We start from the raw sequence: 144179 nt of genomic DNA on the forward strand, positions 1-144179 counted from the left end.
CATAGGCTCCCTTTGAGCCTGTGTAGGGATAAGATCTGTTTTTATTTTGAACAGAAAAGTAGTTTGATTTAGTGTAGTTTATTTATTTTGCTAGTTTGCTGTCTCTGTATCTAAGATAATTGTGTAGTTTGAGTTTGAGTATTATCGAGGTGAGCTAGCCAGCCGCGAGCTAGCCAGCCGCGACGCGGCGCCTGACTTAGTCAACACACCTAGTCATCATTAACCCACTGCCAGCTAGCCAACCGTTACCGACTAGCAGCGCTGTAGATACTAATACTTTACAACGGAACGATTTGACTAGTGCAGTGTTACCTAGCTAGCTACTTAGTTGTCTTTGTCATAGCTTGATAATTGTTAGCTTGCCAGCCATCGAGGTTAGCTAGCCAGCTATTTCCGTCCCCCGCGACGCCATTTTTCCTAACCCAGCCAACTATTACCGACGAGCAGCATTGTAGAAACTAAATACATTACAAGGAACGTCTTTATTAGTGTTATGTTAGCTAGCTAGCTACAAAGTTGCTTTGTATCATGACAAGGTGTAGTACTGAAACTATCGAGGTTACCTAGCCAGCTACACGTTCATAGTCAACAACGCAGCCACTGCTAGCTAGCCTACTCCACCAGCCAGCAGTACTGTATCATTTTAGTCAATAAGATTTTTGCAACGTAAGCTTAACTTCCTGAACATTCGAGACGTGTAGTCCACTTGTCATTCCAATCTCCTTTGCATTAGCGTAGCCTCTTCTGTAGCTTGTCTACTATGTGTCTGTCTATCCCTGTTCTCTCTCCTCTGCACAGGCCATACAAACGCTCCACACCGCGTGGCCGCTGCCACTCTAACCTGGTGGTCCCAGCGCGCACGACCCACGTGGAGTTCCAGGTCTCTGGCAGCCTCTGGAACTGCCGGTCTGCGGCCAACAAGGCTGAGTTCATCTCAGCCTATGCTACCCTCCAGTCCCTAGACTTCCTGGTGCTGACGGAAACATGGATTACCACAGATAACACTGCTACTCCTACTGCTCTCTCCTCGTCTGACTACGTGTTCTCGCATACCCCTAGAGCATCGAGCCAGCGGGGTGGTGGCACTGGAATCCTCATCTCTCCCAAGTGGACATTCTCTCTTTCTCCCCTGACCCATCTGTCTATCTCCTCATTTGAATTCCATGCTGTCACAGTTACCAGCCCTTTCAAGCTTAACATCCTTATCATTTATCGCCCTCCAGGTTCCCTTGGAGAGTTCATCAATGAGCTTGACGGCTTGATAAGTTCCTTTCCTGAGGATGGCTCACCTCTCACAGTTCTGGGTGACTTTAACCTCCCCACGTCTACCTTCGACTCATTCCTCTCTGCCTCCTTCTTTCCACTCCTCTCCTCTTTCGACCTCACCCTCTCACCTTCCCCCCCTACTCACAAGGCAGGCAATACGCTTGACCTCATCTTTACTAGATGCTGTTCTTCCACTAATCTCATTGCAACTCCCCTCCAAGTCTCCGACCACTACCTTGTATCCTTTTCCCTCTCGCTCTCATCCAACACTTCTCACTCTGCCCCTACTCGGATGGTATTGCGCCGTCCCAACCTTCGCTCTCTCTCTCCCGCTACTCTCTCCTCTTCCATCCTATCATCTCTTCCCTCTGCTCAAACCTTCTCCAACCTATCTCCTGATTCTGCCTCCTCAACCCTCCTCTCCTCCCTCTCTGCATCCTTTGATTTCCTCTGTCCCCTATCCTCCAGGCCGGCTCGGTCCTCCCCTCCTGCTCCGTGGCTCGACGACTCACTGCGAGCTCACAGAACAGGGCTCCGGGCAGCCGAGCGGAAATGGAGGAAAACTCGCCTCCCCTGCGGACCTGGCATCCTTTCACTCCCTCCTCTCTACATTTTCCTCTTCTGTCTCTGCTGCTAAAGCCACTTTCTACCACTCTAAACTCCAAGCATCTGCCTCTAACCCTAGGAAGCTCTTTGCTACCTTCTCCTCCCTCCTGAATCCCCCTCCCCCCCTCCTCCCTCTCTGCGGATGACTTCGTCAACCATTTTGAAAAGAAGGTTGACGACATCCGATCCTCGTTTGCTAAGTCAAACGACACTGCTGGTCCTGCTCACACTGCCCTACCCTGTGCTTTGACCTCTTTCTCCCCTCTTTCTCCAGATGAAATCTCGCGTCTTGTGACGGCCGGCCGCACAACAACCTGCCCACTTGACCCTATCCCCTCCTCTCTTCTCCAGACCATTTCCGGAGACCTTCTCCCCTACCTCACCTCGCTCATCAACTCATCCTTGACCGCTGGCTACGTCCCTTCCGTCTTCAAGAGAGCGAGAGTTGCACCCCTTCTGAAAAAACCTACACTCGATCCCTCCGATGTCAACAACTACAGACCAGTATCCCTTCTTTCCTTTCTCTCCAAAACTCTTGAACGTGCCGTCCTTGGCCAGCTCTCTTGCTATCTCTCTCAGAATGACCTTCTTGATCCTAATCAGTCAGGTTTCAAGACTGGGCATTCAACTGAGACTGCTCTTCTCTGTGTCACGAAGGCTCTCCGCACTGCTAAAGCTAACTCTCTCTCCTCTGCTCTCATCCTTCTAGACCTATCTGCTGCCTTTGATACCGTGAACCATCAGATCCTCCTCTCCACCCTCTCCGAGCTGGGCATCTCCGGCGCCGCCCACGCTTGGATTGCGTCCCTACCTGACAGGTCGCTCCTACCAGGTGGCGTGGCGAGAATCTGTCTCCGCACCACGTGCTCTCACCACTGGTGTCCCCCAGGGCTCTGTTCTTGGCCCACTCCTATTCTCGCTATACACTAAGTCACTTGGCTCTGTCATATCCTCACATGGTCTCTCATATCATTGCTATGCAGATGACACACAATTAATCTTCTCCTTTCCCCCTTCTGACAACCAGGTGGCGAATCGCATCTCTGCATGTCTGGCAGACATATCAGTGTGGATGACGGATCACCACCTCAAGCTGAACCTCGGCAAGACGGAGCTGCTCTTCCTCCCGGGGAAGGACTGCCCGTTCCATGATCTCGCCATCACGGTTGACAACTCCCTTGTGTCCTCCTCCCAGAGTGCTAAGAGCCTTGGCGTGACCCTGGACAACACACTGTCGTTCTCCACCAACATCAAGGCGGTGACCCGATCCTGTAGGTTCATGCTCTACAACATTCGCAGAGTACGACCCTGCCTCACACAGGAAGCGGCGCAGGTCCTAATCCAGGCACTTGTCATCTCCCGTCTGGATTATTGCAACTCGCTGTTGGCTGGGCTCCCTGCCTGTGCCATTAAACCCCTACAACTCATCCAGAACGCCGCAGCCCGTCTGGTGTTCAACCTTCCCAAGTTCTCTCACGTCACCCCGCTCCTCCGCTCTCTCCACTGGCTTCCAGTCGAAGCTCGCATCCGCTACAAGACCATGGTGCTTGCCTACGGAGCTGTGAGGGGAACGGCACCTCCGTACCTTCAGGCTCTGATCAGGCCCTACACCCAAACAAGGGCACTCCGTTCATCCACCTCTGGCCTGCTCGCCTCCCTACCTCTGAGGAAGCACAGTTCCCGCTCAGCCCAGTCAAAACTGTTCGCTGCTCTGGCACCCCAATGGTGGAACAAGCTCCCTCACGACGCCAGGACAGCGGAGTCAATCACCACCTTCCGGAGACACCTGAAACCCCACCTCTTCAAGGAATATCTGGGATAGGATAAAGTAATCCTTCTAACCCCCCCCCCTTAAAGATTTAGATGCACTATTGTAAAGTGGTTGTTCCACTGGATATTATAAGGTGAATGCACCAATTTGTAAGTCGCTCTGGATAAGAGCGTCTGCTAAATGACTTAAATGTAAATGTAAATGTAAATGAATCCTGTTTCCATTCTGCACAGTAGGTGGCAGCATGCACACTAAATTGTGCAAACGCCAATATACCAAACAAGAGCACATGGCAAATGAGTTTGTGCTGTAATTGACTAAGAAATGAAGATGGACAGCTGGCTGCTGAGCTGTGTTGCTTCCTGTGACCCATTTTTGTTTGGTTTGTATGTGTCTGATTTTAAGTAGCATGGTTTTATAGTAAAAGTAAGAAGTGATATTTATGGAACAGAATTTGGAAACAAAGGAATTGAACTGTATTGAGAATGTGCTGGAAGCTGTATGCTGAAACTGAAAATCATGCTTTAAGAAAATAAATGTTAAACTGTGTTTTGTGTTCTGCCTTTGCTTCCTGCTGCCTGCTCAATCTCAGACCTAGAACCTCTCACTTTTCCACCCCATGGGCCATTCATGTCAACTAGCTCATGTGCTTCAAACTCTGTAAACAGTTGGAAGTAACAAGGTCTCTGGAACCTGGCAGACCAGAAGTCTTGAAGTGCTCCTGCACTCCATAAAGAGTAATATCAAACCCGCACTCTACTCACAACATTCGGATGAACATCTTCAAGTTAGACTGCCTTTGCAGTTTATGGTACACTCAGCAAATATGATATGAACTCTTAACGGAAGACTCATAATGGTATGGCCCTATAGTCTAATCAATGGAAGATGACCAACTGTAGCACAGCATCAACACAATATTGAATAATATCATATTCCGATAGAGAGGTTTGAGAGGCTATGGTGAAATCTAAATTACATTAAGAGAAACGTAACCTCGTATGGCAAATACAGTCAATGCCTAATGGGAAACTAAGTGTGTCCATTGAACAACACAGGGTTTTCACTTTCATATAACTTGGGTATCTTTTTTTGTTTGGTTCGCGACAGGAAACTACAAGAACCCACTGCTTGTCAGCGAAAGAGGAAACCACAGTACAGCTTCAAAGAGCTTTCTTTTTGTCTTAAACAAGTCAGTTGAATAACATTCCAACTCATGTTCAAGTCTGTTTACACATTTTCTGTCTATATCTGCTACATGTGAAAAAGGCAAAAATAATTTCTCATATACTATTGCAAAAAAATGTACACACAATTATTGTCACACTTTCACGTCTTAAATTCCCTTTCACCACAGAGGAAATGGTATTGACAGGTGTAATTTATGGTAAAGTCTCTTCTGAAAACTAGAACAGGGTGAGGTTAAAACAGGTTGAAGATACATTTTTTGGTCAGGAAATATGTTGCTCTGTCTCAAACAGGAAACTGTATTACTTTCCTCCTCCCACCACCATGAAACATAGAAGCAAAAGCCTCATCAACAAGAGACATCGAAGACATGGATGCCTGATCAGAAAGAAGACACCTTGCTGTCCATCATATTTTGAGGTAATGGAGTACGTACATAGGCTACTGTGTGGATGTAGTGGTGAAGACTGAACTTCAGTTGATGTCTTTTACTGCTTATTTTTGTCAAGCTGACACTAGGTAGTGTCAAGACAACCAACATTGATTAAGTAATTGAGGTTATGTGATTAAGTGCTTGAGTCCAGTTCAAATGTTAATCTTTGGATGTTAAGACTCACAACTGTGTTGGAATGTTAGGTTTGTTCAAATGAGAGTGTTGCTCTCCATATGGTGTGTTTCTCACTATTGTATATATTTTTCAACATATATTTTCAGTTTTCTGTTCCAAAAAGCCTCAACCTGGTCTTGTTGAAATAGATTTAACAAAATGTCTTGTGTAGATCCCCATGGTTTAGTTCCTCTGTTTTGGAAACCCCTAGCTTTTAATAACATTTCATTTTCCCTTGTGGCTTCAGTAGCGAGCTTGTTGACGTCATGCTCTTCTTGTAAAATCTAGGACGTCACTATCCTTCCTCTTCCCTCAAGTTACTTGCAGTTTCTCAGTTAATTTGTGTTTCAGGAGTGGTTCTGCCAATGGATCTCACTGAGGAGGAGACCGCACCTCTAATGGACAGGGAGAGGGGGGGCAGCCAAAGATCTGGTTCTAGCTCTGGTTTACAAGTCCATCTCTACTTCCTCCCTGCCACAAAGGCGGGAACAACGTTCAACATATCCTCTGGACAAATCTCTGCTGAAAGGGTCTGTGTCCTGGCAGCAAAAAAATGTGGTAAGATATGTGTTTTTATGTGAGTATGGTTGTCATTTTTTTTATTTCACCCTGTTGAAGAGCATATATTGTAACACTGAGGAATAATTGTAATATGGTGTGAAATAAACATCATTCAGCTGTTTACCAAAAAAGTGGCGAGTTGATCGCTTTGTTGTTGTTTAAATCCCAGATTGCCCCTTTAAGGGAGGAATTTTGGAAATTTCCTTGACTACGCCACCTTTTGAGTGTGCATACCCATTTGTTGTGGAATTACAAAATATTTATTGGAGCCTTGTGTATCTTCCTTCAGGACCTTGCTGTCTCTAAGCTTTCTATTTCTTGAGAATGCAGTCGCGTATTAGCATAGATGTTCAAACCTGCAAAAAAACTTTTCTTACAATAACTTTTCTCTCTCCTTAGGAATCCTACCAGTGTACCACAGCCTATTTGCTTTGGCGTTTGATGATCTGTCCAACTTTTACCCCCCAACACATGTTTTCAGCACTGATGAAAGCATTAGCATTCACTACAGAGTCAGGTTAGAAAAAACTTTATGGATTTTTGTGTAAAAAAATGAACATTTTACTAGAAATACATTTAATGCCCAATATTAACTATTATGTTGCACTTTATTTGGTCTTAGTCATGTGTAGTGCACCAGCATAGCACCACCATTCTGTTTTCTCGTACAAAGGGATTTTATTAGCTGTGAATGTGAACTGGATGACTCATGTATGTATTAAATAGTACTTTTTTATTTCCTCCGTTGTTACAAAGGTTTTTCTTTGCCAACTGGTTTGGAGAGGGGTCAAAAACATCATACCGCTACTGTCTGAGGAGAGGCAGAATCAGTGCAGTGCTCGACTACTGTGTCATTGATTATCTCTTTGCCCAGGTACATAGAAAACACTTCCAACCTTTGCAGTAAGCCAAAACTCACATTTAAATATAGACTATTTTGATGTTAACATATGGCAATAAATAATGTGAAATTACATTATCGCACAATTGTGATTTTCCAACACTACATAAGGCCATTTGTTGTGAATGATTATCTTTAGAATGTCCACAAGGGCAGAACACATGCATGTATATGTACAGTGCCTTCGGAAAGTATTCAGACATTTTGTATTTTCCAAATTTTTTATGTTACAGCCTTATTCTAAAATGAATTCTATAAAAATATAATCTACACACAATACCCCATAATGACAAAATGAAAACATGTTTTTAGACTTTTTTGCAAATGTATAAAAACACAAAAACAGAAATAGCTTATTTTCATAAGTATTCAGACCCTTTGCTATGAGACTCGAAATTGAGCTCAGGTGCATCTTGTGTCCATTGATCATCCTTGAGATGTTTCTACAACTTGATTGGAGTCCACCTGTGGTAAATTCTATTGATTGGACATGATTTGGAAAGGAACACACCTGTCTATATAAGGTCCCACAGTTGACAGTGCATGTTTGAGCAAAAACCAAGCCATGAGGTCGAAGGAATTGTCCATAGAGCTCCGAGACAGGATTGTGTCGAGGCACAGACCTGGGGAAGGGTACCAAAAACATTATGCAGCATTGAAGGTCCCCAAGAACACAATGGCCTCCATCATTCTTAAATGGACAAAGTTTGGAACCACCAAGACTCTTCCTAAAGCTGGCCGCCAGGCCAAACTGAGCAATCGGGGCAGAAGGGACTTGGTCAGGGAGGTGACCAAGAACCAGAAGGACAACCATCTCTGCAGCACTCCACCAATCACAAACTCTTTGTCCTGAATGCTTAGCATCACATCTGGAGGAAACCTGGCACCATCCCTACTGTGAATTATTGTGTTGGCAGCATCATGCTGTGGGGATGTTTTTCAGTGGCAGGGACTGGGAGACTAGTCAGGATCGAAGCAAAGATGAACAGAGCAAAGTACAGAGAGATCCTTAATGAAAACCTACTCAAGATCAGTCAGTACCTCAGACTGGGGCAAAGGTTCACCTTACAACAGGACAACAACCCTAAGCACACAGACAAGACAATGCAGGAGTTGCTTCGGGACAAGTCTCTGAATGTCCTTGAGTGGCCCAGCCAGAGCCCAGACATGAGCCCGATCTAACAAATCTGGAGAGACTTGAAAATAGCTGAGCTTGAGAGGATCTGCAGAGAAGAATGAGAGAAACTCCCTGAATACAGGTGTGCCAAGCTTGTAGTGTCATACCCACGAATACTTGAGGCTGTAATCGCTGCCAAAGGTGCTTCAACAAAGTAATGAGTAAAGGGTCTGAATACTTATGTGATATTTCAGTTTTTAATTTTTTATAAATTAGCAAAAAATTTAAAAACCTGTTTTTCCTTTGTCATTAGGGGGCATTGTGTGTTGATTGATGAAAAAATATAACAATTTAATCAATTTTACAATAAGGCTGTAACCTAATAAAATGTGGAAAAAGTCAAGGGGTCTGAATACTTTCCGAAGGCACTGTAAGTGTTCTACTACTTCCTGTGTTCTGTGTATAGTCTTAATTTTTTGTGACCCTTTAGTCCCGTAGTGACTTTGTGGCTGGCCAGGCGGGGGTCTCACCTCCCTTGAGCGTCCAGGAGGAGTGTCTTGGCCTGGCAGTGCTCGACCTATGGCGACTGGCTAAGGAACACAACCAGAGCGTAAGGGAGGTGTGCAAGAATGTCAGGTATGAATACTGAAAAGAGGGTATGAAAATGAGTACATTTTTTTTATGCCAATGGGTCTCTTGGTTTCTTATTTGGCTGTGCACAATAGATCAATTACCATTTTTTTCAGTTACAAGTCATGCCTTCCCGAGACGCATCGGCAGGAAATCCAGCAACTGAGCCGGCTTGCGCGCTACAGAATCCGCAACACTCTGAAACGGTTCCTGAAGAAGCTTGGCCGCTGCTCGGTGGGGGAACGCAGTCTAAAGCTGAAGTACCTGATGGAGCTGGCAGGGGTGGAGCCTTCCCACGGCACTGAGACCTTTCATGTGAACCACCCCGGCACCCAGCTGCAGCAGAAGGAACCAACATTCAACCTTATGCGGGTCGCCGGGGAGAGCGGCATACAATTCAGTGGAAGTCACTGCCCTGCTGATGTCCTGGTGAGAGAAAGTGCAAAGTCCCTACTGTGGGTCATGATCATGATTATCATGCTCTATCTACATTGACTGACTACAAAACATAAATAATGTTCCCTTTCAGTTGGTCATTTGATATAACATGCTATGGGGAGTGTCGTGGAAATACAGTACTGAGAGAGACTTGGTCATTTCTTCAAACAATCATCTTTATTTAATATCTATTAATTATTGCAGTAATGAAGCCATCAGCCCAGCGGTCTTGACTGTCGGTCCGAGTGCTTGAATCATACAGAGAATACCATGTCTTTATATACCAAACCTAAAAATGCTTCAACCATGGCTGGCTCCACCCTTCCCATATAGATTGCGGGGCACCATGAGCCACTTTGGTCTCATTCTGTCTTTATCTGCACCTGGCGTTATCTAAACCCCCGACCCTGGCCTAATTTCCCAGACGCCAGGATGTCTAAGAACCATTGAGACCTTTGTTCTACTCCTCTCTATCCCAGTTACAACCACAATCTCCTCGATAGAATGTAGGCCCAGTTAGACCAGAGACATATGTCTCACATGCCCCACTAATGATAGAATGGAATTTGGCTGTTTGTTTTTTTATCACCGAGACATCAATCAATTGTCAGCTTCAAGCTATCTTTAGTAAAACGCATGTCCACGACACCCAGCCTAGCTGCAGGAAGCTAGAGTGGACAGTCAAACTCAGTATTAGCAGGACAGAAATATCTCACTGTTTGTTAAGTAAATAATTGCTAAATATCAAACAAATCAGGTAAATATATAATTTTTCTATCACAGGAGTCAATAACCAATCCTATTCACCTGAAGCAAACTAAAATCACGTCCAACCTGCCAATGGATGCCGAGCCCGCCCTCGGAAGCCTTGCCTTCTTGGCTATAATACCGGGCTCGCTCCATTTCCTCAATTCTTCGCTCTTCAGTTCAAGCACATGATGGCTAGGAGATTCAGATCCGATTTAGGTGTCTGTTAGTGAGGAAAAAGTACTCGTTCCCCTTGCTGTTAAAACTTTTGGGTCTTGGTATCGGTTTTTGTGTTTGGTGAAAGCTAACTACTTTCTGCTCTGCTTTTGTAGCTAATGATTCCTTGCTTGGGAAGGATTTGTGTTGGCTAAAAACCCACTACTTTCTGCTCTGCTTGTGTAGCCAGTGCTTCCTTACTTGAGTGGTAAGAGTAAGTTTGAAAAGGCTAACCAGCTGAGTTTGAACCTCTGACCGTGCCCTAGGGCATGTGGTTTCACAATGAAAAATGTAAGATACTCACGAGTGCTGTCCTGTAGCCTGGGTTGGAAACACGCTCAGGAGGCCTTGGCTCAGACCACGTTGCAAGACCATTGTCTCTGGCTGGGTTCATCTTCCACTGGGAGTCGGGCTGACTTTGTGAGAAAGATCGGTGGTCAGAGTTGATAGGGGTTCCTCCAGGTTTGAGGGAAGGTATTTACTTCCTGGTCCCTGCAGCTGTGAAGCGTTGCTAACCCTTGTTTAAAGATTTTGCCGATGAGTGGCGCGTTACTTCGCTCAAGAGGCTAACAGGAGGGGGAATCCTAGCACAGTGCTTCCGAATAAACAGAGCCAGGTCTCTGGATTCCTGAGAGGCACAGGCTGATGTATTTTGATGAGCCAGTTTCGCTAACAAGGTTGTTTGGCTCGGGGCCCTCCTCCCCAATAATTTACTGTGGCAACAGTGCTCCCAAGTGGCTCGGTCAATGGGGGCAACACCGTAAAATGGCCTGTTCCGAGTGTGTACATGTAAGTCAGAATGTCTTTAATGATAAGAAGTAGAAGCTTAGTATTGAGAAGTCAGAATAAAAACAGAGCTTGACCAGTCTTGTTTAGTTGGCTCTGGAAGGTCATGGATCTTTACACATGCTAAATAAAATATATTTTTATTTGTCACCTGCGTTGAATACAACATGTGTAGACCTTACCATGAAATGCTTATTTACAAGCCCTTAACCAACAATGATGTTTAAAAAAAAAAAATCCTTTACCGCTTTGTCTTTTTCTGGTAGTTACAGTCTTGTCTCATCGCTACAACTTCCGTACGTGCTCGGGAGAGGCGAAGGTCGAGAACCATGCGTCCTCCGAAACACGACCCAACCAAGCCGCACTGCTTCTTGACACACAATGCCTGCTTAACCCGGAAGCCAGCCACACCAATGTGTTGGAGGAAACACCGTACACCTGGTGACCATGTCAGCGTGCATATGCCCAGCCCGCCACAGGAGTCGCTAGAGCGCGATGGGGCAAGAACATCCCTGCCGGCCAAACCCTCCCCTAACCCGGACGACGCTGGGCCAATTGTGCGCCGCCCCATGGGTCTCCCGGTTGCGACAGAGCCTGGACTCAAACCCAGGATCTCTAGTGGCACAGCTACTGTAGCAACTGTAGCAACAGCCTTAGACCACTGCGCCACTCAGGAGGCCAACAATGCCATTTTAAGAAAAATAAGAGTTAAGAAAATATTGAATAAATAAACTAAAGTGAATTTTTTTCCCCCCCTAACACCTTGACTATTGTACTCATATCACGCCCCAGTTCAGCTCAGCAGGCAATCTACTCCAAACATGTATTAAGTATGCCTTTAACCTAGTTCATACATTCTAAAACGTCTTAATAAGGATGATAGACTATAAAGTTATATTCATACAATCATCACTCTGAACACATCCAGCACACAAATTTTCTTCCAGATTGTAAAAACATGTTTTGCTGTCCCCATTAAAAGATTATGCATAGGGTCCACTACAGCCATGTCTATGGGCATGAAATATGGACATTTCTGCAGGCCTTTATTGCAACCTGTGTGAGTTTGACCTGAATCTGTGTTGTTGAACAGATAAAAAGATGGTGGTGAAATCCCAAGTAGGCCACATGAAAGTTAAAAACATCACACGAACAAAAAAACGTTTCTAATAAAAGTATCTAATAGAATGACATTGAAAATAAACAGGGGCCTGAATTTATAGCCAACTTGATAAATTATGATATATTTTCAATGTACACTAGCTTTGCGCAAAGTCTGTGCACCTAGAGCCAAGGTTAAATAAAGATGTCTTACTCAGGCCGTTTACCATTGAAAAAATATTCACAGTTCTGGTCTACTTAAGGGGTGTGGCTCACCCAGAGACACCAATGCGATAGCAGCTGCGTCTGGTCTACTTGTCTATGAACCAGAAAAAATTTACCAGTGAGATGTCACGCTTCCTCTTCCGTCTCTGCTGGAGCGACGATATACTTGCCTCCCAGAGTTACTGTTTTGATGGGACAAGAAGTGTAGTTTCATGAAACACAGGCACAAACTCATCAGCAAATGAAATGCATGGTGATTTAAAGAAAGCCAGAAGTGAGAGTGTGACAGTTGAAAATGACCAATCAAATGAACGTGATTTGAAAACTCTGCCATACTACTTTAAGGCACAGTAATTCATTGGAGGGGTGTTTTCTACTGGCGGTCATTTAAAAATATATATCCTGTAGCTCCTCGTCGCACCAAGCCATGGAAATGGTTGCAGATATTGTTTATAATTGGGACGTCAAACGTTCAGCCTGCTGCACAGACCCTATGGACACTCTAGTCTAGAGCGCCTGTTTCAGTTGTTCTTATGAGCACTTTTTAAACTCTCTCCATGATTAAAGCAGGAAGAAATAGATGTAATTGTTGTAAAAATGTGTGAGTTTGCTACAGTGGCTTGCAAAAGTATTCATCCCCCCTTGGCGTTTTTCCTATTTTGTTGCATTACAACCTGTAATTTAAATGGATTTCATTTGGATGTCATGTAATGGACATACACAAAATAGTCCAAATTGGTGAAGTGAAATGAAAAAAATAACTTGTTTAAAAAATTCCCAAAAATTCCAAACGGAAAAGTGGTGCGTGCATATGTATTCACTCCCTTTGCTATGAAGCCCCTAAATACCACCAAGCAAGTGGCACCATGAAGACCAAGGAGCTCTCCAAACAGGTCAGGGACAAAGTTGTGGAGAAGAACAGATCAGGGTTGGGTTATAAAAAATGTCCGAAAACTTTGAACATCCCACGGAGCACCATTAAATCCATTATTAAAAAATGGAAAGAATATGGCACCACAACAAACCTGCCAAGAGAGGGCCGCCCACCAAAACTCACGGACCAGGCAAGGAAGGCATTAATCAGAGAGGCAACAAAGAGACCAAAGATAACCCTGAAGGAGCTGCAAAGCTCCTCAACGGAGGTTGGAGTATCTGTCCATAGGACCACTTTAAGCCGTACACTCCACAGAGCTGGGCTTTACGGAAGAGTGGCCAGAAAAAAGCCATTGCTTTTTTATCCAGTTACTTTGACATATGAAATGATGTTATATTACACTAATTTCCCTATGGTGGACAGAACATGTTACTACATTACACAGACTAACATTTTCACCACACAATCATTACTATTCACCACCTCCCCTCTTCGGGGGATTTTTGTTACATGTACAATCTACACACATTTTACACACATGGCACTTTTTTAGTTTTTACATGACTTACATAGCAAGAATAAAGTAATTTGATATTTTGATATACATTACATTTAGAAAGAGTACTTATACATTATATGTTTTCAGTCATAACTATTATAGAACATGAGCTTGGACAGTACCCCTTTTTTCTCCCCATTTTCGTGATATCCAATAGGTAGTTACAGTCTTGTCCCATCACTGCAAGTCCACTACGCACTTGGGAGAGGCGAAGGTCGAGAGCCATGCGTCCTCCGAAACACAACCCTGCCAAGCCGCATTGCTTCTTGCTTCTTGACACACTGCTTGCTTAACCCGGACTTTCCATCCAATTCGCTTTACTTTTGTAATACATTATACTTGATCGTTCCCAAATAAGTTCCTCCATAACTTATTCTGTGCCTCTATGGTACCATTTTTATTGCTATCCATCTGTACTGTTACTTATACTATTTCCTTTGAATATAATATTAACTATTTTGACCTAATTTTTTGGTTTTAAAGATGAGTATTGAATTGCATGACCTCTAATGGCACATTTAAAAGTGTCCCATACAATATGGGAATCTGCTGTACCTATGTTATGCAGGAAAAAGCTGTACAATTCTTTGTCTTGGTTAAAAACAGGTTGTCATCCAATAGGCTTTGATTACATTTCTAATATCCTCGCCCACGTGGGAATTCTGTAAGAGTTATGTGGATGCCAATTATTTGATGGTCCAACTGCATTCTGCCCCCTATCAAAACTTGTTTTACTTTTGGTGCCAGCGTGAAGGATACAAGAAAGTAATCAAGATGACTAGCTTGATTAAGCCTCCACCATGATCAGTATATAGTATATAGATTAATTGGCCAAATCTGTTTATCGTCCAATAGAATATTTAAAATGATCCACCTTACTTTCTAATCTGTTTGGACAGTTTGCACATTCGGATCAAAATTGTTATTAATTAATATCATCACCCCTTTTGAGTTTCTTTGCCCATGACAGAAATATATTTCTCCCTCCCATTCCTTTTTCCTTACAACATCATCTGTAATTGTAGAGTGAGTTTCCTGTAAAGAATAGATATTATATTCCTTCTCTTTTAGCCAGGTAAAAACTTGTATTTTCTTATAATCTGCTAAGACATTACAATTATAACTAGCTATACTTATTTCATCACATTTCATCACAATAATGAGATACAATTTAAATTATACATAACATGGTAAGGGTGGCAGGGTAGCCTAGTGGTTAGAGCGTTGGACTAGCAACCGAAAGGTTGCAAGATCAAATCCCTGAGCTGACGAGGTAAAAATCTGTTGTTCTGCTCCTGAACAAGGCAGTTAACCCACTGTTCCTAGGCTGTCATTTAAAATAAGAATTTGTTCTTAACTGACTTGCCTAGTTAAATAAATGATATGCCTGTAAACTTACTACCAAAAAGTACTATGATGATCAAGCTGCTAGACCCAGAATCAATGTCTGACATCTATCCATGTAGCTGTACCATAATATATGCACTGCTAAACATACTGCAACTGCAACTAAAACTCCAATTGTCTTCCAATATTCCTCTTGCAAAAACCTCCCCCCATCCCAGAAGAGGATGTTGTCCCTGATACTATCATAACGTGCCTTTAGTGTCCTAAAACACACCTTCAATAAGCCTATGGCCAGTGGTGTAAAGTACTTAAGTAAAAATACTTTAAAGTACTACTTAAGTAGTTTGTTTAGGTATCTATAGTTTACTTTACTATTTATATTTTTGACTACTTTTACTTTTACTTCACTACATCCCGAAAGAAAATATTATACTTTTTACTCCATACATTTTCCTTGACACCCAAAAGTACTCATTACATTTTTTATGCTTAGCAGGACAGGAAAATTGTCCAATTCACACACTTATCAACAGAACATCCCTGGTCATTCCTACTGCCTCTGATCTGGCGGACTCACTAAACACACATGCTTCATATGTAAGTTATGTCTGAATGTTGGAGTGTGCCTCTGGCTATCAGTAAATACATTTAAAAAAACAAGAAAATGGTGCTGTCTGGTTTGCTTAAGATAATACATTTGAAATGATTTATACTTTTACTTTTACTTTTGATACTTAAGTATATTTTAGTAATTACATTTACTTTTGATACATAAGTACATTTTAAACCAAATACTTTTAGACTTTTACTCAAGTAGAATTTTACTGGGTGACTTTTACTATTACTTGAGCCATTTTCTATTAAGGTATCTTTACTTTTACTCAAGTATTGGGTACTTTTTCCACCACTACCTATGGCATGACCACAAAAGGAGCATCCTCTTAAGGAATTAGCCACATAACAAAACAAATGAAAAAATAGCAACAACAAAAAACGCAAGAATTACAGGCAATACACATCCTTTTAACCTCAGATTGGTTATGTTAGTATTAAACTTTATAATCATCAAGATCTAACAAAATCGATTATTTAAAACAGATCAATATCTTTGGTTTAGAACAAGTGTTTTTGTCATATGCACCAGTTAGGCGCCCCTTCCATAAAAGTCTCTGGCCTCACATGAATTCGTGGATTGATGGTTAAGCTATCCTTCCGTATTGGCCATCTACCGAAATCATTTTCTCACAGAGATATAGGTTGATAAATGGCTACGACAGGTTGTCATCTATCGACAGACACATATATTATCCCCAAGTTCATAGCTTTTTTTCTGTTAGAAGAGCGCAAACGGTACATGTCGCAGCGGTTATTGTCCCTGTACCACTGATTTTTATCCAATATCAATTTTAGTGATTCATTGGCACTCGATATTGATTACAATAGAACAATCTAATCAATTCCAGTCTTGACTGGCTTCTTGAAAGATATTGGTGTGTGTGCAGTTTAGAAGGTATTAATTTAGCAAAATACAAGTAATCTGAACATAAGTGTGACACGTGTGTGTGTGTGTGTGTGTGTGTGTGTGTGTGTAGGGAGCAACTTTTATGTATTGGTCTTCAAAATATCACAATTTATTTCAGCATATTGATTATGTATTTGGACATCTAAAACCGGTGTTTTGACACTCAGCCATAAATCGAAAACCCATGACAACAGGAAGCAGCAACAGTATAATTTTCAATGTATGGTTAATAAGGAATATAAATGTTACTTTTAAAATATTTTTTCAACAGGATTCTACTTTATCAGGTTTAAACTACTGAATGAGCCCAAAAACGTGCTATGATTTATTGATTTTGATGATATTAGTGAAATCGTGATTTTTTTTCGTCCTGGCTATTTATAACAGTACTTCGAGTCTGCAATACTCTATATCCGAAGGCCACAACCTTCCGAATGCGACTCAGCATTCGTAACAATGGTAAGGTTTGAGAATCAGGATAACTTCATGTCTCAGGCTGGACACATTGGCAGTCAGGATCTGTATTCTCCACGGTGTGTTGTTAACACCCCATGGTTCCCCTAATCCAACAGTCGGTTGAAAAACCAGCATTTGAGTGTTCAGAGGTAAAACACCTAAGCTCTTCCGATTGCCATGGAAGTGGCTAGTGTCTTCAGAGGTGTCTGAAACAGTCTGAAACAGTTCCCCTGTGGGATTAAGCCTTGGGCTACCTTGTGTCTTCGATGAGGCAGAGCGCGAAAGCGCATTATCAAGTCACAGCAGGTTCCCTGTTGTTTTGGACTTACGGTTCCTTTTGTGAGTTTTGGCATTCCAGACTCAGGTCTTGTGTGAGCCTTTTTGGAATCGATGGGGTTTAAGGACTTGGGCTGCCGTGGTCGAAGTTATGCAGGATTTTGTCCAGGTTACCACTGTTCCCTGTGGGTTTGAGCCTTTGTCTGCCGGGGTTCATCGTCTCTGGTCGATGTTTATGCAGCGCCCCTGTGCACTTTACCAAGTTACGACAGGTGTTTTGTTGTTTTGGACTTGCAGTTCCTTGTACGAGTTCTGACAGTTCAGGCTCTCAAGGTAAATATTGGTATTGGAACTGTGGGGTATAGGAACTTGGACTACAGTTCAGGCTTCTCTCTGACAGTTCAGGCTTCTCAGGTAAGTCTGAGGGAAAAAAGTGGCTTCTGTAGCCTTTTTTGAGCCGGTGAAACCTGTGTGTGCTTGGGCTGCCGTGGGCCTCCTAGTTTGGTACCCTCTGAGCCGGCTTGGTGCTTGATTGTATGTCCCCATAGTATGTTATATCAAGTGACCGACTGAAAGGGAACAAGGGAACATACAGTTATGACTATAACTGCTGTTCCCTGAAGGAGGGAATGAGGTCCCGAGCCGTCAATGGGGTTTGGGCTCGCTGAAGAGCGGTACTGAACTGAGGAAATGGATGCAAGCCCCGGTATTATAGCCAGGAAGGCGGGGCTTCCAAGGGCGGGCTCGGCATTCATTGGCCCATTGGCCGTGATTTCAGTTTGCTTCAGGCTTAACTCCCCATAGTATATTATACTTCGTTCCCTCCTTCAGGGAACAGTAGTATTTTCATAACTGTACATTCTTTCACAGGAGTGGCAGACATTCTGTGACTTCCCAGAGATCATCGACATCAACATCAAGAGGGCGTGCCACGAGCAGGTTCCCCAGGACAGCAGGGTGGTCACGATCACCCGGCAGGACGACAGATGCCTGGTTGGTTGATAACACTGAATCAATGCTCAATACATCCTTAATTAATGCTTAATCAACAACAATTGATGCTGACTCATTGCACCTGAGCAACATCCATTTCGGGGGGGTGTATGGCTAATGAAAAAGTGTGCATGTCACCATTTTTCTCCACAGGAGGCCGAGTTTCAAACAGTGACTGAGGCTCTTTCATTTGTTTCACTTGTGGATGGCTACTTCAGGCTGACTACAGACTCCAGTCACTATTTCTGTCAAGACGTTGCCCCTCCCAGCCTGCTTGAAGACATTGAAAGCCACTGCCATGGGCCAATCACGTAGGTCCTTTCAGACTTATATCAAACCCATAGAGATACATTAGATGTAAACATCTGTGTGCCTTTATATGTTGTTTTCTCAGGTCTGAGTTTGCAGTGCACAAGCTGAAAAAAGTAGGCGCCAAAGATGGCAGGTTTCTGCTAAGACGCAGCCCCAAAGACTATGACAAGTTCTTTCTCACTGTCTGCGTTCAGGTAAAAAGTTGACAATTATGAAACATAATCAATCCTCAAATTGCTTTAATCTGGATTTACTTTTGGTCACACTTTATTTAGATAGTGCGGATGGTCCACATGTATTGTATTGTATTTATTAGGAATCCCCCTTACAATCAAAAATAATAATAAATAACTGTACATCTTATAACATTATTACACCACTGCATATCTACAATAGAAAATGTATAATACCACCATACAACAATATTACCATGTACCTGTGTGTAGAGTGTGTGTGCCAGCGTCTGTGTGCACGTATGCGTGTGTGTGTGCCTGTGTGTGTGTGTCTCTTCACAGTTAGCGTTGTTCCATAAGGTTTAGTTTTAAAAATCTGATTTTACTGCTTGCATCAGTTACTAGATGTGGAATAGAGTTCCATGTAGTAATGGCTCTATGTACTACTGTGCGTTTCCCAGAGCTTGTTCTGGACTTGGGGACTGTGAAGAGACCTCTGGTTGCATGTCTTGTGGGGTATACATGGGTGTCTGAGCTGTATGCTAGTCATTTGAACAGACAGCTCGGTGCTTTCAACATGTCAATAGCTCTCACAAAGACAAGTAGTGATGCATTCAATCTCTCCTCTACTTTGAGACAGTATAGATTGACATGCATGTCATTGATGTTTACTCTCCATATACATTTAAGGGCCAGCCGTGCTGCTTTGTTTTGGGCCAAATGTAATTTGCATATGTCTCTCTTGTGGCACTTGACCATATGACTTGGCAGTAGTCCAGGTGTGACAAAACTAGGGCCTGTAGGACTTATTTTGTCAAGAAAGCAGAGTAACGCTTTATTAAGTACAGACCTCTCCCCATCTTAGCTACCGTTGCATCAATATGTTTTTACCATGACAGTTTACAATCCAGGGTTACTCCAAGCAGTTTAGTCTTCTCAACTTGCTCAATTTACACATTATCCATTACAAGATTTAGTTAGGTTTAGTAATAAGGTAGTAAGTAGTTCATGATTTGACCCAAATATAATCCTTTTCATTTTTGAAATATTTAGTACTACCTTATTACTTGCCACCCATTCTAAAACTTACTGCAGCTCTTTGTTAAGTGTTGCAGTGATTTCACTTGCTGTGGTAGATGACGTGTATAAGGTTGAGTTACCCTCTGTGTTCTGTTAGACAGGTAACTCTCGAGCCACGATATAGCAGCGGATATAAAGCCATAACACAATAGTTTTTCCAGCAGCAGATTATTATCGATAATGTCAAAAGCTGCACTGAAGTCTATCAAAACAGCTCCCACAAACGTCTTATCAGTTTGTGGTGGAAATTCAATACCAAGGAAACACCTGAAGTCAATATTAAATGAATCATTCTTTATTATCAGTTAATTGGAGAGGTTACAAGCAACACACATACAAAGTACAAGTCTGCCATAAGCTCTGCCAGGGCGGTCCCTTCTGTCCTCTTATATACTGCTCACAAAAAAGCTACAATGGGTTCATAGGGTTGGTTCCTGCAGGTGACTGGCTGGCAGTTATCGGGCGGGCTCAGTTTCCCAAGACACTGAGCAATTTCTCCTATCCTAACTTCCAGAACATATTCTGGGTGTTTTGTCAATTGGTCTGAGGAGATCACAGTCACCTGCATGAACCAAGAAAGAGTGAGAGTAGATGCATACTTTGTACAATTACACTCCCTCCTTTTATCACTTCTGATAATATTAAGGTAATCATTAGATTATGGCTTGAACTATCAAAGGAGGTTCTATCAAAATACGTACAGTACCAGTCAAAGTTTGCACACACCTACTCATTCAAGGGTTCCTTCTTTATTTTTCCTATTTTCTACATTGTATAATAATAGTAAAGACATCAAAACTACAAAATAACACATATGGAATCATGTAGTAACCAAAAAAGTGTTAAACAAATCAAAGAATATGTTATATTTCAGATTCTTCAAAGTAGCCACCCTTTGCCTTGATGACAGCTTTACACACTCTTGGTATTCTCTCAACCAGCTTCACCTGGAATGCTTTTCCAACAATCTTGAAGGAGTTCCCACATATGCTGAGCACTTATTGGCTTCTTTTCCTTCACTCTGCGGTCCAACTCATCCCAAACCATCTCAATAGGTGGAGGCCAGGTTATCTGATGCAGCACTCCATCACTCTCCTTCTTGGTCAAATAGCCCTTACACAGCCTGGAGGTATGTTGGGTCATTGTCCTGTTGAAAAACAAATGATAGTCCCACTAAGCACAAACCAGATGGGATGGCATATCACTGCAGAATGCTGTGGTAGCCGTGCTGCTTAAGTGTGCCTTGAATTCTAAATAAATCACTGACAGTGTCACCAGCAAAGCACCATCACACCTCCTCCTCCATGCTTCACAGTGGGAACCACACATAAGGACATCATCTGTTCACTTACTCTGCGTCTCACAAAGACACGGCGGTTGGAACCAAATATCTCACATTTGGACTCATCAGACCAAAGTCAGATTTCCAACGGTCTAATGTGCATTGCTTGTGTTTCCTGGCTCAAGCAAGACTCTTCTTCTTATTGGTGTCCTTTAATAGTGGTTTCTTTGCAGAAATTCAACCATGAAGGTCTCCTCTGAACAGTTGATGTTGAGATGTGTCTGTTACTTGAACTCTGTGAAGCATTAATGTGGACTGCAATCTGAGGTGCTGGTAACTCTAATGAACTTATCCTCTGCAGCAGAAGTAACTCTGCGTCTTCCTTTCCTGTGGCGGTCCTCATGAGCGCCAGTTTCATCATAGTGCTTGATGGTTTTTGCGACTGCACTTGAAGAAACTTTCAAAGTTCTTGACATTTTCTGTTTTTACTGACCTTAAAATAATGATGGACTGTTGTTTCTCTTTGCTTATTTGAGCTGTTCTTGCCATAATATGGACTTGGTCTTTTACCAAATAGGGCTATCTTCTGTATACCACCCATACCTTGTCACAACACAACTTATTGGCTAAAACGCATTAAGAAGGAAAGAAATTACACAAATAAACTTTTAACAAGGCACACCTGTTAATTGAAATGCATTCCTGGTGACTACCTCATGAAGCTGGTTGAGAGAATGCCAAGAGTGTGCAAAGCTGTCATCAAGGGAAAGGCTGGCTACTTTGAAGAATCTCAAATATAAAATATATTTTATATTTGTTTAACAGTTTTTTAGTTACAACATTATTCCATATGTGTTATTTCATAGTTATGATGTCTTTGCTATTATTCTACAAAATAGTCAAATTAAGAAAAACTCTTGAATGAGTAGATGTGTGAAACTTTTGACTGGTACTGTATATAAAAAGTAAGCGAAATCAACACATAAAACCACACACTTTCAAACCCTTCATTCTGTGTTGTACAATCCAACTAGTAACTGATCCTTATTTCATAGCCCATACACTTGTAAAACCATTGCAGAAGAATGGTTTAACTTAAGACCTTCACTTCATACAGCTACACACATGCTTCATTATACAATTTCATTTATGGAAATACTATCATCATAATAAAGCTCAAATCTAGGGTCATTTAGCTATTTGATTTATAATTTTATGACCCCTTGAACTATCAAATAAAAGTAGAACAAAATGATTTGATAAATTATTTTGGGCATTACTGCTATTAGCCCATACAAATGCTTTGAATAACATATTCTCTACATGGAGCAACAGATAGTCACACAAAATATATAAAATGGAAGATCAGGAAACCTTTTATTATAAATATTTTTATTTTCCTTTACATGTATTTAAATTATAATTTTGGCAGTAAACAGTCTCCATACAGTGCATTCGGAAAGTTTTCAGACCCCTTTACTTTTTCCACATTTTGTTACATTACAGGCTTATTCTGAAATGGATTAAATTGTTTTTATCAATCTACACACAATCCCCATTAATGACAAATCAAAAACAGGTTTTTAGACATTTTTGCACATTTATTACAAATAAAAAACAGATATTACATTTACATAAGTATTCAGACCCTTTACTCAGTACTTTGTTGAAGACCTTTGGCAGCTACACGTTTGGCACACCTGTATTTGGGGAGTTTCTCTAATTCTTCTCTGCAGATCCTTTCAAGCTCTTTCAGGTTGGATGGGGAGCGTCGCTGCACAGCTATTTTCAGGTCTCTCCAGAGATGTTCAATCGGGTTCAAGTCCAGCTCTGTCTGATCCACTCAAGGACATTCAGAGCATTGTCCCGAAGCCATTCTTGTGTTGTCTTGTCTGTGTGCTTATGGTTGTTGTCCTGTTGGAAGGTGAACCTTCGCCCCAGTCTGAGGTCCTGAGTGCTCTTGAGCAGATTTTCATCAAGGATCTCTCTGTACTTTGCTGCGTTCCTCTTTCCCTCGATCCTGACTAGTCTCGCGGTCCTTGCTGCTAAAAAACTTCCCCACAGCATGATGCTGCCACCACCATGCTTCACTGTAGGGATGGTGTCAGGTTTCCTCCTGACGTAACGCTTGGCATATTGGCCAAAGAGTTCAATCTTGGTTTTATCAGACCAGAGATCTTGTTTCTCATTGTCTGAGAGTCCTTTAGGTGCCTTTTGGCAAACTCCAAGCGGGCTGTTATGTGCCTTTTACTGAGGATTGGCTTCCATCTGGTCATTCTACCATAAAGGTCTGATTAGTGGAGTGCTGCAGAGATGGTTGTCCTTCTGGAAGGTTCTCCCATCTCCACAGAGGAACTCTGGAGCTCTGTCAGAGTGACCATCAGGTTCTTGGTCATCTCCCTGACCAAGGCCCTTCTCCCCCGATTTCTCAGTTTGGCCGGGTGGCCAGCTCTAGGAAGAGTCTTGGTGGTTCCAAACTTATTCCATTTAAGAATGATGGAGGCCACTGTGTTCTTGGGGACCTTCAATGCTGCAGAATTTTTTTGGTACACTTCCCCAGATCTGTGCCTCGATACATCCTGTCTCAGAGCTCTACGGACAATTCCTTCAACCTCATGGCTTGGTTTTTGCTCTGACATGCACTGTGCCTTTCCAAATCATGTCCAATCAATTGAATTTACCCCAGGTGGACTCCAATCAAGTTGTAGAAACATCTCAAGAATGATTAATGGAAACAGGATGCTGAGCTGAATTTCGAGTCTCATAGCAAAGGGTCTGTACCGACTTCAGACGAGTCTTCTGACACTTGTGGAGGTCATAGAGCAATATTGAGAACACAATCCTGTTCGAACACTACAGACAATGTTGAGAGAAGACCGATTTACGGGATGTCTCATGGTCTGACAAACACTGCTCTAGCTCTGTCACCTTTCAGCGCAGATTCAGAAGTGTGACATAGGCAGATATAGTGGATTGAGACGCATCAAATGCAACAAAAAAAACATATATCTAGCTTAAACTGACGGATTTTGATGGGGATTGCTTTATTACGCTTATTTGATTTCCTCGGAGGTGCGGACATCAACCTTAGGGGGGTTTAAGGCTCTCCAAAGCTTTTTTACTATCATTCTCTATATCATTTATCTTTGTTTCATAGTTTCACAGTTTCTTCTTCTTTTTTGTTTAGTTTAGTCACATGATTTCTCAATTTACAGTACCAGTACAGTACAGATTTATTTGACATTCCTTTTGCTTCGTCCCTCTCAACCATACAATTGTTTTAAATTCCTTGTCATTCCATGGGGATTTAACAGTTTTTGCAGTCATTTTCTTAATGGGTGCATGCTTATTAGTAACTGGAATAACACATTTCATAAATGCATCAAGTGCAGCGTCTGGTTGCTCATCATTACACACCACAGATCAGCAAATATTCTCTTCAATATAGGAATCACTACAAAACCTTTTGTATGGTCTCTTATACACTATATTAGGCCCAGCCTTGGGAACTTTGGTTTTCCTAGATATGGCTACTATATTATGATCACTACATCCAATGGATGTGGATACTGCTTTAGAGCAGATTTCTGCAGCATTAGTAAAGATGAGATCAAGACATGTGGATGATTTTATTCCTGTGCTGTTTGTAAATACCCTGGTTACAGTTTAAAACTTTTTCTGGTAACACTTCATTTTAAGGGGTCCTTAGTACTATATAATTACATGTGTAATTACACTGTAACACGTTTTGTAGTTAATTGTAATAACTGTTACACTATAATAACACCATGTAACTGGTGGTAATTGCAGTCTGTAATTACAAAGGTGTAACAACAAATGCTTGTTACAAATGGGAAAGTTTCCACTAAATTCACCATTTAGTGTTTAGTTTCTTCTAAGCTGCATCTGTTTTAGTAATAACTGTCACAGGGTTGTAATCTCTTGTGGACAGATGCTCTGGCTGTCCGAGATTACAATGGTTGGAGGCTCAATAGGCACTAATTACCTACCCGTGAATGTGCACTCTTCAAAATCTCCACTCAGTCGCTATGTTTCCATTACCTTACCTTTTTGGCGACATTTACACAGTTTGCATAGAAAGTAGATGCGACAATTGCCTGCCACAGAGCATTTCCGTTGAACTATCTTGTTCCGATTAAAACAGCTGGCGGCATGTAGCCTAGTGGTTAGAGCGTTGGGCCAGTAACCGAAAGGTGGCTGGATTGAATCCCCAGGCTGACAAAGTAAAAATCTGTCATTCTGCCCATGAACAAAGCAGTTAACCCACTGTTCCCCGGGAGGCCGTCATTGTAAGTAAGAATTTGTTCTTAACTGACTTGCTTAGTTAAATAAAGGTTAAAATATTTTTATGTAAATTACAAGTAAGTGTCCCTCAAGATAATCTTCATTTTAACTAGCTAAATCCTGTGTAACACCTATTAATTACATTGTACACATGCAGATATTACATGGACTCTGTAGTGTACTTGTGGGTTTATCCTCTCACTTGAATGGCAAGGAGGTTCAAGTTGTCATAATAGGTAACGTACACATTAATTATAATCTGGGATACCACCTTTATTGGCAGACCCCAGTCAGTGAGGTTGACCTACAGTATATCTGTAAACTCAACAAAGTTTACACAGATGGTACACTTTTGGGGGGCAAGTGCTAGCAAAAACAGCAGGCAGGATTCCATTGACCCAGGTTTATTCGACTTAAGCAATGTGGCAAAAAAAATCATTGCGACGTAATGAAAATGGCAGATGTAAGATACATTTTCTAAAGATCAACTAATATTTTATCCGTTCGACAGGGATGGATTTTCTTTTGTCAAACTTCCTTTATTGTGAAAATTGATGATGGAGTGTTTTTCAAAAAATGTATAATTTAGAAGATGCGGGGCAAGTGATGGCATCCCGAAAATGCCTACTGCTTGAAAAATCAATTTATTCAACTATAAAAAAAAGTATGTTTCTTTGCAGGACAAGGATTGTCTTGACTTTCAAGAATGCCAGAAATTTTAAATGTCACCATCATATTGTTTCAGATTTAGTACGAGTTCAAGTTTCACCATGGCACAGACTCTGGCGATAAGTAGGCCTAGGCACATGAGAATTAGGATTATGACAAATATTATTCAATTCTTGCATTCTATCCACTGGCTTTTGCGGGCTATCTGAGACATGAAACAGATAGGTGGGCATGGCATACAGGCTGTCGTCAATTTATTCATGCACAATTTGTGAATACAGATGGCACCGGAGAAGAAGGCTGACGTTTTACGTGTTCCTATCCAATTGTGTTTTTTTGTTTGTTTCTTTGCGTTGTTTGTAACTTATTTTTTTACTTATTTTGTACATAATGTTGCTGCTACCGTTTCTTATGACCAAAAATTACTTCTGGACATCAGAACTGCAATTACTCACCTGAAACTGGCAGAATCCTTTTTTTCCTTTAACTAGCCCGACGAGCCCGACGTGAATGATATACTGCTTTCCCGGGAACAGGCCCAGATTCCCGTCATTTGCGTGAAGAGGAGGCGGAGAAAAAGGGTCCGGAGGGTGGGCTGCCTTCTGAGAATTCGTAGGCAATCGAATAAACCCCCACTGCTTTCCATTCTGCTTGCAAACGTGCAATCTTTGGAAAATAAAATTGATGACCTATGTGGAAGATTAAACTACCAACGGGACATTCAAAACTGTAATATCTTATGCTTCACGGAGTCGTGGCTGAACAACGACATTATCAACATACAGCTGGCTGGTTATACGCTGTATCGGCTGGATAGAACAGCAGTGTCTGGTAAGACAAGGGGCTGCGGACTATGTATTTGTGTAAATAACAGCTGGTGCACGATATCTAAGGAAGTCTTGAGGTTTTGCTCGCCTGAGGTAGAGTATCTCATGATAAGCTGTAGACAACACTATCTACCTAAAGAGTTTTTATCTGTATTTTTCGTAGCTGTTTACATACCACCACAGACTGATGCTGGCTCTAAGACCGCAATCAATGAGCTGTATTCCGCCATAAGCAAACAGGAAAACGCTCACCCAGAGACGGCACTCCTAGTGGCCGGGAACTTTAATGTAGGGAAACTTAAATCGGTCTTACCAAATTTCAATCAGAATGTTAAATGTGCAACCAGGGAAAAAAACTCTGGACCACCTTTACTCCACACAGAGACACGTACAAAGCTCTCCCTCACCCTCCATTTAGCAAATCTGACAATAATTCTATCCTCCTGATTCCTGCTTACAAGTTAAATTAAAGCAGGAAGCACCAGTGACTCGATCAATAAAAAAGTGGTCAGATGAAGCAGATGCTAAGCTACAGGACTGTTTTTCTAGCACAGAATGGAATATGTTCCGGGATTCCTCCAATGGCATTGAGGAGTACACCACATCAGTCATTTGCTTCATCAATAAGTGCATCGATGACGTAGTCCCCACGACTAATTTTATTTTATTTTGACTAAATGGGTAATATAAACACTTCAACCACTTAATTTTATTTTGACATTCTATGTTTTTTGTTTAAAGTTGTGACGTCATTACGTCTAGCTTGTTATTTTACCTTTGTTTAACTAGGCAAGTCATTTACGAACAAATTCTTAATTACAATGACGGCCTACCCCGACCAAACCTGGACGACGCTGGGCCAATTGTGCGCCACCCTATGACACTCCCAATCACGGCCGGATGTGATACAGCCTGGATTCAAACCAGGGACTGTAATGACGCATCTTGCACTGCGCCACTCGGGAGCGCATGTGTACTTATATATGTGTACTTATATAGTACGTTAGCCATCCTGACAACCTGACCCTAATTGTATAGCTTCTGGAAGCACAATCCAAGTGAGAGGATAAACCCAAAAGTGCACTACAGAGTATGTGTAATATCTGCATGAGTACAATGTAATTAATAGGTGTTACACAGGATTTAGCTAGTTAAAATGAAGTGCTTACTTGAAGTGTACCTACAAAATACATTAACCATTCTGACAATCTAATCGTCAGCTTCTGAAAGAGGCATCCAAGTGAGAAAATAAACATAGTGATACAGAGTACATATCTGCATAAGTACAAGGTTTTTGCTAGTTGTTACACAGGATTTAGCTATTTAAAGTGAAGTGTAACTTTTTAGTTACCTATAAGCAATTTCTGTATAATTACTTATTACTCAATACCAAGCGAAAATAAGTTTTAAAAAACTGCTACTACTTTAGTCAACTTTATTGCAACATATAAAAGACCTAACATATCTTACAAAACAATAAGGATTTGTATTGTTAGATTAATAATTAGATTAAACAAAGATACAGGCCTACTCAATAACATATAAATAACTATTCTAGTGATGATTCAGATCTGTAGCCTATAGTATGGTGAGTAGCCTAGATAGCTATCTAATTTTGAAAAATGGGATTGTCTTTATCTTTCCTTTTTAACATTACAAGTAACAATGGAAATCGACAACTCTGACTCTGACTTCTTTCTTGTAAGCATTTTCCCATCCTGGAGTCTGAGACCTTGTGAGAATCTGTGGTAGGGAAGAAGAATGTATGACAATTTGGCATAGACACTCTACATTACCATCATCATGATTTCTGTAGTTTAGGCATATAGCTAGCTAGTCTTTGCTAGCTACCTAGCTAGTTGTTCAGTTATCCATAATAGTGCTTGTGTTGACACAAGTAGCTAGCTAGCTAACAGTAACATTCTGGGTGTGTCTCACACACAGTAGGCCCGCTCATTAGGCAGGATTAGGAGGCTGCCTATGGCAGCAGATTGACAATGGCAGCATTTTCTTAATATTTTACCTTTATTTAACTAGGCAAGTCAGTTAAGAACAAATTCTTATTTTCAATGACAGCCTAGGAACAGTGGGTTAACTGCCTTGTTCAGGGGCAGAACGTCAGCTCGGGTATTCGATCTTGCAACCTTTCGGTTACTAGTCCAACACTCTAACCACTAGGCTACCCTGCCGCCCCAAATAAAGTGTTACAGGGTTTACTTTTTGATATTCCCTTAGACTCCTCTTGGGCTGGATTACAAAGACTGTCTAATTATGAAGAATGAACAATTCAGTCTTTTGGGGGTCCACAAGTCCTTCCTCAGCTTGAGGGAACTCACTGACTTCTTCCAACAAAGCAAGCTGCTCCTGGCTGAGGTTCCTGTCAAGCTGGAAAGATGTTGTCCACCTCGACCGAAAGGTACAGGACAACAAGCCTGTTTAATATTTATATTGCTCAAACTTAAAGCTAAATCGTAGGATTCGTACCATGCACAACTGATCATTGACCATTGGTTACTACACAATCAAATGAGACTAAAATATATTTCATATTGAAATCAAAAGACATAATATTTATTTGATTATACATATCTCAATCATAACAATTAGCAATGATACATCTGCATAGTTATTGTAATGCTACATCATTCATCACAAAAACTACACCTTTCTTGCTGTAGAACTGTCAAACATGGTCATCATGCGCGGTAGCAGCTCAGTAGAGACACAGGGGTCTCCGACGCTGCAAAGGACCAAACCCAGTCACATCCAGTTCCACATGATCAAGTACGAGGATCTGCGATGGGTGAGTTCAGCAGAGGCCTGGAGCTTTACTCAAACATCCTATCAGTTCTCTGTTATGTGGGTTTAATGCAATTCAAGTTTAAATGAATTCCGTCGTATGACAAATCTTGTATAAGTGAAGACAGGCAAGGCCATGAATGACAGTTTGAGTGAATGAATGGCTTACTCACTTTACTGTGTGTATAATTTCTGTCAGTGTGAAAGCTTGGGACAGGGATCCTTCACGCGAATCTTTAAAGGCAGCAAGATAGAGATCCGCGATGGGGAGAGACATGTGACAGATGTTCTGCTTAAGGAGCTGGATGCAAACCACAAAAACTGCTGGGAGGTACGCAAAACAGATCATGTGCATTTCAGAAGTCAAATAGAATGTGATACTGTGGCTGCATCAGAATGGATCAGAACTGTAATTTCCACATTCATGGCATTAGTCCATATCTACCAGAAGGTGTTCTTGTTTAAACCCAGGTGCTGAGTTTTTTTCGTTATTAATCAATAATAAGAGGACCATTCTACATTTTACATTTACATTTTAGTCATTTAGCAGACGCTCTTATCCAGAGCGACTTACAGTAGTGAATGCATACATTGCATACATTTTTTTTTTTTTTGTACTGGCCCCCCGTGGGAATCGAACCCACAACCCTGGGGTTGCACACACCATGCTGGCGTTGCAAACACCATTGTAATATCCTACTTTACTTTAACAATACATGACATGTATTGAGTCAAATGATCCGATCAACCATAAGAGCAATACACTCGGCACAATATAATTACTCTTTAACAACAATTACAACGTCAAAGAAAAAAACCGATTTAGTGGTGCAGTGGTCTAAGGCACTGCATCTCAGTGCTTGAGGTGGGATTGTCCCATCCTGGATATATATATATATATATATATATATATATATATATATATATATATATATATATATATATATATATTTTAATTAATCAAGTAGCCAGTTTCAGTTGGAGGTTTTTTCCATTTGGGAAGGGGTGGTCTACGGTATAACAAACTCAGCAGGCATGCAAACTTACATCTAAAGACACAGACCCTATTAGAAAACTTTATGGAGGGGTTTTGTTAACTTGTGTCATGTTATATCAGCTCTTTTTGGAATATTCTAAAAACGTATTATCGGATGTGTGTCATTGTCTCTTGAATCCTACGGGATGTTTTAGAGCAGGTGGCCGTAGCTTTTTGCCACATGAAACAGTAGCTAAGATAGGATACCAAAGCCTGTATCAACCCCTTGTTACACCTTACTGAAGAAAACCCTGTACAAATAGAAGGAGAGTAGCTACAGTGGTCATCCATTCTAAGTGTTCGTTCACTTGTCATTTCTAGTCATTCTTTGAAGCTGCCAGCTTGATGAGCCAGATTTCCCACAAGCACCTTCTCCTTGTCTATGGGATAAGTGTTCACAGATCCAAGAGTGAGTAAGCATCAACCTCTCAACTTAACATCCCACTTCTCACAGATTTCTTCTCACAGATGTACTTGTTACATTGTAATTATATGAGTAGTGACATGGTATTAAGGGCACTGTAATCTAAAGTGCTACAGAGTCTGCTAAAGCAGTTCCACTTCATTTTCTGTGGGGGCTTTGAGCAGTTCTGACTCAACTCTCTCTCAAGGATCTGCTGCTATCGTAACACATCTAATCATGCTACGCTGGTCATCTCTTAACCTTGCAGACGTCATGGTGCAGGAGTTTGTCAAGTGTGGGGCCCTTGACCTGTTCCTAAAGAGGGAAGGGTCAGTGTCGGTCAGCTGGAAACTTGACGTAGCCAAACAGCTGGCTAGTGCGCTCAATTTCCTGGTGAGATGAACCTGATCTTTGGCCTGATTTCTCTTTCTCTTCAGTTGATAGAACTTCACTTCTGCGGAAGTATTTTGTATGTTTTCTGTGGAAGCACTTTTGTTCAAATAGATTATCATTAGATGTTTGATTAACTATCCTTAGACATTCCTTCATTGTCAATACTAGTGTATACACAAGTTAAACTGCTACTGCTTGCTCATTGTTTGAGCGTACACGTTCGTTAAGAACTATTCAAATAAACTGTTACAATCTGTCTCTTCCTTCATCAAATAGGAAGAGAAGAACATTACTCATGGGAATATTTGTGCCAAAAATCTGCTCTTGGCCAGAGAGGGGGATGCATCCCAAGGAAGTTCTCCTTTCATCAAGCTGAGTGACCCGGGCATCAACGTGGCAATGTTGGGCAGAGATGGTAAACAGTTATCATAATGTAATGCAGAGACTATACTTGCACACTGGGAATGGCTTCGAAAAAGTGATGTTTTATTTAAGAACCTTATGCTTTTAACTGTTTGTGTTCTGTGTGTGTGTGTGTGTGTGTGTGTGTGTGTGTGTGTGTGTGTGTGTGTGTGTGTGTGTGTGTGTGTGTGTGTGTGTGTGTGTGTGTGTGTGTGTGTGTGTGTACGTGTACACAGTGGTGCTTGACAGGATTCCATGGGTAGCTCCGGAGGTGCTGGAGGCTCCAGAGAGGCTAGAGCTGGAGTGTGATAAGTGGAGCTTCGGTGCCACACTGTGGGAGCTATTCAATGGAGGACAGGCACCACTACAGGGCCTGGACCTCGAGAGTGTAAACTCCTACCTTTTACTACCACTAACACAACAATGTACAGTATCTGATATTGACTTACCCTATGGAGGGCCAAAGTAATTTATTCATGAAACCTATACAATTAGAGTTTCAGGAAAATCAGGTGCAGTTTATTTTCTCTGTAAACCCACATGAAATTACCAACTATTAATTCTCCTTGGATTAGTCTTTGTCTACATCCGGAGTATTACACTTCCATTAATCCAATGTTGATTACTTTTTAAGCGGTTTTCAGAAAATATGTGGTCAAATTCCACTCAAATTCACCACGGCGTTGAAGTTTTTTGTAGAAACCCACTATGTTGAATTAACCTCTGCTTCTTTCAAGCAGAAGCTGCAGTTTTACGAGACCTACAAGCAGTTACCCTCCTCAGAGTGGACAGAGCTGGCGGATCTTATCAGCCAGTGTATGAACTACCAGCCTGCATTCAGGCCCTCCTGTCGAAGCATCATTCGCCAACTGAACAGTCTGATAACGTCAGGTACTTCTCGCTAATGAACCCAAACCATGTTACTTAAAACACCTGGTGTGGTGCAGAATTATAGTTTCTACCTGCTATTTTCAGGTGGGAATTTGTTTAATAAAACACAGCTAAACCCAAACTGTCCTTTAGTTTAGGGGCTTTGTCTTTTATTGACCTGTTTGTTCTACACTCTTAGAAAAAAGGGTTCCAAAAGGGTTCTTCAGCTGTCCACATAAGAGAACCCTTTTTGGTTCCAGGTAGTAGGGCTGACCCTATTTAGTCGACTGATTGATTGTTTGGTCAATAGGCTGTTGGTCGACCAAGATTATTTTTTGTCGATATATATATTTTTTAAAGTATGTTAGAAAAGACATCTGACATCTGTCTGATTTACGCCTGTCTAAGTGGACTAATCCATTGCGGAGGCCACGGGGATGGCACACCAGTATCACCAGTCGTAGGCTACATTTAGCCTACCGTATATTCCCAAGGTTTCAAATCTACAATGTTTGTTTGGTTAGGGTAATTTCTGTTAATGCATTCAATATATTATTATTACTCCAGTTTTATCATTGTCATTGTAGAAGTGGACAAGTTGTTTGCAGAGCGCACAACCTAGGCTACATTTTTGAGAACAAAGTTTTGGTTTATTTCATTCCATTTACGAGATGTCAATTTATTAATTGTCTTTTGTTTGTTGTGCTCTTGTCAATCTTGAGTAAGGAAACATATCTGATTACTCATAGAAGTAGGCCTAGGCTACCTGGCCTGCGTGCAAATGTAGGCCTATAAATGGCCCATTTGGGGATCTGATACTTTTCTGATTGTCTTATCTCACCATCACTGTGGTCCTTCTCTAAGTAATTTTTTCTTTGCCTCAAAACAGCAAGTAAAGGAAGTCTGTTTATACATCCATTGAGACTGACAATAATTCCTCAACGTAGCAATGGCAATAGAAGTTACTTCTAGATTTGTATCATTTTCATTCAGATTACATTTTGATTACCACGACATTGCTTTTCAGATATAAAGACTTTATTATAAATTAATTGAAACTGTTCCACGAAAATGTGCATATGAAATCATAACTGGCACACAACTCAGTAGAAATGGTACGATAACTTGGCACTGCAAATAGAAAAGGTTGCCGATCGCTGTTGCAGCCTATTACCGGCAACTTCAGGAGCTTAAAGGCAGAATCTGCAAAGGCCAGCAGCAGCGGGCAGAAGGTCGGGAAGAGGTTTTTTTCTTCTGGTTAAGCTATATTGATCTCTGGCTCCCTCTTTAGTAATTTGTGTGTTTTAATTTTTAATCGCAGTGCTTAAAGCATCAGACAAGCTCAGTAGCCTACATATAGTTGATTTTATTCAAACATAGGGTGTGTCTATATATGCAAAAATACACATTTTAAAAGACTCTCGGGTTGACCCCAAAACATTTTTGTCGGGGGCAGTCTTACCAGGTAGGACCCTTTTTGGTGTCAGGTAGAACCTTATTGGGTTCCATGTAGAACCCTCCGTGGAAAGGATTTTACATAGAACCCAAAAGGGTTCTATCTGTAACCAAAAAGGATTATCCTATGCGTATAGCCCGAAGAACCCATTCCAACACAGAAAATCTGCTTTTAACGTACTTAATTAGCATTTTTTGGAAGGGAAACTATTTCACTCATTTTGTAAGTAATTATAGGTCATATTTCATAGAAATCTGGAAACACTGGACAGTTACCTTAAGCGGACCTCTACTTATTGATAACCTTTTATTACTTTTATTTGTAGGATATCTTTGCTCTGAGGAAAACACTTTCAAATCTGTCCCTATGTGAAAGGCAGATTTATGAAAGGCATCAGTAGTGACATAGCCTCTGAGCACCTTTCTTCCTGTGCCATAGATTACGTGATACTCCACGCTGCGGAGCCTCTCCCTGACAGGGACAGAGCATTAGGCCCCTCCCACCAGCAGGACCAATCAGTGTATGAGGAGAGACACCTGCGCTACATCTCCCCTCTGGGGAAGGTAACTTGTCACCTGCATGAGTTGCATTCCCACATGCTGTGCTTCCACTCCTCATCTCCTTTTGTTGTTAATTGAGTCTTTGTAAACAAACATTGTATAGCTTTAAAAAGCTACGATTATTAATTTCTTATAGGCTACTGTCAGTCCTTGCATCTATACAGTAGACATTGAGAGTAGTTGCATTTCCCCAGCCCTATCCCCTGGCTCACCAAACAAAGTGGCAGGGTCAGGCAGTTGAAATTACATATTGTGCCTTTACGTTGATTCTACGTTGAGTCGACTGACTCTGTTTTCAGATGTTATTTGGTGAACAAAAGAAAATAATGAGAAAAAAAACAAAGTCCTAGAAATGGTCACTTCACTTTTTATCATGTTCCACAAGAGGACAGTGTTCTCCTATCCTTCTGCAATCCACACTATTCGGAACAAAACATTTTAGGCATCTTGTAGCAAGGGTCAAATCTATTTCAACATACAGTACAGTAACGTTAATTCAGGAATTGGAGAGGTGACCATTACTTTCAATTATGACACTTTTAAATACATCAATTTAATGAATCAATCTAATTTAGAACTCAATCCTAGAATTGACCAGGTTAAAATACAAACACCCCCACCCTGTTGTACTGTATATTACAGTATGTTTTAATATACAGCGTTCTGTCCTCATTGTATTTAGGGGAACTTTGGCAGTGTTGAGCTGTGCCGATATGATCCTCTGGGGGACAACACAGGCGAGCTGATTGCTGTGAAGAAGCTACAGCCCAACAAGCAGTCAAACTTGGAAGACTTTCAAAAGGAAATCAACACCATTCGCTCCCTGCATTGTGACTACATTGTCAAATACAGGGGCGTCTGCTACAGCATGGGTAAGAACATACAAATAAATTCATACACCAAGACCCCAATAACACTTTTTGTAGGCTATAATGCCACCTATGAAATAAAGGTTATCTGCAGCTGCACCACAGTTGATAGCATTGGAAATGTACTCGTTCTATCAAGTGTCGCTAGACAAACTCATATTTGAAGTTTGTTGGGGCTTTTGCTATCCTTTCCGTCAATGTCAATAGACCATGCAACAGTCAATGGAACATAAAATGGGCTGAAATCTTTGTGATTTTCAGAATCATAGATGAAATGCCAGAAATGCCATTACTTGATAACTTTAGACCATCTAAAAACGGTCTTTGTCAACCTCCATATCTTTATTAGCTTCTTAAATGTGCCTTCTTTGTTATTTATACTCAACACACTGAATAAAATATAAATATTAGTTTTTCCCCAGAGGGAACTTCTTTCTCTTCCTATTCTTGGAAAAACATGTAAAAGTTTAGGTAGTGTATTAGAAGTAAGAACCTTCAGCCTATATGTAAATAATAGCTGTTTCAAGGCAGCAATGTTTGTGTTAACTCTCTGAATGTTTATCCACATTTTGGGTAGGTCGCCTCAGTATGAGCTTGGTGATGGAATATTTGCCCCATGGCAGTCTGATTGGATACCTGGAGAAGAACCGGCAGCACGTCAACAACAGGCGGATGTTGCTTTTTGCCTCTCAAATCTGTAAAGTATGAGCTCAATTCAAATAGCAGAAATTCTGACTATTCCATACAAGACTGTTTATCTCTACATTGTAAAGGGGAAAACCTTAATTGTGATGTTTTGCACACTTAGGGATTGGAGTACTTGCAGAGCATGCGCTACGTGCACCGGGATCTGGCTGCTAGGAACATTCTGGTAGCAAGTGACACACTGGTCAAAATAGCTGATTTTGGCCTGACAAAGATCATTCCCTTTGACAAGGAGTACTACCGTGTGACACATCCTGGAGAAAGCCCAATTTTCTGGTAATTGCTATTGCATTTGGAATTTACTTTCCACTCATTTGTGGAAATGACATGATCTACTTCAGTGTTCTTCCTGGAGACACTTGTTACCTTTTCACACTACTGATCCAAACTGAGCTGTCCTGTGCTAGGCTGGATGAACATCCATCAATGTTGCTGGCACAAAGTAAAAGTACAGTACTGTTAGGGTTAGCCCGATAGTGTGGAACGGATATTAGTGTGTGCACATTTCTGTTCATGCACTAACGCACCTGATTCTCCAATGAATCCAGGTCAATAGACTTGAAGTGTTGCTGAGAGCATCTTCATTTTCTATGGAAATTAGCTCTAAGGCAAGTTGTCTTCTAATAAGGCTTCTGTTCATACCCAGGTATGCCCCAGAGTCCATCACAGAGTCCAAATTCTCCCACAAGTCAGATGTCTGGAGTTTTGGAGTCGTCCTTCATGAGCTCTTCTCCTATTGTGAGCACAACTGCAACCCAAAGAGGGTAAGTGGCTAAACCAAGCCTTAATAACTTGTTCTACTGGTCTCATTAAATATGTGTGTTTCAGCTTGAGCTATCTCAAATCTACCAACACTGACATTACTTTACTTTAAGCTCATAAAAAATATTTTCTTTTTTTGTTATGATTGTACATTACCTGCTCATAAATGCCTAATTTGATTCTGACATATTTTCTCTCCCATCCACTGCACATTAATAGCTATACATGCAGGAGCTTGGCAATGACATGCAGGGTCTCTCCATTTCAATGCATCTGGTTGATATCCTGAAGGACAACTGGAGGTTGCCTGCCCCACCACTCTGCCCTCCCAGAGTAAGAGACACCTTCCAAAGCCGTATGCCACACTTAGGGCGGCAGGTAGCCTAGCGGTTAAATTGTTGGGCCAGTAACTGAAAGATCACTGGTTCAAATACCTAAGCTGACAAGGTGAAAAATCCATCAATGTGCCCTTGAACAAGGCACTTAACCCTAATTTGCTAAAAAACTAAATGTGTAGCCTTTGGGGTCCCGAGGATCGAGTTTGGGAAACACTGCTTTAGCTAGTCCATACTTACAACAACACAATGCTTTTAAATGCGTGTTGAGGAGTGCACAAAGTCATACTTTCAGAAAAATAAATGAATACTGGTCCTATCCTGAGTTTTTACAGGCATAGACACTAGACATAGGGATGTCTCAGGTATGAAAGTTATTTTACCTGTTTTTGTAACCTTCCATTGTTTTATTTAACAGATTTATAGTATGATGACAACGTGCTGGGGATACAGCGCTGAGGAACGGCCAACTTTCTCCACCCTGGGAGATCAGATTGAGACCAGCATCCAAGATGAGAGGGAAGGATCAAAAGGATGAATATAGCTGAAGCCAACCCTATTAAAGAATGTTGGATTCTAACTTGAAATATACTTATTCCTGTTACCATATTAGAACTTATTGATTACATTACATGTATAATAAATATACAGTTGAAGTTGGAAGTTTAAATACACCTTAGCCAAATACATTTAAACTCAGTTTTTCACAATTCCTGACATTTAATCCTAATAGAAATTCCTTGTCTTAGGTCAGTTAGGATCACCACTTCATCACTCAATTAGTATTTGGTAGCATTGCCTTTAAATTGTTTAACTTGGGTCAAACGTTTCGGGTAGCCTTCCATAAGCTTCCCACAATAAGTTGGGTGAATTTTGGCCCATTCCTCCTGACAGAGCTGGTGTAACTGAGTCAGGTTTGTAGGCCTCCATGCTCGCACACGCTTTTTCAGTTCTGCCCACAAATTTTCTACAGGATTGAGGTCAGGGCTTTTTGATGGCCACTCCAATACCTTGACTTCGTTGTCCTTAAGCCATTTTGCCACAACTTTGGAAGTATGCTTGGGGTCATTGTCCATTTGGAAGACCCATTTGCGACCAAGCTTTAACTTTCTGACTGATGTCTTGAGATGTTGCTTCAATATATCCACATAATTGTCCTTTCCTCATGATGCCATCTATTTTGTGAAGTGCACCAGTCCCTCCTGCAGCAAAGCACCCCCACAACATGATGCTGCCACCCCTGTCCTTCACGGTTGGGATTGTGTTCTTCGGCTTGCAAGCCTCACCCTTTTTCATAATGGTCATTATGGCCAAACAGTTCTATTTTTGTTTCATAGTTGAAGTCGGAAGTTTACATACACTTAGGTTGGAGTCATTAAAACTAATTTTTCAACCACTCCACAAATTTCTTGTTAACAAACTATAGTTTTGGCAAGTCGGTTAGGACATCTACTTTGTGCATGGCACAAGTCATTTTTCCAACAATTGTTTAAAGATTATTTCACTTATGATTCACCTGTCACGCCCTGACCTGAGAGAGAGGGTTTGTTTCTCTATGTGGTTAGGTCAGGGTGTGGGGGGGGGGGCATTCTATGTGTTATTTTCTATGTTTTGGCCAGGTATGGTTTCCAATCAGAGGCAGGTGTCTATTGTTGTCTCTGATTGGAAGCCATTCTTAGGCAGCCTTTTTCCACCTGTGTTTGTGGAATCTTGATTTTGTACTGCTTGTATTTAGCCTGCAAGACATGACAGTCGTTTGTATTTGTTTATTATTTTGTTTAAGTGTTCTGGTTTAAAATAAAGATGAACACTCACCACGCTGCACCTTGGTCTAATCCTTTGGATGATCATTACAGAAGATCCCACCACCAAAGGACCAAGCAGCGTGGGCCAATGGACTGGACATGGGAGGACATCCCGGATGGGAAAGGATCCTGGACGTGGGAAGAGATCCAGGCCGGAAGGGATCGTCTTCCATGGGAACAGGTGGAAGCAGCGAGGGAGGTACAGTGACGTGATCAACAAGCAAGGCAACAACGGAGGCCCGAGAGGCAGCGCCCACATTTTTTTGTGGGGGGGGGGCACACAGGTAGATTGGCAAAGGCGGTTTTAAGACCTGAGCCAACTCCCCATGCTTACCGTGGGGAGCGAGTGACCGAGCAAGCGCCGTGTTATGCGGTGATACGTACTGTGTCGCCAGTGTGTACTCACAGCCCGGTGAGCTCAGTGCAAGCTCCTCACCGTTGCCGTGCTAGAGTTGGCCGGCAGCCAGGAAGAAGTGCGCCGGCTCAGCGTATCTGGCCTCCAGTGCATCTCTACGGCCTAGGTTATCCTGCACCTGCTCTACGCACGGTTCCCCTCATTCACCAGCACAGCCCAGTTCATCCTGTACTAGCGCTCCGCCCTTGCCGGGCGATAGTCAACATCAAGCCAGGACGGGTTGTGCCAGCCCTAAGCGCCAGACCTCCAGTGCGCCTCCAAGGCCCAGTGTACCCTGTGCCTGCTTCGCGCACTCTCCCTCCAGTGCGCCACCATAGCCCAGTACGTCCTGTGCCTGCTCCTCGCACTCTTCCTCTAGTACGCCTCCATAGCCCAGTACGGCCGGTGCCTGCTTTGAGCACGCGGTCCTCAGTGCGTCTCCCCAGTCTGGTGAGACCGGTTCCAGCTCCCCGTAGGAAGCCTCCAGTGATGATCAATGGTCCGAAGCCTCCAGTGATAATCCATGGCACAAAGCCTCCAGTGATGATCAATGGTCCAAAGCCTCCAGTGATAATCCATGGCACGAAGCCTCCAGTGATGATCCATGGCCCGGAGCCTGTAGTGATAATCCATGGCACGAAGCCTCCAGTGATGATCCATGGCCCGGAGCCTGTAGGGATGATCCATGGCACGAAGCCTCCAGTCATGATCCATGGCCCGGAGCCTGCAGGGATGATCCATGGCACGAAGCCTCCAGTGATAATCCATGGCCCGGAGCCTCCAGTGATGATCCATGGCACAAAGCCTCCAGTGATGATCCATGGCACGGAACCAGTAGTGATGATCCATGGCACGGAGCCTGCAGCGAAGTCCGGAACCTACAGAGACGCTCTCCAGTCCGGAGCCTCCAGCGACGCTCCCCAGTCCGGAGCCTCCAGCGACGCTCCCTAGTCCGGAGCCTCCAGCGACGGCCTGCAGCCCCGAGTCTTCAGCCGGGGACTGCAGCCCCGAGTCTTCAGCGGCGGCCTGCAGCCCCGAGTCTTCAGCGGCGGCCTGCAGCCCCGAGTCTTCAGCGGCGGCCTGCAGCCCCGAGTCTTCAGCGGCGGCCTGCAGCCCCGAGTCTTCAGCGGCGGTCTGCAGCCCCGAGTCTTCAGCGGCGGCCTGCAGCCCTGGGTCGGCAGTTCAGAGCCTCCAGCGCTGATCCACTGTCTGGTTCCTCCGGTGACACAGAAGCGGGGGGATCAGCGGGCGGTGTGGGGGCTACGCCCTGAACCAGAGCCACCACCAAGTATAGATGCCCACCCGGACCCTCCCCTATAGGTTCAGATTTGCGGCCGGGAGTCCGCACCTTTTTTGGGGGGGGGGGTACTGTCACGCCCTGACCTGAGAGAGGGTTTGTTTCTCTATGTGGTTAGGTCCGGGTGTGGGGTGGGCATTCTATGTGTTATTTTCTATGTTTTGGCCAGGTATGGTTTCCAATCAGAGGCAGGTGTCTATTGTTGTCTCTGATTGGAAGCCATTCTTAGGCAGCCTTTTTCCACCTGTGTTTGTGGGATCTTGATTTTGTACTGCTCGTATTTAGCCTGCAAGACATGACGGTCGTTTGTATTTGTTTATTATTTTGTTTAAGTGTTCTGGTTTAAAATAAAGATGAACACTCACCACGCTGCACCTTGGTCTAATCCTTTGGACGATCGTTACATCACCGCATCACAATTACAGTGGGTCAGAAGTTTACATACACTCATTCAAGGGTATTTCTTTTTTTAAACTATTTTCTACATTGTAGAATAATAGTGAAGATATCAAACTATGAAATAACACACATGTGAATCATGTAGCAACCAAAAAAGTTAAAACAAATCAAAATATATTTGAGATTCTTCAAATAGCCACCCTTTACCTTGATGACAGCTTTGCACACTCTTAAAACTTCTAAGGGATAGGTGTTCCGTCAACGGTACAGTTGTAAATCATGCAGCGCCTTGTGTCACGATCGCAGATTCTAGAGAAACAACAAATGTCTGTACATATAAGTGTCTTATATCAGCTGAAAGCTTAAATTCTTGTTAATATAACTGCACTGTCCAATTTACAGTAGCTATTACTGTGAACAAATGCCATGCTATTGTTTGAGGAGAGCTCCTAACAACAAAACGCTTCTTTCACCACAGTAGGTTTGATAAATTCACCTCTGAAGGTGAAATGCGTACTTACATTATGAAATCTTGCTCTGATTTATCATCCAAAGGATCCCAGAGATAACATGAAGTGTCATTTTGTTAGATAAAATCCTTTTTCATATCCTAAAAAGGTCCATATAGCATGCACGATCGATTTTGTATTTCCATTTGTTCAATTTGCAAAGAATGGAATCTGTGAAAATCTAACCATAAATGTTGTTTCAACCAGTCAAATCACATTTGTATGTATTCTTCAGAGATCCTAGAAGGTAACCAGACTTCACTATATCATTAGGGGTGTAGTATATCCTATAGGACACCAAATTTGGTCACAGAGCGATGCCTTCATGGCACGCCAATGACGCGGCTGGTCTTCACTTGATCGACTCTAACTTTGCCAAATAAGCACCAATCAGGGTCAAATAAAGCTAGCTAGATAGCCAATGAGCTGGGCTTTACGGGAGTATCCAGAAACCCTGTTTCTGTCACAAAATGTAGCCGCTAACCTTGTGCGACAGCATGCCTTTTCCTTTTGGACAAAAATTATAAGAATATTCAGATTTATGAAGTTATAAAAACTCGTTGTTTTTCAAATGTTGAACTTATAATATGGCTACTAAATCAAAGTCCAAGTATACAGATTTGACTATATTCTGGCAGAAAAAAATGTATATGAATGCAAATGTCTCCTTCACAATTTGCCCAAATGTACCTGGGTGACTTCACACTAAATGTCATGTAGTTCGCTCATACTTCAAGTTATCCGTCTGAAACTTTGCACATACACTGCTGCCATCTTGTTGACACCATCAGAACCAGAGTGATGGCTAGAAGTGTGACCTTTCTGTTGCATTTGTAACGATCGTCTGGAAGAGGGGACCAAGATGCAGCGTGGTAAGTGGTCATAATGATACACTTCAAAAAACAAACAGGGAAAACGAAAGCCAACAGTTCTGTCGGTGCAAACCACACAACAGAAACTACCCACAAAACCCCAAAGGAAAACAGGCTGCCTAAGTATGATTCCTAATCAGAGACAACGATAGACAGCTGCCTCTGATTAGGAACCCTACTCGGCCCAAAACAAAGAAATACAAAAACATAGAAAAAGAAACATAGAACGCCCACCCAATGTAACACCCTGGCCTAACCAAAATAAAGAACAAAAACCCCTCTCTATGGCCAGGGCGTTACAGCATTTCAAAGATGGTGGTAGAATTTTCTTTTTTTTAAACGGTTGGCTTTTTCTTTGTATTTTCTTCTACTAGATCTATTGTGTTATATTCTCCTACATTCAATTCACATTTCCAAACTTCAACGTGTTTCAAATGGTACCAAGAATATGCATATCCTTGCTTCTGAGCCTGAGCTACAGGCAGTTAGATTTGGGTATGTCATTTTAGGCGAAAATTGAAAAAAAGGGGGCTATCCCAAGACAATGGGAAATTCATGTTTCATTATCTAAATATTGAAAGAGCGTGGGCAATGGAGAGAAACAAAATGTTTAAAAATATACATTTTAAAATAATCTTTAAAAAGAAAGCAGACTTTTTGAGCTGACCTCGCCATGGGTTGCCAGGTTCAAAACTAATGCAATGAACTTTAACCAGTCTAAAACACGCATACCCGGGCGCCCAGTCCAGATTAATCGAATCCCTCATATGAGGACAACAGACAAGGTGTTATGGGCTATTTGCTTGTGTAAAGATCCATGACCTTCCAGAGCCGACTAATCAAGACTGGTCAAGCTCTGTTTTGACTTCTCAATACTGAGCTTCTTCTTCTTATCATCATTAAAGATATTCTTAACATGTACACACTTGGAAACAGGCCATTTTACGTAGTGCAAGTGATCTATTTTGACTGCAACTAAGCATATGTAATGTGGGGGGTGGGGTCAATAAACTGTCATTTCAAGAACTCGAGAACTGTTGTGGACATTCTCTCATTTATGATGTATCGAGGTTGTAGTGGGGTAATATTTATATTATGTATATTATTTATACCTCACATGCGACTCATAAGACTATGAAATTAATGGACAAAGTCTATTAATAAGTATATCTGACTTCGTTTAACATTATAGTAAAACCATGTGCAATCAAGTATTATGCATTTAGCTAAGATCAAGGAATGGTCATGAGAAGAGAATATCAAAGCAAGTATTATTGAATAACTTTGTAAAATGAATGGATTCACATACATGGCATAAAGCTTAAGTTATAAGGCATACTGACATTAACAAAGAAGAATTCTGGGCATATGGTCAAATTACAAGACAAGACATGGACAAAGACATGCCTAGGTCTAGAAGCCTAGGAAAGGAGAAAATATCATACAACCTTTCTCCAATGGACAGGATACATGATAAAAGAGAGAACAACAGACCCAGCTAACAGAGAGCACATAGTTTAGGGCCGAGCCTACAAGGTCATTACAATATGTATAACTTAATATTGTCTCTAGAGAATCCTGGATTAAAATACAGATTGTTTTAAAAGTCCATAATGATACAGAAACACTAAAAAGTTTTAGATTAATTAAGAACAAGTTGACTGACAAAGTCATGAAAAATGTGAAGAAATGAAGAAAAAAACCCACCTTTGGCCTATAAAAACAATATATGCCTCTGGGGTCAAAATGACCTCAGTTGGTAGTATGAGCGTTAATGAACAACAGTAAATGTCCTGTTTAATGAGTTCTTGGACAGCCTTAGAGAGCACTATGACCATCAAGGCACTTCGAAAACATAAGGGACTTGAAAAACAGGTTTGTTTCCAACTAACTCTACAACACATAGATGGTAAAACGTTTTTTTTTATTGATGTCTGGACTGGAACATGACTTGAGTGAGTCACCTACATACTTGTGGTTTGAAAACGCAAATTAGATTTACAAAGTAGTGTAAGAGAAGCAGTGGTGGAAAAAGCACTCAATTGTCATTCTTGAGTAAAAGTAATGATACCTTAATAGAAAATGACTCAAGTAAAAGTGAAAGTTACCCATTAAAATCATACTTGAGTAAATTTTTTAAAGTATTTGGTTATAAATATACTTAAGTGTCGAAAGTAAATGGAATTGCTAAAATTTACTTAAGTATCAAAAGTAAAAGTTTAAACCATTTCAAATTCCTTATATTAATCAAACCAGGCAGCACAATTTATTTATTTATATTTTTATTGATGGATAGCCAGGGGCACACTTCAACATAATTTACAAACAAAGCATTTGTGTTTAGTGAGTCCGTCAGATCAGAGGCAGTAGGGATGACCAGGGATGTTCTCTTGATAAGTGTGTGAATTGGACCATTTTCCTGTCAAAATGTAACGAGTACTTTAGGGTGTCAGGGAAAATGTAAGAATGAAATAAGAACATTATTTTCTTCAGGAATGTAGTGAAGTAAAAGTTGGCAAAAATATAAATATTCAAGTAAAGTACAGATACCCCAAAAAAACTACTTATTTATTGATATCTTTACTTAGCAACAGCGTGAACAGTGGTGGAAAAATTACCCAACTGTCATACTTGAGTAAAAGTAAAGATACCCAGTAAATTACTTGAGTAAAAGTATTTGGTTTTAAATATACTTAAGTATCAAGAGTAAAAGTATGAATAATTTAAAATTCCTTATATTAAGCAAACCAGACGGCACAATTTTCTGTTTTTTTTACATTTCCGGATAGCCAGGGGCATGCTCCAACAGTCAGACATCATTTAAAAACGATGAATGTGTTTAGTGAGTGCGCCAGATCAGAGGCAGTAAGAATGACCATGGAGGTTCTGTTGATAAGTGTGTGAATTGGACCATTTTCTGTCCATTAAAAATGTAACTCTTGGATGTCAGGGAAAATGTAAGGAGTAAAAATGTCATCATTTTCTTTAGGAATGTAGTGAAGTAAAATTTGTCAAAAATATAAATAGTAAAGTAAAGTAGATACCCCAAAAAACTACTTAAGTAGTACTTCAAAGTATTTGTACTTAAGTACTTTACACCACTGAAGAGAAGTCCTTTGTAAAAGGCTTATTTGTTTTTCACATCTTGCGTATGCTGTTGACTGTCCAAGTTGTGCTGTGTTCAATATCCTAATGATCTATGACCTCTATCAATAAGTGAATTAGGCCAGTACATAGAACACAATATCTGATAAATTGCTACATATCAGTGTGAGAGTGCTTTGTACTAGGACATCAATAACAGAACAGGAACAATGATCAGTAAGGGAACAGGAATATACATTTTTTACAAATTATTAAAAATAAATCAATTCCACCAACGCAATTTGCAACAAAAACATTGTTACACAGGAGTTAATCCTGGCCTACAGGAAAAGTAGGGCCGAGCAGATCAACGGGTGTCAGGTGTCGTAAAAAGTGGACCAAGGCGCAGCGGGTATCGTGCTCATCTTCCTTTTTAAAATTTGATAAACGTGAACACTTAGAACAAAAAACAACGACGAAAACAGTCCTGTAAGGCTACACAGCTATACACGGAACAACTACCCACAAAACCCATGGAAGAACACCCCTACTAAATAGGACCTTCAATTAGAGGCAACAAGGAACAGCTGCCTCCAATTGAAGGTCAACCCAATAAACTAAACATAGAAACATAGAAGAACTAGAACAAACATAGAAATATATTAACATAGAACATAACCCACAAAACACACCCCTACCACGTCCTGACCAACTACAATAACAAAATGACCCCTTTACTGGTCAGGACCCCCCCCCCCCCCCCCCCAAAGGTGCAGTCCCCGAATGCACCTGAAACAAAACATTACCAAAACAATAAACCCAAACTAAAGGGAGGGAAGAGAGGGTGGCCACCGTCACCGACGGTTCCTGTGCAAACACCCCCCCTTCCCCAAACACCCCCCTACGGAGGTGGCTCTGGTTCTGGCCCTAGTCCCCAACCTGTCCGCTGAAGGCACCGGACTGGAGGGCGACTCTGGCGGCGCCGGACTGGAGGGCGACTCTGGCGGCGCCGGACTGGAGGGCGACTCTGGCGGCGCCGGACTGGAGGGCGACTCTGGCGGCCAAGGCTCACTGCAGGCACTGGCTGTACTGGGTTATGGAGGAGCACTGGAGGGTGAGTGCGGGGAACAGGACATACTAACGGCAGAGTGCTCACAGCAGGCACTGGCTGTACCGGGTTATGGAGGTGCACTGGAGGGTGAGTGCGGGGAGCAGGAACAGGACATACTGGACTGGGCTGGCGCACTAGAAGCCTGGTGCGTGGGGCTGGCTTTGGAGGCGCCAGCCTAGTAACACACACCTCAGGGCTAGTGCGAGGAGCAGGAACAGGACGTACTGGACTGGGCAGGCACACTAAAGGCCTGGTGCGTAGGGCTGGCTTTGGAGGCGCCAGCCTAGTAACACACACCTCCGGGCTAGTGCGAGGAGCAGGAACAGGACGTACTGGACTGGGCAGGCACACTAAAGGCCTGGTGCGTAGGGCTGGCTTTGGAGGCGCCAGCCTAGTAACACACACCTCCGGGCTAGTGCGAGGAGCAGGAAAAGGGTAAACTGGACCCTGGAGATGCACTGGAGGTCTGGAGCATACGGCCTGCACAACCCTTCTTGGCTGAGTGCTCACCATAGCCTGGCCATACTGAGGAGCTTTCACCGTTTGCACCGGCCTTTGAATGCGTCTGGGCAATACAGTGCACATTTCTGCATAGCTCGGTGCTTTCTCGATCCGTCGCTCCCCGTAATAAGCACGGGGAGTTGGCTCAGGTCTCCAACCTGACTTAGCCATACTACCCGTGTGCCCCCCCCCCAACATTTTTGGGGGGATGCCTCCTGGTCTCCTCTAGCTCCCTTAGTTTCTCCTCCCAGAATCGTCATTCATCACTCCAAGTCCATCCTTCTCCCTGGTGCTCCAAACCCCGCTGCTTGGTCCTGGTTTGGTGGGTAGTTATGTCAGGTGCGTCGTAAAAAGTGGACCAAGGTTTAGCGGTATTGTGCTCATCTTCCTTTTTAATTGGATAAACGTGAACACTTTGAACAAAAATAACAAACGTTGACGAAAACAGTCCTGTAAGGCTACACAGCTATACACGGAACAACTACCCACAAAACCCATGGAAAAACACCCCTACTAAATAGCCTCTATGGGCTAGGTGGGACGCAAGCGTCCCACCCGTGGTGCACTCCATCAACAGCAGGTGCATTTCAAGAGCGGCAAATTTGAATCCAAATAAATGTCAAAATTCAAATTTTTCAAACATACAACTATTTTACACCCTTTGAAAGATAAACATCTCCTTAATCTAACCACGTTTTACGATTTCAAAAAGGTTTTACGGCGAAAGCATAAATTTAGAGTATGTTAGGACAGTACATTTACAAGAGTTGTGTGTAATGTTTTGTCAATTCAAAGACAGGGTCACCAAAACCATAAAACCAGCTAAAATGATGCACTAACCTTTTACAATCTCCATCAGATGACACTCCTAGGACATTATGTTAGACAATGCATGCATTTTTAGTTCTATCAAGTTCATATTTATATCCAAAAACAGTGTTTTACTATGGCATTGATGTTGAGGAAATCGTTTCCCTCCAATAACCGGCAGTCAAGTCAGCACCACAAATTAAATAATTAAAATTAGAAAACATTGGTAAAATATTATATTGTCATTTAAAGAATTATAGATTTACATCTCTTGAACGCAATCAACTTGCCAGATTTAAAAATAACCTTACTGGGAAATCACACTTTGCAATAATCTGAGCACTGCGCCCAGAAAAATACGCGTTGCGATACAGACTAGCCGTCATGTTGGGGAGATCTAAAATCGAAAATACTATGTAAATAATCCATTACCTTTGATTCTCTTCATCAGATGTCACTTCCAGGTATCACAGGTCCATAACGAATGTAGTTTTGTTCAAAAAAGCTATCATTTATGTCCAAAAATCTCCGTCTTGTTAGCACATGATCTAAGCCAGCCGGACTTCTCGTCATGAACGAGGGGAAAAAATATATTTACGTTCGTTCAAACACGTCAAACGTTGTATAGCATAAATCATTAGGGCCTTTTTTAACCAGAACATGAATAATATTCAAGGTGGACGAATGCATTCTCTTTTATAACGTATTGGAACGAGGGTACCCAACATGAACTCGCGCGCCAGGTGTCTAATGGGCCATCATCGTTCCATGGCTCTTGTTCGGTCAGATCTCCCTCCAGAAGACTCAAAACACTTTGTAAAGGCTGGTGACATCTAGTGGAAGCAATAGGAAGTGCCAAAATATTCCTCAGCCCCTGTGTTTTTCAATGGCATAGGTTTAAAGGTAATACAACACATCAGGTATCCACTTCCTGTCAGAAAATGTCTCAGGGTTTTGCCTGCCAAATGAGTTCTGTTATACTCACAGACACCATTCAAACAGTTTTAGAAACTTTAGAGTGTTTTCTATCCATATATAATAAGTATATGCATATTCTAGTTACTGGGTAGGATTAGTAACCAGATTAAATCGGGTACATTTTTTTATCCAGCCGTGCAAATACTGCCCCCTAGCCCTAACAGGATAGGACCTTCAATTAGAGGCAACGAGGAACAGCTGCCTCTAATTGAAGGTCAACCCAATAAACTAAACGTAGAAATAGAAGAACTAGAACAAACATAGAAATATATTAACATAGAACATAACCCACAAAACCCCGAAACACACAAAACAAACACACCCCTGCCACGTCCTGACCAACTACAATAACAAAATGACCCCTTTACTGGTCAGGACGTGACAACGGGGCTGTAGTGAAGCAGGTCGAGAGCTTCAATTTCCTTGGTGTCCACATCCCCAATAATCTATCATGGTCCAAACACACCAAGACAGCCGTGAAGAGGGCACGCCAAACCCTTTTCCCCCTCAGGAGACTGAAAAGATTTGGCATGGGTCCCCAGATCCTCAAAAAGTTCTACAGCTGCACAATCGAGAGCATCCTGACCAGTTGCATCACCACCTGGTATGGCAACTGCTCGGCATCTGACCTGTAAGGCGCAACAGAGGTTAGTGCATACGGCCCAGTACATCACTCGGTCCAAGCTTCCTGCAATCCATAACCTATATAATAGGCCGTGTCAGAGGAAAGCCCATAAAATTGTCAGAGACTCCAGTCACCCAAGTCATAGACAGTTTTCTCTGCTACCGCACGGCAAGCGGTACCGGAGCGCCAAGTCTAGGACCAAAAAGCTCCTCAACAGCTTCTACCCCCAAGCCATAAGACTCCTGAACAATTAATCAAATGGCCACCGGACTATGACATTGACCCCCCTCCCCCATTTGTTTTGCAGATAGCTGCTACTCGCTGTTTATTATCTATGCATAGTGACTGTTACATTCCCCAGTTTCTGTGTTGTGGTTTGTATATTTTCATGTAGGTATTTCAGGAAATGGCTTCCTGAAATTCTCCAAGCAGCTGATTGGTCGGCCCCATTGCTGATTGGAGAGCTGACCCTGCCCCCTCGTCAGGACGCAGCTGTCTCCCATTAATTAACAACTCCTTCTGAAGCTTTATAAGCCAGTGTTCTGTTCCTCAGACAAAGAGAGATGATTGCTGAGAGTGAAGGCTATTGGCTGAGGGTTGTAGCATGGTGGTTGTGACTAAGAGATTTGGTTTGTACTCTGTTTGTTGTTGCAGAGGTAGCTGATTGGCTAAGTCTGTGTGTCAATAGGACACAGTGTTGAATTATTGGAATTGTTACTAACATTTGTGTTTCTGTTTCATTTGTTCCCAGGGGGGGAAGGGGACGGCACCTAGGGAGTGCTTAGGCAAGAGGCCTGCGGTCATACATAACCCATAGTAGTTTACTGGCTATGCACACTAGGAAAGACCTGGGCGGACCATCCCCTGTATTTTGGTTAGTGCACCAGGTGGTGCTAGTTGGGTGGGTAGGCAGATAAGGTAGGAGAGGGGGCTTTGATATTTACTTTCTTTGCTTTGGTTCCGTCCAGCCCCTTTTCCCCAAACTTACCGTGCGACGGAATAAATTCCCTGCAAATGGTATTCTCTGCCTTTTGTCATCCTTACTCACACCTACAGTCCCATACCTCTTTCACACCACGGAGAGTTGAGTTGTAGCAGGGTGTTGCGTTCCTCTTCCAAGAGGCGTATGTAACAGTGACTTCATGTACAAATGACCTCTAAGCTGTACCCCCGCACACTGACTCGGTACCGGTACCCCCTGTATATAGCCTCGTTATTGTGTTACTTTTTATATTTTTTTACTTTAGTTTATTTGGTAAATATTTTTCTTAACTCTTCTTGAACTGCACTGTTGGTTAAGGGCTTGTAAGTAAGCATTTCACAGTAAGGTCTATACTTGTATTCGGCGCATGTGACAAATAAAGTTTGATTTGACAAAGAATTTCATGTCTAACGTTTTTATTTTGAAGTCGACCACAAACATTTCCTGCCGGCTCGTCACACAGCTAGCAATGAGGAATCGGCCCAGAAGCGGCCCTCTTCCGGGGGGCCGGAACTGATTGAATCAGCCTGGAATCAAAATGAATGACTGCCCAGAATTGGCCCAAGTACTTTGGGCCGTTTCCTTCTACTGGAATTCAGCCGACTTTGCCGGCATCTTAGCAGAATCCCCCCAGAAGTGGCCCGATGCAAATTTAAATGAATGTATTAAAAATTACCCGATTTGGTAATTATAAATATTACTACTATTACACATTTTATACATACAAATTTTACCGATCCACAAAAAAACATTTTGTCAGAGGAAACACCATACACTTGATGGGACAAGGACATCCCAGCCGGCCAAACCCTCCCCTAACTCAGATGACGCTGGGCCAGTTGTGCGTCATCTCATGCGTCTACTGGTCACAACCGGCATGGGTCTCAAACCAGCATCTGTCGCAACGCAGTTTGCACTGCGATGCAGTGTCTTAAACCACTCCGCTACTCAGGAGGCTCCATCCACAAAGTTTTTAATGTTTATCAATTGCCTTGCACAAAGTATCAAAATACTACACAGGACTCTTAAAGAATTTCATTTAAATGTTAATTGTAGTTTTCATCACAAACAATGAGAAAATATGGAAAAATAAATAATGAAATGTTAATTATATAAAGCAGCCCATGTAATCATCTGCCAGAAAGTAGCCCCAATCGGACCCAGTCCCAAGTAATACATTTCGCCAGATAACTCGCACTGGAATCGGCCCAAGCTCAATCTCCGCATCCTAGCCATAAGTAATACTGCCGAAGGCGACCCAGACTCCGAGTCTGACTCTCAGCCAAGTGCCCCGACTCTCAGCCGGAATCGGCCGAGATCCACTGTGCTGGTTGGGTAGGCTTGTTCTGAGCTTAGTGGGTGGTGGGGGATTTCTGAGGCATTGTAGTTACACAAGTGAAAAATGTTAAGAAAATGATTAATCAAGAATGTGTTGTGAATCGTTTACTTTAATAATGCCAGCTGTCAAAATTCACAGTAAACTGGCATATGTCAATAGATCCATCATTGTCCAAACATCCACAGAAATACAAAACTTGTGTCTGTTGAAAAGATACCGCCTACTGTTCGTCTGTTCTCTTTCTACACTTATTCTACACTTAGAATGTTTGTATGCTTCTAAAAGTTATTTATTTAACTAGGCAAGTCAGTTAAGAACAGATTCTTATTTACAATGACGGCATAACCGGGGAACAGTGGGTTAACTGCCTTGTTCAGAATAACAGATTCTTACCTTGTCAGCTCAGGGATTCAATCCAGCAACCTTTCGTTTACTTGCCCAATGCTCTAACCACTAGGTTACCTGCCGCCCCCTGTCTCTACTTGGTTTATGTAATAATAGTATTACTTTCGTACTATAAATGTTAAAATGTGTGGCTATAGCTGAAGTACGGAAGAGAAAAGGATGACAGATTCTGAGTAGGCTCCCGAGTGGCGCAGCGGTATCACATCCAGCCTTGATTGGGAGTCCCATAGGGCAGCGCATAATTTGCCCAGCACCATCCGGGATTGGCTGGGGTAGGCTGTCATTGTAAATAAGAATTTGTTCTTAACTGACTTGTCTGGTTACATAAAATATGAATTCATGAAATCCATTGTTTATGGTGATCTGCAGTGGAAATGATTGTGAAATGTGGGTTTATGAACAATAAAAACATATACTTTATAAACATATACTCAATAATATTTATCTCATCAATTACTTAACAATCGCCAGAATGAGCTAAAGCAATACACATGGCAAAAATCAAAGATGCATTTTATTTTATTAGCGTTTGATATAGAATCAATATCATATTTTCTTTTTAATATGCATGTTTTCATTTATTAAATAGAAAGAAGTGATACTGACTTAAAACAATACATTATATAAACTTTGACCATTTCTATGTACATACACAGAAGAAGCAATCAATCCCATAACTTACATCTTAAAATTAGTCTGTATTTACAACAACAACAAAAACAACTTTCAGACATCACACATTTGGAAAAAAAAGACTAGAAAAACAAACCTCAGCAGGCAACTGATTTCAACAGGACAGATGACTAAAGAGAACCTTGCGAATTACTACATTTCAAGTTAGGTTCATGTATTCCGTGCCACATAATATATATCTGATGTGGCAGAAATCTGTGTACTAAAATGATTTCCCTGTAATAACAAGGATCGTAAGTGTCCACGTTTTGGGAGGGGACATTAAGTCCAGCAGTCCTGACTCCGAAATGGGACTCTGGCCCAAGACCAGCCTTCTCCAGACACATTCCCATGTAGACATCATCAATTGGCAAAATGGGAATGGTATGGGTCATTTTGTAAATGACCATAGCTGTGTTTCCAGAGAGCAGGAAGCCCCCTCCCCCACAGTAAGGGGGATATGAGTCTGACTCTTGAACCTGGACTGGGACATAGTATTTGCTCCCTGACTCTCTAATGGGTCCTACATAGCGGATTAGATGACCTGCAAAAAGGTGCTTGTCACCATCATTGTCTTTTAGACTCTGAAGGTAGTCCACCATGTTATCTGTGTTGGCGAAGATATCATCGTCACCGTTGAGGAGAAATCGGGCCTGGCGGCAGTTCTTGTCCATCCATTCTAAGAACAAAATCTGCTTCAGGGTGAGGTTGAAGAAGGAGTCGATGAAGTCCCACTGCAAGATGTCATTATGCTCACGGTTCTCCAGTTGTAGAAGCTTGTTTAGCTTGCGCTTCTCAAAGCCTGTGCCTGTTGTTCCCGAGAGAAAAATCCTCTGGATCCAGACTCCATTCTGCAGTCTCTCCTTGGCCCATGTTTTCCGTAGTACCTCACGGCGGTCATAATTCGCAGGTGAGCTTTTTATGACCAGCAGAAGGAAGACGTCAGCAGACTTGTGAGGGCCTCTACATTTATCAGGTACATCCAGCAGCATTGGGAAGTGGCGGCAGTGACGATAGAAGAGGAAGTCTTGGATGTGAACTGGCAGAGAGGAAAACCCTGACACATTGGCTGCAGACTCATTCCGTTCACAATGAACCCAGGTAGAAACACCTGCGCTCTCACTGGTTGGTTTCTGAGGTCTGTTTTGATAGGTTGATTCCCTCCTGTTTATCTGGAAATGGTTTGAGGGTTTTTTAGGACGAATGTCCTCTTTAATAAAAATGATGACCAAGCACAGAATGCTGATCACAAGTAAAGCTGTAAATTCAAGCAAACGAGACAACCTTCTCATTTTTGTTGCTCTGTAATGAGAAGAAACAAGGCATTAAAGGTACAAAAAAACAAGGCATGAAAGGTACAAAATGGGCCAGAGATTAAGTGCCCTCTGTAATTACTGGGACAGTAACACATTTTGTTGCTGTTTTGGCTCAGTACTCCAGCACTCTGACTATGAGGTGTCCTGACGTTGCCCTCTTTGGGTACAGCGAGCACAGTTAAACCCCCCTCCCTCTGCACCAGGCCTTTTCTATGCACCATCCCCCTACCTACCTCCCCAGGCTGCTTAGGTCAGAAGGCGGTCGTAAATTCCAAAGGGAATGTTCTGCCTCACAGGCCACAGTTTTGAGACAGAATGGTTTCATAGAGAGACAAAGGAATTCTTCCACCTCACCGGACGGGGGAACCAAACGACATTTATGTTCTGGAGAAGGTATAAAAGATTGGTGAAGAATCCAGCTACGAACTGGTCCGCTTGGTACAATTTTATGACACCCACGAGAGACAATATTGCCATATTACCATAATAATGTTTATATAATAGCCTCAGCTATGGGACTTACATCTAAATGGTTGTATAAAATGTATTAATAAGGATAAAGCTATTTGGAATATGTTGAGATGCTATGTACTGATGTTAATGTGAGAGAATTGTATTTCTGTTCAAAGCTTAACTATTTCATCGGGACGCCCCCAGGGACACAGACAGGACAAGGTGTCATGTGACAGCCTTTTCTACGTTCAGTATATAAACCCCCACCCAGAATTTCTGTCTTAGACCAGGCCTCCACTCCATTACGAGTTGGCCAATAGGTTTGACCCTGCATCCCTCTACTGAACTTTAACCCCTGTGCGGCCTCCGTCCGACATCCAGCGAAAAATCATATCGCCATTAGCATAACAAAATTTTATTAAAAAAATTTACAATTTTTTTTCAAATTATATCGTTTTATAGATACACCTCTCCTGAATCGAACCACGTTGTCAGATTTCAAAAAGGCTTTACAGCAAAAGCAAAACATTAGATTATGTTAGAGGAGTATATCGTAAAAGTAGCCACATAGCCATTTTCCGACCAACCACATGCATCACAAATAACCAAAAAACAGCTAAATGCAGCACTAACCTTTGACAATCTTCATCAGATGACACACCTAGGACATCATGTTACACAATACATGCATTCTTTTGTTTGATAAAGTTCATATTTATATATAAAAACAGCATTTTACATCGGTGCGTAACGTTGACTAACTATTTTCCCTCAAAAGCTACAATTTACTAAATTACTTTTCGAAAACATTTTTAAAATGTAATATTGTCATTCTAAGATTTATATATGAATATCTCTTGAAAGCACCTGTAATGCCAGATTTAAAATTAACTTTACTGGGTAATCATACTTTGCGATGAAAGGGGATGCGATACTGTGAAAAATAGGCTAACGTTACAGGTCAGCGACATCTTGGAACAATCGCATATCACATCTATTCTTGTATACTATTGTCAATAATCCCTTACCTTTGGTTGTCTTCATCAGAAAGCACTTCCAGGAATCCCAGGTCCACAACAAATGTATTTTCGTTCGAAAAAATTACTTCTTTATGTTCCAAGAGCTTGTTCTTGTTAGCGCGTCTGAAGGCTGATCCAAATGCTTCGTCGGCCACGGGACAGCCATTTCGAGAAAATGCATTTTTTTCCCATTTAGGTTTGTTCAAACATGTCAAACGTTGTATAACATAAATCTTCAGGGCGTTTTTCAACAAGAGAGCCAATAAGATTCGAGGGGGATGATTGCATTGTGTTTCAAAACGTTTCGAAAGGGGAGGGTAACCAGGGGCGCCGGCGTCATAATGGTGATGGCCCTCTCCGTGTGATCACTTTCCACAGCGTGTCATTCTGTCAGTTTTGACAGTAGGAGACTCAAATCACTTTGTAAAGACTGGGGACATCTAGTGGAAGCAATAGGAAGTGCTCAATGAACCATAGCTCACGGTGTGATTAATAGGCAACGTGATGAAGTTGAGTTCGCAATTCAGAATTCCACTTCCTGTTTCCATCTGTCTCGGGGTTTTGACTGCCATATGAGTTCTGTTATACTCACAGACACCATTCAAACAGTTTTAGAAACTTTAGGGTGTTTTCTATCCACAGGTATTAATTATATGCATATCCTAGCTTCTGAGTTTGAGTAGGAGGCCGTTTAAAATGGGCACGAATTTTTAAAAAAAAATCACTTTAGCACCCCCTATCCTAGGGGAACGCCAAGAGGTTAACCATACCACGTGATTAAACTTTTAGACTATCAATACCGACAGAATAATAACAAGTCTTTGATATTAATTACTAGTCTGCAGCTAGAAATTCGGTGTCATTGAACGCGAAGATAAATAAAAAATAAAATAAAAAATAAAAATTACAGTTTTATATCTTTATGTTTGAAGCCTGAAATGTGGCAAAAGGTCGAAAAGTTCAAGGGGGCCGAATACTTTCGCAAGGCACTGTATATATATTGATTGCAATTGTTTCCGAATGAGTGAGCGTTCATGTGCAAAGGATTAGCATATCAATTGTTAATATTTACCAACTCTGTTGTGCCTCCTCAGCTGCCCTTTATCACCCTTTGTTTAACAAGCCGCCTTGCCGGTTTAGCCTAGAAGGGCACATTCCTCTACCATTGCTTTGTAACGATACCTACTGTTTTGTATGCTTTCTGTGAATTACTTAGTTTAATAAATAAATTATTTTAAGACAATTGATGTATGGATGACTTAGTGAAGACTGGGTTCGTGCAGATAACCTGTTAGGGATAGGGGGCAGTATTTTCAGTATTTTCAAGGCCGGATAAAAAACGTACCCGTTTTAATCTGGTTATTACTCCTGCCCAGAAACTAGAATATGCATATAATTAGTAGATTTGGATAGAAAACACTCTAAAGTTTCTAAAACTGTTTGAATGGTGTCTGTGAGTATAACAGAACTCATATGGCAGGCCAAAACCTGAGAAGATTACATACAGGAAGTGCCCTGTCTGACAATTTGTTGTCCTTCTGTTGCATCTCTATCGAAAATACAGCATCTGTGCTGTAACGTGACACTTTCTAAGGCTTCCATTGGCTCTCTAAAGCCGCCAGAAAGTGGAATGGGGTGTCTGCTGTCTCTGGGCAAATTACAGCAGCTCTGTTTGTAAGTGGTCAGCCTGGGGACAGTGAGACTGGAGATGCGCGTTCACGAGACTTCACAATTTGTTTTCTTTCAGCCTTTGAATGAATACAACGTTGCCCGGTTGGAATATTATCACTATTTTACGAGAAAAATAGCATAAAAATTGATTTTAAACAGCGTTTGACATGCTTCTAAGTACAGTAATGGAATATTTGAATTTTTTTGTCACGAAATGCGCTCGTGCGTTACCCTTCGGATAGTGACCTGAACGCACGATCAAAACGGAGGTATTTGGATATAACTATGGATTATTTGGAACCAAAACAACATTTGTTGTTGAAGTAGAAGTCCTGGGAGTGCATTCTGACGAAGAACAGCAAAGGTAATCCAATTTGTCTAATAGTAATTCTGAGTTTAGTGAGCCCCAAACTTGGTGGGTGTCAAATTAGCTAGCCTGTGATGTCCGAGCTATGTACTCAGAATATTGCAAAATGTGCTTTCGCCGAAAAGCTATTTTAAAATCTGACATAGCGTTTGCATAAAGGAGTTCTGTATCTATAATTCTTAAAATAATTGTTATGTATTTTGTCAACGTTTATCATGAGTAATTTAGTAAATTCACCGGAAGTTTTCGGTGGGTATGCTAGTTCTGAACATCACATGCTAATGTAAAAAGCAGTTTTTTGATATAAATATGAACTTGATTGAACAAAACATGCATGTATTGTATAACATAATGTCCTAGGAGTGTCATCTGATGAAGATCATCAAAAGGTTAGTGCTGCATTTAGCTGTGGTTTTGGTTTTTGTGACAGATATGCTTGCTTTGAAAATGGCTGTGTGATTATTTTTGGCAGGGTACTCTCCTGACATAATCTAATGTTTTGCTTTCGCTGTAAAGCCTTTTTGAAATCGGACAACGTGGTTAGATTAACGAGAGTCTTGTCTTTAAAATGGTGTAAAATAGTCATGTTTGAGAAATTGAAGTTATAGCATTTTTGAGGTATTTGTATTTCGCGCCACGCGATTCCACTGGCTGTTGACTAGGGTGGGACGCAAACGTCCCACCTAGCCCATAGAAGTTAAATAAAATAAAAATTTGGTGAACTGTTTAGAAATTACAGCAATTTTTGTACATATTCCCCCCCATTTTAGGGGGACCAAAAGTATTGAGACAAGGTCACTTATGTGTGTTAAAGTAGTCAAAAGTTTAGTATTTGGTCCCATATTCCTAGCACGCAACGATTACATCAAGCTTGTGATTCCACAAACTTGTTGGATGCATTTTCTTTTTGTTTTGGTTGTGTTTCAGATTATTTTGTGCCAAAAATATATTAATGGTAAATAATGTATTGTGTAATTTGAGTCACTTTTATTGTAAATAAGTTTTACAGGATTTGTTTTTTCTATATATGTTTTGAGGTTGGACTTTAGCACATAGCGCGTGAGAAGTAGGGGGCACCGACTGGTGTTACCTCGTTAGTCAGTATGTATTTCACCTGTGCTGGGTAGTCCATCTCGTTAGTCGGAAGGAGGTTTCACCTGTGTTGGCACAGGTGACATTTAACCTGTCTTGGGTAGGGGGCAGTATTTTGACGTCTGGATGAAAAGTGTGCCCAAAGTAAACTGCCTGTTACTCAGGCCCAGAAGCTAGGATATGCATATAATTGTTAGATTTGGATAGAAAACACTCTAAAGTTTCTAAAACTGTTAAAATAATGTATATGAGTAAAACAGAACTGATATGGCAGGCGAAACCCCGAGGACAAATCATTTAAAAAAAAGAAAGTTTCAGGCTTGTTTTTGGAAAAGAGCTAGAATTTGTAGTTTTTCTAAATGACTTCCATTTTAGCTGTAGTGTTTTCATGCGCATGGATGAGAGTGCGTTCTTTGTTGTTTATCTCCGGTAAAGACAATAACGATTCTCCGTATTAAATTTGATCATTTATTTACATATTAGGGTACCTGAGGTTTGATTACAAACATTGTTTGACTTGTTTGGATTAGTTTATTGGTAACGTTTGGGATTCATTTTGTATGCATTTTGAAGGAGGGAAACCGGTGGATTATTGACTGAAGCGCGCCAGCTAAACTGACAGCTAAACTAGACATTGTTAATGTTGTAAATGACTATTGTAGCTGGAAACAGCTGATTTTTAATGCAATATCTACATAGGCGTACAGAGGCCCATTATCAGCAACCATCACTCCTGTGTTCCAATGGCACGTTGTGTTGGAACGTGGAAATTGTGCCATCTGGTTTGCTTAATATAATGAATTTGATGTATAGCATTTACTTTGCTCAAGTATGACAATTGAGTACTTTTTCCACCACTGCAGACAGGTTGCCTCTCGCATTAATAACCCAAAGACAAATTATTTGAACCAATCATAGCCGTTCTGAGACATCCGGTCCGGCATACATTTGGGTTCTATGGACAATTCCTTCAACCTCATGGCTTGGTTTTTGCTCTGACATGCACTGTTCACCATGGGACCTTATATAGACAGGTGTGTGCCTTTCCAAATCATGTCCAATCAATTGAATTTACCACAGGTGGAATCCAAGTTGTAGAAACAGCTCAAGGATGATCAATGGAAACAGGATGCACCGGAGCTCAATTTCGAGTCTCATAGCAAAGGGTCTGAATACTTATGTAAATAAGGTATTTAAATGTTTTATTTTATTTTTATAAATGAACAAAACATTTCTAAAAAACAGTTTTTGCTTTGTCATTATGGGGAATTGTTTGTAGATTGATGAGGGAAAAAAATAATTTGATCCATTTTAGAATAAGGCTGTAATGTAACAAAATGTGGAAAAAGGGAAGGGGTCTGAATACTTTCCGAATGCACTGTATGGATCTGTGCCATTCACTTTGAACTGGACTGTTTTTACAGTATGAGTGGTTGCGAGTAGATGCGCTTGTTTTGAGATCAAAGTGAGAGCTACATGTAGCGACGTGTGCACATTTGTACGTTTTCTCATAACCTTTGCTAGTTAGTGAGTTATTAGCCCAGTTATAGATCATTTGTAGTCAGCAATGGGGGAGTGATTGCTTCTTACAAGAGCACAAAACGTGTCATTTCTAGACATCTTTTTTAAAGAGATTTTTTTTTCTTAAAGAGGAAGTGTTGTATATTGAGACAGGAGTGAATAAGTTAAGTAGCCAATGGGCAGAGGGTAGCATACTTTTTCTGATTCTCTGTGATAATGGTATGGAAATAATAAGGCATTTTATTTTGTAAAGTGGTTTCTTGCATCAAACAAAACAATATTTTCAGTCAACATTTTCAGTCATGTCCTTGTCTGAAGGACAAGTGGATAAACAGGTTAATGTCAAGCCCTGCATGTTTTTCTTCAGAAGTCTTATGGAATGTAGGCCTACATTGAACACCACACATTGGCTGCTAATGTAGGCTGAACAATAGAACAGCTATTTCAATGTTAAAATGTTATGGGATGCATTTTCTCCATTGCTTTTGTTGGTAGGCCACTCTGGTAGGCCTACATTATGATCAAATAGCCACAGTAGCCTACTTGACCACTGTTAAAACTAACTTAAAGTGGGTAAATCCTCAGTGTTCACAGTAAACGCATGCCAGAAGTTGCATTGAATTTTCACAACTTTCAAGTTTGCACTCCTCCGACCTGAAATTTGCTCAGTGATAAACAAATGTTGACCGAACATTGGTCTGGACCGGACCAAATCTGAACCAATCATTGACATCTAGGTTTTGCAAGTTTGGACAGCACAGTACAGCAAAGTACAGTACAGTACAGCACATCAGAGTACATTACAGTACACATTACAGTAAAGAAAAGTACAATACAATACAGTAGCGCACACTAGAGTACAGTAAAGTATAGTGTACTGTATTGTACCCTACTTAATCTAATGTACTCTACTTTACTGAATTAAACTATACTCCTGTACTGTATTCTACTCTACTGAATTAAACTCTACTGTACAGTACAGTACTGCACTATACTCTACTAAATTAAACTATTCTGTACTCTACTGTACTGTACTTTACTGTACTCTAATGAATTAAACTGTACTGTACCATACTGTACTGTACTCTTGTGTTATACTGTGCTCTACTGTACTAAACTGTGACGTGATGTTCAAACTTGTGAAACATAGCCTAGACTTCTATGATTCGTACAGATTTGGATATGGTCTGCGCCGACCAAATTTGTACTTGTTTTGGGGCCGAGCTCATTAGAATAATATTGCATGCTTTGCGAGTGTTTGTTTTTACATTTACATCAGCAGACGCTTTTATCCAGCGTGACTTAAAGTCAACGCATTCAACTTAGGTAGATAAACCACAACATATCGCAGTCATAGCAATACAAAAAATATTATCTGTGACAGTTATTGTAGTTGAAGTAGTCTGTTGGTTTATTCTGTACGTTAAAGTATTTGGAACATCGTTGCTGCTAGTTTCAAAGCTTTAGAAAAATCTAGCATAAGTGAACGTGATAGACAGGAGAAATAACAAATATGTTGTTGCAATCTTCAGTTGGCTATTCTTTCCTATTAAGAGGCGTGAAAAAGTATTATTGTGATATAATGCTTACTTCATTGAGAATGTATACCAGTTGAAATTTGGCCATACAATCAATGGCTGAAAAATACGTATTTTCAACGTCCGGAAAATAAATAATTTCAATATACGGATAATACGTCATTTTTATGTCCATATAAGTCATATATACGACTTCCAGAAAATATGTCTTCTAATCGTTCATTCAGCACCTGAGATACACTTGATGTCAACGTCTGGATAATACGTATAAAAGTATTTTTGCTTAATGGTAATGTTCCGACATACACAGTGCTACATAAATGCTTACTTAGTGCTGTTGCCAAAGGTCTGGAATTCCAGAGTCTAGATGTTGACAGACAAAATAGGTCCTCACACCCACTGTTCAAATACTTGTAGAACTACAGTTATTAAAAATACATAATAAGCTACTGACCAATTTGAGTGGGTCAGAGTTCCTGTGCTGGTGAATGCATTTCCTTCATTGTCAATAACAGTATAGGAATCAGTCGAATCATGCACAATCTGATAATACGCCCGTTTTAAGACCACAAGAGACTGTGGTAATTCGCTATTATAATACATTTTTGCAGACAGTGAAATTCTAGGTTAAGACTTTCTTATAACAACCACAACTTTTCTCTGGGTAGCCTACGCATCTGCACGACTTTATTCTAATTGCATTGGACCGTCCAAAAGCAGTTTATTTGTTTGTTCGCATGTATAATTTTGAATTGGCACAAATAATGACTTTTTCGAGATTATTAGGCTATTAGATTAATATGAAATATGCCTACAAACTAACAAATGTGGAATCTGTATTTGTAGTATGATAAACGTACAGTATAAAACCAATTCATAGTCATAGAAAACCATATCTCCATATTTCCAGTGAACATTAGTCGTTGTCTATTACCTTTTCTGCCTGCGTCCTATTGACAGAACGGCTGGAACATGTGTTGCCTTGGCTCAGGAAATCAGTTTAAAAATACACTTGCTCGTGAGCGCTAGGTGTTATAAGTGCACTTGCTCCTGAGCATTGGCCTCTATCTGCCAATTAGATTTTATGTTGCTGCGTTGAGCGCCTTCGTCAACCAAAGTCCCAACCCTCGACTATGAGAAATGTCGTGTATTAATTAAAGGTGGCAATCTGCGATTGCTACATCAATTTGTGATAAAATGAATTAATGATATCAATTAATGATATACTGTGTACCCATTATTTTGAATTATATAATTTATAAAATACTCCATGAGCTTAGTTTAACTGTTGTACCCCATCAGAACACAAAATATATGCTTGTTTTACTCCATTGTTTGTTAAACTGTCGATGATTTAGAGTTTATGAGAATGCATATTAATTTATTAAATGTAATACGTGTTTAGCCATGTCCACTAGTCTAGGTGCAAACAAAACAAGGGCCTGTAGGACCTGTCTTGTTGATAGTGTTGTTAAGAAGGCAGAGCAGCGTTTTTTATGGACAGACTTCTCCCCATTTTAGCTAATAGGTAACGTACACATTAATTGTAATCCAAGATGGCGTAGCAGTCAGACGTATTTGTCTTTGTCCTGTCGTGCCCCTTGTATATATCTTTTTACATATTTTTCTTTGCCTATCTTTTAAAAATATTTTCATAAACCTCAACTTCTAAATTCTCTCCTGCAACCCGCCTCACCCAATGTGGCGTGGATCTGTTTTTTTTCTAAAGTATTTCTATTTACCTCGGATCTGGAATCCCTCAACTGAAGCTAGCCAGCTAACTACCTACCAGCTATCAGTCAGCAAACCATTGCTAGCCGTCATCAGCTAACCTTTAGCTCGGAAAGCTCTCGCCAGTTCACAACGTGACTCAAACCAGAGCAAAACGGACCTATTTTTTTACTCTCCCCCATATCCCCGGATTCCTACCTCAAATTCAGAAAATTTTCATCTGGATCTTCGCAACTAGCTAACCGCAATCCCGGGTGACTACTCCTGGCTAGCGTTTCCATCCCGGAGCAAGCACCAATTAGCCTGAAGGTAGCCCGGCCAGGGCTCCTGTGCTACCACCGAAGCCCACTCCTGGGCTACAATATCCGGACGGATGTCTGCTAACCGTGGCCTACTAGCTACCTAGAGCTACTTGGAACCCTACTAATTCCACGACTGGTCTATCGACGTCACCGCACGCGACGTCCCCCAAAGGCTAACTTGCTAGCCCCGGTCTGTTAACTGCTAGCTTGCCTGCCCCGGTCTGCCAACTGCTTGCTTGCTAACCCGGTCTGCTAACTGCTAGCTTGCCAGCCCCGGTCTGCTAACTGTTAGCTTGTTAGCATCGGCCTGCTAACTGTCTGAATCGCCGTGTCCCCAGTCAGCCCATCCACTCACTGGACCCATATGTTAATTTGCCTACGCATGCCTCTCTCTAATATCAATATGCCTCGTCCATTACTGTCCTGGTTAGTGATTACTGTCTTATTTCACTGTAGAGCCTCTAGCCTTGCTCAATATGCCTTAACCAACCATGTTGTTCCACCTCCTACATATGCGATGACATCACCTGGTTTAAACGTCTCTAGAGACTATATCTCTCTCATCATTACTCAATGCATAGGTTTACCTCCAATGTACTCACATCCTACCTTACCTTTGTCTGTACACTATGCCTTGAATCTATGCTATCGTGCCCAGAAACCTGCTCCTTTTACTCTCTGTTCCGAACGTGCTAGATGGCCAGTTCATATAGCCTTTAGCCGTACCCTTATCCTACTTCTCCTCTGTTCCTCTGGTGATGTGGAGGTTAATCCAGGTCCTGCAGTGCCTAGCTTCACTCCCACTCCCCAGGTGCTCTCATTTGTTGAATTCTGTAACTGTAAAAGCCTTGGTTTCATCAAATCAAATCAAATTTATTTATATAGCCCTTCTTACATCAGCTGATATCACAAAGTGCTGTACAGAAACCCAGCCTAAAACCCCAAACAGCAAGCAATGCACGGTGGCTAGGAAAAACTCCCTAGAAAGGCCAAAACCTAGGAAGAAACCTAGAGAGGAACCAAGCTATGAGGGGTGGCCAGTCCTCTTCTGGCTGTGCCGGGTGGAGATTATAACAGCACATGGCCTAGATGTTTAAATGTTCATAAATGACCAGCATTGTCAAATAATAATAATCATAGTAGTTGTCGAGGGTGCAACAAGTCAGTAACACAAGAGTAAGTGTCAGTTGGCTTTTTCATAGCCGATCTTTGAGAGTATCTCTACCGCTCCTGCTGTCTCTAGAGAGTTGAAAACAGCAGGTCTGGGACAGGTAGCACGTCCGGTGAATAGGTCAGGGTTCCAGCAGGTCTGGGACAACAGGTCTGGGACAGGTAGCACGTCCGGTGAACAGGTCAGGGTTCCATAGCTGCAGGTAGAACAGTTGGAACTGGAGCAGCAGCACGGCCAGGTGAACTGGGGACAGCAAGGAGTCATCAAGCCAGGTAGTCCTGAGGCATGGTCCTAGGGCTCAGGTCCTCCGAGAGAGAGAAAGAAAGAAAGAGAAAGAGAATTAGAGAGAGCATATTTAAATTCACACAGGACACCGGAAAAGACAAGAGAAATACTCCAGATGTGACAGACTGACCCTAGCCCCCCGACACATAAACTACTGCAGCATAAATACTGGAGGCTGAGACAGGAGGGGTCAGGAGACACTGTGGCCCCATCCGATGAAACCCCCGGACAGGGCCAAACAGGTAGGATATAACCCCACCCACCTTGCCAAAGCACAGCCTCCACACCACTGGAGGGATATCTCCAACCACCAACATACCATCCCGGGACAAGGCCGAGTATAGCCCACAAAGATCTCTGCCACGGCACAGCCCAAGGGGGGGCGCCAACCTAGACAGGAAGACCACGTCAGTGACTCAACCCACTCAAGTGACGCACCCCTCCCAGGGACGGCATGGAAGAACACCAGTAAGCCAGTGACTCAGCCCCCGTAATAGGGGTAGAGGCAGAGAATCCCAGTGGAAAGAGGGGAAACCGGCCAGGCAGAGACAGCAAGGGTGGGGGGTTTCATGCATGTTAACATTAGAAGCCTACTCCCTAAGTTTGTTTTACTCACTGCTTTAGCACACTCTGGCAACCCGGATGTCTTAGCCGTGTCTGAATCCTGGCTTAGGAAAACCACCAAAAACCCTGAAATCTCCATCGCTAACTATACAATCTTCCGCCAAGATAGAACTGCCAAAGGGGGCAGTGTTGCAATCTACTGCAAAGATAGCCTGCAGAGTTCTGTATTACTATCCAAGTCTGTACCCAAACAATTCGAGCTTCTACTTCTAAAAATTCACCTTTCCAGAAACAAGTCTTTCACTGTTGCCGCTTGCTATAGACCTCCCTCTGCCCCCAGCTGTGCCCTCCATACCATATGTGAATTGATTGCCCATCTAGTACACAGATTCCCCTAAGTTGTCTGGCTTGACAAAGTAACTTCACACCAACTAATCTTCTGAGCTCGTGCTACTAGGTGACCTAAACTGGGACATGCTTAACACCCCGGCCATCCTACAATCTAAGCTTGATGCCCTCAATCTCACACAAATTATCAATGAACCTACCAGGTACAACCCCAAATCCGTAAACACAGGCACCCTCATAGATATCATCCAAACTAACTCGCCCTCCAAACACACCTCTGCTGTTTTCAATCAAGATCTCAGCGATCACTGCCTCATTGCCTGCATCCGTAATGGGTCTGTGACCAAACGACCACCCCTCATCACTGTCAAACGCTCCCTAAAACACTTCTGCGAGCAGGCCTTTCTAATCGACCTGGCCGGGGTATCCTGGAATGACATTGACCTCATCCCGTCAGTAGATGATGCCTGGCTATTCTTTAAAAGTGCCAACCTCACCATCTTAAATAAGCATGCCCACTCAGAAATTGTAGAACTAGGAATAGATATAGTCCTTGGTTCACTCCAGACCTGTCTGCCCTGGACCAGCACAAAAACATCCTGTGGCGTTCTGCATTAGCATCGAATAGCCCCCGTCATATGCAACTTTTCAGGGAAGTTAGGAACAAATATACACAGGCAGTTAGAAAAGATAAGGCTAGCTTTTTCAAACAGAAATGTGCATCCTGTAGTACTAACTCAAAAAAGGTCTGGGACACTAAAGTCCATGGAGAATAAGAGCATTTCCCAGCTGCCCACTGCTCTGAGGCTTGGAAACACTGTTACCACTGATAAATCCACTATAATTGAAAATTTCAATAAGCATTTCTCTACGGCTGGCCATGCTTTCCACCTGGCTACCCCTACCCCGGTCAACTGTCCGGCACCCTCCACAGCAACCTGTCAATGCCCCCACCATTTCTCCTTCCCCCAAATCCAGATAGCTGATTTCTGAAAGAGCTGCAAAATCTGGACCCATACAAATCAGCCGGGCTAGACAATCTGGACCCTCTCTTTCTAAAGTTGTCTGCCGAAATTGTTGCAACCCCTATTACTAGCCTGTTCAACCTCTCTTTCGTATCGTCTGAGATTCCCAAAGATTGGAAAGCTGCCGCGGTCATCCCCCTCTTCAAAAGTGGTGACACTCTAGACCCAAACTGCTACAGACCTATATCTATCCTACCCTGTCTTTCTAAGGTCTTCGAAAGCCAAGTTAACAAACAGATTACCGACCATTTCGAATACCACCGTACCTTCTCCGCTATGCAATCTGGTTTCAGAGCTGGTCATGGGTGCACCTCAGCCACGCTCAAGGTCCTAAACGTCATCAAAACCGCCATCGGTGTGCAGCTATATTCATCGACCTGGCCAAGGCTTTCGACTCTGTCAATCACCACATTCTTATTGGCAGACTCAACAGTTTGTTTCTCAAATGATTGCCTCGCCTGGTTTACCAAATACTTCTCTGATAGAGTTCAGTGTGTCAAATCGGAGGGCCTGTTGTCCGGACCTCTGGCAGTCTCTATGGGTGTGCCACAGGGTTCAATTCTCGGGCCGACTCTTTTCTCTGTATACATCAACGATGTTGCTCTTGCTGCTGGTGATTCCCTGATCCACCTCTACGCAGACGACACCATTCTGTATACTTCTGCCCCTCTTTGGACACTGTGGTAACTAACCTCCAGACAAGCTTCAATGCCATACAACTCTCCTTCCGTGGCCTCCAACAGCTCTTAAACGCAAGTAAAACTAAATGCATGCTATTCAATCGATCACTGCCCGCACCTGCTCGCCCGTCCAGCATCACTACTCTGAACGTCTCTGACTTAGAATACGTGGACAACTACAAATACCTAGGTGTCTGGTTAGACTGTAAACTCTCCTTCCAGACTCACATTAAGCATCTCCAATCCAAAATTAAATCTAGAATCGGCTTCCTATATCGCAACAAAGCATCCTTCACTCATGCTGCCAAACATACCCTCGTAAAACTAACCATCCTACCGATCGTCGACTTCGGTGATGTCATCTATAAAATAGCCTCCAACACTCTATCCGTTTTGTCACCAAAGCCCCATACACTACCCACCATTGTGATCTGTACGCTCTCGTTGGTTGGCCCTCGCTTCATACTCGTCGCCAAACCCACTGGCTACAGGTCATCTACAAGTCTCTGCTAGGTAAAGCCCCGCCTTATCTCAGCTCACTGGTCACCATAGCAGCACCCACTCGTAGCATGCGCTCCAGCAGGTATATCTCACTGGTCACCCCCAAAGCCAATTCCTCCTTTGGTCGTCTTTCCTTCCAGTTCTCTGCTGCCAATGACTGGAACAAACTGCAAAAATCTCTGAAGCTGGAGACTCATATCTCCCTCACTAGCTTTAAGCACCAGCTGTCAGAGCAGCTCACAGATCACTGCACCTGTACATAGCCCATCTGTAAACAGCCCATCTATTTACCTACCTCATCCCCATACTGTATTTATTTATTTATTTATTTATCTTGCTCCTTTGCACCCCAGTATCTCTACTTGCACATTCATCTTCTGCACATCTTCCATTCCAGTGTTTAATTGGTATATTGTAATTACTTCGCCACCATGGCCTATTTATTGCCTTAACTTACCTCATTTGCACTCACTGTATATAGACTTTGTTTTCTTTTGTTCTACGGTATTATTGACTATGTTTTGTTTATTCCATGTGTAATGCTGTGTTGTTGTATGTGTCGAATTGCTATGCTTTATCTTGGCCAGGTCGCAGTTGCAATTGAGTACTTGTTCTCAACTAGCCTACCTGGTTAAATAAAGGTGAAATAAAACATTTAAATAAAATAATAATAATTACAATCTGGGATACCACCAGTAGACCCAAGTCAGTGAGGTTGACCTACTGTGTATCTGTAAACTCAACCAAGTTAACACAGATGGTACACTTTTTGCAAAAACAGTAGGCAGGTTTCCATTGACCCAGGTCTATTGGATTTAAGCAATGTGGCAAAAAAAACATTCCGACGTAATGAAAACGGCAGATGTAAGATACATTTTCTAAAGATCAACTAACATTTTATCCGTTCGACAGGGATGGATTTTCTTTTGTCGAACTTCCTTTATTGTGAAAATTGATGATGCAAACAGTGTTTTTAAAAAAATGTATAATTTAGAAGATGCGGGGCAAGTAATGGCATCACGAAAATGCCTACTGCTTGAAAAATCAATTTATTCAACTATAAAAAAGTATGTTTCTTTGCAGGACAAGGATTGTGTTGACTTTCAAGAATGCCAGCAATTTTAAATGTCACCATCATATTGTTTCAGATTTAGTACGAGTTCAAGTTTCACCATGGCACAGACTCTGGCGATAAGTAGGTCTAGGCACATGAGAATTAGGATTATGACAAATATTGTTCAATTCTTGCATTCTATCCACTGGCTTTTGTGGGCTACCTGAGACATGAAACAGATAGGTGGGCATGGCATACAGGCTGTCGTCAATTTATTAATGCGCAATTTGTGAATACAGATGGCACCGGAGAAGAAGGCTGACGTTTTACGTGTTCCAATCCAATTGTGTTTTTTTCTTTTTTTTTGCGTTGTTTGTAATTAATTTTTTTAATTATTTTGTACATAATGTTGCTGCTACTGTCTCTTATGACCAAAAATAACTTCTGGATATCAGAGCTGCGATTACTCACCATAAAAACTGGCAGAATCCTTTTTTTCCTTTAACTAGTCTGATGAGCCCGACGTGAATGATATACTGCTTTCCCGGGAACAGGCCCAGATCCCCGTCATTTGCGTGAAGAGAAGGCTGAGAAAAAGGGTCCGGAGGGCGGGCTGCCTTCTGAGAATTCGTAGGCAATCGAATAAACCCCCACTGCTTTCCATTCTGCTAGCAAACGTGCAATCTTTGGAAAATAAAATCGATGACCTACGTGGAAGATTAAACTACCAACGGGACATTCAAAACTGTAATATCTTATGCTTCGCGGAGTCGTGGCTGAACGATGACTTTATCAACATAAAGCTGGCTAGTTATACGCTGTATCGGCAGGATAGAACAGCGGTGTCTGGTAAGACAAGGGGCTGCGGACTATGTATTTGTGTAAATAACAGCTGGTGCACGATATCTAAGGAAGTCTTGAGGTTTTGCTCACCTGAGGTAGAGTATCTCATGATAAGCTGTAGACCACACTATCTACCTAGAGCGTTTTCATCTGTATTTTTCATAGCCGTTTACATGGTGCCAGCATCAGTCTGTGGTGGTAAGACCACAATCAATGAGCTTTATTCCGCCATAAGCAAACAGGAAAACGCTCACCCAGAGGCGGCACTCCTAGTGGCCGGGAACTTTAGTGCAGGGAAACTTAAATCGGTCTTACCAAATTTCTATCAGAATGTTAAATGTGCAACCAGGGAAAGAAACTCTGGACCACCTTTCCTCCACACACAGAGACACGTACAAAGCTCTCCCTCACCCTTCATTTGGCAAATCTGACAATAATTCTATCCCCCTGATTCCTGCTTACAAGCAAAATTAAAGCAGGAAGCACCAGTGACTCGATCAATAAATAAGTGGTCGGATGAAGCAGATGCTAAGCTACAGGACTGTTTTTCTTGCACATAATGGAATATGTTCCGGGATTCCTCCGATGGCATTGAGGAGTACACCACATCTGCGCCACTTGGGAGCCCATGTGTACTTATATGTGTACTTATTAGAGGTCGACCGATTATGAGTTTAACGCCAATACCGATTATTGGACGACCCAAAAAAAAAGATGATACCGATTGATCGGACGATTTGTTTTATTTTTATTTGTAATTATGACAATTACAACAATACTGAATGAACACTTATTTTAACTTAATATAATACATCAATAAAATCAATTTAGCCTCAAATAAATAATGCAATGTTCAATTTGTTTTAAATAATGCAAAAACAACGTGTTGGAGAAGAAAGTAACAGTGCAATATGTGTCATGTAAGAAAGCTAACGTTTAAGTTCCTTGCTCAGAACATGAGAACATATGAAAGCTGGTGGTTCCTTTTAACATGAGTCTTCAATATTCCCAGGTAAGAAGTTTTAGGTTGTAGTTATTATAGGACTATTTCTCTCTATACCATGTGTATTTCATATACCTTTGACTATTGCATGTTCTTATAGGCACTTTAGTATTGCCAGTGTAACATTATAGCTTCCGTCCCTCTCCTCGCTCCTACCTGGGCTCGAACCAGGAACACATTGACAACAGCCACCCTCGAAGCAGCATTACAAGGGGAACAACTACTCCAAGTCTCAGAGCGAGTGACGTTTGAAACGCGATTAGCGCGCACCCCGCTAACCATTTCACATCGGTTACACCAGCCTAATCTTGGGAGTTGATAGGCTTGAAGTCATAAACAGCGCAATGCTTGAAGCATTGCGAAGAGCTGCTGGCAAAACGCACGAAAGTGCTGTTTGAATGAATGCTTACGAGCCTGCTGCTGCCTACCACCGCTCAGTCAGACTGCTCTATCAAATCATAGACTTAATTATAATATAATAAACACACAAATACGAGCCTTAGGTCATTAATATGGTCGAATCCGGAAACTATCATCTCAAAGAAAAAGTTTTTTCTTTCAGTGAAATACGGAACCGTTCCCTATTTTATCTAACGGGTGGCATCCCTATGTCTAAATATTCATGTTACAACCTTCAATGTTCAATGCACAACCTTCAATGTTATGCCATAATTACGTAAAATTCTGGCAAATTAGTTCGCAACGAGCCAGGCGGCCCAAACTGTTGCATATACCCTGACTCTGCGTGCAATGAACGCAAGAGAAGTGACACAATTTCACCTGGTTAATATTGCCTGCTAACCTGGATTTCTTTTAGCTAAATATGCAGGTTTAAAAATATATACTTGTGTATTGATTTTAAGAAAGACATTGATGTTTATGGTTAGGTACACGTTGGAGCAATGACGGTCCTTTTTCATGAATGCGCACCGCATTGATTATATGCAACGCAGGACAGGCTAGATAAACTAGTAATATCATCAACCATGTGTAGTTAACTAGTGATTATGATTGATTGATTGTTTTTTTTATAAGTTTAATGCTAGCTAGCAACTTACCTTGGCTTCTTACTGCATTCGCATGACAGGCAGGCTCCTCGTGGAGTGCAATGTAAAGCAGGTGGTTAGAGCATTGGACTAGTTAACCGAAAGGTTGCAAGATTGAATCCCTGAGCTGACAAGGTAAAAATCTGTCGTTCTGCCCCTGAACAAGGCAGTTAACCCACCGTTCCTAGGCCGTCATTGAAAATAAGAATGTGTTCTTAACTGACTTGCCTAGTTAAATAAAGGTGTAAAGTAAAAAAAATAAAAAAAATAATATATATATATATAAAAAATAAAATTAAAATTAAAAAAAATCGGCGTCCAAAAATACCGCTTGTTATGAAAACTTGAAATCGGCCCTAATTAAAATCGGCCATTCCGATTAATCGGTCGACCTCTAGTACTTATATATTACGTTAGCCAACCTGACAACCTGACCCTAATTGTATAGCTTCTGGAAGCACAATCCAAGTGAGAGGATACACCCACAAGTACACTACAGAGTATGTGTAATATCTGCATGAGTACAGTGCCCCTGTGACAACAATTTTGGGCCCCCTTGTGGCCCCCCTAAATGTGGAGTATGAAATCATTTTTACATAACTAATTTTTGCTATCGTTCTTTTTTTACATCCGTTATTAGACAGAAAATGCTAAAAAATTGTTGAATGATTATGAACATGGTCTTTTGCCTGCTAATGCCTGCAGTGCAGTGAAGAAAACGATATGACAACAACGTCTAATGTAACTGGCCCCTCTAACAGTACAACTGGCCCCAGCTTGGCCCCCCCAGTTGAAATGGTCTAGAACCGCCACTGATCTTGCCCTTACTCCTTAGAACTCTCTACCTCCGAAATGCCACTGGTGTTGGAAAATGTTGCTCTCCTCAAACTTCCTTTTCTTCTTCATCGCCGCCTCCATAGACGTCTCCCGCTTTCTTTTTCTCTTTCCTATTCTCCCATTATTTGTACCGCTATGCTCCAGATTTGCTTCACTTTCTTCTCCATCACTATCTCCTACCATCTCTGACCCAGTCACAGTACAGCCGTGCTGAACCGCAGCCACACCGATTAAAAGTTTCATTGTTTGCTTATTCCCTTCTAATCGAATTGCAGTCTCTCTCCGCTCTTCCTCTACTGACATCGTCACCAGCATAGCACCCCCAAACCATCACACTTCCTCTTCCATGCTTCACAGTGGGAACCACACATCCAGAGATCATCCATTCACCTACTCTGCGTCTCACATGGCCGTTGGAACCAAAAATCTTTAATTTGGACTCATCAGACCAAAGGACAGATTTCCACCGGTCTAATGTCCAAAGCTTGTGTTTCTTGGCCCAAGCAAGTCTCTTCTTCTTATTGGTGTCCTTTAGTAGGGGTTTCTTTGCAGAAATTCAACCATGAAGGCCTGATTCATGCAGTCTCCTCTGAACAGTTGATGTTGAGATGTGTCTTGAACTCTGAAGTATTTATTTGGCAATTTCTGAAGCTGGTAACTCTAATGAACTTATCCTCTGCAGCAGGTAACTCAGTCTTCCTTTCCTGTGGCGGTCCTCATGAGAGCCAGTTTCTTCATAGCTCTTGATGTTTTTTGTGACTGCACTGTAACTGAAGAAACTTTAAAAGATCTTGAAATTTTCCATATTGACTGACCTTCATGTCTTAAAGTAATGGACTGTTGTTTCTCTTTGCTTATTTGAGCTGTTCTTGCCATAATATGGACTTCTATTCTGTATACCAACCCTACCTTGTCGCAATATACAATCCTCCAACACATTAAGAAGGAAAGAAATTCCACAAATTAACTTTTAACAAGGGACACCTGTTAATTGAAATGCATTCCAGGTGACTACCTCATGAAGCTGGTTGAGAGAATGCCTTTCACAGCTTTGCACACTATTGGCAAAGGGTGGCTACTTTGAAGAATCTCAAATATAAAATATTTTGTTTTACACTTTTTTGGTTACTACATAATTCCATATGTTATTTCATAGTTTTGAAGTCTTCACTATTATTGTACAATAGAGAAAATTAAAATAAAAAAAAACCCTGGAATGAGTGTGTGTCCAAACTTGACTGGTACTGTATATAAATGTTTTATAAATCATTAGGCCTTCTCTGAAGGCCCCCAGGGTTCCCACTGCCTGGAGATATCAGGAGTCTTCTAGCTATAGAATGAAGCACGCCGAGATAATTGTATTAGCAATTTATAGTTGAGATTTTTAAGGTGCATTTTTCTTAAATAACCTTTTGTTTTTGAGTAGCTCATCAATTACTGATCGTTTTAATCTAGTCATTTTTTAACCTCAATGTTGAAAGTGGATGAGAAATTTGACTTTTTGCCATCAACAAAGTCTAGAGCCAGCTGATTGTTTTCTTTTGAATTCCTGCATTGAATACCTGCTTTGAACACCTGCATTGAAGTGATTAACCTATTATCTCCTGGAGGACTACAAAGTACAGGAATGGGGGACACACATCTTTTACTCAGGATTCCATCGTAGTTTCAAGAGGATTAAACAAACCCTTAGTAAGGAACCCAAACGGGTCCTCAACTTGGAATCCTACGGGGGAAAAATCCAACAAGACTGCAAGGTGGTACTAAATCCACTCATAAGCCAAAAGAGTCCACACAGAACTGTGTCTCCGTCTTCCCCTCTCGCAGCTGAATGTTGTATTGACCTCAGCAATTTAGTAACCTTGCCCAAATGCCGGGCCATCCAAGCCCACTCGCCAGTCCCCACTTCATTCGCCAGTCACCTGGCAATTTTGTGGTTTTTAATACTCGTTCCCTGAACAACCAAGCCCTACTCATCAGTGATATTGTGGACAAATGTATTGATGTTCTGTGCCTAATAGAGCCATGCAACCACCCAATTGCTATTACCTGCTTAACCAAGCAACATTTGGCTGTTTACCTTGACAAACCTCATGCTGTGGGTCATAGGTGGGCTTGCTGTCCTTCATTGGTCTGACTTGAAGATCAAAGTCACACCTGTATTGCAGGTAACCTCCTTTCAATGCATAGCCTGTACAATATCTGGCCCTCAACCACTGTTTATAGTACTAATTTACCGGCCACCTAAAACCTCTATTCTTCCTCTCTGAGTTAGGCGTGTGCCTAACATCGGTCTGTTCCTTGTGTCCTGCCACACGATTGCTAGGGGACTTTAACATTGATGTGGACTCTGATGGATGTGCTTTTGCCAGAAACTTTATGGCCCTGTTGGATTGCTTCAACTTCACACAGCATGTCAACTACCCCACCAATGTACTTCCCCTTGTGTGCACAACTGCCACGGCTCCCTCCAACATCTCAGGTCTGGACATACCCATCTCTGACCACAAGGCCATACTGTTCAGTGTGTGCCCAAGCCTACCAACAAGTGCACAATTTCCTACAGAAATATCAAAAGGACTAACACTGCTGACCTAATGGATATACTGCAATCACATGACACCACTGACCCTAATGTATCCTCAGTGATTGACCTGGTGGCTCATTACAACAGTGAGCAAGCTCTCCTCCCACCTGGATGTTCTGGCCCCCCTTAAAATAAGGGTGGTCTCCAACATCCCAACGCCAGGGTACCCTCCTGCCATGAAAGCCAAAGGATGACAACAAGAACAGCTCTACAAACAGACAGGGCTCATCATCCATAAGGAGGCCTACAAAAAAAAATCACATTTACAAGGACTCATTTGCCACAATAAAATCTGCCTATTTCTCCAACATCATAAGGAATGAACAAGGAAACTGATAAAATAATTTATGTTTAAAGATAATGATTAAATAATTCTACCCTGAAACCTAACTATTAGTGATATAGTTTATGTAGCATGTATAATGAATAATTAAAATGTTAAACATAAGTTTAACTAGGTTGGACTGGGAAAGAGAGGAATGTGTGTGTGTGTGCTTAAGAAAACACCGAGAACCATTAAACTATGTTTGAACCGACCTAGCTAGAACTCAGAGTTTATATGAAAGGGAGTACCCTGCAAGGTTTTTCTAATCTCAGAGGAATAAAACTGGCGGCAGGGTAGTGATATACAGTTGTAAGAGTTCTGGAGAAGAACATTACTCTCCTTAATGTTTGTGTGGATGTATGTGCGTAAGTAATGAGTAAACTATAAAATGGATGTCTTTGTATAGTGGACTTCAGAGCGTACTCGTGAATAAACATTGATTTGACTCTTGTAAACTGGGAATTCTGTTTTATTTAAACCAGAACTTTACAAACTCTGGGTTGCAGACCTAGTAGATTAATTGAAGTTTATGAACATTGATAACAAAATTCTATATCAGAAACCCAATACTGCTCTTCTCAACCATCAACAAACTTCTCCGCCCACTGGACAAACCCTCTCTCACAATCAACACCGACCTCTGTGACAGTTTTCTGGCCTCCTTTCAAAACAAAGTGAAGCCATCTACCAATAGCTGCAAGAGTCTCACCCTTCATCTGCCCCCCGACCCCCAGGACTACCCGACTCACCACCTGAGAACAGACTTAAAGGACATGTTTCATTATAACCCCCCCTAAAAAACAATGAGTAGTGCATGTATATGTATGAATCTGTTAAGTCACTTATATTTTCAATCTGACATTAAGATTTTCTTTTACTACATCTTTAATCGAGATTAAATCGATTATATACTTCTGGACTGCACGTGCACCATAAAAATATGAACTAGAACATTGTCCATGCTTGACGAAGATTCAGGTGAATACTTTTGGAACGATGAGCTTATGGAAAACTTTTTGACTGCACTAGATGGCAGTGTGTGATTGGGTTTCTTCTGACAATGAAGTACCTGACTACAGCCATATTGTTTTGAATCTAGAAGAAGACCTATAGACAGGAGTAGGCAAGAAGGAGTCAGCCGATGTTGGCTAACGCAATGTCTAGTTTGTAACTTACCATACTTTTCTGATCGAGTGAGTGTCTGGTAACTGCCTAGTTGGTTAGCTAGCTAAGTGTAAAATGCAGCTAACTACAATTATCATTAACTATTATTATCTAGCTAGCTACAGTAGCGGAATGTCAGATATAAAGTAAGCAGGATCGTGGCATGCCACAAACAATGCATGTTGGTTAGCTAGCTCACATTAGCTAGATCATGCTAGCTAGCTAGCTAGCTAGCTAATGCCCACAGATGTAACTCAGCTGTTTTTGCAGTGGCATCCACAGCCACTGATATTTTGCCCAGCGCTTCTGCTGTTGGACCTTTGTCAACACCACATGAGAATGAGCCCGCCGCTAACGTTATAGAGAATGGGTCTGGGGTTACAGTCGAGACAGAGGGAAAAGAGCCTAAGGCATTATAGATTTACCGGGGAAGTTAATATTTTAATTGAAGATGACACTAATTGTAGACGATGTTCAAATATAGGTGAACAATTTCTCATGAATGGTTGTACTAAAAAGTGGAATGAGGCCAATAATGATCATATTCGACAACACAACTGCTTAGCTAACGTAGCTAGCTTGATAACTTAGCTAGCCATAAATGACCAGGTGTTCAAAAATGAAAAGAAATCTGAGCCCCACCACCACCACCTTCTTAAAATAACTATTTGTTATCACATATGGCAATTTTTTTGCTCTAGGTTGCAGGAAATAGCAGTTACAGGTGTTCAAATCGTTGAGTTCGGACAAAAAGAGCCGTTAAAAAAAATAATAATAATAATAAATAAAAAGAGTAGTTCGTTCGCAAAAGAACCCATCGCTAGTCTTCATATACTGCATTTTCTTCTCTACTCCGTCAGGCATTCTAAATGCAAGTTGTGAGTGATGTAAAAGTGCTGGACATCTTCCTGTAAGTGGGTTTCCAACAGAGATTGGATATCACATTACAAACCAGCATATAATGCGACACTAAGAAATATTCAAATAAGGCTTCACACCCTTATAACTCAAAGGAAGTAAACTGAAAGAGAAATGTACTCTGCTGTAGTTGATTGTTAATTCCAAACACAGAAAAGTGTAAAATTTGAGTTAAATTTAAGCAACTCTGAGAGTTGGATATTTACACAATTGTCGTTTTAACTCCAAAAATATCAACACCATGACCAGAGTAGTTTTAACACAAAATGTGGGTGGGACCATATAGTGTTACATTTGACACCATATGAGTTAAATTAACTCTTGCGATTTGACTGTGTTCAATGAAGTGTTTAAATAGAATAGTACAAATATATATGTATATACATTCATAAAGATTACACATGCTTATGATAAGCAACGATAAGAGTCATGGACATGATAGACTATGACAAGAATCATCTTTATATTTGTGCAAGTAAATAGAGCAAAGATTGCAACATGGTATACTGCATTTACAATGTACTGTAACTTACAACCCTCTGGTCTGCGCGCTTAAACACACTATGCACATAACACCACATACCATTGACTTTTACAGGAACTGCTCTACAGTAACAGGAAATTGCTCAAGATCGCAGTGTCAGTCCCTAACATAGGGTGACACCCACATCCTCCCTTGTACATCCTTTCTATGAGTCTGCTTTTTGTGTCCCCCGTCCTTATCGTTAGCTCCATTTCACTCCTATTAGTCCAGACCATTCCCCACTGGTGATTTGGTAGAGAAGTCTTGAAATACCCCCTGCAATGTCAAAAAAGTACATCCTGTCTAGAGCTCAGTGGCTCCTGCCTTCCTCCAGGTCGCCCATAGAGGGATTGAAGCACACGTCCAGTTTGCGACGGAGACGGGCCTTGAGCATCAAGCGGCGTTTCACGCTGGTTGAGGTGGACTCCTGGTACTTGAGCTTGGCGTAGTAGTCTGAGAACTTGTTGAAGAGGAGAGAGATGGGCATGCCATTGAGAATGATGCCGAAGAAGATGCAGGAGAATGCCACCACGCGGCCAGGAAGGGATACGGGCACCACGTCCCCATAACCCACTTGGGAGATGCTCACCTGTAATGCAGGGTTAGAGGGACACACTCTCAGAGCTTGCCTTCTTCTGTCATTGTCAACATGTTTTATGTTAATAATGACACTATGGTTATAACAGTAGTGAAGATAGCGTGGAAGGAAGTCTCAAGATTGAAGTATTAACATTACTGTCATTTACGTTGGTTGTGTTATTTGTGATGTCTTGTTTTGACCTTTTGTTTTGTCCCTTAGAGCTAATGGTAAAATTAAACTTGTCCCTGAAAAATTCCTCTTAGCATAGGGAGGCGGAAATGGTATGCAATGTCAGCTTCAATACAATAGAGACTAAAAAAGGAAGTGAATGGAAAAAATTGGGAAGTTGCGCAATTGTGTAATACATATCAAATGATCCATGAGGATCTGCATCAAAATACTGGCCTTCAACTTTCCCCACAAGTCCAAAATGCCGTGACAAGAACAGTATAATTGCAACTCAGTTTGTATTTCACATGTACTAGGATTACATCAGAGAGAACTAATCCTTTAAGTATTTAATCTGAATCTAAACTTGATATACAGTACATTGGGCCGCACACAAACATGATATGCTTCTCTGTTGTCACACAAGAGAAATGCTGGTTTGAAATTAGTTCTCATGGGTTTTATATAGGGGCAAGAGACGATTAGGGGAGGAAATAACATCCGTACGCAATACACCCTGTTGGTGTCCAATATGCCCATTGTCATTTTATATGTCAAAAGATAATTGGGGGAGGAAGTAACACCCCTATGCTGAGTATGTAACTACAGAGGGAGTGTTGGTTATTTCTCAACAATATGAAAAACGGTATTTATGTTGTATTGTTATTTATGTTGTATTGTTTTAAGGCTAGATGTAGCATCAAGGACAAAGTCAAGTAAGTCAACCAAAAGCTACATACATAGTATAATTTACATTCAAGTCTGGGTACTCACCGTCGCCCACCACCAGGTATCAGGAATACTCCTGAATGGAGAGCCTTCGACATCACGTTCAACCGAATGCAGGAGGGCAGAGAACATGAAAATGCCCATGGCGATGAAGAGGAAAAGGCAACACACCTGCTGGTAGCACTGGCGCAGGGTGAACCCAAACGCCCTCATGCCGGTGGAGTGGCGGGCCAGCTTCAGGATGCGAAAGATGCGCATCAGCTTGACAACTTTGAGCACTTTGCTGACCTTGCTGACACGAGACAGGGTTTTGAGATCTTCCTGGGCACTGAGGTCCTCCACGTTGGCAAACGCTTCAAATATCAGCTGGATAAAGTAGGGCATGACGGCCACCAGGTCCACCAAGTTCAGGGAGCTTTTGACAAAGTGCTTTATGTCACAAGTGGTAACAAGGCGCATGAAGTACTCGAATGTGAAGAAGAGAATGGAGAAAATCTCTACCCATTCCAGGTAGGTCTTGCCAGAGAGGGTGTGGGTCCTCAGTTCCTTCACAGTGTTGAGGGTCATAGCCACGATGGAGATGAGCACCAGGAGGCTAGAGAAAACTGCAAAGGATTTGGCCGACAGCGAGGAGTAAGGGTTTTCCATCAGGTCCCAGAGGTCTTTGCGAATTCCACCCAGGAACATGGTCTTGTAGCCTTCCTCATCATGCTTTACCTCGATCTCCGCTAAGAGTTCCTTTTCCACCTTCAGATTGTCCCGGAGTTCATCCACCTTCTCCTCAAACAGGATACGGCAACAGCGCTGGGTGTCATTCCAGCTCAGGCCCCAGTACTGCATCTCCTCCTCGAAGTTGATAGGGCACAGTTCCTGCATCACCCACAGAACACCGCTGCTGTAGAAGTGAAAGATGTAGTAAAAGAAAGTTGGGTCGCGATCAAAGAAGAACTCGTTGGTGAGCACCGAGTAGTCATCGCACAGAGTGAGCTGTTTGACGCGGTCTGTGCACAGGGCCAAGGAGCCTATCCGTGTGCGAGGGAATCTGACGGCCATCTTCTTGGGAATGTGAAAGACTTTTCCCCCTACGTTTATGTTTATGTTCTGTTGTGGTCTCAGCGTCTCTTTTTGGTGTCTTGGGATCTGGCCCTCAGGAGCAGGGCTGTCCAGGTGTTCCATAGAGTTCCATGGCTTAACAGATCTGCCCTGGGAGAAATAGAAGGCCTTTTCTTCCTCAATGGTCTGTGAGAAACTGGCTCCCAGCACATTGATGGTTGAGCGTCGCTCTTTCAGCTTAGTCTTTAGCTGAGCACTATTGGCATCCATGATACACTTTCAAGACACTTTTGTTGGTTTTCTGTGAGTGCTGGCTTTTAATTGTGCATAGAAACCAACCAGTCCCAAATGGGTTAACAATGTAAGAATAGCGCACAATAATTTTTGAAAACACAAAGGGAATTTACTCAGTTTCAACACTCAGAAGTGCGAGTCGTATCAACCAGGGTGCAGTCTTCATCAGACGTTAACAGAAGAACAAGGGAGGAAACACTGCCGGAAAAAAAGCTCCATCGACTCAGTGCACCTTGCCGAGCCACCCGAAGCGTCTTATAAAAATCATCTAGGCCCAGTTATCCCCTTCAGTGGCATTACTTCGTGCAGTACTTCTCAGTTGTGGTCCTGTAAGTCCAATGGTCAACAAGGGGAAGAACAAAGCCTCCTTTTCTTCCCCTGATGAGGACCGTTATGTGGGGAAGAAGAGTAAAAGTCATTTGAGCAGAAGATCCAAGAGGCTCTGATCTAATCTCATTGCTGCCCTTCCTCTTTCTTAAAGCAGTTATAAATAGGAGGGACAAGGGGAGATTAGTGCACACGTTCATTTGGAGATTTCGAACTTGGAAGAGGACGCTGGCTTCAACACTTGCAGAAGGCTGTCACTAACACTTTGTCAACAGCTCTTTTTAAAGAAATGTGGTTTCCATCCAGAACCAACCCATGTCGTCTCTACTTCCTAGACACTTCATGTTAATCCAATAGTGGATAGGTTTAAGCAATTTGGTAGTGAGAAGGTAAGTTTGTCTGTTTCCACAGAAATTGTCATTTGAAACTCATTACAGGTCATAAAATACACTTGTACAGAACATGGTAGATGCCAGATCCACTTTGCTCTCTGATTAGGCTAAGGAGGAACGTGTGCCTTCTTGCTGAAACATATCCATTCTTTTCAGATCTACACAAGTTCTTAGTGTAGGAACTAGGAGATGCATCTGAACAGGGCCAGTCAGATCCCAGAGCCTAGTGTAGGGGCTAGGGGTTGTGTCTGAACGGGGCCACAAGTCATTTCTCTTACACTCACTGAATTGTTCTCTCACCCAATGACGTTTCACATCCTGAACCAGTTAACCAATCTTCCTCAATCAATGGCCGATGAATTTTCTTTATTCAGATTTGAATAATGGAAATGGTATAATAATCTGCTCTAATTTAATTCTAACTGGGAACATTGTAGTTGACAGTTTCAGTTTGTGGCAAGATGAGGGACAGAATGCAGCCATAGATAGCATAGCAGTCATTGGAGCCAATTTGTTATTTGTTTATTATTTCACCTTTATTTATACAGGTAAATAAATTAAGAACAATGAGGTCAATCATTCATTCAATCATTCAGTAATCCCCACCACCGTAATCCACTCTACTGGACCTGATTGTACATCATCAGAAAACTACTTAACCTGGATGCCCTATCGCCTCAGAAGAATTGAGGTCAAAAGTCCAACAGTCACCTAAGGCTATACATTTAAAAGACAGCCATGCATGAGTGGGCTAAACTATGGTAATGTTTGACGTTTAACTGCCCTGTGATAATAAAAGTACTACTCTAGGTGATCGCTTTACAATGCTTTATTACCTTGTTCATTTTCCTTGATCTGAACTAAAAAAGGAAGTAAGGGAATTAATTCTTGTCATGCCTGGTTTAAAGGCAACCACATTACAAAGCAATTGTACATTCAAAATGTATTGCCATTATTGCAAAAGCAGGATCAAGCCTTTTATCAATTAAGGTGATAGGATATGATATTAATAGCCAACCATGAAAGATAGCATATTAGTTAATGAAATCACCTCATGAATATGGAGAAAACTATTTTTCATTCCATTTCAATTAAATAAACTCAACAAGTAAAGATGAACTGAAAGACTATTCAAAAGTAACCACAAAAATTGTCATGCTTCAATAACAGCAGTCCTTCCAAAAATAAATAGAACCTCACTTCAAAACATAAATACAGCTCACTCTGTAGTTAAGAATCCAAAGAAAGGCATTCTTTTTCTAAGATTAAACACAGGACAACAAATAATTTACAATAATCAAACAAAGGCAAACAATTGTTTTTCAATGAAGGCATAGCAACTGATCTAAACAATACAGACCAGTAAAAAAAAAAAGACTAAATTACAGTGTTAAGTGAATTCTCTACTTCAACATCAGAGCCACATTCTACTCCCTTGTTGCCATTTTATATTAAAACACACCTCAACTTCAGTTGATCCCCAAACACCAGATAAGAGCAGAGATGCATGTAACTAGGAGCAGAATGTACAACCCATGTCTCTGTGTATGGCTGGTTCAGTTGTAAGGCTGGTACATTGTTTTGCATACACTGTATCAAATGTGGAGTGATTTATATATACATACAATGTATCTACATATTAGTCCAAATATGAATTACGAAACTTTGGACATAGTCAACTGAGTGCAAAAGGACACAGATGTCACAATGAAAGTGTATGCATGAGGGATACAGTACCCCACATAGGCAGAGGTGTCCATCTGTAGCTAAATAACTGATATGCATGAGGACCACCAAGGCTAGGGTCAATTCTAATTCAATTACAGTCAAGTCAGGAAAATCAATGACTGGAAAAAAAGTCAATAGTACAAGTCATTTTCTAGCCTTCATTGAAACTGAAGTGGAGAGCCACAGTCAAGCGGGAGCACTGCTGGACACCGGTCTCTTACGCAAGTGACTTGGGACACTCAGTTGCAGTCCAAGTCCAGCTTTAGCAGGGTGTCCTGATGGAGGAGATGGCTGTATACTAAGCATATAGATCACATTCTTCACTTAAGCCCTTTAACAGAGGGCAGTCTGTCAGGTGAGGCACGGTTTCGAGACACCAGGGTCCTTGGAGTCAATTAGATTACATTCATTTAATTCATCCTTTATTAATTTAAGGTAACCCAATTTTATCAAATTATTTCATTTATTCTTCATTCCCATTGAGATCTATATCGGTTTTAACAGGAATCCCTTAAATAGAAGTTAAAACTGAACTTGATTGAATTTCATTAAAAACAGACATTGCTCATAATGTCAAGTAATAAATTGTATTAAAATGCCTTCAATTGCTACATCGATTAAAAGTAAAAATTACCCATAGACGCTTCACTGAGGAAATTGTCCCCCCGTCATACTGTCGTGAAAAAGCCCACTGACTCATCCTGTTCATTGGCAGGGCTTACCTTGACAGGACAAGTCTCAGGGGCCATGTATGAGTGGATCCTGGGACTCTTTCAGGGAGAAATCTTGGAAGGTGAGTGTCCTGGAGGGCTTGAAAACATCCTTCCACCACCACAACGCCCCCCCCACCAACAGCACACTCAGGACCACTGGGCAGAACATAGAGCAGTTAGTTGAGGTAGGATTTTATATAAAAAATAAAATAAAGTACTACCACTAATTTATAGTTTAAATGTGCATGTAAATAAGTTAATACGTATGTCTTATTAGCCATCGAGAGCTTTGTATTTTAAGGTTCTATCTGCAAAAAGATGATTCAGCGATAATTGGCTTTAAAGTTCAGAAACCTTCATTGGTTTGAATAGTGTCAGATTTTTATCTTGTATTCTTTTGAACATTAACGGGGGTATTTTGAGTACTATATTGGTAGAGAAAATGTAATAGAACAAGGCTGTCAATAATGAAATTCTGACCAAAATGCAGATAGAACTGTCAGTCCCAAGCGATCAATATATTAGGCCTTAATTAAGTGTTCAAATTCAAAATCATGTGTTACTGGCCAATCCGTAATATAGACATTAATATACTGAACAAAAATATAACATAAGAATTTCAAAGATTTTAATGAGTTACAGTTCATAAGGAAATCAGTTGATTGAAATAAATAAATTAGGCCCTAATCTATGGATTTCGCATGACTGGAGAATACAGATATGTATCTGTTGGTCACAGATAGCCGCCGCCGCCGCCGCCCCCCCCCCCCCCAAAAGAAAATTGGGCCATGGATCAGAAAACCAGTCAGTATCTAGTGTGACCACCATTTATTTCATGCAGCGCCACATCTCCTTCACATAGTGTTGATCAGGCTGTTGTGGCCGGTGGAATGTTGTCCCACTCTTCAATGGCTGTGTGAAGTTGCTGGATATTGGCGGGAACTGGAACACGCTGTCGTACATGTCGATCCAGGGCATCCCAAATATGCTCAATGGGTGACATGTCTGGTGAGTATGCAGGCCATAAAAGAACTGGAAAATGTTCAGCTTCCAGGAATTGTGTACAGATCCTTGCGACATGGGGCTGTGCATTATTATATTGAAACGTGATAAAGGCGGATGAATGGCACAACAATAGGCCTCAGGATCTGGTCACGGTATCCCTGTGCATTCAAATTGCCATTGATAAAATACAATTGTTGTCCATAGCTTATACCTGCCCATACCATAACCCCACCATGGGGCACTCTGCTCACAACGTTGACATCAGCAAACCGCTCATCCAGACGACGCTATACATGCGGTCGTGAAGCCAGTTGGGCGTACTTCCAAATTCTCTGAAATGACTTGAGGCAGCTTATGGTAGAGAAATGAACATTCAATTCTCTGGCAACATCTCTGGTGGACATTTCTGCAGTCAGCATGCCAATTCCATGCTCACTCAAAATTTGAGACATCTGTGGTATTGTGTGACAACTGCACATTTTAGAGTGGCCTTTTATTGCCCCCAGCACAAGGTGTACTGTGTAATGATCATGCTATTTAATCATCTTATTCATATGCCACACCTGACAGGTGGATGGATTATCTTGGCAAAGGAGAAATTCTCACTAACAGGGATGTAAATAAATTTGTATACACAATGAGAGAAATAAGCTTTTCGTGCATATGAAACATTTCTGGGATATTTTATTTCAGCTTATGAAACATGTGACCAACACTTTACATGTTGCATTGATATTTTTGTTTGGTGTGTACATTTCTTTATTACAAGAAACAGACTAATGTGGAACTAAGGCACGTGTCAAACAAGGGCCATTGGCCGAATTCGGCCCGTGACATTTCTATCTGGCCACGCAATGATTTGTATTGTCAATTCATTTTTGGCACAGGATGCGCTGCACTACACTACAAGTCACAGCAAGTACTGCCAATGTGCTGCACTCAAAATGGTAGTGCATTGCCACACCACACACACGAGCCAGCCAGTGCGCTGTATCATGTCACTAACGGCACTTTCCAAGTTCCGGTTCAACGGGTCAATGCTGTAGCCTTCAGAATTATTTTTTATTATTTTTTTGTCATTTAGCAGACGCTCTTATCCAGAGCGACTTACAGTAGTGAATGCATACATTTCATTTAAAAAAAAATTCTTCCCCGTACCGGTCCCCCGTGGGAATTGAACCCACAACCCTGGCATTGCAAACACCATGCTCTACCAACTGAGCCACACGGGACAATTTTGACAACCAAACTGTAATCTTGGTTGTCAAAAAGTTAAGATAAAAAAGTGTACAATGCAGTCAGAAAGAATTCAGACCTTTACTTTTTCCACATTTTGTTATATTACAGCCTTTTTGTAAAATGTATTAAATAGTCTCCCCCTCAATCTACACACAATACCCCATAATGACCCCAATACCCCATAATGACCCCAATACCCCATAATGACCCCAATACCCCATAAACAAGTTCAGAAATGTTTGCTAATTTATTAAGAACAAAATACTTATAAATGTGATATTTCAGTTTTCAGACACTACTCAGTACTTTGTTGAAGCACCTTTGGCAGCAATTATGGCCTTTGGCAGCGATATGTCACTGACAGAGCTCCTCTGTAGAGATGGGAGAAACTTCCAGAAGGACAAACATCTCAGCAGCACTCCACCAATCAGGCCTTTATAGTAGAGTGGCCAGACAGAAGCCACTCCTCAGTAAAAGGCACATGACAGACGCTTGGAGTTTGCCAAAAGGAACCTAAAGACTAAGACCATGAGAAACAAGATTCTGGTCTGATGAAACCAAGATTGAAGTCTTTGGCCTGAATGCCAAGCTTGACGTCTGGAGGAAACCTGGCACCATCCCTACGGTGAAGCATGGTGGTGGCAGCATCATGCTGTGGGGATGTTTTTCAGCGGCAGGGACTGAGAGACTAGTCAGGATCGAGGCAAAGATGAACGGAGCAAAGTACAGCGAGATCCTTGATTAAAACCTGCTTCAGAGCGCTCAGACTGGGGCGAAGGTTCACCTTCCAACAGAACAACGACCCTAAGTTTGAGAGGATCTGCAGAGAAGAATGGGAGAAACTCCCCAAATACAGGTGTGCCAACAAAGCACTGAGTAAAGGGTCTGAATACCTATGTAAATGTGATATTTCAGTTTATTTGAAATACATTTGTAAAAAAAAATATTTAAAAAAAAAAGAGAAAAAAACCCTATTTAATCAATTATAGAATAAGGCTGTAATGTAACGTGGAAAAAGTCAGGAGTCTGAATAATTTCCAAAGGCACTGTAAAATGCTGTATTAGCTACTTATATAGACACTAATAAACTACAAATTAGTGGCCAATATGTGTACCTTAAAACAAAGGGTTAGTTGTTTTTGCATATAAACAGCTGCTGTGTCTATATAAACCATAAGGCACCGACACATTTATATCACAGATCATTTGAATCTTTCCTTACATCTGATTGATATGATCTTTTGTACAGTTCAACAGATGAGATATATTACATACACCATAAGAGATCTAAATATGATGGATTAATTGCTAAAAACCCACCTATAAGTGAAAGGATTCCAGCGTAGGTGGTATCAGACACCGCTGCGCCTGGAAGTGGGTGAGAAACGTCTATATAAAAAAGCTAAATAACAATTCTGCAATGAAATACATCGCATAAAATATACTAAATGGAAAATGTTTTGTACTGCTCATGTTTTTGCCGTTGTTACTAACCTCGCGAACAAGAGCCAATTGTTATACTAGATGTTGTACACACAATAATAATAATAATAATAAAGTAAATTAGTGCATTTTATAATAGAAATCTCAAAGTGCTTCATAAGCAAAAAACATTAGGAGCACTTGCTCTTCCCATGACAGCCTGACCAATTTTCAGTTTTCACCACCCGACTCAGACCACTGCCAGACAGTCATAGCAAAATTCTTGATTGAGAAATTGCTTTTCGCTAAGAAGCCATGTTTCTTTTTGACCATTTATTAAAAACAAAAAGCACAGTAAGGAACTTAATTGTTACCCAGAAATGATTTGATTGGGATAAAAACTGCTGAACTGAACCTTTAGCTAATAACCACCCTTCATCCACTTCCGCATACTCACCACCACCTGTTGGAGAAACGCAGGTGAAGCTGGGAGAGCCTGTTCCAGAGAAAAGGTCTGGCACACACTCATATGGACAAACTCTACTGGTATTTCCACATACAGCAGAGCCTGGAAACATAAGTGATATACCATCAGTCAAATGACATGACAAACTGGGGTTGAATCTAAACGTTTGTGCCTTGGAAACATTATCACAGTTCACTCCATGGGCTGAAAGACAAACCTTTTGGTTGAAGAACTGGGTGAATGAGAACCAAGGCACCAGGGAAAGCGATATTGGGCAGGATGACTCTGAAGAGGCTGCCATTGTGCTTGTCAGCACTACAGATTGAGTGGGTGGCCTGTTCACTCCAGTATACATGTCCCTGATAGACGTGAGAGCAGTGAACAAACATTTGGCAACATCCAGAATGCCACACTTCAGAGTGTATTAACTTTTACATTTCAGTCATTTAGCAGTCGCTCAATTAATGCATTCATCTTACAAATGCTAGGGGAGACAACCACAGTCGTAGTAAGTCATTTTTCCCTCTGTGGTTGTTGATTATTGCTAGACAACCATTTTCAGTTCTTGCCATAGATTTAAGTAGATTTAAGCCAAAACTGTAACTAAGCCACTCAGGAACATTCACTGTCTTCTTGGTAAACAACTCTAGTGTATATTTGGCCTTGTGTTTTAGGTTATTGTCCTGCTGAAATGTGAATTAATCTGTCAGTGTCTGGTGGAAAGCAGACTGTACCAGGTTTTCCTCTAGGATTTTGCCTGTGTTTAGCTACAACTCAAGTCCTTAAGGATTACAAGCATACACACAATATGATGCAGCCACCACTATATGCTTGAAAATATGGCGAGTGGTACTCAGTAATGTATTGTAATTGCCCCGAAACATAACACTTTGTATTCAGGACAAAAGGTTAATTGCTTTGCCAATTTTTTTGCAGTATTACTTTAGTGCCTTGTTGCAAACAGGATGCATGTTTCGGAATATTTTTATTCTGTACAGGCATCTTTCTTTTCACACTGTCAGTTAGGTTAATATTGTGGAGTAAGTACAATGTTGTTGATCTATCTTCAGTGTTCTCCTATCACAGCCATTCAACTCTAACTTTTTAAAAGCCACCATTTGGCCTCATGGTGAAATCCCTGAGCGGTTGCCTTCCGCTCTGGTGTTGGAGTTAGGAAGCACGCCTGTTTCTTTGTAGTGACTGGGTGTATTGATACACCATCCAAAGCATAATGAATAACTTCACCATGCTTAAAGGGATATTCAATATCTGCACACAGTGAGTCCATGCAACTTATGTGACTCGTTATTGATATTGGGCAAGATGACTAAAAGGGTCTTCCATTTTGCTTCTCAGTACTATACTGACGAAGTGGATGGGCTGTTCACTCTAGTAAACACAGAGAGAAGTAAGGGAGCCATGAGCAGCAGCGTGTATGAAACAGTAGTATTTCCACTGAAATGTCAAACATGCTAATTGCTAAGCCGTTAGCTAACATTTTAACGACACCAATAATCATAAAAACATTGATTGATTACAAGATAACACTGTTGAAGGTAACATATTTCTTAAACGCTGTTGAATATGGAGATAATACAGGGTGCTACTCTATAAACATTATTTGTTTGTGGGTAATTGTATGGGTCACTAAATGGCTGCCCATGATTCTAGCCAGGGGAAAATCAGCAGTGTTTTTTTTTTATAGCCTACTGTAGATTTAGTATTGTATGTACAGTGCATAAGATACACACATGCGATTCCTCCTTCTGTGTCTGTGGGGGGGGGGTCCAAGTTCTGTTCTTTATCATGAGTGTGTGAACCTGCCTGCTGTTGCCCTTACTTGTTTATAGTTGTTTGCTGCCACACACAGAAACACACGCTCCCTGGCTCCTCTTTTGCCCTCAGTCTTTCACACATTGATAGCAATCTGGAGTTTACCATAAAGCACAGTGTACAACATATACCCTCCTCTCTTCTCCTCCCCCCTCCCTCACGCCTTATAAAGAGATATATATATCTTAATTTTTTTACCTACACACATACATTTATTTAAAAATCGGGGCTCAATTCCAAACCAGAAACATGCTCTACTTCAGTCTGTCCTCGATGAGGTGTAAGCAACATTAAAGTAATGGCAAGTAAGTAATTTGTACTACTTCATCCCACTTAACAGTCTTCTCAGATCTGTTATCATGAGTCTTCAAAGAGGAAAGGGAACAGGGAAGGGAACAGGGGTCAGTCTCCAGATTGGAATGAGGCCTTAGTCATTTGGATGTCTATACCTCAAAGACGGCCAATCCAAAGGGCCTGTCCAGGTATCCATTGGACTCCACCACAGTTTTGCGATGCTGCCCGTCGAACCCTACCCTCGAGATGGTGCGCATCCCTGAGTCAACCCAGTACAGGAGTCGTCGAGGCATGTCTGTCAGAAAAACACACTATTCAACTCTGCACAATTGTGACTTTTTAGTGGTACTTATCAATCAAATCACTGTTTTTATAACCAAAACCAGTCTTTGTAAATCCCAAATGAAACTACATTTTGCTAACTAGTAAGCCAAACACTTACACGTCAAGAAATATAAAACCAGTTGGTGGTGCTTACGTAGCACATGGAGATGTGTGAAAGTTACTCCTCACCCTGAAGTGTCCCCATTTCAATGCCAATTGCTAGCTTTTCGCATTGCGTGACTGGTAAGACACTTTGGGAGGGCGGTCACATGTGCTAGCTAAGCAGAGGTCCTGGGTTTCAGCCGAATCAGGTAGGAAGTGGTACTCGCATGTAGCGTGACGTTCTTTACACTTATCTGTATAAGACATGCATAGAAGATGATCCAAACGTACCCAGAGAGATGGCAACTGGGTTCCGTATGGCTGAGGTGATTAGTGGCAGCCTGCCTTGTCCATCCAGGAGAGCACACTCGATCCTGGGGGAGCTGCCACCTTCTGCCCAGAACAGGAGCCTAGGGAAACAGAAGCTCTCCATGCCTACAGTGGATCTGGCATTGACATCCAAATCTCTGCTGGGGGCATTCTAGATATACTTTGAACAATCTGAGTGTCTATCTAAATTAGAGGTTGGCCAATTAATTAGGGCCGATTTCAAGTTCATAACAATCGGTAATCTGCCTTTTTGGACGCCGATTACATTGCAATCCACTAGAAAACTGCGTGGCAGGTTGACCGCCTGTTACAAGAGTGCAGCGTCAAAAGGACCTTGTGGCTGCAAGGAGCCAAGGTAAGTTGCTAGCTAGCATTAAACTTATCTTATAAAACAAAACAATCTTCACATAATCACTAGTTAACTACATATGGTTGATGATATTACTAGGTTAACTAGCTTGTCCTGCGTTGCATATAATCAATGTGGTGCCTGTTAATTTATCGTCGAATCACAGCCTACTTCAACTTCGCCAAACGGGTGATGATTTAACAAAAGCGCAGTCGCGAAAAAAGGACAATCGTTGCACAAATGTACCGAACCATAAACATCAATGACTTTCTTAAAATCAATACACAGAACTATATATTTTTTAAACCTGCATATTTAGTTAAGAAATTTATGTTAGCAGGCAATATTAACTAGGGAAATTGTGTCACTTCTCTTGCGTTCAGTGCAAGCAGAGTCAGGGTATATGCAGCAGTTCGGGCCGCCTGGCTCGATGCGAACTGTGTGAAGACCATTTCTCCTATCAAAGACCGTAATTAATTTGCCAGAATTTTACATAATGATATAACATTGAAGGTTGTACAATGTAACAGCAATATTTAGACTTAGGGATGCCACCCGTTAGATAAGATACGGAACGGTTCCGTATTTCACTGAAAGAATAAACGTTTTGTTTTCGAAATGATTGTTTCCGTATTTGACTATATTAAATGACCAAAGGCTCGTATTTCTGTGTTTATTATAATTAAGTCTATTTGATAGAGCAGTCTGAGCGGTGGTAGGCAGCAGCAGGCTCGTAAGCATTCATTCAAACACCACTTTATTGCGTTTTCCAGCAGCTCTTCGCAATGCTTGATGCACAGCGCTGTTTATAACTTCAAGCCTATCAACTCCCGAGATTAGGCTGGTAATACTAAAGTGCCTGTAAGAACATCCAGTAGTCAATGGTGTAGAGAGAAATAGTCGACGCGTCATAATTCCCTTAAAAACTACAACCTAAAACGTATTAACTGGGAATATTGAACCACCAGCTTTCATATGTTCATGTTCTGAGCAAGGAACTAAACGTTAGCTTTTTTACATGGCACATACTGCACTTTTACTTTCTTCTCCAACACTGTGTTTTTGCATTATTTAAACCAAATTATTTATTTGAGACTAAATAAAATCTATGTATTAAATTAAGTTAGAATAAAAAGTGTTCATTCAGTATTGTTGTAATTGTGATTATCACAAATGTATATATTTTTTATTATATATTTTTTTATAAATAAAAATAGAACAGTCGCCCGATTAATCGGTATCTGCTTTTTTGGTCCTCCAATAATCCGTAATCGGTATCGGCGTTGAAAAATCATAAAATCGTCCGACCTCTAATCTAAACCCTGTGAAATCCCGTGCAAGTTGGAGACCAAGCACAAATTAGATCGGCCTACTAATTTATATTTTAGGCTTCAAAAAAACAAGTCCATATTGAAATTGAGAATTTTTTCAAATATTTCTTACAAATACCGTTTAGAATATGATTATGCAGTTGAGGCTTTTTTTTGTTTTTTTAAAGCACAATGAGTTGAAATAAAAGCCTGGGTGAATATACAGTAGGTCTTCAAGACCAATATTGAGAACCTCCAATCCAGCCTACCCCAACAAGGGCTCCACAGCCACTCCAGTGGGCATGGCCAGCCCTCCTATCAGGAGGCGTTGTACAGAGCCGTCCAGGCGGGCCACGTCGATGGAGTGAGTGCCAGCGTTAGTCCAGTAGAGATGCTCATGGATCCAGTCCACAGCCAGACCTAGGACAGCACCATGGCTTTTCAACAGCAGAACAGGATCCAGGGGCTTCCCATCCATGGAGATCCTACAGGATAGATCAAAGTGAAACTAACATCTAGGCCTATTTCACAGAGCAAATTACCTGTGGTCAACATTAATGCTATTATTAAGGGACAGATTCAGAAAGTGTTTTTAAACTCTTGAGGTGTGTACCTGTAGATAGATCCTTGTCCAGGCCTTGCCCAGTAGAGAGTGCGGTTTGCAGTGAGGGCAGCCATAGGCCCTGGTCCCAGTAAGTGAGCAGCCATCTCCCTGTACTCCATACCTGCAGTGTTGACCCAGCGTACCCCCTCAGAACTGCTCAACACCAGCTGAGCCACATCTCCTGGGAGGTACACTCAAAAATCAGTCCCAGCCACTCACACAGGAATAACACAATTACATCAACAAGCACATTGAAGAGAAGGGCAGCAATGAAGGTAGACATATGTACATCAAAAGAAAAACTTGTACACTGCTCTTGCCAATATTACTTTTGTTTATTAGCTTATGATACTTGCAAGAGCAGTGTGCATGTTTTTCTATTCTTTTAAAAGTTGCACTACACAGAAATTGCTCTGCCATTTCCTGGCTGCTAAAATTCTAATAGTTCACCTAATTTCAGTTTGTGACAAAACAAGCATTCATTGTGTAGAGAATCCTTGTACCATCTAAACCACTGAAATCTTTTCCATAACCAAAAATATTTTCAGCTGGTATTCAAAATTGAATATAAAAGACGCAAAAACGAAACTTAGGAACGGGAAGCATAGAAATAGCACACAGACTTGCTTACCACGAGAATGAAAGATACCACGAGAATGAAAGATCCATAAATAACATTTCTCAAAAATAACTTTCTGTGCGGGTTGCACAAAAAGTTACATATTGTATCTTTAAGGAAATACTTGATTCTCCCTTCACAAAGATGAAAGGCCTGGTAATCATTGCCAGGGTAATGATCTAACTTGCATGATCTGGTGCTGGAGAACAATACATTTGGATTTCTTATACTTCCTATTCACTAGAGAAATAGTAAAATCAATCATTAATAACCCTGATCACAAAAATAATTGCTGCTTCGCTCAACACACCCCTTGTTCAAGCCCTCTGTTCCGCACACATTCACAAGGGCAGAAAAAAAGTTACTTGCAGTAAATCATTGACATGCAAATAAAATCCTGTTAGATAAAGGAAGCTGTCAAACAGTGTAAATTCCCTACCTTGGGCAGGTGGGTTGGTAAATATTTGAGCTGGGTTACAATTTGACAGAAACCAGATCCAAAAGGAAAATATTAAAAGATCTTATTGTACATTAAGTCCTGGTGCAAAGAAGAATCAAATGTTATTTGTCACATGCACCGAATACCGAACAGGTGAAATGCAAACTTACAGTGAAATGCTTACTTACAAGCACTTAACTAACAATGCAGTTAAGAAAAATAAGTGTTATATAAAAAAAGAGAAACAAATAATTAAAGAGCAGCAGTGCAAATAATCTGGGTAGCCATTTGATTAGCTGTTCAGGAGTCTTATGGCCTGGGTGTAGAAGCTGTTAAGTTGTTTGGACCTAGACTTGGCGCGCCGGTACCGCTTGCCAGGTGGTAGCAGAGAAAACTGTCTATGACTTGGGTGACTGGAGTCTGACAATTTTTAGGGCCTTCCTCTGACACCGCCTGGTATAGAGGTCCTGGATTGCAGGAAGCTTGGCCCCAGTCATGTACTGGGCCGTATGCACTACCCTCTGTAGTGCCTTGCGGTCAGAGGCCGAGCAGTTGCCATACCAGGCGGTGATGCAACAAGTCAGGATGCTCTCAATGGTGCAGCTGTAGAACCTTTTGAGGATCTGAGGGGGGGGATAGGCTTTGTTGTGCCCTCTTCACAACTGTCTTGGTGTGTTTGGACCATGATAGTTTGCTGGTTATGTGGACACCTCAAGGAACTTGAAGCTCTCAGCCTGCTCCACCACAGACCCGTTGATGAGAATGGGGGCGTGCTCGTGCTCTTTCCCATAGTCCACAATCATCCCTTTTGTCTTGATCATGTTGAGGGAGAGGTTGTTATCCTGGCACCACACAGCCAGTTCTCTGACCTCCTCCCTACAGGCTGTCTCATCGTTGTCAGAGATCAGGCCTACCACTGTTGTGTCATTGGCAAACTTGGTGTTGGAGTCGAGCCTGGCCATGCAGTCGTGAGTGAACAGGGAGTACAGGAGGGGACTGAGCATGCATCCCTGAGGGGCCCCTGTGTTGAGGATCAGCGTGGCAGACATGTTGTTGCCTAACCTTACCACCTGGGGGCGGCCCATCAGGAAGTCCAGGATTCAGTTGCAGAGGGAGGTGTCTAGTCCCTGGGTCCTTAGCTTAGTGAGGAGCTTTGAGAGCACTATGGTATTGAACACAGCTGTAGTCAATGAAAAGCATTCTAACGTAGGTGTTCCTTTTGTCCAGGTGGTAAAGGGCATTGTGGAATGGAATAGAGATTGCATCATCTGTGGATCTGTTGGGGCGGTATGCAAATTGGAGTGGGTCTAGGGTTTCTGGGATAATGGTGTTGACGTGTGCCATGACCAACCTTTCAAAGCTCTTCGTGGCTACAGGCGTGAGTGCTACGGTTCGGGAACAGCTGACGCTCTCATGCATGCTTCAGTGTTGCTAGCCTCGAAGCGAGCATAGAAGTCATTTGGCTCGTGTCACTGGGCAGCTCGCGGCTGTGCTTCCCTTGGTAGTCTTATAGTTTGCCAGCCCTGCCACATCCGACGTCGTCGATGTACTTATTGATGAAGCCAGTGACTGATGTGGCGTACTCCTCAATGCCATCGGAAGAATCCCGGAACATATTCCAGTCTGTGCTAGCAAAACAGTCCTGTAGCTTAGCACCTACGTCATCTGATCACTTCTTTATTGACCGAGTCACTGGTGCTTCCTGCTTTAGTTTATGCTTGTAAACAGGAGGATAGAGTTATGGTCAGATTTGCCAAATGGAGGGCGAGGGAGAGCTTTGTACGAGTCTCTGTGTGTGGAGCAAAGGTGGTTGAGTTTTTTTTTTTTTTTTCCCCTCTGGTTGCATATTTACATGCTGGTAGAAATGAGGTAAAACGGATGTAAGTTTCCCTGCATTAAAGTCCCTGGCCACTAGGAGCGCCGTCTGAGCGTTTTCCTGTTTGCTTATATCCTTAAACAGCTCATTGAGTGCGGTCTTCGTGTCAGCATTGGTTTCTGGTAGTAAATAGACGTCCACGAAAAATATAGATGAAAACTCTCTTGGTAAATAGTGTGGTCTACAGCTTATCATGAGATACTCTACCTCAGGCGAGCAAAACCTTGAGACCTCAACCAGCTGTTTACAAATATACACAGACCGCCACCCCTTGTCTTACCGGAGGCAGCTGTTCCATCTTGCAAATGCAGCGTAAAACCCTGCCAGCTGTAGGTTATCCATGTCATCGTTAAGCCACAACTCAGTGAAACATAAGATATGAAAGTTTTTAATGTCCTGTTGGTAGGGTGATCATAGCTTGTCTATTTTGTTATCTAATGATTGCATGTTGGTTAACAGGACTGATGATATAGGCAAATTACACACTCGCCGTCGGATCCTTACATGGCACCCCGACCTACGTCCCCGATATCTCCGTCTCTTCTTCATGCGAATGACGGGGATTGTCGGGTGTCTGAAGTAAATCCTTCACATCCGACTCGTTAAAGAAAAAATGTTGTCCAGTAAGAGGTGAGTAAATCGCGGTCCTGATATCCAGAAGCTCTTTTCGGTCATAAGAGACAGTGACAGAAACATTATGTACAAAATAAGTTACAAATAACAAAAAACACACACACACACTTGGTTGTAAAAACGGCAGCCATCTCCTCCGGCGCCATTGTGTGTGTGTGGGGTGGAGGTGGTGTTGGTTGAAAGGAAACTGGATGTACAAGGTACTCTTTGGGTAAGGTTTTTCCTATTCTTACAAGAAGAATAACAACAACAAAAAAGCTCCATTTGTCAGAAATGAAATCTGCTTTACACATTTGCCTCGTCAACACTCTCAGGTCATAAAGTACTCACGCCATTCATATCAGTGTGAAAGTACAAACATATAAGATCAGTAACTTGCAGTATTTAGCGGTTCACTCCCCCAGTAGCATTTGCCCTCACCTTTAGCCTTGCACTCCCCTGTCTTTGGGCTCATCAGGTAGCCCTCGTGGCAGTCGCAGGAGAAAGTTCCGTTGACATGTACACATAGTTGATTGCAGACGTCAGTGTCGAGGCATGTGTCAATTTCTGAGAAAAGAGTGGGTATTTCTTAATCATTTTAATAGGATATGTCTGACTGGAAAACATCTACTTTTCACTCTCTATGCCTGCGTTCGCACAGGCTGCCCAGTTCTGACATTTTTTTCCACTAATAAATCTTTTGACCAATCACATCAGATATTTTTCAGAGCTGATCCGATTGGTACAAATACCAATTAGTGAAAAAAATGTCAGAATTGGGCTGCCTGTCTAAACGCATCCATTGTATTTGCATTTGTGTTCTATCTATGTCACATACTTTGAAGTGCAGTCTATCACAAGCTTAATTTGAGACATTAAAATCAACTAATTATCACAGATTCATTGTAGTGCGCGCTGGTGCGACCAATGACTTAGGCCATTCGTTTTTCAACAAACACATGACCTGGGACCAACTGTTGGTCTCTGAATTTAACTTGGTCACATCACATGGTCAGGAAAAACTCTGGGCCCTATCAATGACTCTCGGAGATGCCACTCACCCTCACATTGGGTGTCGTGCACCAACCTCATGCCAGCGGGACAGTCACAGAGGAAGCCCATGGGCAGGTCTACACACAGGTGAGAACAGCCGCCATTGCTCACCAGACACTCATTCTGATCTACATAGGGAGAGATACAGGGTCAGTGACAGGGAAGAGTGAATACAGGACCAATCTGTGTGTAGCATAGTGATAAACAAGTTGGATGACTATTGTCCATTGTAATGACTTTAGAAATGTGCTTGCATCATTCAAATTAGTCAACCAACAGTTTGCTATAGCAGCTAGACACACACATATTTAAAGATGTGATAAGGGAAATGACCTATCCAAAACAGAAAGCTGACTACTGTCTATCAGGGAATGCATTACAGGATGTGAAACAGAGCTCGTTTGTACGTTCATAGCACACCGATCAAAAAATATCTGCTCGATAGAGAATTTAAAGTGCTTTTAGTCAAGGGCTAGACTTAAGTCTGTGTCCGGGACACAAGCCCTTAGTTAGAGAATATCAAAAGCATTACATTTTTATGGGCAACAAACCACCTCAAAAGACTATTAATCGCAACATTAAAGAGATCAGTGTTTTAATATAGCATGTGTTCACATGTGCTATATACACACACACCACACACTGAATTCTTACTATTTATTTAATTACTGAAACCATAATTAAAAGGAACTAATCATAGGTCCACTGTGTCTGTAAAAGGAACAAGTAGGAGTGAAGTTCTTTTGCCCTCTGCTGGTCTATAAGGATGAGGGTAGCAGAGCATGGTTGTGTTCAAATTAGACAAGTCCAGGGGGTCCCTGTTCCAATCTGTAATCTTCCGTTTTCTGCCTAATGATATAGATGTAATAAAGTGTCAATAGTTCTCACCACAGTCGTCCTCGTCGCTCGCGTCAGCACAGTCTGGCGAGTGGTCACACCTCCAGGAGTGAGGCATACACTGGCCGTCCCCACAACTGAACTCAGAGCTGAAGCAAGTGTGAGGGGCCCGGGTCTGGCCAGAGGGACATGCGTCGGCACCCACGTCCTGCCCAACGGGGCAGTCGGGCCAGCCGTCACACAGCTTGGCCCTGGCAACGCAGCTCCCTGTCCGCTCACAGAGGAAGGACTCGGCTGTACAGTTCTTATGACAGGAGGCCTCGTCACTGCCATCGCCACAGTCGTCAGTGCCATCACAGCGGAAGAGGAGAGATACACATCGCCTACTGCCACAGGCAAACTCATCCTTCTTACATTGGAGCAAACCTGGGAAAGATGAAAGCCCAGAGGGCAATTAGTGGTCATGTACTTTAAATAAAAAAGGGACTTACTACATTTTTACAAAGTCTGCATCTATTATTTTCAGAGGGGAATACAAATAAATGATCACATTAAACTGACTTTCCGATGGGGTCATTTTTCCTTTTGTAAACCTTTTCTGATTACTGCAATGCTTTAATCCCTGTGGAATTTAAGCAAATGTTTAATTTGTGCAACAGCTTAGTGAATGTGGCCCATAGTGTTTAAGATGATGAAAGAGGCTCTTAAAATTGGATGGATGAAGAAATGTGCACTTCGTTCATACACTGACGTTGAGCTTGTGTGACTTGAGCCCAACGCAGGTGGCAGAGGTATCCTCTTTCCCTTAGCTCTTACCACAGGTGTCCTCGAACTCGTCAGAGCCATCATGACAGTCCGCGGTGCCGTCACAAAGAGCACTCTGGGAAATGCAACCTCCATCTGTACACAGAAACCCTGGGCAGGTCCACTCCCCTGAAACACAGCCAAAACAAAGAATATTTTGACACAATTACAAAATTGTCATATCCTTCTCTCAATACATTTTATATACATGCGATCTGGATCATATTCATGGTGCACGGTAGCAAAACGTTAAGAGCATTTCTTATTTGACAAGTTCATGTAGTCTCTCCCCGTTTTGGTCTGTTTGGTGTCTAGTGAACCCGATCCAGATCGTACAGTGATGACACAGGTGTATAGACGTACAGTATGCTCCAGCAGAAATGCCACAACTAATATGGCCAACTATTAAAATCAGCAAACTCAAACCCAGGACTTTGACATTGTTACTGGACGCTATCAAGTTAGTACAGGTACATGCTGTACTGGGGAATTCAGTCTCCCCTATGATCCACTGGTCTTTAACAAGGTAAAACCCTCTCCACTGTCACTCCCTGCTGTGGAATTCATCACTGCCATCCTCACAATCGCCGTCCGTCACACACCCAGAGACCGAGGATACATCTCCCATTCCTGCACTTGAACTGGGACTGTTCACAGTTCGGCAGGGTGTTACCTAGACTGCCTACAAATGGATAAATGCATTTTAAATATTATACTTAGAGGCTACTCACTCTACAGAAAATGAAACAGTGGCTACAGAAAGTTTGAATGAATGACTGACTGTAGGGGTAGTCCCTACAGTGCAGTAGCATGTCAAACATTTTACAGCATGTATTTTTTCATAACATGCTATCAAGTGCAGAGCTGCACTTGATAGCGCATGTTATTAAAATACTTGCTTTAAAAAATGTTTGACATACTACTGCATAACCGGTTGAGAACTTGTGATATGGCTTTTCAACCTCCGCTCTGAATCCACGATATGGCAATATAATAGAACTCAGAGGGTTTTCTTTAATGGAAGCTTCTCTGTCAAACAGGTAAAAGTGTGGTGTACCGCAGGGCAGCTCTCTAGGCCCTCTACTCTTTTCTATTTTTACCAATGACCTGCCCCTGGCATTTAACAAAGAAATTGTGTTATTGTTTTTATAAGAAACATGAATGTGTTGTAAATTCCAAATTGTTTGCATATTCAACTTTCACACAGCACTGACACACACTTACCCCACCAGACATGCTACCTGGGGTCTTTTCACAGTCCCCAGGTCCAGAACAAATTCAAGTTAACAGTACAGTATTATACAGAGCCATGAGTGCATGGAACTCCCTTCCATCTTATATAGAGGAAATGAACAGCAAACCTGGTTTCAAAAAATAATAAAGCAACACCTCATGGCACAATGCCTCTCCCACATGTGACCTACTTGTGTGTACAATGCATTCGGAAAGTATTTCGACCTAGGGCTGTTGCAGTGACCATATTACCGCCACACCTGCTGTCACGAGTCATTAGAGGCCTACCAAACTTGCTAACTGCCTGGAACTCAGCACTCCATTGTCCCTCTAATCACTGACAAATGCAAATGTAATCAAAAATCTAAATCAAAACACTTAATGAAAGTCCAGGAGCACACGTTGCGCAACATTACTATAGGCTATGCAATTGTGGGGGAAAAAAACTGAGTGATGGCCTCTTATTTTTTATTTTTAACTTAATGTTTAAAAAAAAAAAGTGTTAAGTAAGCATTTCACTGTAAGGTGTTGTATACCTGTTGTATTCAGCACGTGACAAATAAAATTGGATTCGATTTTTACTAAAAAGAGGATCCCATCAGGTTTCAATAGGCTAGGCCTACTATATTTATTTCTGAACTTTCCTAATATTAAGCGCATTGTGTATATTTGCAACAGGAGTACAGCCTACCTGGCTGGCATGAAAATTAACCACCTGAAAAGCATCCTCCATTCACTATTTAAGTGCATAGATGACATGCATCTTTCCCCACTGCATGATAATGGTCCATTCAAAATCAAAACATTTTACACATTATTTAGTATATGGAAAGACAAGATTAAATCAAAAACAGTCTGATGGGTGACAATATTAGATCACTTGTGAATGATGCCCAGCATAAGAAATGCCTTTTTTTGCGACTTTATCGAATTATAGTCGCACACTTCATGAGCCGAGCCCATACAAGCCTTATCAAATCAGATAGGCGTATCACAACTAAAGTGGCCAAATAACTTGTTAAAATTAAGCACATTAATCCGCTTTACAAGGGGTGTAGAGCCTAACTGGCATGCATAAGCAGGGCGTGAGTTTCAAGTTTGGGGAAGATCATTTTCTCCATAAAAATGCACCTTCATAATAAAAGCATTACATGCATAATTGCATTTGCGGTCACTTTTGATAAATGGTGTTTCCGCTAATGGAACATTTGCGCGTATAGCCTACTACCATGTGTGCATTGCTGCGCTTATGTGAAGAAAGAGCCTAATAGTTTATCAACAAATGTTCTGATCTGTTTCGTCAGCCACATTGTGTAAAAAAAGTTTTGGGGGTGCTAGTGGTGGTATTCACTTGGGATCTACCGCATCCCACAACTGTCACAGACTATGCTTGGAATATTTATTTCTCGCACAGAATAGGTCGACTTTTGTATTATGGGGGATAGTAGCTTGACATAGGCTACTGCTTTTGCTGTTCATTACGCCTACTCATCGTGTTGGCTGATGAAAAGTAAATGTGGACAATTCTTCCAATATGCACCTCGGAATTGGATAAGGACGCATGCAGTTGCGTCCCCGATGAGTCGGTCTTCACTGGTAGCCTGTGAGAAAGACCTTGTCACGTAATGGAGAGCCATGTGAGTGAAAGGTAGGGCACAATGGCTACAAGAGACAGATTTTTAGGGTGCATTACAGCCACACAAAGGGGATGCTGCCGTGAAATTCTAGGCATTATCAAGTGCTTGTCATATTGTGAATGATAGACTGATGAAGTGTGTGCAGCCTGCACAAAAAACAATGCAGAGCTCATGCCTTTAAAGCGAGTCGCATCATGCAGCCTTACATTGGATTAAAAATCAAAACATACGGTGCCTTCAGAAAGTATTCAGACCCCTCGACTTTTTCCACATTTTGCTACGTTACAGCCTTATTCTAAAATGTATTATTGTCCCCCCCCATCTGCACACAATACCACATAATGACAAAGCAAAAACAGGTTTTTAGAAACGTTTGCTAATATATCAACAACAACAAAAATAATTACAAAAAAATATATATATAAATTATTTACATAAGTATTCAGACCTTTTACTCAGTACTTTGTTGAAGCACCTTAGGCAGCGATTACAGCCTTGAGTTTTCTTGGGTATGACGCTACAAGCTTGGCACACCTGTGTTTGGGGACCTTCTCCCATTCTTCTCTGCAAATCCTCTCCATCTCTGTCAGGTTGGATGGGGAGCATTGCTGCATAGCTATTTTCAGGTCTCTCCAGAGACGTTATATCGGATTCAAGTTTGGGTGGGCCACTCAAGGACATTGTCCCGAAGGCACTCCTGCGTTGGCTGGGCTGTGTGCTTAGGGTCATTGTCCTGTTGGAAGGCTAACCTTCCCCCCCCCAGTCTGAGGTCCTGAGCACTCTGGAGTAGGGTTGAACATTTTGGGGAATTTTCAGAGGTGGAAACTTTCCGTGGGAATATATGTGAATTATTGGAAATATTTACCATATCGAGACAGAAACATAAACCTTTTACCTTATCATAAGTAGACAATTGCAAATGATTAAATCCTTCCAATAGAAATAAAAAAACAGTTACGGTTTGAACTTTAAATGAGTTGACTCTTCACATGGGATGATTTCACTGAACAACAAAAAGGGAATATTGAACGATCCCCAATGATCCATCTCATCTCCCAAAAACATTTGATAGTCTAGAAAGTAAAGATTTGGTTGTCTTCTTCTCAGGCTTCCATGTCTTCTCCCCGGACCTCCTCATTGTCCAACTCCTGAACATCAGACTGATGCCTCATCTTCACTGTCACTTTCCAACCCTGTTGAGGATGGCTTGTTGTCAGGCTCAAAAACCCTGAAATCTTCCTGGAAGGCCACCAATTTTTCAACCCTTGTATTGGTCAGCCTGTTGAATGATTTGGTGTGTGTTCCCAAACAAGGACCAGTTATGCTCTGAGGCAGCTGATGTGGGTGGGATTTGGAGGATGAGCCAACACGGGAAAGAGCCTCAGATCCACAAAGTCCCTTCCACCAGGTGGCTGATGAGGCATGTTGGCACAACTGCCATATTGCATCTCCATCCCAAAGCCCTTGCTTGGAAGTGTACTTCGCCAGACTACCAAGAACCTTGCCCTCATCCAGGCCAAGGTGGCCAGACACGGTAGTAATGAAGCCATAGGCCTTGTTGATCTCTGCACCAGACAGGATGCTCTTGCCAGCATACTTGGGGTCCAACATGTACGCTGTGGCATGTATGGGCTTCAGGCAGAAGTCTTCACGCTTTTTGATGCATTTCAGAACTGCAGTTTCCTCTGCTTGGAGCAACAGTGAAGTGGGCCAGGCAGTACGGAATTCTTCTCCTACATCTACAAGCAGAGTCTGAACATCAGACAGAATGGCATTGTCTCCCTCAAAAGGCTACTGCTATAGGTTTCAGGAGTTTCAGGCTGCTTACCACTCTCTCCCAAAATACATCATCCAGTAGGATCCTCTTGATGGGGCTGTCCATATCGGCAGACTGTGATATGGCAATTTCTGGAGAGACTCCTTCCCCTCCAGGAGACTGTCAAACATGATGACACCACCACCTGTGTTGCTGGGCAGCGTCAATGTGGTGCTCTTATTCCTCTCACTTTGCTTGGTGAGGTAGATTGCTGCTATAACTTGATGACCCTTCGCATACCTAACCATTTCCTTGGCGCTCTTGTAGAGTGTATTCATTGTTTTCAGTGCCATGATGTCCTTGAGGAGCAGATTCAATGCATGAGCAGCACAGCCAATGGGTGTGATGTGAGAGTAGGACTCCTCCACTTTAGACCAAGCAGCCTTCATGTTCGCAGCTTTGTCTGTCACCAGTGCTAATACCTTCTGTGGTCCAAGGTCATTGATGACTGCCTTCAGCTCATCTGCAATGTAGAGACCAGTGTGTCTGTGCCCTTGTGGAATACTGGTTGAGGGGTAGAGATGATGTAGTTAATTATTCCTTGCCCACGAACATTCAACCACCCATCAGAGATGATTGCAATACAGTCTGCTTTCTCTATGATTTGCTTGACCTTCACTTGAACTCTGCATCCAGCAAATGAGTAGATAAAGCATGTCTGGTTGGAGGGACATATGGTGGGCGAAGAACATTCAAAAATCTCTTCCAATACACATTGCCTGTGAGCATTAGAGGTGAACCTGTTGCATACACAGCTCAAGCGAGACATTCATCAGCATTTCTCTGACTACGTTCCTCCATTGAGTGAAAAAAAAACATCTGATTCCAGGAGGACCATGAGCTGTTGCTATCGATAAGGTGTCTGATTCATTGAAACATGTATGGAAACTGGTGAATTAACACCCCTCAGTTAACAGGCTCAAGCAAGCTAAACCCCACATGGTAGCAGAAATTGTTAATAAGTTAGAAATGATTTAAACACACTTTGCTGTAGGCTACTATTTACTAGTTAACAAAAAAAATGTATGTTATATCAAATATATTCACCCCACCCAGTATTGTAATCAAAACTTACCAGAAAGCATTTAGTCCTTGGCTCAGACAGTGTAGTAGTGTGGGCTCAATAGCATCTCAGTGTGCAGGATGTTGAGAATCAGCTGTACATGTGATGGAAGAATGCACTGTGCATGCAGAGGGTTACAATTCCATTGAATTGGGGATAGTTCAACCAAAATATGCCACAAGACCTAGAATTGCCTTGTGTATCCCACAAAAAAAGATTCAATGTTATAAGCTAACTTTTTTTTAATGAATTTAAGTAACATTCCCCAAATTCCCAGGCTTTCCGGAATTTTAACGGAAAGTTTCCGACCCTTTGCAACACTACTCTGGAGGAGGATTTCAGCAAGGATCTTTCTGTACTTTGCTCTGTTAGTCGTTCCAGAGATTCTGACTAGTCTCCCAGTTCCTGCAGCTGAAAAACATCCCCATTGCATGATGCTGCCACTAGGAGCACCGCTTCTGGGTGAGCCTTTTCTTGTTTGCTCAGGGTCTTATATAGTTGGTTGAGTGCACTCTTAGTGCCAGCATCGGTCTGCGGTGGTAAATAGACGGCTATGAATAACATAGATGAGAACACTCTTGGTAGATAGAGTACCTTATGATAAGCTGTAGACCACACTACCTCAGCCGAGCAATACCTTGAGGCTTCTTTAATATGACATCGCGCACCAGCCGTTATTGACAAAAAGACACAGCCTCACCCCTCGCCTTACCAGACGTAGCTTCTCTGTTCTGCCGTTGCATTGAAAATCCCCCTGAAAATCCCTCCAGCTCAATATTTTCCATGTCGTCATTCAGCCACGACTCAGTGAAACATAGGATATTACAGTTCTTAATGTCCCGTTGGTAGAATAATCATAGGTCATCCATTTTATTTTCCAATGACTGCATGTTAGCAAGCAGAATTGATGGCAATGGGAGTTCACTCGCTTGCCTATGGGTTCTCAAAAGGCAGCCTGATCCGCGTCCTCTTTTCCTCCGCCGTTTCTTCACGCAAATGACGTGAATCTGGGCCTGTTCCCGGGAGAGCAGTATAACTTTCTCGTCGGACTCGTTAAAGGAAAAAGCTTCTTCCAGTCCGTGGTGATTAATCCCAGTTCTGATGTCCAGAAGTTATTTTTGGTCATAAGAGACGGTAGAAGCAACATCATTTTTTAAACTTATTTTGTACAAACAACGCAATTTTTTTATTTTTAAATAGCACAATTGATTACGGGCATGTGAAACGGCAGCCATCCTCTTCAGCGCCATTTTAAATGTTAAAATAAGCTACATTTTCTTCATATCATGCTTTTTTTAAACCTGTCTAAAATAAATAATGGATTTATTAGACTCTGTTAATTAACGGTCAATTACCATGAGACCGACAGTTATTTTTTTTTATTTCACCGTTATTTAACCAGGTAGGCCAGTTGAGAACAAGTTCTCATTTACAACTGTGACCTGGCCAAGATAAAGCAAAGCAGTGCGACACAAACACAGAGTTACACATGGGATAAACAAACGTACAGTCAATAACACAATAGAAAAATCCATATACAGTGTGTGCAAATGTTGTAAGATTAGGGAGGTAAAACAATAAATAGGCCATAGTGGCAAAATAATTACAATTTAGCAATTAAACACTGGACTGATAGATGTGCAGAATATGAATGTGCAAGTAGAGATACTGGGGTGCAAAAAATAACAATATGGGGATGAGGTAGTTGGGTGGGCTATTTACAGATGGGCTGTGTACAGGTGCAATGATCTGTAAGCTGCTCTGACAGCTGATGCTTAAAGTTAGTGAGGGAGATAAGCTTCAGTGACTTTTGCCATTCGTTCCAGTCATTGGCAGCAGAGGTGGAAAGGAAAGGCGGCAAAAGGAGGAATTGGCTTTGGGGGTGACCAGTGAAATATAGCTGCTGGAGCACGTGCTACGGGTGGGTGCTGCTATGGTGACAAGTGAGCTGAGATAAGGCGGAGCCTACCTAGCAACGACTTACAGATGACCTGGAGCCAGTGGGTTTGGCGACTAATATGAAGCGAGGGCCAGCCAACGAGAGCATACAGGTCGCAGTGGTTTGTAGTATTTGGGGCTTTGGTGACAAAACGGATGGCACTGTGGTAGACTACATCCAATTTGCTGAGTAGAGTGTTGGAGGCTATTTTGTAAATGACATTGCTGAAGTCAATGATCGGCAGGATAGTCAGTTTTACGAGGGTATGTTTGGCAGCATGAGTGAAGGATGCTTTGTTGCGAAATAGGAAGCCGATTCTAGACTTCATTTTAGATTGGAGATGCTTAATGCGAGTCTGGAAGGAGCGTTTACAGTCTAACCAGACACCTAGGTATTTGTAGCTGTCCACATTATTCTAAGTCAGAACCGTCCAGAGTAGTGATGCTAGTCAGGTGGGTAGTGATCGGTTGAAGAGCATGCATTTAGTTTTACTAGCATTTAAGAGCAGTTGGAGGCCACGGAAGGAGTGTTGTATGGCATTGAAGCTCGTCTGGAGGTTTGTTAACACAATGTCCAAAGAATGGCCAGAAGTATACAGAATGGTTTCGTCTGCGTAGAGGTGGATCAGAGAATCACCAGCAGCAAGAGCGACATCATTGATGTATACAGAGAAGAGAGTCAGCCCGAGAATTGAACCCTGTGGCACCCCCATAGAGACTGCCAAAGGTCCGGACAACAGGCCCTCCAATTTGACACACTGAACTCTGAGAAGTAGTTGGTGAATCAGGCGAGGCAGTCATTTGAGAAACCAAGGCTATTGAGTCTGCCGATAAGAATGTGGTGATTGACAGAGTCGAAATCCTTGGCTAGGTCGATGAAGACGGCTGCACAGTATTGTCTTTTATCGATGGTAGTTATGACATCGTTTAGGACCTTGAGCGTGGCTGAGGTGCAACCATGACCCGCTCAGAAACCAGATTGCATAGCGGAGAAGGTACGGTGGGATTCGAAATGGTTGGTGATCTGTTTGTTAACTTGGCTTTCGAAGACTTTAGAAAGGCAGGGTAGGATAGATATAGGTCTATAACAGTTTGGGTCTAGAGTGTCGCCCCCTTTGAAGAGAGGGATGACCGCGGCAGCTTTCCAATCTTTAGGGATCTCAGACGATACGAAAGAGGTTGAACAGGCTAGTAATAGGGGTTGCAACAATTGAGGCGGATAATCTAGCCTATATCTATATCTGTTCTTATTTCAACACTTTTTGAATGGGGCATGCTTATTTAAGATGGTGATGAAATCACTTTTAAAAGAATAACCAGGCATCCTCTACATGACGAAATGAGGTCAATATCCTTCCAGGATACCCCGGCCAGGTCGATTAGAAAGGCCTGCTCGCTGAAGTGCTTTAGGGAGCGTTTGACATTGATGAGGGATGGTCGTTTGACCACGGACCCATTACGGACGCAGGCAATGAGGCAGTGATCACTGAGATCCTGGTTGAAGAAAGCAGAGGTGTATGTAGAGGGCAGGTTGGTCAGGATGATATCTATGAGGGTGCCCATGTTTATGGATTTAGGGTTGTACCTAGTAAGTTCCTTGATAATTTGTGTGAGATTTAGGGCATCTAGCTTAGATTGTAGGATGGCCAGGGTGTTAAGCATATCCCAGTTTAGGTCATCTAACAGTACAAACTCTGAAGATAAAATGGGGGGCAATTAATTCACATATGGTGTCTAGGGCTGAGGGGAGGGGTCTATAACAGGCGGCAACAGTGAGAGACTTATTTCTGGAAAGGTGGATTTTTAAAAGTAGAAGCGCAAACTGTTTGGGCACAGACCTGGATAGCATTACAGAACTCTGCAGGCTAACTCCACCCCCTTTGGCAGTTCCATCTTGGCAGAAAACGTTGTAGTTGGGGATGGAAATGTCCGAATTTTTGGTGGCCTTCCTAATCCAGGATTCAGACACGGCTGGGTTGATGGAGTGTGCTAAAGCAGTGAATAAAACAAACTTAAGGAGGAGGCTTCTGATGTTAAGTTGCATGAAACCAAGGCTTTTACGGTTACAGAAGTCAACAAAAGATAGCGCCTGGGGAATAGGAGTGGAACTGGGGGCTACAGGGCCTGAGTTAACCTCTACATCACCAGAGGAGTAGGATAAGGGTACGGCTAAAGGCTATAAGAACTGGTCGTCTAGTGCGTTGGGGACAGAGAATAAAAGGAGCAGATTTCTGGGCGTGGTAGAATAGATTCAGAGCATAATGTACAGACAATGCTATGGTAGGATGTGAGTGCAGTGGAGGTAAACCTAGGCGTTGAGTGACGATGAGAGGTTTCGTCTCTGGAGGCACCAGTTAAGGTCTCCGCATGTGTGTGGGGTGGGACAAAAGAGCAATCTATGGCATTTTGAGCAGGACTGAGGGCTCTACAGTGAAATAAAAACAGTAAAAACTAGCCAAGACAGCAGTAAACAAGGCATATTGACATTAGAGAGGCATAACGCCAACACAGGTGTTGATTAGGAGAGCTAAGACAACAACGGGTAAATGGCGATGAATGGGCAGAGCGGGTTAGTTAGGTACATACAGGACCTGAGTTCAAGGCCGGGGCCGACAGGTAAACAAAATGAGGTACCGTGTTATTGAAACGGTCCAGGGGCGTCAGCTGTGTTGCCGAGTGATCATAGGGTCAAAAGAGCAGCAATAGGTGAGTCAGGGTGCCGTTCGGTAGTCACTACTACGCTAGGCGAGCAGGGGACACAGCGTTCAGAAAAGCTAGTGAGCCGGGGCTAGTAGATGGTTCTTCGGCGACATCGTAACAGAATAGCCTGTTATGTCGGTAGACCAGTCGTGATGGATCGGCAGGGCTTCATGTCAGCAGTAAAAGGGTCCAGGCAGGCCAATTGGCCAAATAGGTAATGTAGCCTAAGATGGGCTGAAGGCCCCCTGGAATGGATTAGCTAACAACGTGCCATTGGAACACAGGAGTGATGGTTGCCTATAATGGGCCTCTGTACGCCTATGTAGAAATTCCATTAAAAATAATTTACAACATTAACAATGTCTACACTGTACTTCTGATAAATTTGATGTTATTTTAATGGACAAATAAAAGTGCTTTTCTTTAAAAAACAAGGACATTTCTAAGTGACCCCAAACTTTTGAACGGTAGTATATAAATGGAAATATCACATTTACATCAGTATTCAGACACTTTACTAGGTACTTTGTTAATTTAATCTATTTTAGAATAAGGCTGTAATGTAACAAAAATGAGGAAAACGTGAAGGGGTGTGAATACTTTCCGAATGCACTGTATGTACTGACATGTATTTGTAACTGATAGATGCGCGCACACACACACGTTAATGTTTTTAAATGTATGTAAATTGTAAAAGTATTTTGTCTAATGTCTTGTTCATTATATGTCAGACCCCAGTAAGACTAGCTGTCGTCATTGGCGTCAGCTAATGGGGATCCTAGAAAAATCAAAAATCACTAGCAGATTGTACCGGCTAATGTGACGCTCAATTAGCCGTTATAGGATAAGTACAGTTTGGCGTAGCACAAATAACTTCCTTCCAACCTTAACTTGGTGATACCATCTTTGTTCTCGATTCAGCCAAACATGTATCTTCTAAAATGTCTGTGTCCAGTCGCAGGTTTGAACTTAGAAAATGCTCCGTTATTAAAATACTTGTTTTGCTCCGTAAAGTAATACAACAATGTGTACACCTCCATCTTGTCCATTTCAAATATTCTCTCATTGATCGAGACCAGTGAATGACATTGTGACATGCAGCACTTTGGGGTGTGCCCACGTGTCTCAATGAGGGGGTTCGATTAATCTCGACCCGGAGACCATGTAGGCGTGTTTTATGCCGGCTCAAAGCTGATTGCATTTGTAACCGGGCTGCCTTGTTCAATGCCCACGACGAAGTCGGCTCAAAACAAAAGCGACTGAATTAAGCATGCGTAGTAATTACACTGAACAAAAATATTTAAAACGCAACATGTAAAGTCTTGGTCCTGTTTCATGAGCTGAAGAAAAAACATCCCATACGCACAAAAAGCTAATTTCTCTCAAATGTTGTGCACATATCAGTTAGTGATCATTTCTCCTTTGCCAAGGTAATCCAGTCACCTGACAGGTGTGGCATACCAAGAAGTTGATTAATCAGTGTAACAGTGTAGGTTCCGTCCCTCTCTTCGCCCCAACCTGGGCTCGAACCAGGGACCCTTGCACACATCAACAACTGACACCCCACGAAGCATCGTTACCCATCGCGCCACAAAAGCCGCGGCGCTTGCAACGCAAGGGGCAACCCTACTTCAAGTCTCAGAGCGAGTGACGTCACCGATTGAAACGCTATTAGCGCGCACCACCGCTAACTAACTAGCCATTTCACATCGGTTACATCAGCATGATCATTGCACAGGTGCACAATAAAAGGTCCCTTTAAAATAAGCAGTTCTGTCACAACACAATACCACAGATGTCTCAAGTTGAGGGAGCATGCAACTGGCATGCTGACTACAGGAATGTAGCGCTGTTGCCAGAGAATTTAATATTAATTTCTCTACCATAAACTGCCTCCATTTTAGAGAATTTGGCAGTACATCCAACTGACCTCACAACTGCAGACCATGAGTAACCAAACCAGCCTAGGACCTCCACATCCAGCTTCTTAACCTGCGGGATCGTCTAGGGGGTGCTGAGGAGTATTTCTGTCTGTAATAATGCCCTTTTGTGGGGAAAAACTATTTCTGATTGGGTGGGCCTGGCTCTCCAATTTTTGTTCCAAGGCCCACCCATGGCTGCACCCCTGCCAAATCACATGAAATCCATAGAATAGAGCCTAATGAATTTATTTCAATTAACTGATTTCCTTATATGAACTCAGTAAAATCTTTGAAATTGTTGCGTTTATATTTTTGTTCAGTATAGTAGGATTCCGATTTCCCATGCAAAAGTGATTGCTTTGGGAGAACAACGCTTTATATGCCTTCCCAAAGAAAAATTGTTACCAAATTCAAAACATTTATTTTATGGGAAAGAGATGCATGTTTCTGGACAAAATGACAGAGCGGCACAGATTACGGTTCCATTTGTGAAAATGGAGCTAATCCCTCCCTGTTTTCACCCAATGACGTGACGGCTCAGCATAATCGAATCCACCCAATCAACGAGAAATTATTTTAAATAGACAAGATGGCGGCGTACACATGGTTGGGTATTGACATTTCGAAGAGAGCTGTTGCGGGAAAAACTGTGACGATGGAAAAGAAGCATGGAGAGGCCAAAGAGCTTGAATTGTAAATTGGCCTAAAGAACAGAAGTTGGGTTTCAGAGAAATGCCATCAGTGTGTGTTCTGCAAGCAATACGGTGCCAAGTACAAACCATATTCTGCAGTCTCAGGGATTCAATCTGACGAGAGTGAGGATGAATTACCTGTGGTGGCAGGTGTGGTGCAAATCTCCAAATCCGATCCATATGTAGTTTCAGGCTGGGTAGAAAAGAAGTTAGGTACTGTTAAAATCGGTGAAGATAGCGCGAAGTCATTCAGAGGGAGTGGGTACTTCACATGACTAGGGACAAGACCTGTAACTTGCTTTGCTCACTAGAGCAGGGCGCCCTTGCAACGAGTGATTACTCTGGTGGCGTTAAGTGTGTCTGCGGTACAGTGGATTTTAATTTGTATTAAAGCAATGTGTGTGTATATGGGTGTAGGTTTAGTTGGTGGTGCAACGTTTCCCTCCCTATTTTGTTTATCAAAAACGTAACTGACCACACTACCGCACAGTAGGTGCCAGCATGCACAAACAAAGTGTGAACGCTATGATACCAAATAAGTAGTAGTGTACCAGTTGTTGGATTACTTCATGTAGAAAAAGGAATTCTTAATTCAAACGAACCACCTGCAGCTGGACACATTTTAGAATATGCATGTTAGGCCGAATCGAGAACGAAGATATTAAAGCCATGTTGAGGTTGGTCTAAAAAATCTCTGTCCTATGCAAAACAGTGCCTAATTGAGCATAACGTTGGCTAGCTTCAATGCAACCAAAATAGTTTACATCGACGCTAACCCGTTAATCTGCTAACTAGCTAATGCACCTGTAATAAATGTGGTCCTCACGTAATAAAACAGCTGCGAATCGGGCGATGGCAATAACGTTACACGCGCCACCAATGCAACATGACAAATACGAATAAAACCCATGTGCAAATATGTAACTGGCAAGTTTATCTTACCCCAAATATAATGGAAGGTTAGTAACTGAGTAAGAAGTATTCTACGAAGGTTTCCCATACTGTGTCTGCAGTTAGAGGCGCATGGAAATGACGTAATGCTGCATTAATAAGGTGAGCTGTGTTCAAAACGGAAGTGTTGCAATGTGTTCTGAAATCCAAACTAATCACGTCTGTGAAGCTCCCACGTCTGATCAATACGTAAATCCCTTTCCTGGTGCTGATGCCGCGTTCAAAGCCACTGGGAACTCGGAAATCACCGACTTCTGTCTTCAGTGTGTTCAAAACAACTGGAAACTCCAACTTGGAAAAGCGATTTAAATGTTCATCCAACTCGGAATTCCGACTCTGGAAGATGGGCCTCTTTCTAGAGATCCGCAATTCCGAGCTGAATATCACTGACTTCATGATTTGACCTCATATTTTTCAGAGTTCCCAGTTGTGTGGAGTGCGGCTTAAGTCGCATGCATTAATGTCAATAGCATGCCACTGTAGCAAGTATGGGTAACTCATAGAGATATTATGAGGACTCATCTTTATTAATAAGTTGATTGAGGACCTTGTGTTTGTGTGATGAATGTGTGTTTTTTATGACTGGATTTTTCTTTCAGCTTGCATTTTGTATTCATATTTGTGTGTATTTTCTGTCATGTAATTTAATTCGGGGCTCATCAGTAAATTAGACCATCTCAGTTTGACTGTCTAATAAAATAAAGGTAAAATTAAATCTGTGCCATTATAGTGACTGTGACAGCGCCATTGAGGTTACAACTCATAGGAAATCCCACCCAGGTGACTAGTTTGACTACTTTAAAATGGTGGAAGCCCTCAATGGCGCTGCCCATGCTAAAACGACCTTTTGGCCACTAGAGGCCTCTAGCATTCTCTATGGGGTAACGGCATACTTGGCGTGTGTGAAAGTGGATGTAGCCACTAAATGATCCAAATATACATTATATATACAAAAGTATGTGGAAAACCCTTTAAATTAGTGGATTCTGCTATTTCAGCCTCACCCGTTGCTGACAGGTGTATACAATTTAACACACAGCCATGCAATCTCCATTGGCAGCAGAATGGCCTTACTGAAGAGCTCAGTGACATTCAACGTGGCACCGTCATGGGATGCCACCTTTCCAACAAGCCAGTTAATCAAATGTCTGCCCTGCTAGAGCTGCCCCATTAAGTGCTGTTATTCACTGAAGCGTGTAAAAATCGTCTGTCCTCGGTTGCAACACTCACTACCGAGTTCAAAACTGCGTCTGGATGCAACGTCAGCACAATAACTGTTCGTCGGGAACTTCATGAAATGGATTTCCATGGCCAAGTTGCAGCAAATAAGCCTAAAATCACCATGCGCATACTTTTGGTCATGTAGTGTATCAGAGAGGAAGAGAGACCCAATTCGGCGGAAAATCTGTCTCCCTCCAGCAGGTGGTATTTTTGTTATGGTTTCACCCCCCAAGCAAGGAGTTTTTGTATGGAGGTCAATGAGAGTCGAATTTAGTCAACGAAGATATGTATGGCTTATTTGCTACTTAAGGTTTATTTGATATAATATACGTTTCGTAATGCTTATATTGTGAGGAGTGTACTGATATAAGTAGGACATGGACATCCCAGCAACTTTGAGAAAAAACACTATCGAAATTGTCTCGAGATGGCTATGGATTTTCCATTGAATACAGGAAGTTGACGTCAACAACCCTCATCAACACTCGCATTGACCTCCATACAAAACTCCTCACTTGGTGACTGAAAAACGCCAGCTGCTGGAGAAGACAGATTTTAGCCTCAGCTATCCATCTCGCTTCGCCTTTTCCTCTGGTGAAGCAAAAGAAGTGGGTGGATCAACAGCGATCGGTGTAGCATAAGTCTTATCCATGACTAAGTGGGCGGCCTTGATACCGTGGTTAATGATGGGGAAATAACAGAGTTTAGGAAACTGTCCTTGACATAACTCTTGTCTGCGATGAATCATTTTAGCAAATATATTTTAACAATGGTTGTCTTGTCGCAATTAGTTTTATACTTACCCTGAGATTCTATGATGATCAGCGTTACAGTCTTCAATAGTTTCAGACAGTGTATGCTGGACAGGTCTTATCATCTAGGAATGTAGACTTATCTGGTTTATCGAGTCTGTGTCTAAACATTTGCTTGATATTGTTGAGTGGAGATGAAGAGCAATCCTGGGGAGTGGGGACAACACAAGTCTGACCATCTGCATTGTCCAAAGAATCCCTCTGACTGGTTCCTGGTTGCTGAACAACCGTTACATTTAATCATTTATTATATGGATTACATTTACAATAGATTATCATGACTTTGCTTCTTCACACCCTGTTTGCACTGTTCCGTGAAGGGAGTAGTACACAGCTTTGTACAAGATATTCGGGATTCTTGGCAATTTCTCACATGGAATAGCCTTCATTTCTCAGAACAATAGACTGACGAGTTTCAGAAGTAATGTATTTGTTTCTGTACATTTTGAGCCTGTAATTGAACCCACAAATACTGATGCTCTAGATACTCAAATAGTCTAAAGAAGGCCAGTTTTATTGCTTCTTTAATTAGCACAGCCGTTTTCAGCTGTGCTAACATAATTGCAAAAGGGTTTTCTAATGATCAATTAGCCTTTTAAAATGATAAACTTGGATTAGCTAACAACGTGCCATTGGAACACAGGAGTGATGGTTTCTGTTAATGGGGCTCTGTATGCCTATGTAGATATTCCATTTAAAAAATAAAAATAAAAAAAGCTTTCCAGCTACAATCGTCATTTACAACATTAACAATGTCTACACTGTATTTCTGATAAATTTGACGTTATTTTAATGGACAAAAAAAATTGCTTTTCTTTCAAAAACAAGGGCGTTTCTAAGTGACCCTAAACTTTTGAACGGTAGTGTACATATTACCTCAACTAACCTGTACCCCCCACACATTGACTCTGTACAGGTACCCCATGTGTATAGCCTGGTTATTTTATTGTTGCTTTTATTTTTTACTTTAGTTTATTTAATAAATATTTTTGTGAACTCTTATTTTTCTTATCTGCATTGTTGGGTAAGGTCTAGACCTGTTGTATTCGGTACATGTGACAAATAAAATGTGATTTGATCTGAACAACTACCACCCCTCCGCCCTTCTACAACCTTTTTGCGTCCCTCCACTGCGACATCAGCAAAAAAATCTAGGGAAAACACTTAGCTAACATTTATAATTTAGAGTCTTTTTAAAGGCACATTATACTTAGAAATCAAAAGTTTGTCTGACGTTTTTCAGAACTCAAAAGTGGTCTTCTGTCAACAAATGTCTCCATTCTAGACTATCTGTATAAGGGCACAAGGCGAGACCCAAATGCAGGCACAGGAGGCAGATGGTTGAGCTCCGATATTTACTATAACAAGAGGGGTAGGCAAAAGGCAGGTTGGGTACAGGCGAGAGTTCATAAACCAGGTCAGAGTCCAAACAGTACCAGGCGATAGGCAGGCTCGAGGTCAGGACGGGCAGGGGTTCAGTAACCAGGTCAGAGTCCAAACTGTACAAGACGATAGGCAGGCTTGAGGTCAGGGGCAGGCAGAGTGGTCAGGCAGGCGGGCTCAGAGTCAGGAGAAGCAAGGGTCAAAACCAGGAGGGCGAGAAAAGAGAGACTGGGGAAAAACAGGAGCTGAGACACAAAAACACTGGTTGACTTGACAAACAAAACAAACTGGCCCAGAAAGACAGGAAACACAGGGATAAATACACCAGGGATAATAAGCGACACCTGGAGGGGGTGGAGACAAGCACAAGGACAGGTGAAACAGATCAGGGCGTGACAATCTGTTTCGTAGATCCAGCTATATGCAAACAATCCCAAATTTATGGAAAAGATGAGCACCAAATCATTTCAAGATGTTTTACAATAAAGACTAAACTTCTATTATATTAGATTGCAAACTGTCATGGTCAAAGCATATTGATTATATTGTTGTAAAGATGGGGAGAGGTTTGTATATGATAAAGCGATGCTCTGTTTTTTTAATATAACATACAACCACACCAAGTCCTGCAAACTCTTTTTGGGTGGAGCTTGACTATTGCCCAGTTGTATGGTCAGGTGCGGCAAAAAAGGACCTAGAAAAGCTACAACTGGCCCAGTACAGTATAGACTCTATACTCTAACGTGGAAATGGTTAAATCGGGGATATCCACTTACAATGGTTTTGTGCTATAACTGCTAAACAAAACCAAAGCATTGATTGCTGTCTTACCTTGTCCTCAACTACTTACAGGGTAAGGAAACCAATGTACCATTGTAATTTGGTCATTTGGGTGAACTACCCCCATGACTACTTTTGAGGTATGATTACATCTGACAAACGTAACATTTTTGAGTGTAATGCCCATTTAGTAATGATGCCGTAGTCTGATAAACAGAACAATCTGACTAATCTAAACTTCTTGTTATTAAGATTGGCAGAAAAGGAAAGAAAAAGGGCAGCTTAAAAAGCTGTGATGGAGAAGCATAGAGAGAATGTACAGAAATCCAGAGCTGCTTGAGGAGTACAGAAGACAGGAAAGAGAGGTATATGGAGAGGTTTTGGTTTGGTAAGAATGCACATGACATTGCTTTTATACCTGTGTTGTAACCCAAAAAAATTTGGTAGAAAAGTTAAGAGCACCACATTAAATTTAGAAGCACCATACAAAATCTATTTTCAAATTGATTGAGATATAGCCTACATTGGGCATACAGTGCCTTCAGAAAGTATTCATACCCCCTTGACTTATTACATATTACAAATGTATTAAATATATATTCTTTCTCACCCATCTACTGTACACAAAATGCCCCATAATGACAAATTGAAAACATGTTTTTTGAAATGTTTGCAAATGTATTAAAAAGGAAATACAGAAATATATAATGTACATAAGTATTCACACCCCTGAGTCAATACTTTGTAGAAGCACCTTTGGCAGTGATTACAGCTGTGAGTCTTTCTGGGTAAGTCTCTTCTTTTGACTCTGTCAATTAGGTTAGTATTGTGGAGTAACTGCAATCTTGTTGATCCATCCTCAGATTTCTCCTATCACAACCATTAAACTCTGTAACGGAAATCCATGAGCGGTTTCTTTCCTTTCCCGGCAACTGAGTTAGGAAAGACGCCTGTATCTTTGTAGTGACTGGGTGTATTGGTACACCATCCAAAGTGTGATTAATAACTTCACCATGCTCAAAGGGATATTCAATGTCTGTTTTTTTTAACCCATCTACCAATAAGTGCCCTTCTTTGCGAGGCATTGTAAAACCTCTCTAGTCTTTGTGGTTGTATCTGTATTTGAAATTCACTGCTCGACTGAGGGACCTTACAAATAATTGTATGTGTGGGGTACAGAGATGAGGTAGTCATTCAAAAATCATGTGAAACACTGAGTCCATGCAACTTATTATGTGATTTGTTAAGCATATTTTTACTCCTGAACTGATTTAGGCTTGCCATAACTAAGGGGTTAAATACTTATTGACTCAAGACATTTCAGCTTTTCATTTGTAATGCATTTGTAAACATTTCTAAAAACATAATTCCACTTTGACATTATGGGGTATTGTGTGTAGGCCAGTGATTAAAAAAATCTCAGGCTGTAACACAACAAAATGTGGAAAATGTCAAGGGGTTTGAATACTTTCTGAAGGCACTGTATGTGAATCCTACTTACAGTACATTCAGAAAGTATTCAGACCCCTTGACTTTTTCCACATTTTGTTACGTTACAGCCTTGTTCTAAAATTGATTAAATAGTTTTTCCCCCTCACAAATCTACACACAATACCCCACAATGGCAAAGCAAAAACAGGTTGTTTGAAATTTTAGCACATTTACTACAAATAAAAAAATGGAAAAATCACATTTACATTATTATTCAGACCCTTTACACAGTACTTAGTTGAAGCACCTTTGGCTGCAATTACAGCCTTAAGTCTTCTTGTGTATGCCGCTACAAGCTTGGCACACTTGTATTTAGGGAGTTTCTCCCATTCTTCTCTGCAGATCCTCACAAGCTCTGTCAGGTTGGATGGGGACCGTCACTGCACAGCTATTTTTAGGTCTCTCCAGAGATGTTCGATCAGGTTCAAGTCCGGGCTTTGGCTGGGCCACCAAGGACCTTCAGAGACTTGTCCAAAGCCACTCCAGTGTTGTCTTGGCTGTGTGCTTAGGGTCGTTGTCCTGTTGAAAGGTGAACATTTGCCCCAGTCTGAGGTCATGAGCGCTCTGAAGCAGGTTTTCATCAAGGATCTGTCTGTACTTTGCTCCGTTCATCTTTACCTTGATCCCGACTAGTTTCCCAGTCCCTGTCGCTGAAAAACATCCCCACAGCATGATGCTGCCACCACCATGCTTCACCGTTGGGATGGTGCCAGGTTTCCTCCAGACGTGACGCTTGGCATTCAGGCCAAAGAGTTAAATATTGGTTTCATCAGACCAGATAATCTTGTTTCTCATGGTCTGAGAGTCCTTTAGGTGCCTTTTGGCAAACTCCAAGCAGGCGTGCATGTGCCTTTTACTGAGGACTGGCTTCCGTCTGGCCACTCTACCATAAAGGCCTCATTGGTGGAGTCCTGCAGAGATGGTTGTCCTTCTGGAAGGTTCTCCCATCTCCACAGAGGAACTCTGGAGCTCTGTCAGTGACCATTGGGTTCTTGGTCACCTCCCTGACCAAGGCCCTTCTCCCCCGATTGCTCAGTTTGGCCGGGGGGGCAGCTCTAGGAAAAGTCTTGATGGTTCCAAACTTCTTCCATTTGAGAATGATGGAGGCCACTGTGTTCTTGGGGACTTTCAATGCTGCATAAATGTTTTGGTACACTTTCCCAGTTTTGTGCCTCGACACAATCCTGTTTCGGAGCTCTACGGACAATTCCTTCGACCTCATGGCTTGGTGTTTGCTCTGACATGCATTGTCAACTGTGGGACCTTATAAAGACAGCTGTGTGCCTTTCCAAATTATGTCTAATCAATTGAATTTACCACAGGTGGACACCAATCAAGTTGTAGAAACATCTCAAGAATGATCAATGGAAACACGATGCACCTGAGCTCAATTTCGAGTCTCATAGAAAAGACTCTGAATACTTGCTGTTTTTTATTTTTAATACATTTGTAAAAATGTCTAAAAAAACAGTTTTCACTTTGTCATTATGTGGTATTGTTTGTAGATTGATGGAGAAAAACTTATTTAATCAATTTTAGAATAAGGCTGTAACATAACAAAATGTGGATAAGGGAAGTGGTCTGAATACCTTCTGAATGCATTGTATATGCGCAATTTATAGATAATAATGATTTAATACAACAAAATGTTGTTTAAACGCTGAGTGCTTTATGTCCCTACCAGCCTATTGTGTCACACTTGCAAATGCTTCACAATTTATTTATTTGTAGGCTATAGCCTTGAAATAATTGAAATAATATTGCCTAAATAATTCATTTTCGGCTCCGTGTCTGGCTCCTGACCTATTTAGTGTTTTTATGCTGTTTAATTTGACATGTAACCTTTTCATGTTTATTGAAATACTTTTCATTCAAATCCATATGGTTTGGTTTCAATCCTGAAAAACCAATTGGTAGGTCCAGGTAGTCACAAAAATAGATGGGTGTTGGTTAAATTGTGATTTTAATGAATGGAGCGGCATTTTTTTTTCCTGTGAGCAAGGAACAGTTTTTAGCGGAGCGGTAGGAAAGGACATGGAGCGCAGGCTCCATGAGCAATGAGCAGGATTTACAACCACTCAACTCTGCTCACATGCTCTGCGTTGGGGCATGGAATCGACAAGGTGTCGAAAGCGTTCCACAGGGATGCCGGCCCATGTTGACTCCAATGCTTCCCACAGTGGTGTCAAGTTGGCTGGATGTCCTCTGGGTGGTGGACCATTCTTGATACACATGGGAAACTGTTGATCGTGAAAAACCCAGCAGCATTGCAGTTCTTGACACAAACCGGTGAGCCTGGCACTTACTATCATACCCTGTTCAAAGGCACTTAAATATTTTGTCTTGCCCAATCACCCTCTGAATGGCACAATCCATGTCTCAATTGTGTCAATTGTCTAGAGGCATAACATTCCTTCTTTAACCTGTCTCCTCTCCTTCATCTACACTGATTGAAGTGGATTTAACAAGTGGCATCAATAAAGGATCATAGCTTTCAGCTGGATTCACCTGGTCAGTCTTGTTAAAGCAGGTGTTCATAATTTTTTGTACCCGGTGTAGATCAAAAAACTTGAGTGAGCTGTTGGACTCATGGAAATAGAATGATTATTCTAATTCTATGATTGGTGTAGTTTGGCATGACAACAAATGAAAAATCTAGATAGGATTTATCTCAGGGTAGGAACCAAAGTGTTGGCCGGTGTTTCCCAGGGAAGCCTGATCACGTTTTAATTTAAAGATTTTAGATTTTAGGCTATCTGATTCAGAAAATGCCGTTGCACAAACAACATATTGATTTACACCAACACTGGTAGCAACCTATATTATAGCTAACGTTTGCTTTGCCCTATCTAGTGCATTTAGCTAAATGTCATGAACTGTAGCTAGCCAGCTAGCTAATTAGCATTTAGCATTAGTGAATAGCATTATTTTAGGCACTGGTTGTAACACTGTAGTTAGCCCACACTAGTAACACTGTAATCATGTTATTGCATTGTAATTGCATACTAATGGAGTTTAGCTGTTTATGTAATTACACAAGTGGAATAGGGAGGTACTGTTCATAAAAAAGAGTGGCTATAATGAAATGTGATTAATTTACATATTTTCACACGTACCAAAAACAAAAGACAAATGGACTTTTTAAGTCTGTGGCAGACTTCACTTCTAAAGAACACAAAAAAGCATTTACTGGGAGATGGTGTGGGATATGGTGGAGCTGGGCAGTGGTGGGGAGTTAATGACTCAATTGTTGTTCTTAAGGCTTCAGATGGTTAATATAGTTAATTTTATTTTTGGCACTTGATGAATTTCCATTTGCTCATTACCGTGATGCGGTCTCTCATCTACCGTAAAATGAATCTCATTAACAAAATGCATTGTCAATGATAAAATATTCCTAGAGTAATATTAAATAATTCAAAATATTTGAGCTGTGCATAAAATGTGTAATTTACTCTTTATATGCATGTACTTTTTTATATTAATAACGTTTTAAAACAGAAATAAAATAAAATAATCCAGGTTATGAACATACCACATGAGATAAGTGATTAAAATGAAAATATACTTAAAATCAAAATGTCTTTTTTATGAAATATTGTAATAACTATCTTGTATCTTAGGCAATAATTTGCTAAATGTTCACCTTGCTACTATGTTTTTTTCTAACTTTGCAAGTGTTATGGTAGCGTTTCCCAACCTCCGTCCTGGGGACCCCAAGGGGTGCACATTCCCCAGGACCAAGTTTGGGAAACGCTGCGTTACGATATTGAAATTGTGTAGTGCATGGTCTTGGAAAATGTGTAAAAAGTCATTAAATCTGAAAAGTGAATATGATAAATTTAACATAGACAATGTTTGTAAGAATCTCCCCACCACTATAATAACTATGTGAGAATGCTGTTCATAGACTACAGCTCAGCGTTCAACACCATAGTCCCCTCCAAGCTCATCACCAAGCTGGGGACCCTGGGACTGAACACCTCCCTCTAAAACTGGATCCTGGACTTCCTCAATGGTCGGCCTCCTGGTGGTGAGGGTAGGCAACAACACCTCCACCACGCTGACCATCAACACGGTGGCCCCTCAGGAGTGTGTGCTTAGTCCCTTCATGTACTCCCTGTTCACACACACGACTGTGTGGCCGCACACAACTCCAACACCATCTAGTTTGCTGACCACATGACAGTGGTAGGCCTGATCACCGACGGCGATGAGATAGCCTACAGGGAGGAGGTCAGAGACTTAGCAGTGTGGTGACAGGACAACAACCTCTCCCTCAACGTCAGTAAGATCAAGGAGCTGGTCGTGGACTACAGTAGAAATAGAGGAGAGCACGCCCCCATCCACATCAACGGGGCTGTAGTGGAGTGGGTCAAGCTCTTCAAGTTTCTTGGCGTCCACATCACTAACGTCTTACCACATGGTCCACACTCACCCGCAAAAAGTTGTGAAGGGGGCACGACAGCGACTCTTCCTCCTCAGAAGGCTGAAAAGATTTGGCATGGGCCCTCGGATCTTCAAAAGGTTCTACAGCTGCATCTCTACTTGGTATGGCAAATGCACCGCCCTCGACCGCAAAGCGTTATCGAGGGTGGTGTGGACAGCCCAGTACCTTCACTGGGGCCGAGCTCCCTGTCATCCAGGACCTCTATATCAGGCCGTGTCAGAGGAAGGCCCGAAAAATTGCCAAAGACTCCAGCCACCCAAGCCATAAGACTGCGAAATAGTTAATTAAATGGTTAGCCAGACTATCTGCACTGACCATATCTTGCACTGACTCTATGTACACTCACAAGACTATATATACTGAGTGTACAGAATGACCATGTGAATCCAGATGAAAGCTATGATCCCTTATTGATGTCAATTGTTAAAGCCACTTCAATCAGTGTAGATGAAGGGGAGGGTGGTCCACCACCCAAAGGACATCCAGCCAACTTTACACAACTGTGGGCCAGCATCTCTGTAGAACACTTTCAACATCTTGTAGAGTCCATGCCCCGATGAATTGAGGCTGTTCTGAGGGCAAAAAAAGGGAGGCTGCAACTCAATATTAGGAAGGTGTTTGTAATGTTGTGTATACACTATTTACACACTCTACAGTGACACACTCACAAAACACACACACATACACATTATTATCTATCCTGATGCTTAGTCACTTTATCCTGCCTTCATGTACATATCTCCTCAAATACCTCATACCTCTGTACATTGACCTGGTACTACCTGTATATACAGTAGTTCCATTATTTTATTCCTCGTGTTACTATTTTTTAAATATTATATATTTGTTTGCCTTGCATGGTTGGGAAGGGCTCATAAGCAAGCTTTCAAGGTAAAGTCTACCTACACCTGTTGTCAGGGGTGCAATTTTGGTTTCCAAACAGCCTACCCGACTGTTCGGAGGCGCACACCTGGTCCTAAAGCACACCGTTGCCTCATTTCACATTCCAATGATAAAACCGTCTCCAGTGAAAGTTGCGCCCCTGCCTGTTATATTGGGTGCATGTGACAAATAAAACGTGATTTGATGTTTTCGTTCAGTGCAATCTCAGGTTGCTGTGATGGAGTAGTCCGTCACTGGCCGCGGGCAGCATTTGGTAAGCTATCACACCTACTCATCTCCCCCTCCCTGCTCCGTTTGCAGCTACGTTAGCAACGTGGGTTAACCTAGCGATCTCAGTTCATACATTACAAGCATTATTCTTACCTACCTTCAGTAACAGTTTGGTATGTTATAAAGAATATGCAGACAAGATTTCATGTTTAATTTAAGAGATGTTTATTGTACTTATCAATGTTTTGGACGAGTGCTCTGTTTGTTTGTTTGTTTCTGTTCCTCTCTCTCCGTCTTTGTAGCTTCCGGGTATGCTGGAATAAGGACCCAAGCTTCGTCTTCTTCTTTGGTATAATTCCATACAAACTATCAGTAACGAAATGTTAATTAAACTAAATCAGCCTGCTTTTCTATTTTAATCAGGTCCCTACACAGGCTCAGAAGGATCAGAAGCACTTCCGGTGAACAGGTCAGGGTTCCATAGCCGCAGGCAGAACAGTTGAAACTGGAGCAGCAGCACGACCAAGTGGACTGGGGACAGCAAGGAGTGATCAGACCAGGTAGTCTTGAGGCATGGTCCTAGGGCTCAGGTCCTCCAAGAGAGAGAGAGAGAGAAAGAAAGAGAGAATTAGAGAGAGCATACTTACATTTACACAGGACACCGGATAAGACAGGAGAACTACTCCAGATATAACAGACTGACCCTAGCCCCCCGACACACAAACTATTGCAGTATAAATACTGGAGTCTGAGACAGGATGGGTCGGGAGATATTGTGGCCCCGTCCGATGATACCCCCGGACAGGGCCAAACAGGCGGGATATAACCCCACCCACGTTGCCAAAGCACAGCCCCCACACCACTAGAGGGATATCTTAAACCACCAACTTACCATCCTGAGACAAGGCTGAGTATAGCCCACAAAGATCTCCCCCACAGCACAACCCAAGGGGGGGCATCAACCCGGACAGGAAGATCACGTAAGTGACTCAACCCACTCAAGTGACACACCCATTCTAGGGACAGCATGGAAGAGCACCAGTAAGCCAGTGAATCAGCCCCTGTAATAGGGTTTGAGGCAGAGAATACCAGTGGAGAGAGGGGAGGCAGAGACAGCAAGGGCGGTTCATTGCTCCAGTGCCTTTCCGTTCACCTTCACACTCCTGGGGCCAGACTACACTCAATCATAGGACCTACTGAAGAAATGAGTCTTCAATAAAGACTTAAAGGTCGAGACCGAGTAGGCGTCTCTCTCACATGGATAGGAAGACCATTCCATAAAAATTGAGCTCTACAGGAGAAAGCCCTGCCTCCAGCTGTTTGCTTAGAAATTCTAGGGACAGTAAGGAGGCCTGCATATTGTGACCATAGCGTACGTGTAGATATATATGGCAGGACCAAATCAGACAAATAGGTAGGAGCAAGCACATGTAATGCTTTGTAGGTTAACAGTAAAACCTTGAAATCAGCCCTTGCCTTGACAGGAAGCCAGTGTTGAGGCTAGCACTGGAGTAATATGATATTTTTTTTTGGTTCTAGTCAAGATTCTAGCAGCTGTGTTTAGCACTAACTGAAGTTTATTTAGTGCTTTATCCAGGTAGCCGGAAAGTAAAGCATTGCAGTAGTCTAACCTAGAAGTGACAAAAACATGGATACATTTTTCTGCATAATTTTTGGACAGAAAGTTTCTGATTTTTGCAATGTTATGTAGATGGAGAAAAGCTGTCCTTGAAAGAGTCTTGATATGTTCGTCAAAAGAGAGCTCAGGGTCCAGAGTAACGCCGAGGTCCTTCACAGTTTTATTTGAGACGACTGTACAACCATCAAGATTAATTGTCAGATTCAACAGAAGATCTCTTTGTTTCTTGGGACCTAGAACTAGCATCTCTGTTTTGTCCGAGTTTAAAAGTATAACTTTTGCCGCCATCCACTTCCTTATGTCTGAAACACAGGCTTCCAGGGAGGACAATTTTGGGGCTTCACCATGTTTCATTGAAATGTACAGCTGTGTGTCATCTGCATAGCAGTGAAAGTTAACATTATGTTTCTGAATGACATCACCAAGAGGTAAAATATATAGTGAAAACAATAGTGGTCCTAAAACGGAGCCTTGAGGAACACCGAAATGTACAGTTGATTTGTCAGAGGACAAACCATTCACAGAGACAAACTGATATCTTTCCGACAGATAAGATCTAAACCAGGCCAGAACTTGTCCATGTAGACCAATTTGGGTTTCCAATCTCTCCAAAAGAATGTGGTGATCGATGGTATCAAAAGCGGGCGGCACTAAGATCTAGGAGCACGAGGACAGATGCAGAGCCTCGGTCTGACGTCATTAAAAGGTCATTTACCACCTTCACAAGTGCAGTCTCAGTGCTATGATGGGGTCTAAAACCAGACTGAAGCGTTTCGTATACATTGTTTGTCTTCAGGAAGGCAGTGAGTTGCTGTGCAACAGCTTTTTTCTTTTTATACTGTTACACTGGCAATACTAAAGTGCCTATAAGAACATCCAATAGTCAAAGGTATATGAAATACAAATTGTATAGAGAGAAATAGTCCTATAATTCCTATAATAATATAATAACTACAACCTAAAACTTCTTACCTGGGAATATTGAAGACTCATGTTAAAAGGAACCACTAGCTTTCATATGTTCCCATGTTCTGAGCAAGGCACTTAAACATTAGCTTTCTTACATGGCACATATTGCACTTTTACTTTATTCTCCAACACTTTGTTTTGCATTATTTAAACCAAATTGAACATGTTTCATTATATATTTGAGGCTAAATTGATTTTGATGTATTATATTAAGTTAAAATAAGTGTTCATTCAGTATTGTTGTAATTGTCATTATAAAAAAAAGAAGAAAATAAATCGGCCGATTAATCGGTACCGGCTTTTTTGGTCCCCCAATAATCGGTATCGGCGTTGAAATATCATAATCGGTCGACCTCTAGTACTGTCTTTCCAAGCTGGTCAGAAGACTTCCAGTTTGGTGTAGCGCCATTTCCATTCCAATTTTCTGTAAGCTTGCTTCAGAGCTCGGGTATTTTCTGTATACCAGGGAGCTAGTTTCTTATGACAAATGTGTTTTGTTTTTAGGGGTGCGAATGCATCTAGGGTATTGCGCAAGGTTAAATTGAGTTCCTCAGTTAGGTGGTTAACTGATTTTTGTACTCTGACGTCCTTGGGTAGGTGGAGGGAGTCTGGAAAGGCATCTAGGAATCTTTGGGTTGTCCAAGAATTTATAGCACGGCTTTTGTTGATCCTTGGTTGGGGTCTGAGCAGATTATTTGTTGCAATTGCAAACGTAATAAAATGGTGGTCCAATAGTCCAGGATTATGAGGAAAAACATTAAGATCCACAACATTTATTCCACGGGACAAAACTAGGTCCAGAGTATGACTGTGGCAGTGAGTAGGTCCGGTGACATGTTGGACAAAACCCACTGAGTCGATGATGGCTCCGAAAGCCTTTTGGAGTGGGTCTGTGGACTTTTCCATGTATATGGCCCAGGAGCCTGTAAACAGTAGCTATAGAAAGTGATTGAGTAGGCTGCATAGATTTCAGAACTAGAAGCTCAAAAGATGAAAACGCAGTCATTTTTGTTTTTGTAAATTGAAATTTGCTATTGGAAATGGTAGCAACACCACTGGCTTTGTGGGATGCGCAGGGGATATGGTCACTAGTGTAACCAGGAGGTGAGGCCTCATTTAACACAGTAAATTCATCAGGCTTAAGCCATGTTTCAGTCAGGCCAATCACATCAAGATTATGATCAGTGACTATAACTGATTGGAAGTGAGGGATCTAACATTAAGTAGCCCTATTTCGAGATGTGAGATATGACAATCTCTTTCAATAATGACAGGAATAGAGGCGGTCTTTATTCCAGTGAGATTGTTAAAGCTGTCACAGGTGTCGTAATGTAAAGACCAAGGCGCAGCGGGTTGCGTGCTCATCATAATTTATTTATATGAAAACACAGGGAAGAAAACAAAGAACGACAGGAACAGTTTTGCAGGCTAACTAAAAGCAGTGCAAAAACAACTACCCACAATACGACAGGTGAAAACAAGCTCCCTAAATATGACTCTCAATCAGGAACAACGATGTACAGCTGTTCCTGATTGAGAGCCACACCAGGCCAACAAAGAATTACAAAAACTAGAACAGCCCCTAGAAATACAAAACACAAGAACATACCCAACACCCCGGAACACATAAATCAAATAACCCCTCTACAATACACACACACAAATAATCCCCAAAAACACTCTACACAAAATATCCCTCTTATCTAAACATATACACAAACCCATGAAAACAAATACCCTCTGCCACGTCCTGACCAAGCTACAATAACAAATAGACCCCTATACTGGTCAGGACGTGACAAAAGCGAACACCGCCATGTTTAGTTTTGCCAAACTTAGATCGAGGCACAGACATGGTCTCATTGGGGATAGCTGAGCTGACTACACTGACTGTGCTACTGGCAGACTCCACTAAGCTGTCAGGCTGGCTAACAAGCCTGGCCTGCACCCTATCTCATTGTGGAGCTAGGGGAGTTAGAGACCTGTCTATGTTCGTAGATAAGATGAGAGCACCCCTCCAGCTAGGATGGTGTCCGTCACTCCTCAGCAGGCCAGGCTTGGTCCTGTTTGTGGGTGAGTCCCAGAAAGAGGGCCAATTATCTACAAATTATATATTTTGGGAGGGGCAGAAAACAGTTTTCAACCAGCGATTGAGTTGTGAGTCTCTGCTGTAGAGCTCATCACTCCCCCTAACTGGGAGGGGACCAGAGACAATTACTTGATGCCGACACATCTTTCTAGCTGATTTACACGCTGCAGCTATGTTGCGCTTGGTGACCTTTGACTGTTTCATCCTAACATCGTTGGTGCCAACGTGGATAACAATATCCCTATTTTCTCTACACTTGCCAGTTTTAGCTTTATCCAGCACCATCTTCAGATTAGCCTTAACATCGTTAGCCCTGCTCCCTGGTAAACAGTGTATGATCGCTGGATGATTTGTTTTAATTCTAATACTGCGGGTAATGGAGTCACCAATGACTAGGGTTTTCAATTCGTCAGAGCTAATGGTGGGAGGCTTCGGCGTCTCAGACCCCGTAACGGGAGGAGTAGAGACCAGAGAAGGCTCGGCCTCTGACTCCGACTCGCTGCTTAATGGGGAGAACCGGTTGAAAGTTTCTGTCGGCTGAATGAGCGACACTGGTTGAGCATTCCTACAGCATTTCCTTACAGAAGCCATGAGAAAATTGTCCGGCTGCGGGGACTGTGCGAGGGGATTTATACTACTATCTGTACTTATTGGTGGCACAGACGCTGTTTCATCCTTTCCTACACTTAATTTACCCTTGGCTAACAATTGTGTCTGAAGCTGGGCTTGCAGCACAGCTATCCTCGCCATAAGGTAATCGTTCTCCTGTATGTTATGAGTACAGTGACTGCAATTAGAAGGCATAATGTTAATGTTTCTACTTAGCTTCGGCTGGTGGAGGTCCTGATGAACCACGTCCAGATAAAGCGTCCGGGGTGAAAAAGTTGAATGAAAAAAGTAGAGTGAGGGGAAAAAATAAAATATAAAGTAAAAACCGCAAAGTAAGGTCAGCAACAAACCGCACAGCAGCACGTAAACAAGTCTACAAATTGTGATCCACTACATAAATCCAAGCTCTTAGGTTACTGTAGTGTGCCCAGAGAGAGGCGGTTGGTGTTCAGGATAGGCAGAGTGGGGATGAGTCAGTCTTGGTCCCTTTAGAAGTGAATGGTAAAAGTCTTACTGCAATACTTGACACCGGCAGTACCCTGGCTTTGATCAGAAAAGGTCATGTACCTGGCAATTACAATGATTACAGTCACAGACACTGACACAGTGTGTACACGGTGACCAGGCGCAGCAGCCCACAGCTGAGCTCACAGTTGAGATTCAGGTCAGAAGTACCTCCTTAAAGTTGGGCTAATGGAGAAGCTACCTTTTGAGATGAATTTGGAGAGGGATGTGCCTTTATTCGCTGATCCGTTGGGAAATGTCAGGGGGTCAGCTATATGAGCAGTCAGTTTGCCAGTCTGATTTTCATGTGCCATGCTCAGTTGTCACTCGAGCCCAGGCCAAAGCTGGTTTACAATCTCTGCCTGACTTGTGTGAGTCTGTGCGAGGGTGGAACCAAAGGGCCCAGAAAGTGGTGTCTTGAGAAGCATGTGGGGACCGCTGTACCTGTACTTGATGTGTCTGGGTTAGAGGTACAATGGGATGTTCCCCAAAATTTCGCTGATCCAACCTTGAAACTTTTGTTTGACAAGGCCTTAGCTGGGGACAACCAATCTTCTTGTGGGGGGATTTACACAGTAGACAACCACATACTCTACCTTGGGTCAGAAGCAGATAGCAGGAAGTTAGTGATGCTTCCTAGTTGCAGAAAACTTGTTCTCAACCTTGCCCATACAATTCTATGGGCAGGCCATCTAGGGCAGTTATTCCCAAACGACGCAATGCCGTCGGGGGTACGCCAAATAAAAATGTGATTCACATTTTTCTTCACATTTTCAAACAGTCCATTTATATTTTCCAACGGGGCTATACATTTGGATTAGGTTATTTTCTCAGCTGAATAGCCAGTTTTCACTTCCAAAAATAAAATTATACCATCTAGCCTTGTCAAATAATTAACATCCAATCACATTAGCCATTACTCTCTCGTGGGAATTCCACTAACGGTCTGTATGTAGCCAAACATAGCTGCTGCTCATTCAGTTTGCTCGAAAATTGATTAATGGTTAAAAAAAGTAAGGCCCGCATCCATAGAGACACATACCAGCTCAACTGCTGGTACTGCTACTACCAGCAGTACTACATCTGCACCTGTCAACGACACAAGTTGTTCTGCTTCCACGAGCACATCCAAAACTAGCATCAGTAATTCTACATTTGTTGTTAGCCCAGCTAGCATGGACACTGACAGTTGTGAATCTGATGCAGCCGAAGAGCTACTGCCCCCTTACCCAGGAAAGCAACGAACAACAGACATGAACGTTGGACCATCGAAGAGGCGCAAATATGATGAGAACTACATTGATTTGGGGTTCACTTATATTGGGAGTAATGCCTTTCCTCAGCCACAGTGTGTTATATGTGCAAAAGTACTATCTCACAACTCTATGAAACCTTCACTCTTGCACAGATTGTTTGAAACAAAACATGCCAATTTAAAAAATAAGCCATAGGAGTTTTTTGAGCGAGAATTAAGATGACCTTCGAGTAGTAAGACGTATAAAAGCAACAGATACAATTAGTAAGAAGGGGCTAGAAGCGTCTTATATGGTGAGCTACCGAGTGGCTAGGACAGGCAACCCCCATGCTATTGTGGAGGACTTAATTCTTCCTGCTGCCATGGATATGGCTGGGACAATGCTGGGGGAAAAGGCCAAAAAAAACTATACAGACAATGCCTTCATCATAGAACACTGTTTCACGATTCATCAGTGACATGGCAGGCAATGTTTTGAAACAATTACTGCCAGTGAATTCTATGTGTTACAGCTGGATGAGAAAACAGATGTGGCGGGCCTGGCACAGCTCCGGGTATATGTCCATTACGTTTATGGGGGGTCAATTAAGGAAGACATCCTCTTCTGCAAACCACTGGAAACCAGGACAACATGAGAGGATACTTTTAAAGTACTGGACAGCTTTGTGACATCAAATGGACTTTGGTGGTCAAGATGTGTTGGTATCTGTACTGATGGCGCAAAAGCTATGACAGGGTGACATAGTGGAGTTTTTTTTTTTCCTCGCCTGAATGATCTGAATCTAGGAATACAGGGACTCTCCGCAACTATATTCAATGTGCGGAACAAAATTGAGAAGTTGGAGCTCTTCTCTGTCTGCATTAACAAGGACAACACACAGGTCTTTCCATCATTGTATGTTTTTTTATGTGCAAATGAACTCAAGCTTACGGACAATGTCAAATGTGATATAGCAAAGCACCGGAGTGAGTCGGGTGCGCAATTACGCAGGTACTTTCCCGAAACGGATGACATAAACGACTGGATTTGTTATTCCTTTCTGCCCTGCCTCCAGTCCACCTACTGATATCTGAACAAGAGAGCTGGGAACAAGCGAAATTGGAACAAGCGGTTCTGTGAAAATGTAATTTAATCAGAAGCCACTGCCAGATTTCTGGATTGGGCTGCGCTCAGAGTATCCTGCCTTGGCAAATCGAACTGTTAAGACAATGATGCTGTTACGACTTCCGCCTAAGTCGGTCCCTCTCCTTGTTCAGGCAGCGTTCGGCGGTCGACATCACCGGCCTTTTTTTTTTCACTGGCCATCGCCGATCCACTTTTCATTTTCCATTTGTTTTGTCTTTGTTTTACACACCTGGTTTCACTTCCCCAATTACTTGTTCATTATTTAACCCTCTGTTCCCCCATGGTTTTAGTGAGTGATTGTATGTTTTACGGTCTGTTATGTTGGCTTGCTTTATTGTATTGTATTTGCCTATTTTGAGTAAGTTACGTTTATTTACTCATATCTGCTGTCCTGCGCCTGACTCCTCTACACAAGCTACACACAGACCTCATTACAGATGCCCTTTGCAACCACGTACCTATGTGAGAGTGGATTCTCAGCCCTCACTAGCATGGAAACTAAATACAGGCACAGACTGTGTATGGAAAATGATTTAAGACTGAGACTCTCTCCAATACAACCCAAAATTGCAGAGTTATGTGCATCCTTTCAAGCACACCCTTCTCATTAACCTGTGGGGAGTTATTCACAATTTTCAATGAACCAATAAGGTTTTATTTAGTAAGATGGTTAAATAAAGAGCAAAATTATTGATCATTATTATTATTTGTGCCCTGGTCCCATAAGAGCTCTTTGTCACAACCCGGCTCGTGGGAAGAGACAAAAACTCACACTCATTCTTATGTTAAATGTATCATATAGTGTGTGGTAAGCTTACAATGATGGCAAAAAACAACATTTGAGAATGCGCTGACCCTGGTTCTAGAGGGGGTACACAGCTGGAGGTTGAATGTTTGAAGGATACGGGACTATAAAAAGTTTGGGAACCACTAGGGCAACTTAAGACTTACCTCAGGCTCCCGTTCCTTTTGGCCCTCTCCATTTATACTGATATGCAAACATACTGCAAACATGCCCCACATGCCAGAAATCCAGTGCTGTCCGTAGGTCTGACCGGGCTCCTCTCTGTTCACTGCCAGTGATCTGTACCCCATTCAAGAGAATTGCAATGGACATTGTTGGACCCTTGGAGAAGAGTAGCACAGGTTACGAGTACATACTGGTGATCTGTGACTATGTCACCCGGTTCCCTGAATCCTTACCACTCCGTTCCATAACCACTCCAAAAATAATCAGTGCTCTTGTTCAGCTCTTCTCTCGTGTAGGAATCCCAGATGAAGTCCTGACGACCAAGGGACAAACTTCATCTTGCGACTGATGGTTCAGCTCCACCAACAGCTGAGCAACAAAAGCTTGAGGACCACTCCCTACCATCCCCAAACACATGGGCTCGCAGAGAGGTTCAATCAAACGCTCAAGAACATGCTGAGGAAGTTTGTGGCTGACACTGGCAAAGACTGGTATAAGTGGTAACCCTTTCTGCTTTTTGCTTACAGGGAGGTGCCTCAGGCGTCCACAGGTTTCTCGCCATTCAAACTCCTCTATGGGTGGCCGGTGCAGGCACCACTGGATCTGCTGAAGAAGTGCTGGAATGGTCCACAAGCAGCTACCTCAGGAAAGGGGATTGTCCAGTACGTAATCCAGATGCGTAACAGGCTAGAGAGGTACAGAGAGTAAGCCAGGGTGAACCTTCAGCAGTCCCAAAAGGGAGGTTATGACCAACATGCTCGCCACATAGAGTTTGAGCCAGGACAGAAATCCTGCTCCTCCTTCCCTCGTCTACCACCAGCAAGCTCCTCGCGCAGTGGCATAGGCCGTACCTAATCGGGAGGAAGATGGGCCCGGTGACCTATGAGGTGCTAATACTAATTCTGAGTTTCGGTTGGCCGGTGTCTGAATAGCTCGCCGTGATGGCTGAGCTATGTACTCAGAATATTGAAAAATGTGCATTCTCCGTAAAGCTATTTTAAAATCTGACACAGCGGTTGCATAAAGGAGTAGTCTATCTATAATTCTTAAAATAATTGTTATGTATTTTCTCAACGTTTATGATGAGTATTTTTGTAAATTGATGTGCACATTCACCAACGTTTTGGTGGGAATACATTTTCTGAATATCACGTGCCAATGTAAAATGCTGTTTTTGGATATAAATATGAACTTTATCGAACAAAACATACATGTATTGTGTAACATAATGTCCTAGGAGTGTCATCTGATGAAGATCGTCAAAGGTCAGTGCTTCATTTCCTCTATGGGCTAGGTGGCACGTCACCGTCCCACTCTATTCAACAGCCAGTGGAAGAGCACGGCGCGAAACACAAAACCTCAGAAATGCTATAATTTCAATTTTTCAAACATACGACTATTTTACACCATTTTAAAGACAAGACTCTCGTTAATCTAACCACATTGTCCGATTTCAAAAAGGCTTTACAGCGAAAGCAAAACATTAGATTATGTTAGAAGAGTACATAGCCACAAATAATCACACAGCCATTTTCCAAGCAAGCATATATGTCACATAAACCCAAAACAGAGCTAAATGAAGCACTAACCTTTGATGATCTTCATCAGATGACACTCCTAGGACATTATGTTATACAATACATGGACATTTTGTTCAATCAAGTTCATATTTATATCCAAAAACAGCTTTTTACATTGGCATGTGATGTTCAAAACATGCATTCCCACCCAAAACTTCCGGTGAATTTACTAAATTGCTCACCATAAAAGTTGACAAAAAACATAACAATTATTTAAAGAATTATAGATACAGAACTCATTTATGCAATCGCTATGTCAGATTTTAAAATAGGTTTTCGGCGAAAGCACATTTTGCAATATTCTGAATACATAGCTCAGCAATCACGGCTAGTTATTTTGACACCCGCCAACTTCGGGGCTCACTAAACTCAGAATTACTATTAGAAAAATTGTATTACCTTTGCTGATCTTCCACAAGGACTGCTACTTCCACAAGAAATGTTGCTTTTGTTCCAAATAATCCATAGTTATGTCCAAATACCTCCGTTTTGTTCGTGCGTTCAGGTCACTATCCAAAGGGTAACGCGCGAGCGCATTTCGAAACCAAAAAATTCTAAATGTTCCTTTACCGTACTTAGAAGCATGTCAAACGCTGTTTAAAATCAATTTTTATGGGATGACTCTGCCCAGAGTCAGGAGACGCCTCAATCTGCTTTCTGAAGGCTTTAGAGAGCCAATGGAAGCCTTAGAAAGTGCAACGTAACCCCAGAGATACTGTAGTTTCGAAAGGGACTAGAAAGAAGAACTACAAATTGTCAGACAGGCCACTTCCTGCTTGGATTTTTCTCAGGTTTGTGCCTGCCATATGAGTTCTGTTATACTCACAGACACCATTCAAACAGTGTTAGAAACTTCAGAGTGTTTACTATCCAAATATACTAATAATATGCATATTCTAGTTTCTGGGCCAGAGTAGTAACCTGTTTAAATTGGGTACGTTTTTCATCCGGCCGTGAAAATACTGCCCTCTAGCCCAGACAGGTTAACCTGTTGTATTGACACGGCCGGATAAAAAACGTACCCGATTTAATCTGGTTACTACTCCTGCCCAGTAACTAGAATATGCATATAATTATTGGCTTTGGATAGAAAACACCCTAAAGTTTCTAAAACTGTTTGAATGGTGTCTGTGAGTATAACAGAACTCAAATGGCAGGCCAAAACCTGAGAAGATTCCATGCAGGAAGTGGCCTGTCTGACAAGTTGTGTTTTATCTTGGCTCTTTTTATTGAAGACTGAGGATCTTTGCTCTAACGTGACACTTCCTACGGCTCCCATAGGCTCTCAGAGCCCGGGAAAAAGCTGAACGATATCGAGGCAGGCTCTGGCTGAAACACATTATCGCTTTTGGCAAGTGGCCGATCAGAGTACTATGGGCTTAGGCGCGTGCCCGAGTCGACCCCATGCTTTATTTTCTTTCGTCTGTTTATCTAAACGCAGATTCCCGGTCGGAATATTATCGCTTTTTTATGAGAGAAATGGCATAAAAATTGATTTTAAACAGCGGTTGACATGCTTCGAAGTACGGTAATGGAATATTTAGAATTTTTTTGTCACGAATTGCGCCATGCTCGTCACCCTTATTTACCCTTTCGGATAGAGTCTTGAACGCACGAACAAAACGCCGCTGTTTGGATATAACTATGGATTATTTTGAACCAAACCAACATTTGTTATTGAAGTAGAAGTCCTGGGAGTGCATTCTGACGAAGACAGAAAAGGTAATAACATTTTTCTTATAGTAAATCTGACTTTGGTGAGTGCTAAACTTGCTGGGTGTCTAAATAGCTAGCCCTGTGATGCCGGGCTATCTACTGAGAATATTGAAAAATGTGCTTTCACCGAAAAGCTATTTTAAAATCGGACATATCGAGTGCATAGAGGAGTTCTGTATCTATAATTCTTAAAATAATTGTTATGCTTTTTGTGAACGTTTATCGTGAGTAATTTAGTAAATTCACCGGCAGTGTTCGGTGGGAATGCTAGTCACATGCTAGTCACATGCTAATGTAAAAAGCTGGTTTTTGATATAAATATGAACTTGATTGAACAAAACATGCATGTATTGTATAACATAATGTCCTAGGGTTGTCATCTGATGAAGATCATCAAAGGTTAGTGCTGCATTTAGCTGTGGTTTGGGTTTATGTGACATTATATGCTAGCTTGAAAAATGGGTGTCTGATTATTTCTGGCTGGGTACTCTGCTGACATAATCTAATGTTTTGCTTTCGTTGTAAAGCCTTTTTGAAATCAGACAGTGTGGTTAGATTAATGAGAGTCTTGTCTTTAAAATAGTGTAAAATAGTCATATATTTGAAAAATTGAAGTTTTTGCATTTTTGATGTTTTTGAGTAACGCGCCACGGGATTACACTGGCTGTTACGTAGGTGGGACGATTTGGTGCCACCTACCCTAGAGCGGATAAGGTTTTTCAGTTTAGCCTTCTGGCCTACTCTACGCGACAGTTGCGTTCCTCTGCTTAGACATTGCATTCATGTGCCATGACATCAACTGTGCCGGGACGGACAATGAACAAAGGCTTGAGACGGGTCCAAGCGCCCACCAAACAGAGGTTTTTGCAGCAGTTGAAAAAGCATGGCAGGACAACATTTAATGCAATGTTCCCATGACATCAGCTAGCAGAGTATAACGAAAGATCTCAATTGCATACTCCTCACGTTTGCTCTCCTCAAAACCTATTGGATGAGAAAGCCAGAGGTCTGATCCCTCCTCCAATGGGATTTGAGGAGAGGGTAAGAGGAGTATGCAATTGAGATCTTTCCCAGTCACTAGAGAATGAGACTCAACACTCTACTAAACTGTGATTTCTCATACATTGTAACTTCGGATATTAAAAGGGTAAATCTGCAGTTGCTACTTCCATTCTCAGACTTGATATGAATGATATGTATTGATTATTATTTATAAAAGCCTCATGAGCTTAGTTCAACTGTCGTACACCATCAGAACCCAAAATATACTATTATTTTTCTAAACAAATTGTGAAAAAAGTAAATGTAAACAAACATGTAGCCTCAAAACATGGTTAAAACTATCATTTTTAAATCATGGATGGTCAGTCCTTGCATGCATAACCCTGTCTATGAATTTGAGTGGTTACATTTCTCCAGCCCTATCCATCAGCGTTTTACTAAAACAGCGGCAAGTGTTACATTCCCCAGTTTCTGTGTTGTGGTTTTGTTTGTATGTGTATGTTTCAGGATGGATTCCTGAAATTCCCCCAAGCAGCTAATTGGAGCTGACCCCGCCCTCTCGTCAGAGGATACAGCTGTATCCCATTACAGACTCCTACTCCAGCTAGAAAAAGCCAGTGTTCCTTTGTGAGATTTTTGGTTGGTGTTGGTTGTTGCTGAGAGACTAGAGCTGATGATTAGTGTGTCCTGTGTTGGTTGTTGCTGAGAGAGAGCTGATTGGCATGTCCTGTGTTGGTCAATAGGATGCAGTTTTTTGATTGACTTTGTTTGTGTTATTCTGTTTCATTTGTTCCCGGGGGGGAAGGCACCTAGGGAGTGCTTAGGCAAAAGGCTTGCGGGCATACATAACCTGTAGTATTTACTATCTACACACTAGGTAAGACCTGGGTGGACTACCCCCTGTCTTTTGGTTAGCGCACCAGGTGGTGCTAAGTTAGGTAAGTAGTGGGTAGGCAGGTAAGGTAGGAGAGGGGGCTTTGACACTTAGTTTCTTTGCTTTGGTTCTGTTCAGCCCCTTTTCCACAAATTTACTGTGTGAAGGAATAATTTCCTAGTAAACGGTAAATTCTCTGCCTTTGTCATTCTTACTCGCACCTACAACCCCATACCTCTTCACTCCACAGGGAGTTGAGTTGTAGCAGGGTGTTGCGTTCCCTCTTCCTAGAGGCGTATGTAACATAATGGGGTCTCATCCGGGATTCCATTAAACCCACCGGACCCTGCTGCTCTGAGCTCTCTGTGATTGAGGTGTGATGGTAGGTTGTGAGTTTGGGTGACTTGTTTAGTTTGTGTGTTCAGCAGGCTGCAGTGTACAAGATGGCTGCCTCAGCCATCTCCAAGTTTTTTTGAAGTGTCCTGTTGATCGTTTGGGGGGGGTTGTGGAAAGTAGACCTTTTAGCTATAGCTGACCATTATGGACTCTTCGTCCCTGAGAAAACCCTAAAGGCTGAGCTTTTGGTGCTAGTCAGGGAGGGTTTATGGAGAAAATGATCTTTCTCACTGAGTAGAGGGAGGCTTCAGGAGAGGAGATGGGTATACCTTCCGATGTCAAGTCAGAGGACAGGGCAGAGGAAGGGGTTGCTCATACCCCTTTACATTGCCCCGATTTGACCCTTTATCTTCTGCTTCAGGTCGTTCATACGGGACCGCAAGGCTAAAGGTGAGGCTGGCCCGTTTAGAAATGGAGCAGAAAGATAGACAGATGCAGTTTGATCTAGAAATGAGGGAAGTAGATAAGGTGAGGATCTGACAACTGGAGCTAGACGCTGGCTCCAGTGTGACTCCACATCCTGCTCATCTTCAAGCCCACTTCGATGTGAGTAAAAATATAGCTTTAGTCCCTCCATTCCGGGAGTCTGAAGTTGATTCCTATTTCTCTGCGTTTGAGCGCGTGGCCGCAGTGCTGCATTGGCCACGTGAGGTTTGGCCGTTCCTGTTGCAATGTAAATTGTCTGGGAAAGGCCAGGAAGTAGTAGCTGCTCTCTCCCTGGAAGACAGTTTACAGTATAATTCAGTTAAAACTACCGTGTTGCGGGCTTATGAGTTGGTGCCTGAAGCTTATAGGCAGTGCTTCAGGGACCACAAAAAAAAACTCAGTTTGCAAGGGACAAAGTCTCTGTTTAATCGATGGTGTTCAGCCAGCAAAGCTAACACCTTTGCAGATGTTCGAGAGTTGATGCTGTTGGAGGATTTTAAAAGCAACCTCCCTGATAGAATTGTAGTTTATTAAAATGAACAGAAAGTGGTGACATTGGCCCAGGCAGCAGTGTTGGCAGATGAGTACGCTTTGACACACAAGACTGTCTTTGGTGCACCTCGTTTTGAAGGCTGACCGATTACGTCATCAGTGCCTCGTTCAGGTTGCTTTTCCTCTGACAACTCTAAGCCTTTTCATGAAATTCGTGAATGTTTCTACTGTCACCAAAAGGGTCACGTGATTGCGGACTCCCCGGTTTTGAAAAATAAACCGACAGTCCCTGTCACCGTCCCCAAAAATGAAAAGTGTGAGTTTAGTCAAGTCTTTGGCTCGTCCGTTGGACCAAGTTATTGATTCAGCATTTGGGAAACCAGATCCTGCCTATGCTCTTTATCTCTGCCGGTTGTGTTTCCTTAACTGGAGAACAATCGGATCAAAAGCCAAAACAAATCTAACGAGACACTGCAGCGCAGTCAGTAATCGTTACTGATGCTTTACCCTGGTCTCCTGAAACGTATTGTGGCTCATGTCATTACAGGGGAGAGACAAAAACAGTACCCTTACACTGGGTCCACTTAGTGTCAGACTTGGTATCAGAACGTTTCCGTGTTGGTGTATTGTCTACACTGCCAGTAAAAGGAGTCACATTGCTACTAGGGAATGATATCGCCGGTGGTAAAGTCACTCCTGTGTTAGAGGTAGTAGTCGACCCAGAAATCAGAACTACAGATGATAAATTGGTTGAAGCATTTCCCATGTTTTTCCTGCTTGTGTGTTAATGAGGGCACAATCTCGCAAGCTAAGAGATGTGTTGGATTTGGCTAGTTCCATTTTTGAGAATGTTGAGGTAGAAGGAAATGCACCGGGTATTCCTTCTGCAAAGCCGATAGTTTTTATCCCCGTAAAAACTAAGCCGGGGGAAAGCAAAATCGCGCCCCAATTACATGACATTCTTTTGTCTGTCACCCCCGAGAAGGTGATTGAATGTCAAAAGGGAGACAGCAGTCTTCTAGTGTTTTGCTTTGGTAATTTCCATTGAGGAAGCTAAAACTAGAGACTGCCTACTTTATGGAAGCAGGAGTTTTGATGTGTAAATGGGGCAGCTCATGATACCATTAATGACTGGAGTGAAGTGTGTCAAGTGGTTGTTCCTACAACGTTCCCACAGCAAGTGCTGTCACTCGCCCATGACCAGGCGTGGTCTGGACATTTGGGGATCACAAAGACTTATAACTGAGTCCTTCGAAAAAAAATTCTGGCCAGGTTTGAAGTCTGACGTGGTCCAATTTTGTAAAACATGTCACTTATGTCAACTCACTGGGAAAGCGAATCAAACAGTTCCTCGAGCCCCGCTCTGCCCAATTCCTGTGGTGGGGGAATTGATTGTGTAGGTCCATTGCCGAAAACCAGGTCAGGTAACCAGTTCCCACTAACAATGTGCAGTGCTACTCGATACCCAGAGGCTATTCCGCTCCGTACTATAACGGCGAAGGCACTAGTGAAGTTCTTCTCTGTTTGGGCTCCCTAAAGTAATCCAAACTGATCAGGGAACAAACTCAAAACTGTTCTCAAATGTTAGACATTGTATTTCCCATCAGGTCTCCAGTCCATATCGTCCCGAGAGTCAAGGGGCACTCGAACGCTGGCATCAGACGCTAAAGGCGATGATACGCAATGTGTTGGATTATGTCAGTAAGATACAGGAGAGACTGCACGCCGCATGTGCGTTAGCCCAAAAGTTGCATTATGACAAAAAGGCTGTTATTTTGCACCAGGGGATCAAGTTTTCGTTTTGTTGCCAATCCCTGGCTCATCTCTGTCGGCACGTTTTTCTGGACCATATCTTGTGGAAAAGAAACTCAGTGACACCAATTGTGATAAAGACCCGAGATCAACAGCGTTCTTCCCTTGTGTGTCATGTTAACATGCTGAAAGCATTATGTGCGTGATTCTCCCAATAGTTCCTCAGGTAAGCCGGGCCAGCCCGCCGTCTCCAGTGTGGCTATGGTGGTGCTGAAGCCTGGCTGGGACCTAGAGGAGCATAAGGAGGACGGGTTGGAGTTACGGCATACGTTACAGCAGTGTGAACGCTTATGTAATTCAGATGCTGAAAAAGTTACCCTCTCAAATGGAACATTTGGATAACGATCAAACTAATGATCTTATCCTATTGATAAATAGTTTTCTCAATGTGTTTCAGGACGTTCCAAGTCGCACGTCCATCTTGGAGCATGACGTGGATGTGGGGAACGCTGCTCCTATACGTCAGCATCTGTACCGGGTTAATGCAAAGAAAGGGAGGTAATGAAAAGTGAGGTAGCTTATTTATTACAGAATGACATGGCAAAACCCAGTAACAGTTCTTGGAGTTCTCCGCATATTCTTGTTCCTAAGGCAGACGTCCCGCTTATGTACAGACTAGCGCCGAGTAAATGCCGTTACAAAGTCTGATTCTTTTCCACTACCTCGCTTAGATGACTGCATTGATAGAATTGGCTCTGCTGCTTACGTTAGTAAGTTAGATTTGCTAAAAGGTTATTGGCAGTTGCCTCTGACCTCTCGAGCTTCGGACATCTCGGCGTTCGTTACACCTGGTAACTTCGTACAATACACTGTGATGCCCTTCGGAATGTGTAATGCACCTGCTACTTTTCAGCGTCTAGTTAACATTGTGTTTGCGGATGTGCCAAATTGTACTGCTTACCTTGACGATGTGGTGATTCATTC

At 42.0% G+C, this 144179-nt stretch overlaps 4 protein-coding genes across 10 annotated transcripts; 1 reads left to right on the top strand and 3 right to left on the bottom strand.

Annotated features, from left to right (window-relative positions):
- Positions 1–5109: 5109 nt before the first annotated feature.
- Positions 5110–38114, top strand: jak3 (Janus kinase 3 (a protein tyrosine kinase, leukocyte)). Its single transcript, XM_014149286.2, has 24 exons — positions 5110–5251; positions 5790–5996; positions 6399–6516; positions 6756–6873; positions 8508–8653; positions 8764–9076; positions 18065–18187; positions 18341–18498; positions 18582–18693; positions 29071–29251; positions 29514–29638; positions 29834–29965; positions 30992–31079; positions 31342–31466; positions 31743–31881; positions 32105–32256; positions 32609–32759; positions 34633–34757; positions 35437–35626; positions 36201–36325; positions 36432–36604; positions 36975–37092; positions 37310–37423; positions 37844–38114. The coding sequence occupies exons 2-24, from the start codon at positions 5804–5806 to the stop codon at positions 37961–37963; spliced, it is 3339 nt and encodes a 1112-aa protein (XP_014004761.1). The 5' UTR covers positions 5110–5251; positions 5790–5803; the 3' UTR covers positions 37964–38114.
- Positions 38115–53039: 14925 nt separating this feature from the next.
- Positions 53040–63290, bottom strand: LOC106573871 (N-acetyllactosaminide beta-1,3-N-acetylglucosaminyltransferase 3). Of its 3 annotated transcripts, XM_045697270.1 has the most exons (3): positions 63120–63290; positions 54758–54908; positions 53040–54510 (listed from the first exon to the last, which is right to left on the bottom strand). In XM_045697270.1, exons 2-3 carry the CDS (start codon positions 54847–54849, stop codon positions 53340–53342), a joined length of 1263 nt encoding a protein of 420 aa, XP_045553226.1. In that variant the 5' UTR covers positions 54850–54908; positions 63120–63290; the 3' UTR covers positions 53040–53339. The 3 variants fall into 3 exon arrangements, with proteins under 3 accessions (XP_045553226.1, XP_045553227.1, XP_014004762.2); XM_045697271.1 differs by lacking the exon at positions 54758–54908 and having other exon boundaries at positions 63120–63253; XM_014149287.2 differs by lacking the exon at positions 63120–63290 and having other exon boundaries at positions 54758–55416.
- Positions 63291–78071: 14781 nt separating this feature from the next.
- LOC106573872 (potassium voltage-gated channel subfamily V member 2) lies at positions 78072–82929 on the bottom strand. Its single transcript, XM_014149288.2, has 2 exons — positions 80615–82929; positions 78072–79681 (listed from the first exon to the last, which is right to left on the bottom strand). The coding sequence occupies exons 1-2, from the start codon at positions 81890–81892 to the stop codon at positions 79403–79405; spliced, it is 1557 nt and encodes a 518-aa protein (XP_014004763.1). The 5' UTR covers positions 81893–82929; the 3' UTR covers positions 78072–79402.
- Positions 82930–83135: 206 nt separating this feature from the next.
- Positions 83136–114716, bottom strand: LOC106573960 (very low-density lipoprotein receptor). 5 transcript variants are annotated; one of them, XM_045697274.1, is made up of 14 exons: positions 114538–114716; positions 100607–100723; positions 99842–100216; positions 98962–99081; positions 98342–98467; positions 94364–94532; positions 94020–94235; positions 92053–92171; positions 91491–91630; positions 89426–89567; positions 89200–89310; positions 88641–88688; positions 85086–85232; positions 83136–84638 (listed from the first exon to the last, which is right to left on the bottom strand). In XM_045697274.1, the coding sequence occupies exons 1-13, from the start codon at positions 114593–114595 to the stop codon at positions 85102–85104; spliced, it is 1872 nt and encodes a 623-aa protein (XP_045553230.1). In that variant the 5' UTR covers positions 114596–114716; the 3' UTR covers positions 83136–84638; positions 85086–85101. The 5 variants fall into 5 exon arrangements, 4 of the variants coding, with proteins under 4 accessions (XP_045553230.1, XP_045553229.1, XP_045553228.1 ...); XM_045697273.1 differs by having other exon boundaries at positions 83136–84747; positions 94364–94535; positions 114538–114711; XM_045697272.1 differs by having other exon boundaries at positions 94364–94535; positions 114538–114707.
- Between the last annotated feature and the right edge of the window lie 29463 nt (positions 114717–144179).

Source organism: Salmo salar, chromosome ssa16 (genome assembly GCF_905237065.1).
Source record: "Salmo salar chromosome ssa16, Ssal_v3.1, whole genome shotgun sequence".
In the NCBI taxonomy this organism is placed as follows: domain Eukaryota; kingdom Metazoa; phylum Chordata; class Actinopteri; order Salmoniformes; family Salmonidae; genus Salmo; species Salmo salar.

Excerpts from the sequence above, each read along its gene's own strand:
- jak3 (XM_014149286.2), top strand. The coding sequence starts at position 5,804 with ATGGATCTCACTGAGGAGGAGACCGCACCTCTAATGGACAGGGAGAGG. Across the intron at positions 8,654-8,763 it reads GAGGTGTGCAAGAATGTCAG|TTACAAGTCATGCCTTCCCG; the intron begins GTATGAATACTG and ends CATTTTTTTCAG. Across the intron at positions 31,080-31,341 it reads AAGTGTTCACAGATCCAAGA|ACGTCATGGTGCAGGAGTTT; the intron begins GTGAGTAAGCAT and ends TTAACCTTGCAG.
- LOC106573871 (XM_045697270.1), bottom strand. The coding sequence starts at position 54,849 with ATGAAACCATTCTGTCTCAAAACTGTGGCCTGTGAGGCAGAACATTCC. Across the intron at positions 54,511-54,757 it reads GACCTAAGCAGCCTGGGGAG|AGCAACAAAAATGAGAAGGT; the intron begins GTAGGTAGGGGG and ends TTCTCATTACAG.
- LOC106573872 (XM_014149288.2), bottom strand. The coding sequence starts at position 81,892 with ATGGATGCCAATAGTGCTCAGCTAAAGACTAAGCTGAAAGAGCGACGC. Across the intron at positions 79,682-80,614 it reads ATACCTGGTGGTGGGCGACG|GTGAGCATCTCCCAAGTGGG; the intron begins GTGAGTACCCAG and ends CCTGCATTACAG.
- LOC106573960 (XM_045697273.1), bottom strand. The coding sequence starts at position 114,595 with ATGGGAAACCTTCGTAGAATACTTCTTACTCAGTTACTAACCTTCCAT. Across the intron at positions 94,536-98,341 it reads AGGGGAGTGCAAGGCTAAAG|GAGATGTGGCTCAGCTGGTG; the intron begins GTGAGGGCAAAT and ends TGTACCTCCCAG. Across the intron at positions 85,233-88,640 it reads TGGAATCCTTTCACTTATAG|TGGTCCTGAGTGTGCTGTTG; the intron begins GTGGGTTTTTAG and ends TGTTCTGCCCAG.